The 114,238-nt window shown below is 33.2% G+C and overlaps 3 protein-coding genes and 1 long non-coding RNA gene across 5 annotated transcripts; all 4 read right to left on the bottom strand.

Annotated features, from left to right (window-relative positions):
• Window positions 1-16,196: 16,196 nt before the first annotated feature.
• LOC143224271 (uncharacterized) lies at window positions 16,197-18,356 on the bottom strand. The gene is made up of 3 exons (XR_013013304.1): window positions 18,234-18,356; window positions 17,546-17,614; window positions 16,197-16,998 (listed from the first exon to the last, which is right to left on the bottom strand). It is a non-coding gene; the product is annotated as an uncharacterized LOC143224271 (long non-coding RNA).
• A 12,329-nt stretch (window positions 18,357-30,685) lies between these two features.
• LOC143223370 (uncharacterized) lies at window positions 30,686-36,586 on the bottom strand. The gene is made up of 2 exons (XM_076451270.1): window positions 35,236-36,586; window positions 30,686-34,572 (listed from the first exon to the last, which is right to left on the bottom strand). Exons 1-2 carry the CDS (start codon window positions 36,431-36,433, stop codon window positions 34,550-34,552), a joined length of 1,221 nt encoding a protein of 406 aa, XP_076307385.1. The 5' UTR covers window positions 36,434-36,586; the 3' UTR covers window positions 30,686-34,549.
• Window positions 36,587-38,483: 1,897 nt separating this feature from the next.
• LOC143223371 (histone-lysine N-methyltransferase, H3 lysine-79 specific-like) lies at window positions 38,484-40,902 on the bottom strand. Its single transcript, XM_076451271.1, has 3 exons — window positions 40,728-40,902; window positions 40,018-40,170; window positions 38,484-39,028 (listed from the first exon to the last, which is right to left on the bottom strand). The coding sequence occupies exons 1-3, from the start codon at window positions 40,776-40,778 to the stop codon at window positions 38,630-38,632; spliced, it is 603 nt and encodes a 200-aa protein (XP_076307386.1). The 5' UTR covers window positions 40,779-40,902; the 3' UTR covers window positions 38,484-38,629.
• A 520-nt stretch (window positions 40,903-41,422) lies between these two features.
• LOC143223368 (histone-lysine N-methyltransferase, H3 lysine-79 specific-like) lies at window positions 41,423-70,775 on the bottom strand. Of its 2 annotated transcripts, XM_076451268.1 has the most exons (15): window positions 70,504-70,775; window positions 70,209-70,249; window positions 53,433-53,507; window positions 50,187-50,250; window positions 49,603-49,740; window positions 48,294-48,384; window positions 47,597-47,691; window positions 47,198-47,316; window positions 46,232-46,280; window positions 45,087-45,186; window positions 44,257-44,363; window positions 43,653-43,694; window positions 43,170-43,386; window positions 42,073-42,264; window positions 41,423-41,673 (listed from the first exon to the last, which is right to left on the bottom strand). In XM_076451268.1, exons 1-15 carry the CDS (start codon window positions 70,576-70,578, stop codon window positions 41,438-41,440), a joined length of 1,641 nt encoding a protein of 546 aa, XP_076307383.1. In that variant the 5' UTR covers window positions 70,579-70,775; the 3' UTR covers window positions 41,423-41,437. The 2 variants fall into 2 exon arrangements, with proteins under 2 accessions (XP_076307383.1, XP_076307384.1); XM_076451269.1 differs by lacking the exons at window positions 70,209-70,249; window positions 70,504-70,775 and adding an exon at window positions 68,345-69,041.
• Window positions 70,776-114,238: the final 43,463 nt, after the last annotated feature.

Genomic DNA, 114,238 nt, shown 5'->3' with positions numbered 1-114,238 from the left:
ATGAAATCAGTGAGCATTGACCACCAATAGATCTAGGATACACAGTTGCATGAAATCGGTAAATTACATTCTTCAATAGATTTGGAGTACATCACCTGAATGAAATCAGTGAAGAGTATTATTCTTCAATAGTTTGTGAATACACTATATGAATGAAATCAGTGAAGAGTATCCTTCAGTAGTTTGTGAATACACCATATGAATGAAATCAGTGAAGAGTATCCTTCAATAGTTTGTGAATACACCATATGAATTAAATCAGTGAACAGTATCCTTCAATAGTTTGTGAATACACCTTATGAATGAAATCAGTGAACAGTATCCTTCAATAGTTTGTGAATACACCATATGAATGAAATCAGTGAACAATATCCTTCAATAGTTTGTGAATACACTATATGAATGAAATCAGTGAAGAGTATCCTTCAATAGTTTGTGAATACACCTTATGAATGAAATCAGTGAAGAGTATCCTTCAATAGTTTGTGAATACACCTTATGAATGAAATCAGTGAACAGTATCCTTCAATAGTTTGTGAATACACCATATGAATAAAATCAGTGAACAATATCCTTCAATAGTTTGTGAATACACTATATGAATGAAATCAGTGAAGAGTATCCTTCAGTAGTTTGTGAATACACCATATGAATGAAATCAGTGAGAGTATCCTTCAATAGTTTGTGAATACACCTTATGAATGAAATCAGTGAAGAGTATCCTTCAATAGTTTGTGAATACACCTTATGAATGAAATCAGTGAACAGTATCCTTCAATAGTTTGTGAATACACCATATGAATGAAATCAGTGAAGAGTATCCTTCAATAGTTTGTGAATACACCATATGAATGAAATCAGTGAACAGTATCCTTCAATAGTTTGTGAATACACCATATGAATGAAATCAGTGAACAGTATCCTTCAATAGTTTGTGAATACACTATATGAATGAAATCAGTGAACAGTATCCTTCAATAGTTTGTGAATACACTATATGAATGAAATCAGTGAACAGTATCTTTCAATAGTTTGTGAATACACTATATGAATGAAATCAATCAGCACATTTTTCAATAGAATAGAAGTACATCAGCTCAATTTAATGGATTAACTGCATTCTTCGCATAACTGAGAGTATATCCTCTTCGTGAAATAGACGAGCTACTTTCTTCAACTTTCCTGTCTTGATCATTGTTTCGTCTCTTTTTGCGCGCCAGTTGCTTCAGAAACCTTATTTTTAAATATCTAGAATTATTACGTTATCCATTGTTTTCCCAAATACAACAATGAGAAATAAATTAATTAAAAAATTGAAAACCTGTCAGTATAAGTGTGAAACATTTCCGTATCACGACGGGAATAAAGTTCACACATTCAAAGTATCAAGTATAATTGTTCCAGACACTTTGCTTCCCTGTTAAACATTCTTGTTTGGAAAAAAAGATTTTCCGATGACAAATTTATGATTGAACTGTTTCTGATGCTGTCGTTTAGGTCCAACGATAAAGAAGAAAGACATTAAAATGAAAACTAGATACATTGTCAAAATGATAGTCTGATACCAAAATCCGGATACAAATAGCCATAGGTGCCTGCCAGGAATAATTATTCGTGTGTGTATATATATTTATATACACGATAAATTACCCCTATTATTTGATTGAACATTGCTTTAAATGTGTAATGAGTCAAAACGTGCTTTGTTTCTGTAGTTTCTTTGATTCCTAAAATAGTTTATACTGATCACGAAAGCACGCATTCGTTCAGTGGTTTCCGTATGTGATTTTCCTGTTATTTTAGGATTTATATAAACAGTTTATCATTTGAACTGTTACTTAATGTTTGTTTGCATATATTCAGGCGAATACTGGTGTATAAAAATACAACATTTTGTTTTTTATGTTAACATTATAAATGTCCCAAGTTCTTAAGTCTGTGTTTGGTTCCCTCTTCCATATTTTGACCCACGTGAGTATATGAAGTAAGTAACAACGTGAGTAGATAAATATATATATATATACGTATATGAAGTAAATAAGTAACTGTATGACTACATGTGGTGAGTAGCCATGTGATTATTTACGTACAGTAAATAAATATCCACGTTTTTCTTTACGAAGTTAAATTACTGAAAACTTTACAACTGATTGAAGTTCCCTCTATTGTTCAATATTTCAGTTTTGCATATTATGAAAGTAGTGTTACTTCAGCTGTCGTATAAAATATTGAGTGTCTCTTCTATAGGAACATGGAAAGATTAATGTTTGTAGTTATAAGATTTTGTTACAGTAAAATAGCTTTGAATAGTGATTTCAAGAGAATCTAATATTATAATGTGTTATGATGTCATCTGGTTTTAACAACAGCATTTATCTTCCTCGATGCTAAAAACGAACCATAAAGAAAAGATTCAACCTTTGATTTCACGTTAATAGTAGTTGTTAATTTCAGGGAATCGGGTTTGCTCATGTCGATGTTGAAAGCAGTATTATTATTCTACTATCTTGAGTTAAGAAAGTTTGAACTTAAAAATATTAAATACACTATACAAAGGGCTATCTGTGTTCTGCCCACCACAAGTATCAAGCCGCGGTTTCTAACAATATAATTCCGCAGACATAACACTCTTCACTGGATGACGAATTAAATACTGTCTGGTATTTTACTTTCTACTTTTAAAGATACTAAAAAAAAAAAAAAAAATTCCAGCTGTAAAAGATTTGATTAATAACATATTTATTATCTAAATTTATAGCGTTATCAAACTAATGAAATTCATTAACCGTTTTGTATTTTTGCTTCAATATTCCAAATAAAACAAGCTTCACTGACAATGTTTTACTAACGTTAGTGTTGTTTATTATTAAGCACAATGCTACACAAAGAGCTATCGGTACTGTGATCATCATGGGTATTGAAACCCGATTACTAGCAGTATACGTCTGCAGACATACCGTTGTGCCACTGGAGGACGGGTTACTAATCTCTGCAGAAATGTATGAATACTTACTTGAATCACGACATTATAACACTACTGTACTGAGAAAATGAAAGTATTTCTTTGAAGTATTTCTATTACGTTGATGACTTCAAACTAACTAAATTATTGTACTTTGGAATAGAAAAAATGAACAAGTTTAAAAGTAATTTATTTTTCAAAATAAAAAAGTCATTTCAATTATTAAGCAATTAACAAAAGCTGATGAAAAGCTTTATGATAGTAAGGACTTTTTTGAAATATTGTTGTACTTCATCCAAAAGTTTATTATTGACATAATCAAACCTTATTTGGATGCTAAAATAAAGGTGAAGAATTGAGATGATTTATTTTGGTGACTTGTTTCTTTGACCAAGCATGACCAAATGGTTAAGGCATTCGACTCGTAATCTGAGGGTCGCGGGTTCGAATCACCTTTTCAGTCGTAGGGGTGTTATAAAGTGATGGTCAATCATATTATTTGTTAATAAAAGAGAAATCATTTAATAAAAGAAAGTTAGCGGTGGGCAGCGATGACTAGCTGCCTTCCATCTAGTCTTACAGTGCTAACTTAGGGACGCCAGCGCAGATAGCCCTCGTGTAGCTTTGCGCGAAATTCAAAACAAACCAAATGTTTATAGATTCATTAGTGTAATAATACACGGACAGATGGCAATACTGAGTAATAAATAAATGATGATTTGGTTTGAAAACATATAATAAACAATTTGAATTTGGTTTACAGATATTTAGTGAAATATTACTAAATGTCACCAAACACTAAAACAAGTATGTTGTATGTTTTTAGAGAGACATGATGAAAACAAAGATTTTAGTCTTTATGGTTTTTATGGACATGTGTATAATACCTACTTTATAATATAGTTTATGATACCTAGATGGCAGGACCTTAGATGAAAATATCTGGTGTTACTCAACAGGTTTGTTTAAGGTTAAGCACACAGCTCCACAATGGGCTACCTAGGCTCTGCCCACCAGGGGTATGAAAATCCGGTTTCTAGTGTTGTAAGTCCACAGATATATCGTTATGCCACTGGGGACTGTTTAATAGGAATCACTAATAAGGTTAGCCTGCTATCATTTAAGTCTTGGGGTTTTATTTTTTCGAACAATTTTCGAACAGATAGAAACGCCATATTGCGATCTCAGATCTGACACTTATTAAGAAATTATAGTATCTTAGAAACATTCTTAAGTGTAATATATATAACCCTAGTGCAAAATAGAACCTCAATAATACAGGTTATCCAGTTGTAAAATATGAATTATAATTTCGAAACTGCAAAGTACGTATGACAAACGAAAGAAGTTTCAATTTTCACACCATTTTCTTTAAACCTGAAATTATTTATTTTTTCAGAGTGAGAGGGTACGTAGTAATACAGTGGTCGAAATGTAGTTCCAGTTTTTTTATCCAAAATCTGTTGTTTGAACAAAAATTTTAAATGATTTTTATTTTATTTATCTGGTTTGTCGTAGAGTTTCTATTCATTCTCCTTTTTTTAATCAAATTCTTCTCAATTAACTGTTAAGACAATGAAAAAACAACTTTGAAATGCATGTCCAAAGTCCTCTTAAAAAAGGCTTAACATAGCAGCATTATAGCCCTCAGGGAGTGAATAAATTAACCATTATCATTCAATAGTTACGATATTTATATTCGATGGCCGCTACTTGAGATTCACAATGAGAAGTCCTTGAGAGCCAAAGAATACTTTGCTGTCTCGTGCTGCAAAGAGACTGATAATATATCTTTATCTTCTATAAGGGCGAGTTGGGGATCACGTATTCACTTTTTACTTCACAGGAACCCTGCTTTGACCGTTTTAATTTAACTACTGGTTAACAAATTCCATTAAAGCTGTCTAGAATTCCTTTTCTTTTTTTGTATGTCTGCGGGCTCACACAGCTAGCCGGATTTCGATACTTGTGGTGGGCAAAGTACAGATAGCCCATTGTGTAGTTTTGTGCTTAATTCTAAACAAACAAACAATACTGGCAGTAATTGCAGTGGCCTTGGTTAGAGCAAACATGACGTGGTTGTTATTACGAAAATAATAAGATGTTCACTTAAGGAAACCTTTATAATTTCTAAACATTAAAAATTTTAAAGCCAGCCTGGATCAATACATTGACAGCCAAGTATACCATATATACACCAATGCTGAGGTACATCCGATTAAAACCATAAACTGAGCTTTAAAATTAAGTGTCGCTTTTCTTATTGCGCTAGGTTTTATTTTCAGATTAAATTTTGTTACGCCTACTTGTAACACTAAGGAGCAAAAGAAAGCATAACGCAATCAAAGGTATATTTTTAAGATATCTTAACAAAATAAAAAATATTTTATAATTAATATACCATAATAGTAATTAACACATTGACCCAAAAGTCTGAAGTTTCACCCAGTGACATCATGGAGTTAAACTGTTGTGTGTGCTGTTGTTTTTTTTAAGAGGAAGGTTTGTTTGTTTTTGAATTTCGCGCAAAGCTACTCGAGGGCTATCTGCGCTAGCCGTCACCAATTTAGCAGTGTAAGACTAAGGGAAAGACAGCTAGTTATCACCATCCACTCTTGGGCTACTCTTTTATCAAAGAATAGTGGGATTGACCCTCACATTATAGCGCCCCCACGCCTTAAAAGGCGTACATGTTTGGTGCAACGAGGATTCTAACCCGCGACCCTCAGATTACGAGTCGAACGCCTTAACACGCTTGGCTATGCCGGGCCTTCTGGGACAGCGGTAAGTCTTCCAACTCTACACGCAGGGGTTCGATTCCTCTCGGTGGACACAGCAGATAGCCTTATGTGGCTTTGCTATAAGAGAAACACACCCAGGTTTATGAATTTGAGAGTTTCTGTTGTTTCTTTGTGCCTCTTGCTACAAACAACAGCAACACATTCCATAATTTGGTTAAATTTAATTATTCCTTTCCATTTGTCAGAAGCTGGCGATGGATGAGATTGGCCAGCTACGTTTCCTCTAGACTATCTGTCCAAAATCAAATATGGCTATACATAGATGTCCATTTGTCTAGTTTTGCGTGAAAACTGAAAACAAAGAAACAACAGTAAAAGCATTTTAGAAATTGAAATCTAGAGCTTGCCCAAAGATTTAATTTAGTTTTAGCGTTTCAGGCAGTTTTCTTTGTGTAAAACGTTTCGATGTATACTTATAAATATTTATAACCCAGGTTATCATACTTCCATGCTGTACGCTTATTATATACATTAACTTGAAAATTAAAATTTTTTCTACAAGCAAAATGATAGAGGGCTCACTTTTCTGAAAGGATGATTAAAGTTTGTTTGTTGGAGTTTGTTTTACAGCAAACTCGTAATGGACTATTAGTTTTTCTATGGCAGGGAATCGATCCCTGGATTTTAGCAAAGTTGTTAGACTCTCCCCTGTTACACCAGGAGGCTCTTGGTTAAAGGTTTTCATATTCTTATTTGAAAATATGTTAAGCAATAATAAAAAAGAAAGAACATTGATTTACATGTTGTCTAAAATCGGGAAATTCACCTAAAAATTCATGTCCAGCCATTTGATAGAAATCATTCGTATAAAACAATACATTTTAAATGTACTTGGACTATTATTTATTCTATGCTATCATTAGCTACTACTTTTCAAAATTCCCATTGAATATATATTCAAGCTTCTCTCTCTTTCACTGGCGTTCTTTTTTTTCAATTTTATTATGTGTTTTACCTACAAGATAAAACTTTCTTAAGTCCAAAAGAACCGGCATAACGAAGGTCTTATTTGTACTGATAATTTATAGATATTGCAAAGACCTTTGTAACTTGGTGAAATCTTTAGTCAGTCCACACAGGTGTGAGTTGACATTTCCCATGAAGAATGACAGATAATCGATAGCTTCTACTAAGAAGTAACATAATCAGACTTCAATAAAATATGTCAACGGGTATTGCGAAATTATATATATGTATATATATATATCTACACACAAGTTAAATAATAGACAGCATCGCAAAGGCTTAAGAAGAATATATTAACAACCACGTCATTAATTTCAAATGAAAAGATTATTGTTTTGAATTTCGCACAAAGCTACTCGAGGGATATCTGTGCTAGCCGTCCTTAATTTAGCAGTGTAAGACTAGAGGGAAGGCAGCTAGTCATCACTACCCACCGCCAACTCTTGGGCTACTCTTTTACCAACGAAAAGTGAGATTGACCGTCACATTATAACGCCACCACGGCTGAAAGGGCGAGCATGTTTGGCGCGACGGGGATGCGAACCCGCGACCCTCGGATTACGAGTCGCACGTCTTAACGCGTTTGGCCATGCCGGGCCTGAAAAGATAATTCATTGCATATATTTATATTATTTGATTCTATCTCTATTAAACAATTATCATACTTAACAATGATCATACTTTACAAAGTATTATAGTAATCGAATATTGTTTTCTCGTTTCTTCGCGTAATCTTAAACAAAAACAGTTTGATTTAAGGTAGTCAGTGCTTCTGTTGAATGTAAAGGAAATAAATGTTCGTATTTTTTATGACAATGTTCATAAAATGTAACAGAGTCACTCGGATTCTAGTCTAACTTGTTCCATCTAAAATACTCTCATTTAGTCAGAAATGTAAGAAATGAATGTCAGTGTTTGGAATCCAAAGGCTTTTCTTTTGTTGTTGTTGTTTAAAAATACACTTATATATTATATATATGTAAAAATGGCTCGTTTGGGTTGAGAAATTGTTTTACGTAGATGAGTGAACAACGTTTCGACCTTCTTCGGTCATCGTCAGGTTCACAAAGAAAAGGTTCACATTTATATATTAATTTATATGTGATATGTTAATATCACATGAAAATCATTTTAACCATTCTTTTTTTATTCTTTGTTTTTTGTTGAACTTCGAGGGCTATCTCCGCTGGCCGTCGCAAATGCATAAGAGGTAGACTATATGAAAAGTAACTAATTAATATGTGATCGACGTTCTCGTTATAATAAACCCACAGCTGAAATAACGAATACGTTCAATACGGAGATTAAAACCCACGACTTTCACCCTAACGACAAGCTAATACTTACTGAATCTTTATTGTTTTGTACAGTTGACTCCAAATGTGATTTCACATTGCTGACTAGATAAGAGACTTAAATACTGTTAGAATAAGATCATGCACTTATACTTAATATTTGTTAAGTATTCTCTTGTTCTTGACCTAGGAAGCATTATTCGGTGAGGTATGAAAAAAAAAAACATGATGTTAATAATACAATATTGTTTCTAATGAAGTATCGGACTACTGAGTGTTCAGTTTCTCTGGAAATATGTCAGCATTATCTCATTTTTATTTAATATTTGGCACCGTTTTCTTGTATTCTTGATACTGTATTATTCAGAGTATTATAGTTTGTTTGTAGTTAGTCAAGCATAAAGCTACGTCACAATAGACTAACGGTGCTGTGCCCACCACTGGTATCGAAATCCGGTTTTCGGTGTTATAAGTCTTCAGACCTATCTCGGTGCTACAGAGGAGAGGGAAGAGGAAAAATGATTAATGTATTGTTAAAGTGCCAGTTTAATTTAAAAGCACTATTTACGTCTTTCCGTAAGAGCTATTGTACTACACAATTTGGTTTCCTTGTCATGTTTACTTTTCAACAAATAATAAGTCATTGGTGCGAGTAACTGAGAAGAAAATAAGCATTTTTATTAGTGTATTTCAAACTTCATTTTTGCATATGTGAAAATAGAGGGCGTATTTCATATACATAGAAGAAAAAAGAAACTTGTATTGAAATTAGCTAATAAATTAATACTGGCAGGTGATTAAGTTCTCAGAATCACTTGATCACAACCAAATCGTAGCATGTAGTCAGAATGTATTTTACAATGAAAAAATCAAACTATATGTAATCCTGCTTTATCGTACCTGTAACTAAAAGAACACTACGTAATAATGTTTTACTGTAACTAACAAAACATACGTAATCATGTTTCAGCGTGCTTATAACTAACAAACACTCTGGTATTATAATACTGCTTTAATATACTTGTAGCTAACAAACGCTACATAATGCTTTTGCGAACTTGTAACAAACACTACATTTATTTTTTGAATTTCGCGCAAAGCTATACGAAGGCTATCTGCGTTAACCATCCCTAATTTAGCAGTGTAAGACCAGAGTGAAGACGGCTAGTCATCACCACCCACCGCCAACTCTTGGGCTACTCTTTTACAACCGCATAGTGAGATTGACCGTCACATTATACCGCCTCCACAGTTAAAGGGCGAGCATGTTTGGTATGACAAAGATTCGAACCTGTGAAACTCGGATTACGAGTCGAGTGTCTTAACCATCAGACTATGCTAAGCCCAAACACAGAGTAATCATGTTTTAATGTGTATGTATCTAAAATCGTTTCCCAGTATTCCTGTAGAGTTATCTAGAGAACGAGTTTAGTCCTATGTTTCGAAAATTCAATATAGATTTATTACTGAATTAAACGTTTTCCAGTACTATTAATCTCATTTTATTATTGTTAAATTAGCAGTTTCCAATAGAATTAATCTCACCTTTCTAGTATTAAAGTAGCAGTTTCCGATAGCATTAATTTCACTCCACTGATATTGAAGTAGCAGTTTCCAGTAGTATTAACCTCACTTCTTTAGCATTAAATTAGCAGTTTCCGACAGTATTAATCTCACTTCTTTAGTGTTAAATTAGCAGTTTCCAATAGTATTAATCTCACTTCTTTAGTGTTAAATTAGCAGTTTCCAATAGTATTAATTTCACTTTTTAGTGTTAATTTCGCAGTTTCCGATGGTATTAATCTCACTTCTTTAATGTTAAATTAGCAGTTTCCGATAGTATTAAACTCACTTCTTTAGTGTTAAATTAGCAGTTTCCAGTAGTATTAATCTCACTTCTTTAGTGTTAAATTAGCAGTTTCCAGTAGCATTTAATCTCATTTCTTTAATGTTAAATTAGCAGTTTCCAGTAGTATTAAACTCACTTCTTTAGTGTTAAATTAGCAGTTTCTAATAGTATTTAATCTCAATTCTTTAATGTTAAGTTAGCAGTTTCCGATAGTATTAATCTCACTTCTTTGGTATTGAAGTAGCAGTTTCTGGTCGTATTAATTTCACTTCTCTAGAGTTGAATTAGCAGTTTTAAACAGTATTACATTCACCTCACTGGTGTTGAATTAATAGTATCAATGTAGCGCTAAGCTCCAAATACACTGTTAATATTTTCTAGTGTTATTAAGCTTATCAGTACTGAATAGTAGTTGTTTTTCCACTTGTACGATACTAATTTCATCAGTATCAAGTTACTAGTTTTCCCTTAGATCAGCAGTTTTCATATGTTCATCTTAACATGCAATGTTTTTTTGATAAAGTATATTTCTGAAAGCTTGTCTTTAAAACTGCACGTCGTACTGCAAAAGTTTCTCCTTATTTTCAGCTACAAAATGAATTACTAAATTTTCGTCTTTCTGTAGGTTTTATTAATCAATAAGTTGAATATTTAAAATAATGTGACTTGCTAATAAATAATGTAGTTGTAAGATAGAGTTGAAAACTCATACAAATGTATACAATTTGATACGTGCACTAATCAACAATCACAGACTTAGATGTTTTATGTAAAACGAAATAAGAGTAAATAAATGAACGAAAGCAAAGAAAACACTTATAAGCACGCGACCATTCTGTGAAGTTTAAAGTCTAGCTATATCTGTGATGAAACAGAAGATAACTGGTATAAATCAAAGGAAAATAGTTTTATAAATAAGAAAAAGAAAATCTAGCCAAAAATATGGCATATATTAAATACAACTATTGCCCTAAAATACACATAAAATCATAAATTTCAAACGTTCATTCGTAAGTATTCGATATCATATACTTACGCGTGTTTACAATATTCATAATTATCACTTTGTTCATATCACCTCAAACATGGTCTAAAAGTAAAAGTGTTGTATTTTATGATGTTTTGATCTTAAATAAGTTGTTGCTTTAGGAATATTACATAAATAAAAATGTGTCTTATCTGTTTCTTGAAGACATGATAATAAGTGTTTACACAGCCGTAATATTATCCTCATTGGGAGGAGTAGTGTCCCCTGAATATTCTATAGGCGTTTGGAATTTTCTGTACCTTGCGATCCAGATAATAAGGAACGACAATGGAAATAAGACTCGAACCTCTGTAGACTATGGTTCTCTCTCAAATTACATATGTTCTATTGAACTGTCTTCCGCTTCCTTCCATCCGGTTATTCCAGGTGATTGTGATATCTGATAACTGTAACGGTGTACATGGTATAGATGGTAGGCTGGCTACCGATTTGGCTATTGATTGCGCTATGGCATATCAGAGAATAAAATCATCACAGGGGGGATTATGTTTCGTTTGTTTGTTACTGTACAATTCCAGAGCAGCTTCCCACAACAATCACGAAATCACAAGGATAGTTTCTATTATTACAACATTCATGACATTAATGGATACTTCCATTGTGACAACAATGATGACATCGCATGAATACTTGTATTGTTAAAACAGTCATGACATTACTAGATACTTCTATTGTGACAACAATGATGACATCGCATGAATTCTTCTATTGTTAAAACAATCATGACATTACTAGATACTTCTATTGTGACAACAATGATGACATCGCATGAATTCTTCTATTGTTAAAACAATCATGACATTACTGAATACTTCTATTGCTTTACCAATATAAAAAGCTATTTCACAGTCACATTCTTTGTAAGATTTTCTCTGCAGAACTCTGAAATGTATTTGCACCTACGTCAAGTAAAATCTGAGAAGTGCTTACACCTTCACTGATTTCATAAATTAGAATAAATTTCTGTGGTTTATTTTCTGAACCTGCATTCATAAAAATGTCAATTGTAGTGATATATCCACAAAAGTAATAATACAGTGTCATTACGACAAACAAACTGTTCTGATCATTAATAGTACCCATGGCAAATGCTACCATTTGTGCATCTGCTTATTTCTGCGTGGAATACAAGTGAGCAAAGTAAATTACGAATGCACGTAATATCTCTTTAACAGCTTCACCGCTCCCATGTACTCCCGTATTCAATATATATGTTCTTTTCCTCAAATATACAACATTATTCATATGTTCAAAACTAAATTCATCGATACTTTACTGTTGTAATTTTGCTTAACTATCTGATTATGTTTGCATATTGATACTTCAGATACGCGGTAAGTCTACGGATTTACAACGCTAAAATCGGGGATTCAATTCACCTCGGTGGACTCATCAGATAGTTCCACGTGGCTTTGCAATAAGAAAACTCACCCATCAGATATGTGATTGGTTTATCACCCTGTCTAGCGTTTTACACGACCACAGAGAAGGGCAAACATAAATAAACTCAATCAGATCTGGCGTGCATCAATGATCAACTATTAAATTGGATTGTATGAATATTTGCACTTTATACGGATTTCTGAAAATGGTAATACTAGTAAATTCGTATATTACTGCATCTAAATAGAAACGCTTCCGCGAATTATACCAGTCAGTGTTTGGCTAACTATCCATTTTGGATGACCAGCATAATATCTTCTCAAATGATACCAAATAACGTGGATCGGCATGGTCGGGTGGTTAAAGTACTCGACTCGTAATCCAAAGGTCGCGGGTTAGAATCCCCGTCGCACCAAACATGCTCGCCCTTTCAGCCGTGAGGGCGTTATAATGTTACGGTCAATCTATTATTCGTTAGTAAAAGAGTAGCCCAAGAGTTGGAGGTGGGTGATGATGACCAGCTGCCATCTCTGTAGTCTAACACTGCTAAATTAAGGACGGCTAGCGCAGATAGCCCTCGTGTAGATTTCCGTGAAATTCAAAACAAACAAATCAAACCAACTAACATTTCATCCACCATGTGAAGGGGTATCGAGTTAACATTTTACCAAAACCTCTAGACTCTGATTGCACCTAACTTTCTTTGATATAAACTAGCATTTCATCCATTACGTTGAGGAGTATAAAGTTAGCATTTTACCAAATCTGCTATACTCTAACTACACTATATTTGGGGGCTGATACGTGAAAGTGATTTACATTACAGTGGCAAATCTCAAAAAAAAAACTACTCACTTCTAAACATTTTTGTACAACTTTAGTTTTAGTACATATAAATCTTGGTTCATATGTTGTTTTAGTCAGACCTCATGTAAATGAAAATGTACAAATTTGCACATTGTTTAACTTGCATCGAACTATAATTTTTTCATCGTATCTGATGTTGTGTTTATTTTTATTATTCAACTATTTTCTTTGCGGGATTATTTCTATTATTAGGTTATGTATATATAGACTAAAACCAACGTCACGCATAAGAAATATGTTCATTGTACTTAATTAATTAACAATTTACATAATTTAAAAAAAAATCGTACGTTTTAAAGTAGTTCCTAGCATTCTGTGCCTCCTGATGCATGTTGATTTCTAATAACTTAAAAAATCTATATTTTGTGTTTCTCTAAATTAAAGTTTTATATTTGAGTGTTTACTTAAACAGTAGTTCCATTATAAATGGATGTTACCTATCAGCTCTTTAGCATATACTTCATCAGATATGCTGATAAATGTATATACGAATTCATTAATAAACTATATAATGCCACACAATTAATTATAAATAATTCCCTTGCAGCTCATGAAAAAAAAATCAGAACATTAAAAGACCCTGTATGGTCAGGTGGGTTAAGGCGTTCGACTCGTAATCTGAAGGTCGCAGTCTCAAATCCCCGTTGCACCAAACATGCTCGCCTCTTCAGCCGTGGTTGCGTTATAATGTTACGTTCAATCCCACTGTTCGTTAATAAAAGAGTAGCCCAAGAACTGGCGGTGGCTGGTGATGACAAGTTGCCTTCCCTCTAGTCTCACACTGCTAAATTAGGGACGGCTAGTGCAGATAGCCCTCGTGTAGCTTTGCGCGAAATAAAAAAAATCAGAATGTTAAAACCTTAAATTTGTGTGCGTTCTTGTGTACGTTTCACAGGTAAAAATGAAAATCTTTATAAGAAATATTAACGTTTAAACAACGACATCTTTGTTCTAAGATTAAGACTTCTAGGCATATTAAATTGTATTTATTGGTGTTACTGACTGAAAATCCTAAGAAACTGCCTTTTTTATTTTGTTACACGCAATGTTTATTTTATTTACTTATAAACCAGATTCATCTCTTCTAAGTCTTTTAAACAATAGTTGTTTCCGAGCTTTAAGTCCTTCTTATAACGCTCAGACCTGCACCAGAAAGTCCCATGTTGTATTATCGTTCAATTAAGAACCAGATCTTTTCGACACATTACACCAATTAGAGTTGGTATGTAACAATTGTTCTAATTCATTACAGCATTATATATATATATATAATGGTTTTAATACTTTATATGATGTACTTAGTGAAGCTGATGAAGCTGATTTACTTATAGTTATTTCTTCTGCAAGCATACTGTTTCTCTCTTAATTTTTGTACTATTGGTGAATATACTTCTGTTAATAATACCTGTATATCTTGGGAGAAAATGTAACTGAAAAGTATATTAAACTCTTATGATAAAACTGAACTTTCTCAGTGAAGAAGGCTGTTTTTTTCTGAATTCAACTTTCCCTGAAAATTTTCTTGTTGAATGGAAAGTACTTGGACAAATAGTGTATGTTGTCTCATAGCAAAGCCACATCTGGCTATCTGGTGAGTCAACCGAGGGGAATCGGTTCTCGGATTTTAGCGTTGTAAATCCGTAGACGTACCGCTGTACCAGCGAGGGACTGGACAGACAGAGTTTCTTCTGTATATATAAGTATTTGGTGATTGGCATATTTTGCTTTTAATTACGTTATTTCACCAGTCCATTCTTGTTTGTGAGATAAACATCCGGTGAAATAGGTTATCTCTTTGTTGAAAGCAGTGTTGGTTCGTGAGACAGGCTACAAGTTGGAGGAGTTGAATCTCACTTTATTAACCAAGTGAAGAGACTACCCCTCCACTTTTAGCTCACCCCACAGCCCTGATGGTGTTTTTTTTCTGTTCTCGCTTTACCATATCAGATTATTCTGGAACATAAACCTCTCGGAACTTGCTTGAAACCTAGAATACTAAACACAATTATTTTGTTACAGGAAAGAAAAAAATAGCAAAATAGCTTACTTTTGTAAAATTCGTATCATACCAATTCTAATATATAATTAATGTAATGAAATGAACAACATAATTCCGTACATACACTGTAGAACGAAAGCTCATTTCCATACCAAAGTCCTTAATATACTGTCCTGAACAATCTGACATTTTGTGCTACATTCTTGTCCTCTTCCAAATGAATACCGAGTAATAAAAATATTTCTCTTGTATTGTTGTATTTTCTAGATGCTTGTTAAGTAATTCATAATCGCTTCTGGTCTGCTGCCGTCCACAAGTAAAAGCCGAACAAGAATCACAGTGACATTTTCTTAAGTGCATGTTCTTCCTCGTACAGTCAACACGTAGACTTCAATCAGTCTTTGTTCCTTCAGCGTGTGTCTTTTCCCGTTTTTCTCTAGTTATTTTTCTGAACTTCAACTTTCTTAAAGTCGTATCCTTCTATTTTCTTCCTGACGACTGTTTTGCACATGAGTGAGCTGGAAGAGTTAGATCTGACATATCTTTAGGTAACTCTCATGTCAAGACCTCTACTTCCAGCTCAAACACACACATAAAAACTATTTGTTACTGATGGTGCGTTACTCCTCAATCTCTTCGTCCAAGAAGATAGTTACCTGAATTGCGTCATCTACAGTGATGTTCTGACGGAATCTTACACAAATGACGAGGCGTCGTGTTGCAGTAAGGGGTATACATCCGGAATCTAGACTTCTTTCAGATAAGCTAGGAAAAGTACCCTCTGTCCTATAAGCCAATGAATAGCATATGGCATTGTTTACAGGGGGCTTATTACATTTCTTATCTTTGCATCACGCACATTATCTAAAATGCAATTGGGGATGAGGCATTATTAGAGTTAGGTTCTCTTCAAAGTTTACACATTACTACTTAATTTCTATGCTTGTTCAAACAGATTATAATATATAATGAGTAATTAATTCTTGCAGAGATAGAAGGGAACTGAAATAAAAAGAATTAACAAAATAAATTCAAACTTTTATTTTATTTTTCCGTAAACATATACACCGCCATCTGTTTCAATACATGTGAAACTAAGTGGAGAGCTAAACAAACAACGTTATCAGTATCGTTAGTCAAGCAGCAGTTTGAATCAAGCTAACACAAGGGACTTTGTACGCATATAAAACGGGTTGATACGTGACTTAACCTCGAAATATCTTCATGTATGATCTCCCCCCCCTCACACACACACACCCAGTTCTGTATTTTTAACAGATTACAAGTGAAAGCTGAATTAAAAGGGGGAGAAAAAAAGCAAAAATCGTAATTTTTTTTTATTATTTATTATTATTCACCCTCGAACTGTAACGCTTACTAACTTATGGGGACGTCCTCTGCAGTTTAAGCGATCGTTTATGCATGGTTGTATTTCAAAGCTAGTGATTTTACAAACAGTTCAGTCTGATAAAAGACTTACCAGAGATTTTAACCAAGTTTTGTAATTGGGAAAATTGTGACCGAAACAAATTCCAAATTTCGTTAAATTGAACCCTTCATTTGTCCTAATTACTAGTCTGTCATTAAAAACTAATTTCTTATATTGAAATTTTATACTTGCATTTAAGAAAATACAAACGAATAAAGCACTTGAAACACAGATGATAAATTCTTACTAACACAAGTAATTCTTTCTCGTGCTTGTACACATAATCACGTCGTAATTTCAACATATATGTCTTGACATGACGTAATGATTAGGGCATTTTGTTCACAGTCTGCGGGTCGTAGAATCCAACCTCGATATCGAACAGGCTCGTCTTTTCACCTGTAGAGACATTATAACGATACGGTCATCCTGTTAATTATTAGTGGTGGGAGGTACTTAGCTACATTTCCTCTAGTCTATTAGTTTAAAATTAGGAAAGGCTAGAGCAGTTATCTCTCGGGTAACTTTGAGTGCAGTTCATCAAATAAACAATCGTTGCATAAGTCCAGAAACAGTTAGCACGAGTTTTGTTTATCCCAGTGAAGTCTTATTTTTATCCATTGTTTTTTGCAGTTTTAACATAACCTATATTACACAAAAGCCAATTTATATTTTCTTTTACAACTAAAATCACACCTTTAGAAATTGTATATTAATAAATGACACATCAATACATGTACTTAATCAAGTAATTAAATCAAATTACTTATGGTTTTAACAGATCGTGTTTTATTTATTTTTAACAATAAACTGAACTCTTCAATTTACACTACAAACATCAAACTCTCATAAACAAATAATATAATTATACCATATATTCGACTGTGAGGGCCTCTATATTTATTTAAAGATAAATGCAACAATATTAATATTTTAAAGCCTCTACCTTTCACCTTCATTCTTTTTCGTTTCCCGGTTTCGTGACTTCGGAGATCACATCTCATTTAAACGGAACCTAAAAAGACAACAGTTTCTAAACAAAGTTTCCTAGCGAAAATGAAGTACATATTTTAAAACAATATCCACTAATAAAATAAAAACTTTATACAAATAAATAATTTAAAATATCAAATGATTTAGACTTGTAAAATATTGTTTGCATTATTTTATATTCCATGGTTTTCATTGAGATTAGAATTTTACTTCAGTAACACTTTCTATTCATATTATGTATAATCACTTTATTTCCATAATGAATCTTTAATATCTTCATTAGGATATCTCTTTACTGTCCTTTTTGTGATTTCTAATAATCCTAGAATTGCTGCACAATAAAACATTATTGACCAGTTATGAAGCAAATAGTGAACCATTGCCTGAAATCACAAGTCAATAAATATTTTATTAATTACCCCTTCTTCTGTTTTCAGTTTTACTTAAAAATCTAATTAATTAGCTGTGTCATATGGTATATATAGTCTCCATCTCCTGATCGGCATGCGAATCTGAAAATTAAACATTTCATCGAACTTTTTGAGAACAGATAACAAATCAGCAATATTTGGAAACTGTTTGATTTTCAAGATATAACAGTCCACATCACACAATAATACCAATAAACATAAAATACGTACCTGTCTAACTTCAACACAATTTTTTTTCTACAATGCTTGTGAGATTACCGCCCTTAAAACTGTTCGTAAACTAGGCCTCAGTAAATCAGCGTGTTTTCACTGTGCTGCAAAAAAAAAAAAAAATCGTCTGCAAGTTTCTGCTACGACGTCATGATTATTTGGCAACTGGACAACTTTGAAAAAAATTGTTGTTTCAACTTTCAAGACATTTTAAAGTGTTTCGTGCCATATGATGCATTCTAAGACAATTATGACAAACAATTGATGTTGAGGCTAGAAGAATTCAAGCTAACATGACTTACATTACCTGTTGAAAAAGGTAATACATGAACACAGTTCCTTCAAAATTTAAAATTTGTTCATAATATCTTTATTAAAATGTTTGCAAATATATAGCATATAGCAGGTTTTTTCTCGGGAAATCTAACATCAAACGTATAAATTCGTCCATATTTTACTTACTAACGTGGAATTTATCACAGCTTACTAATTTTAAAACAAATATAAGATTTTCTAAAAATAAAATTTAAGAAACAAAAATAAAACGTTTCCACGATTTTTATCCAATGCTTTTGTAGTTTTAATATAACCTACGTCGCGTAAAGCTTACATTTTTCTTTAACAGTTAAAATATGTCTTTATAAATTGTGTATTAACAAATAACAACCAGTCGTTACAAAATATACAATCTTCTTTCTAAGGTTAATTATTTCTTTTTTTTCCAAAACAATATTTGGAATATGAGATATGAGTTTTTCTTATAACAAAGCTCCATCAGGCTATCTACTAAACCCAACGAGGTAAATCGAACCCTTAATTTTAGCGTTGTAAATCCGTAGACTTACCGTTGTACTAGAGGGAGGCGAATATGAGATAAAGAAAGGGTTTTGTAATACATCCAAAAGATGTATTAAAAGATGGTTTGATTTTATAATTACATTCTACAGTTGGTATTGCATAAATACTAGATTTTTCAAACATCAATTAATCATTTTTTGTTTTTTTAGACATTACATCTTTCAGAATGTACAAACTGTAGTGAATTCAATGCAGGTGAAGCAAATTATTTAAGATTAAGGATTAAACTGCATGCGTTTCATATCAAATACCCCCCCCCCAAAAAAAAAAAGAGTTAATGAAAGTATTATGAAAAATAAAAATAAAAATTCTGAAAAATCAATATTTTTATTATTTCTCTCTTTTATATGGCCCGGTATAGCCAGGTGGGTTAAAGCGTTTGACTCATAATTTGAGGGGCGCGGATTCGAATCCCCATCGCACCAAACGTGCTCGCCCTTTCAGCCGTGGGGGATTATATTGTGACGGTAAATCCCACTTTTCGTTAGTAAAAGAGTAGCCTAAGAATTGGCGGTGGGTGGTGATGACTAGCTGCCTTCTGTCTAGTCTCACACTGCTAAATTAGGAACGGCTCGCGCAGATAGCTCTCGTGTAGCTTTGCGCGAAATGAAACAAACAAACTCTCTCTTATATGTAATATAAGACTTAAAATATTATGTTTTCAAAATAAGTGAACATTTTTGGGGACATTTTAAACAGGTAGGGAGAGAATAAAATTAACTATGGTTCAGTGAGGTTAATCACAAATTTTGCCGGAAATTGCAGGAAAGACAGTGAATAAATATTATACCTGAACTGTTAAAGATTGTGGAAACAAGTGGTTTTTGTACCATACTGTATTAGAAGTAATTGTAATTGAGTAAAAATATGAATCTGGAGATAATGAATATTTTATAAGTTTAAACAAATTTATATCTTAATATATCTTAACTTACTAAGTTTGTATGAAGACATTATTAAATTTTTATCTTACATTTACGTTTTTGAAATATGTGCTTAATTAATTTTACGTATTTTTACCGTTTAACATCTGAAAGCGTTTATAGATTGTTTTCAAAAAAGTGAAACCTAAGGACTGACTTTAGAGGTCACAAGAAGCAAAGAAAACAAAATAGAGAAGATACAATATATTGTTGTGTTTTAATATTTCTATCCAGAGGATAAAACTTGTATTATTTTTCTTTTTTTTTGGTGGACTCAGCAGATAGCCCAATGTGGCTTCACTATAAGAAAACAAACGATTCCGGCCCGGCATGGCTAGGTGTGTTAAGGCATTCGACCAATCATCTGGGACTCGCGGGTTCGAATCCCTGTCATACCAAATATGCCCGCCCTTTTAGTCCTGAGGACGTTATAGTGTTATGGTCAATCCCCCTATTCGTTGGTAAAATAGTAGCCCGAGAGCTCGCGGTGAGTTGTGATGACTAGCTGCCATCCCTCTAGTCTTACAATACAAATAGCCCTCGAATAGCTTTGCGCCAAAATCAATATAAAAACCCTTTGCTCCTAATCATGGGATTGACAATGCCTGTTAAAACACACCCACAACTAAAAACGCACAGTGTGGTTAGCGTGTAGCTTTGCGCCAAATTAAAAACAAATCTTTTTTTTCGTTCTACTTACATTCGCGTATTCATTGTACGTGTATATATGTAAATTCATTTCTACCTTACTCAGTACGATATATTTAACGTTGGCCTGAATGCTATGACATAAACCAATAAAACATTATAATCGTGATGTACTCGTTGACTTGAAATAGACATTTTTGATATGTTCGAACATCTCTTTCGTACCACTCCTTCACTACAGTTTTGGTTGAAGCCCTCGCCTATGTTTGTATAAGGCACAGTTATACTGATAAAAGAAATGAATTTACATGGTGTGTTAAGATCTTTTATCAAATAGACATAACACTTGACCTGTCTTCCAAAGTTATCATAATATCTTTTTCACTCTTAGTAACTACTTTGGGATTTATAGAGATGGAGACTACAACATCGGAATTACATTTCTTGTCTTATTTTTGCTTTTATTATATGCGTGAATGATAAATAACTGGATGTAGAAACCAAATACGAAACGTTTTGAAGGCAAGATCTTTCACTGTTCTTGATAAAAATGTAAAACCTCAAGTAATAGAATTTTTAGAGCAGCAACGATACCTGAAAGCACATTCCAAGTGAATCCAAGTAAAGATATTGTCCAGAAAGTGAAGACTGGTTTAGGAAACTAACTGCTGATGAAATATTTTGTAGAGGGTGTTTATAATTTCAAAAGCAAATTCTGTTTATACGTGTCCTTCTGTTTAGAGAAATAATGAAAATCGTCTGAACTTGGGTGCTTAGTACTAACAATGCAAGTGTACTTAGGTGATTTAGAAAATTTCCTTTCGCCTATGCGCAGCTGATAAATAAAAGTGTTTAAATCATATAAAAACAAACAAGTGTCAACAGCCATTATGAGAGACTACATCTATCAATTAAGACAAAGTACATCAATAGCTTCCACACTTTGCAGTGAGCAGCCTTAGTAGAGGCAGTTTGCTGTAGTTGTCATAAAAGACCCATACTTATTGAAGATGCGTTCTGAGTTTGAAAAATAAAATTCATCCAACTCTTTCAGTCTGTAATCCAATCAGCTAGAAGAACAGAAACAAATACAACTACGTTCTCTGACATCAAGACAGAATTTATTGCACCACAACAACGCATAAAAAAGCAAGCCGAATTATTTCACTTGTTAAGGATTGGTAGAACATCTACTAGCAATTCGACCAAACTATCATCAATCCAGTTCTTATTGCTATATGTAGTTGACCCATGCTACCAAGAAAACATTCTGAAGGATAAAAAATTTGATTCAAGTTGTAACTTTATTGCGACCAATTTTCAAAGCAGTGTGTGTGTCTTCTTAAGCAACTGATTAATTTTCAGTCAATAAAGAGTTCATTTGGTCATAAACGCCGTGAAATACTGTGAAATGTAAGGTGTGTTTTTTTCCGTTAATATAACGATAGGATGTATGTTTTTCTTATATTTTAGCCACTGTAGCTAACATTCTTCTGCTTCTTCGTTGAACCACTGCGAGTAGCAAACAGAACTGATCCGTTTGGAGAATAGTGGATTCTAAATCTTTGGAAATTTGGCAACTTATACTATTGTCAGTATTTGAAGAAAACGATCTGAAAAACGCTCTGTGTATCTCAGTATCCGCTTACTGAAGGTAGAGTTTGAAATTAGTGACGGGAAAGAACAAAAAAGAAAAGAGAGAGAAAGAAAATGGCAAGAAATAGGGAATAATTGACAATGGAAAATGAATATTTCCTTGGACTAACATGAGCTTTAGAGTATTTTCTATTAATTTGTAGATTTGATTTTAAAGAAAGAGATAGTGAACATTTAAGGCTGCGTTTCAGACACATAATTTCTCTATGTTTAATATTAATCTTGCATGAACCTTTCGTATAATAGATAAGGCCTAGCAAAATAAATGGGACATATATCAAACATTTAATAATATTTTATCCTATTGTTTATGCAGATCATTGGCAAACGTTGTTTTTTTTTTACAATACCCAGTCTTATAACATACTCAGCTTAAAATATAGTGAAGGTTTGGATAATAAATTCATAAGTTATGTTTATATATGTATGTATAGGAACGCATATCTAAGTTGAATTATGTGAAGAAAATCTTAAAAAATAACGTCAAATTGCTTAAGCTAAATTAATTTTCAGTAAGAAAGATTGCAATAAATAAAAAACTACAATTCGTTGTTTTTCGCATTGTGTTAATTACTAATGTGATGGAATTTATCCATATCCCTCAGACATCTTCATACAGCGCAGATAGCCCTTGTGTAGCTTTGCGCGAAATTCAAACCAAACCAAGCCATATTCATACCAACATAAATCTAAGAAACAAAATACGCAAGCATTATGTAACTATATTGCTTTTAATAAGATAATAAGTAGCCTTGTAAAATTAATTGAGTACCTATCTTCTACATCAAATATGAACCCTAGATGCATCTTCCTAAACCCAAAAAGTACATATATAAAGAACAAAAATACCTTATATTTTGAGACCCACATCTTAGCACCTGAGAATGGAAGTAATGTTTCAAATATCCAATACTATTTAGTATAATAAAAAATATCGTCTGCTCTTCACAGTAATCTTTTTCTTTACCATTTCTACTAATAGTGTGAAAATGATCAGAAATGTTGCAAACTAAATTTTCTCCTGATAAAAAAATTGATTAATTACTTTATATTATTTTCAGTTGTTCCCGATATATAGTATAGATGCCATACCCCAGAGTGACAACGGTAAGTATACGAATTTACAACACGGTAATCAATGTTCGTTTTCCAGTGGTAGACACAGGAGATAACCCCATGAGGGTATACTTCAAAAACAGTCCATATCATTTTTGTTAATTGTGTGATTATGGCCATCAAACTGAACAGAAATCAACAATATTTTTTATACAAAATGGATAACTACATAAAACGAAAAAGTTGCTTAATCAAAAGCAAGCCTACTTTCAACAACTCATAAAGTCACTTTAAGCTTAACAACTGCTAGTATCAGAAAAGATGTTCACAGCTCAGTATTAGAAATGAGATTTCTTGAGTTTATTTAGCTATTCTAATAATTAGCGAAGAAATTCTGTAAGTTTGTTTATGAATGAGGTGTACTTATCATTAGTCACGTAATTTTTGTTCAAACATTATTTCGGCACTTAGGCCTACAAGTTAAAATAGCTGTAAAATGTTAGGGAAAAAATAGAAGAATTTTATTTTGTTACGTGAACAAGATTTAACATTATTTTTACCAGATTATTCAAAATAACACGTTCAATAAAATAAGTTTCAAAAGTATATTTATGAAACTAAAATACAGCTTTGATCAAATTTGAACTTGAATTGTTTAGGATAACGACAAAACAGGCAAGAAGCGAGATTTCTATCTCGCTTGAACTGATGAAATATTTAAATAAAGGTTCAGAATAAAAAGATAAAAAAAAAAATGAAAATAGAATGTGAAAGGTAAATATCATAAGTTGAAAAGAAAAACATACAATTAAATTAAGATTAAGAATAAAGAGATAACAAATTAAAAGAACAAGAAGGAATTTAATGGAGAAGTTTGAAAGAGACGAAATATTTAAAGAATAATTAAGCTAAAATACATGCCTTGTTGAGGATAAGGTTGACGAAACTATTAGAGACCTGCAGAGAGGGTACAACAACAAAATTAAAGAAGTGCAGACAGACTGTACTGACAAAATTATAGAAGTACAAAACGAATCTGGAAAACGAATAGATAATTGCTAAGATTAAACAAGTCATATCTTTTTCTGCATCTGCTCCAGAATTCCAACTGAAAACAAGATTTTCTACAAAGTATGGAATAGGAAAACTTATTTATCTGCACTTATTACTATTACTGCTGTGTCATTTGTTATTGCGTGACTTTCCTGAACAATATCAACTAGGTCACCATCAAATCCACTATGAAAATTTAACTGCCTAATTCAACAAGAGAACCCAATTGAGAAACCAACAGATTATGATAGAAAAGTACCATGAGAGGCATATCAGGCTCACTTTTAACAGATGAAATAATGTATACCAAGATATTCATCTTGCTGCTCATTTAAAACGACCACCTTTAACGACATTTAGTAATCTTCCAGCTGAGAACCATAATAGCTATCAAATATTGGTAGATTTTTTTATCTTACAGGTTTAAAACCATACACCAATTTTGGAAAAGGATACAGATAAAAGAAAAAATCTTAACTTAAACTGCAGAAGATTTGGAAAGGCTTGCCCAATTATTATACCCAGATGTTCTACATGAAAGGAAGGATTTGTGGAAAAACCAATTTATAGATGTTACAACAGATGAGAGTGCAAATATTAGACTAAAGCAAAGTATTTGCAATTCTTTAAAGGAAGATGCAATTGATGATGAAACTGGAATCCTTGAATTACTAAAGGTATTTTATAGAAGTTGCTAGGTCATCAGATAGAGTAGTATTAAAACATCGACTTCCTTGATGATAGGCTAAAAGTGCTGAAAGGTTTAGTCATATACAATAGAATAAATGAAATATAATAGAATAGGCTTTTATTTCTTATCTTACAAAGATATGTTTCCTATAACTGCAAGCAAAAGCCCATATAGAACAATAGCTCTTCTTAAAGGATATCGTAAAGAAAAAAAATTGTTGTAACAATTATGTGTCGGGACTGTAAGAAATCAACAGCTGTTATTAAGCCAAAGAGATAGAACCCAACCAGTTCAAAGGAATAACATACAACTATCCAGACGTTAAGAAAGCGGGACTAAGCTGGATCTATTGGACGAAATTCAGCTAAAAATGCTCAGTATGCTTCCTAAATGAGATAATAAATTCATTATTTGATGAAAACCATCCACGAGTTTATTGATGGAAAGTCTTGGAGTATGTTGATCAGTACGTGTTCTTCAGCGACAATTTTTAGATATGATTTGGTAATGTAAGGTAGGAAATATATACCTATGGTTTTTAAATCACTCTTTATATTAAAAACGTATATTTGACATTTTTCACTGTTTTAGAATCTCACCTTCATGTTTCCTTTATAATCAAAAGACGATTTTGTTTGTTTTTGAATTTCGCGCAAAGCTACTCGAGGACTATTTGCGCTAGCCGTCCATAATTTAGCAGTGTAAGATTAGAGGGAAGGCAGCTAGTCATTATCACCCACCGCCACCTCTTGGGCCACTCTTTTTACAATGAATAGTGGGATTGACCGGCACATTATAATGCCCCCACGGCTGAAAGTGCGAGCATGTTTGGTGCGATGGGGATTCGAACCCACGACCCTTTGGTAAGGAGTTGAGTGCTTTAACCACCTGAGCATGGCGGGCCTCAAAAGACGAAGTCACAATAAAGCGTTTTATTTAAATATTTTTATTTTTAAAATAATACGCAACATTAACTTTGTAACTTCACTTTATAAAAACAGGTCTGGTTTAAAGATTTAACTACTTGTGAAATTAATAGATTAGCAATTCTATAAATGACTGTGATTTTAAAAAATCTAAGTCACTTCAAATAGCGAATTTCATTATCAGCTTGGATAATTTCAATCAGAATGGTACCTTATGTATAGGTGGACTAATCGGTTTTGACAAAACCCATTATGATTCAAGTATAACTGTCCTTACTTTTATATCACTGGAGAGAGAGAAAGCAGCCAAGAAGCATTATCTCCATACGAATTTTATCCATCTCCTGGAAATGAATATTAGAAATGAGTGTTGTTTTCATAATGCCCCTATATAGCCATTGCAAGAGCATCCATGTCGTGGTTCTGGGTATCACAATCTACTACGATTGCTAATCTCTCAACCAGTACTCATTCCAACTTTACTGATCAAAAAGTCTACGGCCAAGACAGAAAAATAGGAATATTCCAGTAGATAATAGTGAGAGGCAGATGATGTGACATTTATAATTCTGCCACAACTCCAGGTCCTCATTCACAGTAGAAATTATTGCTGTAGCTAGTAAAAATGTGATCAGATGTACAAAGTACTGGATGGAAACTATTTAAGAATGGATAGGCATGACAAGAAGAATGATGTGTCTCCAACTGAAAGTATAGAATATCTTCAAACCATGTCTTGATCTTTGAAAGTGTCCAATCTGCACCCTAACATAATTAGTCTACTACTAGGCCACGCCTAGCTTCAGAGGCGTCCTAGGTACTTAAAATAGTCGGAGCTGGAGCCCATAGGCGCTGGAATTTTCGCATATCAGTATAATATCAATTATACTGATTTTCTATTCTGGTTTTCCAAGACAACAACTGGGGGCTCAGGGCAATAACAAATAGAATCGTGGACGGTCCCCATATAGCGGTACATAGCATCACCTATATTTAAAATAATACTGTTTTGCTCTTATTTGCAAAAAAAAAACCATTGATAAAAACTTATGTTGCATAATATATGTTTTCGATCTTAAGGACTAGGAGGACATTTGCTAGTTTAATATTTGTTACTGTCCCACACTGAAATTTAAAATTTTTGTTCATGACACTTTTCTCTTAAGTATAATTTTTTAGTTATTCCCTTAAAGGCCAATGCAATTAAGTATCTTTTTCAGTTATTCTCTTAAAGGCTAATGTAATTAAGTATCTTTTTAGTTATTCTCTTACAGGCTAAGGTAATTACTTAAAGTCTGTATATCTAAATTTGTGTCTTGCCAAGAAACAAAACAAAAATACAACAGAAAAGCGTTCTGCAAAGTAATACATATTTCCAATCGTTCTGTGTTAAAATTTATTACTTTTATGCTAAAAAATAACAAAATTGAACAGTGCAGCTTTAATTTATTGTTTATAGACCTGCATCGATTAGGTTTTTGCGCCATCTAATGTTTATATACAAAACCTAATATATAGAAACTGGCTTACTATACGGAATAATCCTGTTTATACAGAATATTAAAAAGAAAAGTCCCTTAATGTGCATTATTTTACTGTAACAGCAATTTATATAATAAATCAATTATTAATGGTTAATTATTATGTTAATTTTTTTACAGTTATTTTTCCGTATGTTACATGATTATTATAGTGCTGGATGACTTGAATGAAGTAGGCTTCTTGGTGGTTTTGATATTTCATTACCTAATTAAAACCTAAAGGTTGTAATTAGCTATGATTTTACACTATTTTAGCATATATATTTTAGCACAGTTTTTATAAATAAGGAAGAATCAAGACATTGATAAGAAAACATTATAATTTTTGTTGTTGTTTTTTTTACTTGCACACAATAGTTGGTTACAAATATTATATCAATAGTCTTTATTATCAGTAGATATTTAATACTTTAATTTATTGTCTTGATATCTCTGCACTATTCGCGTCTACCTTTCTGTTTTATTTCTATAAACCATTTATTTTATAGTGTATAGTGTAGTGCTGAAATATAATAATTCGTGAGAAAAATAAAAACGATTCTGTCCTTTTTCATCCAACAGTAAGTTTTGTTTGTTTAGCCTTTTCCTATTGGTGAATATTGCCTTTCTTTAAACTGTATCTAAAAGTCGTAAAAGTATAAATATACCCCAGTCAGAGTTTTAAAAATTATCAAGTGAATGGTAAGCTGCAATCAGTGAGGTAGAACGTTGATTTTCAGTACATACAAGGAATTAACAAGTTTCGTATAAAACTTGACATGTCTTTCCGAACCATAACGTATACTACAGCGAAACAGATGGTCTGAAATGGCGAACGTCGAAGTGTCGATAAACCTTAAATAAAAAGGTCATGCTTCGTACGCTTGAATTATTTAAGCAGCTGTAAAGTGACACCTGCATTTTATTTTTAAGAGTTCTTTCTTCCCTTCGTATCTCAAAAAGAACATTAATATTTTCATAATGACAGATTTTATTTGTTTTTGAATTTTGTGCAAAACTGGTTTGGTTTTGGAATTTCGCACAAAGCTACTCGAGGGCTATCTGTGCTAGCCGTCCCTAATTTAGCAGTGTAAGACTAGAGGGAAGGCAGCTAATCATCACCATCCACCGCCAACTCTTGGGCTACTCTTTTACCAACGAATAGTGGGATTGACCGTCACCTTATACACCCCCACGGCTGGGAGGGCGAGCATGTTTAGCGCGACGCGGGCGCGAACCCGCGACCCTCGGATTACGAGTCGCACGCCTTACGCGCTAGGCCATGAGAAACTACACATAAGAATGAGCAAGTCAAGTTGCGGCCTATTACGTCTGCGATTCGATGTGGCTGTTTGTCTGACGTCTTTACCATGAAAACGGGACATTTTGTGCGTCTCAAAAACTTTTATTAGGACACCAGGACAAAATGCCAAGAAAAGGGCTGCCCCAGTAAAACTGGGATGTCTGATCATCCTAGGCAAGGTACTCACGATCTAATTAAGGGAGTAACTGTCACTCTTATAACGCACTTTCAACTTAAAGTGCGGAACATTTTGTGGAATCGCAGGAATTCAAATCCGGTTTATCAGCCCCGAAATTCAGTTTTATATCACAAGGTCAGCCCGCTTTCACTACGAAAAAGAAACTTAAGACCCAAATAGCGACATATTTGTAAAGAGTCCGAAATTACAGTTGTTACTAACAACTTTCATTTTTTTTCAAATTTAATTTTATGATTACGATGCTTTCACAAATTTAACAATGTGGAATACGAGTTCGATTTTGCGATTATGGAAATAGCTTCAAACACATGGCCTAGTATGGAGTGTAACTTTAGAATCCGAAAGGCCTAGAATTTTTCTTTAAAATATTCCATCTATTGAATCAATTGGAGAAGCATTAGAAATAAGTCTTAAATACAAATATTTTCCAATAATGTTTCCAGTTGGAGAAACAACCTTTCAAGAGCACAGCAGCATGTCTGCGGAATTACACGCTAGAAACCAGTTTCGATACCAGTGGTGAGCAGATCACAGATTGTCAATTCTGTAGCTTTGTGCTGGACTCTAAGCAAACAAACCAGTTCGAGAAAAAATTATTCCACACGCGGGGAAATAATGTACTCCCTTTCCCGACCTCAGTTCAGTTTTTTTATATTTCCTTTATCTTTGGGTATTGAGCCGGGCCTTACGTTTAACATGGCCTGTAGGTCTAAAGTTACACAGTTTGCGTTTCGTTACTGAAAATTGCATTCCACACTTTAGGACCGTGGGTGCGTTAAAAGAACGATTGCTAATTGGTCTGACAATAAACAGTCTAAAGCTAATTGGAGATGCATTCAATACAATTAATTACGTTAAAATTTGGGATGGCTACTCCATACAGTCCTCGTGTAGCTTTGCGCGAAATCCAACAAAAATGAAATTATCTTTGCCTATTAGTCTTTATATTCCAAATAATCGTACTTGTACGATTTTTAATTTTGGAGAAATTTTCCATCCCCACACCATGCTTATTTGGAATTGCACATTTTTTTTCGGTCATCTTTAACGAAAAGCACAAAACTTAATTTCATACTATGATTTTTACATGTAATTTGAGGGCTTAATCTTTCCATCCTGCACTATTATTGGAACACGAGAGTATACAAGCGTTTCTTATAGTTAATTTGTAGTTAACCACAAAGTTAAGCAAAAGGCTATCTGTGCTCTGCCTACCACGGGTATTGAAACCCGGTTTCTAACGTTAAAGCCAGCAGATATACACTGTGTCACTAGTGGGTTGTTTGTTACAGAAATAGATAACAGACATGGAAGGCTTTCCGAAAAACATCATCTTCCTTCGCAAATCGTACCTCCAAACAGTTGTTTTAAAATGAAATCGAATATTAACGGTAACTGTTAATATGTGAAAATATTAATTATAATTTTTAAAAGTGGCGTACGTTTTCTAATCGAAACACACACACACATAAATAGTTTTGTGGTATTTTCCATGGCCTTAAAATCAGATTTTAATAAAATATTACATTGCTAGCTCCAACGCAATAGTAAAATAGAGCAAAAAAAAAAAAGAGAAACAAACAAGACATAGAAATGATTTCAAAGTACAGAACTATATATTTTTCAAATTCTTTATTACAATTCCTACACAATATACATACACAGCGCTTCTCACTAAAGGGCACCAAAAGTGACGTCACACACATGTATATATGTATATATACGAAACTTATGATGGCCATCGAGTGGTAACTTAAACTGAAGTTTCACTTGAATGATACTTAAAACCAAAAACATTGAGATCACCAGATGAAAGTTTTGTCGGCAGGATTGTTGATATGTGGCAAAACACTACCAGATAAATTAATAGCTTAAATATTGAACCATTTTGTTGTTGTTTTAAAATAGAATATCAAACAATAGACAACAATATGGTTTCCTTTTAAGTTAAAGATAACGTGAATAGTACAGACGCTGGATTTGTAAGAAAAAACAAAATCTATATTTTACTTATAATGGTGATGGTTTTGTTTTTTTTTCAAACCTTTGAAGATCGTGTATATTTTTAAAGGCACAGTTTCATTACCTCATAACAGTAAAACAGACGTTTTGTTACAAACATGTCCACCATGATCAAAATTTTAAACCTTGAAAATTTAAAATACATTAAGATACAAGAAATAGACCAAAGAAGGAATTTTCTTGTAAGTTTATAATTTTAGATAATTACATAAAAGAGCACTTGCACAGTGTTAGTACAAGTTATTACTACAAAGATAAAAAATTACAAATATAAGAAAAGCAAAATTTTTTAGATTATACAGAGAGAAATCAATTTTATGTTGTTACTTTTACATATTATCAAGGAAAATACCTCAAATGCACTAAAAGTTAACTACAGTCAAAGATATGGTAACTTTTTATTTTATGAACACTAAAAAGGAGGGTAATTATTATATTAATTTTTAACATAATACAATTTCATTTATTTGATACTCATGTAACAGTATCACATCGAACCAGACAATAGACATAAACCTTTGGTTGTTTGAAGCAATCAATAGCATCTGTTGTCTGTCTGTATGGCTTAATAATAGGTTGAGCAAACATGTTTCACAGGTTTTTTTATCTCCTGAACTAGATAAAAAAAAGTAATCTTAAATTACAGTTCATTAAGACAAGTTTCTCTCGTCTATAGGTGACTATTCATATCATTGTTACTTATGAAAATATCAGACGAGAAGACCCTGAGACATCACGCAAACACACACACACACACACACACACACAAAATCCTAAAATCTTTCCATCTCATGGAAAAATGATTTATGTAAGCTGAAGTAAAACTTGATGACAAACTTCTCTTGCATTTTTCTTTAAACACTCAAATAAATTACTTGGATTCTTTTTTAATCTTCCTTCATAACAAACTGAAAAGCTTGAAAAACAAAAAAAGGAAATTGACTTAATTATACAATTAATTTATACTAAAATAAGAAAAAACTGGAACCCTTAGTCAAGCCCCTCACCAGGGGGAATTGAATCACAAGAATAAACAAAAACATTTTAGAGAATACAACTAACTAAAGTTCATGGTGTGCCAGAACACAAAATAATGAATTTATAAACTTATGTCAGTAACAGACACTGTACATACTTTCTTACTGTAACAGTAAAAAAATGGCAGTGATAGAACAAGCTAAAGACTTATCACCATTTTAGTGCTCAACCACATGTTCAAGTACTTGGCAGTGTTTAAACAAATTACCATGGTAAAACATGAAAGCTTTCCTTGCAACTGTAAGCCTTTTGTACTAATTTCACATTTTGTCCCTTACTTTAGAACTATTCAATTTACAACTTATTCAAAGTTGAGAACACTACTCTTATTAACTTTCCTTGTTTGTACAAGTGACAGGAACAGATATGCCCATCTGGATGCCCAACATATGCTTGCAAGTTTAAATGATATTAATAAAGAATCATACTGTAGCACCTTTAAAACTTTCTCAACTGAATTTGATATTTTGTCTTTAGACACATTTTGGAAAAAAAAAATTCAATTTTTTTATATTCTGGTACAAAATGTAATCTTAGTCAATATTCAAGTTGTTGGAGTTTTAAATTAAATAATTCATTTATTAGTGGGACAAAAACCAGTTTATAATTGATCAGGCTATGATCGTCACTAGAATATATCACTTAGTCTAACCTACTACTCAATACATGATACAGTACAAAACATGTTACAGTACTAATATATATATATATATGAATGACAATTTAATGTATATTAAAACACCATAACACTATTTCCACAGAGCATTATCTTAGTTAATAAGTTTAATAAAATTATTCTTTACCAGCTTTCATCCTTCACTAAGTAATTCTTTGCATTATTCCATTCTCTAAACACTTATTTAACTCTACTCAACCTTTTTGAACTGGGACTTCTCTATTGAACAAAATACTGAAATCAAATCTTACCAATCTCATTCCAAAAATCTTCTCTAACCTAAACATTAATTACTTGTGAATTTGCAGTACTAATGCCCACAATATACCAAAGCTATATTTTCAAACATAAAATTAAGATCATGACAACACATTACCAAACAGTTTAATTAAGATAAAAGATAAATATTTAGAAATAATAAGATACTATCTTTAAAGCAAATTGCTTTTAAACTTCTAAAGTAGAGCCAAAAAAAATGTTTTCATCTAGTACATTTCCCATTATCACGAGAAAATACATTAATCAAACTCAAGCTTCTTGTACTTGTATACTTACTTCTAAGACTATCTAAGTTCATCACATCTGTATGAATACATTTATAGTAGACAACATTCATAGCTATCAAAGTAACAATATAATGACTTAAACTAGAAACACTATAAAAGTTCCAAAGTGAACTGTACAAATTCCAATATCAAGAGATAAATTTGAGTTTTCAATAAAACAATTTCCACTAGAATAAACAAATTATCAATGGTTAATTTTTTTTTTGCCCAATCGAAATAATATTCACTAGCATCCAACACAGATGCTTTATTTTGTTACATAAAGTATAATAATGGATGAAAAAAGTTTTTAAAAGAAGAGTTGATAAAGATATTTAAGTCTATAATAACACAGAAGGCAAAACCTGTCAGCTTATAAAGTTGGCTTGCCTTCACAGTTGGATCGGATATTAATGGGTTATGATTGAATGGTCTGAATAAAAAGTTAAAATTGATGAATGAATGGAGTGCTTCTCAAGATGATGTATGAAAATAGAGGAAAAATAAAAAATGTAATGAAAGGACGGGATATGAATTAGTGAGCAAGGAAGAATTTTTCATTTTTAAGCCTGATTTACAACTTCAGCTACAAACTAAGTTCAAATCCCACAGCCTTAAAATCACAGCAAAATTGTTCATAAGCAAGTGATTATGAGCAGTTTTTATATTTTATTTATTGAAAGTTTTAAATGATCAGATTACATAAAGAAAATTGTCTTTTGTACTTATGTTGTTTTGGTAGAAAAAAAAAATATATATATATATAAAAACTTAAATTAAGATTTTAAAATGAAGACACAAGACTCAAACATCTGACTACATTTTCCACAAAAGAATCTCTAGGTTTCAAACTATAGTTAAAATACATAAAACTTGCATTTCTCAAGTAAAAAAACAGTTTCTTGGCTTGGTGAGGTACTCTGACATCTTGAAAGGAACACAACCATTACATTAACTGTACCTATACATAGCCCTCATAGAAACACTGTTTACAAAAAAAAAAAAGACAATTCAATTATGGGTACTAATTGTGAATAAACCAAGGATTTCAACTGCCAGTCATGTAACAATGGCGAGCATGAAAACAACATATCCATGTTACATTCTGGGGAAAGTTGTTACAAAGTCAAGAGTTGCGTGGATTGGCTGAGGTAGCTACCTTTCCAACAATGACCTAGTCACTCTCAACTGATGCTGGAAGTTTAAGAGACAAACTGAGTAAGACCTGAAATTTAAGATACAATGGTCAGTAAATCAGATTCTAAGAGGGTAAAGTATAATTATTATCAAGAAAAAATACTTCATTAGATTAATAATTATAAAAAGAAAAAAACTTGTACTCTTTCCCACGTTGTTTCTAGGACTTAAATTACAACAATTTAAGATGAAACAAACTGAATTTAATAAAAGCCTAAATGCAAGTTAATTGGAAAAGTTCGGAGTGAATATTGCTAAAATTATTCTTTAATTACATATATAATATAAATAAAAGTGAACATAACTCATCATATTATTGCCTATTATGTTTCACACATTAACCAATATCACATTTAAAAAAACAAAAAAAAACTTGTTTTATCACTTAGCTTGTTAAAAGAAACTGTCTTTTACTTTAGTTTAGTTTTAATCTAATTAGAATTACACATCTTAAATGTCATTTTAAGCAATTAAAAAATATATATATTTCTTCTTAGTTTTTGTTGCTCATTTCAAACAGTTCTGCAAATTAAGGTATTAACACAGATAAAATGAAATCCTAAAAGCTTTTCAAATCTTGACCTAACTGAACATAAAGTCAGAAATACAGTATAGGTTACAATATTTTGTAACCTATAATTTTATCATGCTTTAGATAGTTATTTTGAACTGTTTGTATAGATGAGGTTACCTGGGAGATGTTGAATACAGCTGGTGTTGCTTCTTCGAATACTGGAGTGATGTCCTGACTTACGACTTGCTATAGACCTAGTTGGGTTGATCAAGTTTATGTTGGTTGGGGGCATGTACACTGAATCCTTGGGTGGCTCAGTATCCATTAGCTGGGACAGAGCTGAGTGAGAAACAGTTGGGTGCACTTGCTTCTGACTGTAGCCATTGATACATAGAGATGGTGTTGTTGTGACATTTTTTCCACTGACTTGTGCTGTAGGTAACACTGTTGTATTTTGAGAAGGTGTTTGAGGCTGATTCATTTGGTTATTCACTGGCACTAAAGGAGAGAGTGAAATATTTGACTGAAGTCCAGGGAGCAACTGGTCAGGAGTAACTGGTTGAGGCTGAACACTTGGAGTACTAACATTCACAGTACAGTTAACTAAGGAGTTCAGTTGAAGATTACCAGTAACAGGAGCTGATCCTATATTAGGTGGGGGAACACTGAAATCTGGCAGTGCTTGTGGTGGTAGCATATTGGCAGAAGAAGTAGGAGGAGGCATATTGAAACTTGGTGGGGGAACAGAAAAGTCAACCATAAAGGGAAACACTGGTTGAGCAGTACCTGTTGCCAGTGGAAATGTTGCCAAATTTACTTGAGGCACTAAGGTTGATGACTGTGCAGGTCCCACTGCAAAGGCAAAAGCTCCTGCAGAAGGATCAGAAGATGAAGAAAGCGTTGATGGAGGATGTTGAGAAGGTGGAACAGAAGGTGGTGGCAGGTTGGTTACTTCACCAATATTAACTGTTCCTTGGCTGACGGCAGAAGAATGATGAAACACAAACTGACCAGTGTACTGAATACTCTGAGAATGAAGGTTTCCCACAGAGATGATAGGAAGTCCTCCTACATAAGCTGGATGGGTCATCATGGCTGTACATGAAACTGGCTGAGACAAGGAAGTTTCTACTCCTACACCATTAGTTTTGTCATCTTTCCTTGGGGGAGCTATTGCAGTGCTTCCACACTTACTCCTCTCAGTAGATTTCTTCTTGCTTTGAGATTTTCCTACATTTGTACAGTGATGATGGTGTCTCCGAGACTTTGAATACCTTCCACTTTCACGGCTACTGGTAGAATCCGAACTGCTCGCTGACCCAGAACGGGATCGGGAGTGGTCACGTAAATGACGATGTCCTCGCTTCGTGATCATAACAAGGTGGACTCACTGATCTACTCCGACTTCTTCTACTACATGGGCTGTCAACACTGCTAATTGGACTATGGCAATGGTGTGAAGAACCAGTTGTGCTCAATCCTATAATACGTTCAGGGGATTCTGATGGTGTACTTGGTGGTGTGTTTGGAGGAGTCCTTGGGCCCTTTCTTGGTAAATGTAGAGAGGTGGCTTTGCTGTGTCTTAATCTAGTTGGAGGAGATCCTCGGTGATAGTGGTCTCGAGTACGATGGCTCAAAGTTTTTGCTTGAGTTGATGGACTCACAGCCTTAAAGGTTATAAAAACAGAGTTGTCCTGAGAGCTGGATTTGTGATCACCATGTTTGATGCTATCTACCACCCATTTTTTAGATTCTTGGTGAGATGTTGTTACTTTGGTGGTGTTCTTTCGGGAGCCACTGTAAACATTTCCCCGTTTTTCTGGCTTGAACAATTCTTTCCTTTGGCTGTCACTAGGATTTGTAGCTAAAGCCAACAATTTGTCAAAACCACTACAGATTTTAGCTTGCCAGTGTCTTCCCTTTGTTTGATCTGCATGTTTACTAATACCATTCTCTGTCTTTGTCAGGTCTGGTATGACTGTAATGATAATGTACACAGTTGTATCTAACTGTACAAAACATAACAGAATTATATGTTTATTATAATACTGGATAAAATAACTATAAAATACCTAAAACACAATATCAGTTATGATATAAAAACTGTTCATCTGCTAAAATTGTATAGTGTAATATACTATTGTAAGCAAGAAAGTAAAAACAAATAAGGAAATAGAATTTTTTGGTTGTTTTTGATAGCAAAAGCACATCAGGCTGAGTCCACCAAGGGGAACTGAACCTGATTTTAGCATTGTAAATCCACAGACTTACCCCTGTACCAGCAGGGAATGTGTAGGCAATTAAATCTAGAAAATAATGCATGAAGCAATTTTTAAAATGCAATGATGTACTAAATTTTGATCTATTTACAGGTTGATGCAATAAAGGACAAGATGTTGAAAAATCCTTGGTTATAAATAAAAATTGGATTCATGAGTACTGGCATAATTTTGTGATCTTTAAAACAACTTTACAAAAAAATTAATTCACACACACAAACAAAGAAAAAAATAATAACAATCACAAAAAGCTTCATTGCTTTCCCCTGGCCACACACTACAGTATTAACAAATTATCAGAATCTTTAAAAAAACAACAACAACAACAAACTAACCTTCAGATCTAGCCAGGTTTTCCAACTTTTCCACAACTTTGGTTGGTGAGACCCTGTTTGCATCCAATCTTTCTGCAGTTGAACAGGTACCATTTGCCTTAGGAGATGCATCTGCTGCTGAAACACTGCCAGCACTAGGAGGTCCACTACTGTGGGAAACAGACCCTAGACTTTCAATGCCAGAGTCAGAAGCACGACTAAGAGGTGAATAACTACGTTTTTTTGATGGACTAGTTCCACAGTAACTAGAAGCAGAGTTGTGCTTTCTCTTCTGTCTTTTAAGCTTTAACTCATCATGTTTGGGACTACCTTTAGGACTTTTGGAAGCCAAAAGACTTCCTAAGTTTAGTACTAAGCCATTCATGACTTTTGGATTTGGAGATTCTTCCTGTATGTCTTGCTGATATGATTTTATGTTTGAACGTTGTCTCCGTGATTTTGACCCACAATGTTGACGATGACTTTTTTTCCACGTTTTACTTTCCTTTAATGGTTCTGCTTTTAAACTACAGGATAAATGAGGTTCTCTACTTACTTGGAGTGGTGGTATAGTTTTGTCAGAGGTTTTATGACTATTCTGAACTTCTGCAGAGGTTATAAGTCCACAAAGTGATGGAATATCAGTTGATGTAGAAAAATTTGTAGTGCCAATTCCTTCTTGGTCAAGAACTGGTGTATCAGACTTAGATAGAGATGGTGGTAAGGGTGACACAGGTTCATATTGAGGCCCTGAAACAAAGTTTTGAGAGAATGGGCTTCTGCTTGGGCTTATTGGAGAGTACGGCATTGTATCTAAAAGATCATCTGGGAAACTACTATTGTTGTTGGAATGTGTGCTGGTTGTAGAAGAAAGGGTTGACTTTATTACACTTTGGTGCTTTAGAGATGCATCTTCAACATTACCATTGCTACTGGTGGACACAAAACAGTCAGAACTGGTCATTTCCAATCTTCCTTTCAATTCCTGTTCTCTGCAGCCATTAAAATGTGATGAAGGTGCTTCTGCATCTCTTTCCCTAATTCTACCAGAAAATTTTGAATCCTGGGACACAATGACTGAAGACGTTGTAACAGAAAGAGAGTAGTTTTCATGTTCTTGTTTTTCCGATTTCGCGGAAGCAACTGTTCTTTCACCACATTAGGGCCAACATGGCTACTGGGAACACTAAAATTAATCTTTTGTTCCACATTATCTTTACAATGATGGAGCTTTTGTTTTGTGACGGATACTTTTTCAAGGGAGTAAACCTCATTTTCCAGCTTTTGTACCTTACTGTGCAGAACATTCCGTTGGGTAAGAGTGGAGGAGATCTCTTTCAAGATGTGATCTTGCATCACAGGAGAATTTTCCACATTCTAAAAAATAATATAAGGAATCTAGTAGTTAGATCTACAAAGAGTTCTAAGTTCATTATAAATCATCCCATCTCCAATACATTACTCACATGAGAGGGACAAACAATAGTTTGAGAAAATGAGAAATTATAAAAAAAACAAAATGATACAGTCAAGTAACAATGCTGCACTGCATTTAATATTCATAACTTCAGTTTCATTGTTTATTTTAACTAAATTATCATATTCAATTTAAATATCATGTTCAAAATAAACATCATGATACATAACACAATTCAGTAACATAAAAAAAACACCAAGATGGAAGCAGTTATATGAAAATTCATATAGACAAACTATTCATTGGGAATTAAACAAAGACATTTATATGCATATTCTTGTACTACAATGAAACTGTGAAACTTTCAACTTCTGATGTTGTAGGTGTGTGAACACAAAGCAGTTGCATCATTATATAAAATATGAAAAACAATAAATAAAAAGGATTTACTGATTTAGTTAGTCTTAAGTTTTATATTACATAAATAGCAGTAATTTTGTTGAGAAATTGTCCTAAAAATATGTAAACCCACTGAAAATAATTATTTCATATTAAATGTAAGTTTGTTTTTTTTAATGAAATATAACACTAATATTAGCCAAACCACTATGGATACACCAAGCATTTTTTCTGGGAAATGCTAATGACAAAATACACACAAGCTAAAACAACTTCAAAGCTTCAAACCCAACTTTATGATAAACACTTAATACAATTTCTATTATCATAGTGAAAAATCATTTACTCATTTTAACAATATTCGAATACTGGGCTTTTTTTCTCTCTCTAAAAATAATCTCCACACAAAATGTTCAGAGTGCAATTTAGTGAGTTAAAACAAAATATTTGTTTCACAACATAAGGGAAGGAATGTGACAGACTAAACTTTGTTTGATGGAAAAACTGTCACATTATCTAGTACAAATAACAGTATATTTCTAAAGCTTACCTTTGCTAAACCATTAGACTCCAAAGGCAAGTTCATCTTATTGTTTTGTGTAGCAAGCAACAAATTATTTTCTGACTCCAGCGACGAAATTTGACATTGCAACAATGAAGCTTTGGTTTGTAATTCCTTGTGCTTCAAAACAATTTCTTTGGTCTAATGTAAGTTTGAGGAAAATTAAAAAACTTTATTAATCAAAAAGAAAAAAAAATAATTAAAATTCTAGTATTATTAGCTGCTTCCTAAAATTCCCTCAAAGAATTACATATGATAATGTGATACCTTTAGGGCAGTTAGAATAAGGTGGAATGTTTCAGAGAATAAAGGTTTACTGAACAGTCATAAAAAAGCTGTATGTTTCACACACTTTTGAATACTTAGAAGGAAAAAAATATTATCACAGTTGAGTACAAATAACCATTACCTTCTTTACAAATCACTCATATAATTTATTTTCAGAGTTTGTGAACAATAATTAGCATGAAGAGTCAATAAATGTGATCAAAGATCAAAATAAAGATAAGTAAATAATCTCAAGGATCACTGAACAAACAACCTGAGGCTAAAGAATTGTTTTCTGTAGAGGTAAATGGTTGATCCCAGTAACAATATAATAACATGGTTTCAATTAATATCAATAAGCAATCAGTGTTGCTATCTGTAATCTTAAGCTTGCATGATTATTCATTATTTCAAATAACCATTTTACTTACCTTCTTGAGCAGATCTGATGGTAAGTTTGCATGAATACCCATTTCTGACATGCGAGCTTTTAGGAGTGATACACCATCTTGGCTAAGTGCTTGAATCTGTTTCTCTAACTGGGAAGCACTTGAACTCAGTTTAGCCTTTCTCAGCTATGGGAGAAATAACAAGAATTTTATTTTTTTTGTTTACACAAAATTTATCACTTCACATTCAAAGCTGTTACTTCAAAACTTTCTAAATAAACTGTTCATGAATTCTCATTTGCTATTAAAAATTAATTACTGTAGTCTAGGGGTTAGTAACCATGACAATGCTCTTTCACTCAACATTACTGAAGGTAAATATTTCCAAAGAAGAAATCAAGAATGATGAAATTTTTTCTGAGGGAAAAAAAGGCTTTAAGATTTTGATTTTACAGAAAATTCTAATTTTAGCCTATTACATTCAAGAAAGCCTGAAAATAAATAGTCATACTATGCCTAATCTTTTAAATTAACAAAACAAAGAAAATTTTATGTTACAAAAAATAAGGTTTTCAAGTTGTTTCATATTCCTTTATTTGCAGATTGGATGAAACAAAGAGTAATTCAATCAGTTTACTACATCAGATGTGAACAACATACTGAACTTTCAGTTGAAGGTTTAAACCTTTAATATTTTGTGTGTTAAGTATTTCCCAATGATGCTGTAAACAGACAGAGCTTCAGATAAATAGTTAAGTATCTAGAGTTATTTTACCTTTTCTTTTTTCAATCAGACTTTTCAAGTTCTCTTTATACTGGGAAGTTTTCATTTTTTGTATAAAGTGTAAAAGTTGAGTCTTATACAAGTCAAGAAGTTCTTGCAGACCAGAAGGTATTTCTGAAGTAATGGCAGTGTTAGCTGGATTCACAGTCAAAGTGTCCAGTTTTTGGTCAATACAGCCAGGAGCAGGTTCAGACCGTTCACTCGCTGAATACAGAGAAATAATAAATACATATATACTATATGTCTGTGTGAATGTGCTTGTACATGTATGCTTTGTAGCTTATATCTGGTATATTTTCTTAAGTGTAAATAAAAATAATCAAAAAATTAATCTTACGATAAATGTATTTTTTTTGCTTTAAACCATAGAAATCATTAAAAATTTAGAGACATTTCACATTTTTATATTAAAATTGCTTATATTTTACACTTCATACAAGCCACTGATAGTCTGTGATTGATTCATTACCACGTGACCACAGTAGAATGATAAATTTCAGCAACTTTCAAAAAACAAAAGATTGAATGACTCTCAGACATTTAAAACTTACTGATATTCAGAATTAGCACATGTGAGACAAAAATCTACGAATTACTTTTTACCTTTGTTTGATGTGCTTAGAACAGTTTGTGTGTGAAGAAGGTCCAATCCACTGAATGTTAAAGCTTTGCGAAGCTTAGCCTTGACCATGCCCTTTTTAGGCCGTCCAGGTTTTTTCTTTTGTTCTTTCATCTTTACTAACCTCTGTTGCCTCTGTCTCACTGCAGGTCTTCCTGTAGGTCTTTTAAGTGGTTCTATGAAATAAAAACACCTTATGAGCAACTATAGTATAGGAAATAACATTACAGAGACAAGTAGGATATCATAATCTTCAGAATAATGTATTTCAGAGTAAAACTATCTTGTGTGTATGTATGGCATCAATTACTTCAACTCCAAAATAGCATCATCTATGAAATACACTTGTGACATCCTTTTGTTATACATGATTAGAACAAATTTAGTTTCTTAACATCTGAAGAATGAGAGGAATCTTAGTAATAAAATAATGTGGTAAAAAATGTATTGTACTTCCATGGTATGCTGATACAGAACTAACTCACACAAAATACAGAAATCTACATCTTAGCCATAGATGATGTCAGAATAATGGCATGTAAAATAGTATGAACCAGCTAAACACAGTAAAAGTAAAGTATAATGGTATAAGTAAAGTACAAAGAAGAATACAAATGAAAAAAATCAAAAGACAGAATAATTTATGCCAAATAAATTTAATACAAATTATAAACTATATCCATACACATAGCTCACTGAGGTCTAAACATTCTACTGTGAAATGAAAAGTTAGTTTAGGAAAACAAAAATACCATTTCATATTTTCATAAGACTTTTCCTTGCATTTAATTATTCAATAGAAATAACTCTTAAGTGTGTAATCATCAATATGGCAACCAACAGCCACCAATTTCCACCTCTAGTGAGAATAACACAATTTAAAATTATTAATCTGCTACAAGTCACTCACAAGAACAAAATATTTACATTCACTCAATTTAGCAAAATACGTATAGTGTAACTGCTTATGGTAATCTTAAATATTGTTCACTAAGTAAACATTTCATTACTTTTGTCACAAATTATAGAGAGAACATAATTCACATTTTTCTCTAATGTAAATAGGAATAAAAACACATGCCATTTTCTTCATTGCTGTCTTGTCCACTAGTGTTACTAGCTATTGATTTGTTTTGGCTGTTGCACCAAGCAGTCCAGGCTTTTCTTGTAGTTGGTCCAAAAATAATTGTTTCCTCTTTATTCAAATCCTTGGAGTCATTAGACGAGGAGTCTATGAGGAAGTGGTTATTGGCAGTGTTTTTACATTTTCTAGCACGAGTGTTACCAACTTCCTCATCCTACACACAGAAATAAAAATATAAATTTCATACATGAATAAAGGTTAATTTCTCAGTATAACATCATTATGGTCTAACCAACAATGCTACTATAAAGTTTAATTTTGTTATTTGAGAAGTATATATGTAACTAGGCAGTGGATGTCTGCATGGCACAGATTAAGTGGTTTTATAGTTTAGGAACAGATTACAGTTCATCAGTTGAAAAATCCTGCTCTAAGATTTCCTAACGTTAATTAATAATTGTACAATGTTTTAATTCTTACCCTGAGTTTTGGATTCTTCAGCTTCTGGAAGTAGTGCTCTAACTGAAAACAAAACAAGAATAACCTTTTTTTTTTTTTTAATTAATCATAATACTACCAACAAATATAAAAAGTTATTTTTATTGTATGGCAGTGTTTGTACACAGCAAAACTGCATGCATTGCATTTCAACATAAAATATTAAAACAAAGAAAAAATTTATAGTTTTACAAAATAAAAACAGTTTAAGGTGATAAATGTTAAAAGAATGCAGAAAGACAAAATAATAGTAATTGAAGTCTGTAATAAACATGCCATAACATTTTCTGGAAAAAAAAAAATATTTCTGAAATTTTAAAGCTGAATTAATAAAAATATCAGATATAAAATCTAGTTGCACAATTTCATTAAACAGTGTAATACAAAAAACATGCACATCAACTTAATGTATCTTGATCCCATACAGTTAAACATGCGAGGTAGGGATTGTTTCCAAATAGCAATTGTACACAAATATACCCAGTATTTAACAGAAAAAAATACATTATAAATAAAAACATTGTGTGACTTTATTTATGTTAACTGTTTCATACAAACAAAAAAAATATTAATTTTAAATGTTTACCTTAGTTCGATCTATTGTGTGTACAAAGTAAGATACAGGTTTCCCAGTCCATGAAACTGAACCTTTAAGGGGCGTAATTTCTTTCACATGCATAATGGTTCCAATATCTGAAAGCAAAAATGTGTGTTAATTTTCTAGAAGTAAAGATTACAAGATAACATATTTAAAATTGTGTATAATTCATTTCAAAACTGTATTTTCAAAATTAATCAAATATTGTACATAACACACAGCTTTACAACATTTTTAAATACCATGCGAACAAAAGTAACACTTTCTTGAGTTTGATTAAATGCAAGATAATTGTTATTCTTATATTGGAAAACTTAAGTCATTTGAAACTAGTTATTAGCTTTGAACTGTTTATATTTTGTAATAAAGATAATAGTTTTCATCATTTAGGATTACTATGTATGCAAAATGAAAAAGTGCAAAAACAACAAACTCTTTTTACATGCGTAAAATGTCCTACTAGTAAGACACCTAAATAAAATTAAATACACATACCAAAGATACTGCTAAATTAATTGTTTCAACATACCCTTTCTTTTATAATATAATTAAAACATGATCTCTGTGAATTTTAAGGCAAAATGAGGTGTTTTTTTTTAATTTGAGTTTAAACAATTACTTTTATAAACAGTGAAGATTAAAAAATAACAATCAATAAATGTGCTAAATAGAAAATGCAAAAACTAAAAAAGTGGTGCAGTGTTATTGAATAATTTTTCCTATTCTTAAGGAAAGTAATTTTCATCTAAATTTCACTTCCTTTTTGTATATTGAATCCTTTTAGAAACACATAATTTTATGGTTCATTCCTTACATACCACTCATGGTCCTGTCTGTAATGCGAAAGTTTAGAGGACAGAATTCTTTTGATGATACTATCCTAGCACCATCTCTCATATCAGCAAACCTTTCTTTTAGCTGTAAAGACAAAGTTCACAAGTTTAATATGTAAGAACTTCAATGAAACAAATATTTAAGTTACTTGTACAAACAAAAGCAGAGCACTAGAAACAAATCTTAAAGTATCAACGTAAAAATTCTGGACAGTAAGTTATGATTGACAAGATCTTAGTTAGTGGTCACAAGAACAAAAGTGAAGAAATTTCTGGCCCAGTAATTACCCCATACCACCCTTTAGTATCAACATATTACAGTTAAATGCAAACAAAAAGATTTCTGTCATAAAATTTGAACACAATCACTCAAAAAAAAGTAAAAATAAACTGAATAATAAGTTTAAAATTTAAAAAAATGTCCAAAATTTAGAGCTTGGAAAAAAAAAATTTTATTCATAAAAACAGTTCATTGTTTTTACTGCACCACCCATAAAACTTTTTGCACAAAGCTACACGAGGACTATGTGCACTAGCCATCCCTAATTTAGCAATGTAAGACTAGAGGGAAGGCAGCTAGTCATCAACATCCACTGTCAACTCTTGGGCTACTCTTTTACCAACAAATAGTGGGATTGATCAAACATTATAATGCCCCCACGGCTGAAGAGGCGAGCACGTTTGGTATGACAGGGATTTGAACCCACGACCCTCAGATTATGAGTCGAATACCTTAACCCACTTGGCAATGCCAGATCATTTTCAGATGGTAAACACTAGATGTCACATGAATAAAACTTCATAATGTAAACCATTATTTCAAAAAAGTATATTTGTATGCTTATATTGGTTAACGTCTAGCCCAATATTTGCCAAATCTGGCATGTCTCTTGGAAGTAGCATTGGACGGATTTGTCACAGTTTTTGACTCTCTAACAAAAGCCATGTGACAAATTCAGTAGTTTTGTAAGAATATTTTCTTTGGTATACAAAATAGAAATATTGTAATTTACAAACTTGAAATTTATAAATCAGTTTTCTTTTATAATGAAACTACAACAAAAAATGAATAATGCAGTTTAGTTCAAACTGAAAAATATCAGTCACAAGTTATTTAAAATGGTACATACCATGTGATCTACTGTAGGGCCAAAAGCAAAATTATTCACAAACACTAATCTGTAAAAGTGAATGTTATTAATTAGTTTGTAAGCATATGTAGACAAGTACAGAAAGTATTAATTTAAAAGACTTGTCCTCATCACATTATAAATTTGAACATAAAACAAATGTAATAAACCTATATCATACTGACATTTATTTCTAGGAAAACATTTATAGAAAATTAAACCATACAGACATTTACTTCTAAAATATATATATAGAAAATTATAAGCTGGAAGCATTATCAGATTAAAATTCATATTATAATATTTGTTCATTAAGGGTTATAAACCTTGAACTTCTACTCACCTTATAAAATACAAGATATTCAAAATTATTTATGCATTTTATTGAAAGAAGTATCTCTAAACTGCTTAGTTACTGGTTACTACCATTCACATTTTGTATAATCATAGTTAAGAGCAGAACAAGTTTAATAGTTTATGAATAGTTAGGATAATTTTTAATAATAAATGCAATGGTGGTATAAATGTTAAACAAAAACACACCACAACATTATCAGCTTGTTATGAAATTACTTTAGTCTTGTATATATATATTCACACCAATTAAGGTATACAAGCTATTCTAACATTTTGCTAGTCTGGATGATGACTGTGTAGATCACCACTAAAAGATGTGGGAAAAGTCCAACATCTCTTGATGTCCTTTTGATAAAATTTTATTGTATGATTTAAGTTTGGGATGTGTTAGTTTGATTAGAATGTTTATTAGTTTTGATTCTACTGTGAAATTACAAAATAACCTATACTAAACATGTTTTGATAAACAGACATAAAATAGTGAACCTAGCTGATCAGCAATGTTCTTAAATACTAGATAAATATTTTACATCTGGTACAAATATAAACTTCACACAACCTTTTACAACAGACAGAAATATAAAATTGTGACAGTGATGAAGTACTTACGAAGCATTAACAATTGTGTCTCTGTGCTCCTCAGTGAGGAAATCCCCTTTAAAAAGCTTGTATTCCCCATACTTCTTCCCATACCACTTCATCCAAAATTTGAAGTTATGATCCATTGCCTAATAACAGTTTAAATACACACAAACTAATTACACAAACAACATGTGAACTAAGAACATGAGAATGTGTTTAATGGCCATAAAAGTTGCAATTGAAATAATCTGAGCTAAAATTCCTGAATATAATTTAATTTTTTCTACCTCTGAAATCACTATCACAAATACTATTTGTAAGATATTTTTACAGTGTGAATATAAATGGACAAATTCGATATCCTAGCATAAATTTAATCTCTACTATCTTAAGTACAAGATGGAATATGATGGATGATTTCACTACCTTGGCATAATGTGAAGGCACGTCAGCTTTTTCAATACCAATGCACATCTTACATGGTGACATAGCAGCCAGCTGGAGAACAACTTGTCCAACTCCTAAAAAAACAGATGAAACAAGTTGGTATCAGAACACACACACAAAATATGGTAGTATCAGAACACAGAATAATCAGGATGGTATCTGAATACAGATAAGATAAAAACAAAGTTGTCCAAAATACAAAACTAAGGAAGTGTATTTAATTTATTTTTTCCTACATGATATTCATTTTTCTATCTGGCTGATTTCTATGTGAATGTAAGTACACATAAGAGTGTTAAAACTTTCAGGCACTGGTATCTAGATACTTTTCAAATTCATGGTTTATATAAACCTGTTCAAGGATTTACTTTGGTACAACAAATCTTCTTTAACCTTAATGGCTGGTATTTAGGTATACCTGAAAATATATATATGCATGTGCTACATGACTTGGATATTAAAATTGCCTTTGTTTTACCACATAACTCTTCATGCCCATGAACTGTGTACACCAATGTTTAAGCATGATTCTACTTGGAATTAATCACTTATTGCACTACATTGTTAGCATTAAGGTACGATAACCTTCAATTGTAACATAAATATAATTTGTACACCTTAGAGTCAAACAGAAAAAACTACACATATTTTCAATATCTATATAAATACTACTTACCACTTCCTAGGTCAATAAACACATCATCTTCACTGATGTCAATTTCTTGGATCATCTGACCGACAAACTCGTAGGACGTTTCCCCATACACCTGCAAAACAGAATTAAATCAAAACTTTAATTTACTATGAATAATGTTAAACTGCAACAATTTAGAAATGAGTAAAAAAAATGTCAAAAACTAATTGTATCTTTGCCTTTAATTTTCTATATTACAAACATAGTTTTACCATTCATTGCATGCTGAAATTGAAGTATTTTCTGCTTAAACATAGTTTGCCATAAAATATTCAAAGATCATATGTAAATAATAATGCCACAATAAATACTGTGCAACAACATATTGCCAATTCCACAATCATTTTCTGTATATATATTTAACATATGGAACATATATTTAAACAGAAGAACCACGAAGCATCATTCACCCACAAGATAAAACATTTGTTACATGTAGAAAACTGTATGAACTAAGGGACTCATTTACATTTCCATAATGGAAAGCTTCTTGTACATTTTTTGAACCAAATATAATTCTTTAAAAGTTTTTGATAAAAAATAACACTAGAAGTTCATACATAAGTCTTCAGTCATACCACAACTGTGAAAATATAACCCTCTAACAAACATACTTCAATAACATAACCAACTAATTAAAATTACAAACAAAAGAGAAAAAAAATATAAATGACAAAGATAAATTCTTACTAGGTAATAAACAAACAACCCACCATGCTAATTTCTGTATGTGTTACTATGTATATCTTAATACACAGGAAAATGTTTTTGTAAGATTCAAGTTTTCAAACTGCAACATATTAAACTTTATTATTATGATAATACAATAAACTAACTTTTAACACTGTTTCAATATTCCTAAAGTTAAGAAAAAAAGAAATGTCATTCTCTTCTTATCAATAAAAGTGTTAATACCCATAACAGTCATTCCGAGATACATTTTTATTGCAAGTGGGTTTCTCATCATCAAGAATTACTTTACCATAGCAATTATATGAGAAGTGCAAGTCTTTTGTGTTTCTTTGTGTACTGCATTATCTGTTTTAAAAACTCCATTATGCCTGAACTTACCTACATTATACTAATTAATAACCTAACATCTGCCTGCAATGCCCCCTACAATCCAGTACCCGTTTATACTATCAGCAACAAGACATGTCCGTCAATGGTCACATTTAAATTCTCTTTAACTTTTAGCACTGTCTATAAAATTTATCAAAGACATTACATGTATTGAGAAAAAGAATAATGTCGTTAATGAATCAAAACAAACCGATGATTAATCACTCACCTCTGGGGAAAAAGGTTCATACTGGTTTAACCTTTCAGGATCAGTGACTGAGTGGTTGTACACCTGCTGAATGATATGTCTCAACAATCCTGTTGTTGCTTGGCTGTCAACAACAGATGGGCTAGAAGATCCTTTACGCTAAAACCAAAATGGGATTCTTAAGAAACTTACAAGCTGCAGTAAGTGAAATTCATGAACGAGTGAAATGTTTAGAGTACTTACAAAGTAAGTTCATAACCTTATCTTAAAACAATTACTTCTTGTGAAGCTCCCATCTAAATGTTTATTAATATATTTAAACATTTTTAATCCACTAAAGCATTTGATATTTTCAATATGTGTGGTTTAATTTTCCAGATTTATCACCGAGCTATGTTCTTTACAACTTAATATTCTTGTAAGCACTCAATTGTCTTAGACTGGAAAACTTGTCTGTAACTGCACTAGTCTTTACACTGGAGTTTCAAAAACTGTTAGACTTAGAACAGAAAGTTCACAGGTGATTTCAGATATTGTTAATACATGTATTTACATTAAACTAAACAATTATATTTAACTGTTGTACAAAACAATAAAAAACTCACCAGTTGTAGTGCACTGTCAATAGCATGGTTGTATAAATCACACAGAGCTTTCATACTTTTGTAGCTGCAAAAAAAAGTAAAAATAAATCCTTTATATTAAAAATGGAATCATGTATTTGCCTTCTATCCTACAAAAGTAGCAGCTATTTAATCATAGCCAAGAAATTTCATACAGAAATATAAATTATCAAAATTTGTCAGATATATGTGCCCTCACACAGATGCTTATAATAACCCACAATATTTTAGTAGAAAATGAGTAATTTATTTGAAATTCATATGCTTTTATTAATACACCAGCTCTATATAATATATCCAATTTTATTAATATTTATTTTCATTCAGATGATGAGAATTTATTTTTAGGTAAACTGGTTTTCATGATTGTCATTGAGCAATTGTTTTATAGATTTAAAAAAACGGCTGGTATGGATAGTGAAAGAACTGTGTAGAGAAGCAACCAAAGAAGGTTGAAACGTTTGTTCCTCTACTAGTGTTTTCTCTACCTATACCAGTCATTTTTTTTACATATATAATTTTCTACATGAGTGGGTTTTCTCATCATCATGAACATTTTTTTTGTTGTTGTCTTTTGACTTATGAATGGGTTTTTATCAGATTACAAAGCAGAATAGCAGCTAAACTCATTAATACATTTTTTATAACCAGTTATTGTATTTAAAACATTAGAAAGACAATAACCCACATAAAAATGCCAACTAATGGATTTTAAAAGTATATGTTAATACTCAAAGCAATGTTTATCATAATATATAATAATTTATAAAAAGAGTATCTAACATTAAAAGGGTTAGAGTGGAATGACAAACAAATATTCGAACTACAAATTTAAAAAACAAGTAAGGAAAATATCAAAACTGCAACCCACAGAAAGTTCACCAAAATGTTTAATGTGTCATTGTGAAAGAACATTTCAAACATTCTTGCAATACTTGTGTCACCATACAAATAAATTTTTACTCAAAGTCACATAAAAGTGCCTTGTTCAAAAAGCATTAGTGGGTTAAAAAATTTGATTTAAATCTACTTGCCACATGTGTTCTTTACTTGTACTTGATCTTTTAGAAAACATTTACAGTACATCATAAGAATTCAGATTCTACATTTGAAGTTTTAAGTATTATTTGAGCTAACAAATCACATCTGTATTAGTACCACAAAAGCCTTACAGTGTCAAATATTTTGCTTAAGTGTACACATAGCATACTATAAAAACCAGCCATATAATAAACAGCACGTTTAAAAACCATGCCAACTAAAATAAGCCATTGTTGTATTGCTAACATAATACAATAATAGATAGACTTCCTGTCTAGCCCATTAATTTATCACACCAACACCAGGTGGCTATTGCAGAGTACATGAGAAGGTCCACCTGCCATTTGACCTTGTATGCTTACTGCCTAAGGCACAGGAAGTTATAAAGAACAGTTATATCCAAACTTTGTTAAACCCCTCTCTTAACCCAAGTATTGTACTAGTTGAAGTTGCTATCTGAATAATAGTGTTTGTTGTGGTTGAAGTGGATAGCAGCAATACTTATTTTGTGATGTTGATATTCAGTTAATAAGCCTGCTGTTCTTTTTAGAACATATTCTCAAAGCCTGTTTGAATAGCTGAGGCAAGTGTACAAATCAAATATACACACTGTTTTGCAATACATTTATACAAGTCATTTTAACCTAAAAAATAAACTGTATATAAAGTATACTGATTATAATATTTTTGAAACATTACTTTGTTCCTTTAAAATTGAACATACTTTAATACAGAAATATATTCAATGCTGAAATTCTTATACTCAAATATATTTCCACCTTCATATTATTGTTTTATATTTTTAAAAAATTATGAAGCATCTTTTTAGTGTTTTAAAAATTACCTAACTTACAGAAGTAAGTGTGGAAAAGTTTTATTAAACTGAACAATACTATTGAAAATAAAGTTGAAGACAAGTAAGAGCTGAAGGGTATAAATTAAAAGATATAACAATTTTTGCTTAAAATATTTTACTATTAGTTGCTACAATTTCCAATTTTTATGTTGTTGCATAGAGACTTTCCAAACACTATTCAATCAATTGCTATTTCTTCACTTCTTGGATTAATGACCTCGACCTTTGTAGGGTAATACCTAACTTCAATATCCTCAAACACCTTTTTCCTTTTTTAATTTAGGACCTATTAGGATTTTATGAGGTCAAAGAACAAACAACCCAAAAAATATATATATTTTGGGCTCTTGTACAGTCATGATATAAAATGTTTATGCATTCAATGCACTGGCATATAAATATGTTGGATCTAACCATTTTCAGTCTTTTTAAGGGGGCATTAGAGCTTTAAAAAGCATATTCAAAATTTTTTTGTCAATTAGTTGGCCATATGTTGACCAACTTACATGGGATTTAGGTACAAACATACTCTTCTACAGATCCCACACATTAGCAAACATAAATTTTGAACTTAGCCATTTCTAATAACTATGAGATGGTCCCAATTCCACAACAAGCATAATTTTAGGTTTATTAACAATTATCATTTTAAAATTTCAGCCAATTTACATGGAATTTGGTACAAAGATACTTTTTGTTTATTTTTACAAGCAGTGATAAACACAGTTTGCAATTCTTCTATGTTTTTTATGGTTCTTCTGGGGTCCAAGTTGGCCAAGTAGCAACTGTGTGGTAAAGACATGTTGCATTCACCTACAAATCTTGGCCTCCTTAAATTAATTTGTTCACTCAATGGTACATGTTCATGAAAACCCTCAAATTCCAAAATTTACATCTTTTAAAAAAAATTTCTGACCTCTTAAAAATTCAAGGAAATTATTCATTGACAATTCAGTAACAACAGTTTGTTTGAAACTGAGCACAAAGCTACACAATGAACTATCTGTGTCTGGACACCACGGGTATCAAAACCTGGGTTTTTAGCAGTGCGAGTCTGCAGACATACCATTGTGCCACTGAGGAGTAATAATATCAAATGTGTTAAGATGTTGCTACATATTACTTGAACATTTTTAAAAAAATTTCTAGCCTGGGAATAACACAAATTGCAAAATTATGACACCTAAATGTGTCATAACTCAAGCACAATGTGCAACTATATCTAATTAATATGCAGTTCTTACAAAACTACAAGTCACTAATACCTTATTACTTTATTTTTCAATCAACTTGATTTGAAAACACCCTAAAAGATGTCATATGGAACTTACCTTCTTGTATCATAATCATTCAGTACATGATTCTTTATAACTGACTTCAACTCAGGAAAGTCCTCACAGACCCACCTAAAGGAAACCAGAATAATCACCTAAGATTTAACTAGTTACATGACATTAGAGAAAGGTAAGAATTTTATTAATATTTTAAAAACTACATAAATAATGGACTTTAAAATCATTTTTTCAGTCTTTAATACATATAGTTATGTGTGTGCATGTTTATTTTGTTTAGTTTTTATCCCATTAAAGCTATAAAAATATCCTTGCAAAATCCTATATCATGAAACTCATTTTACTTTTAATGTCATTCATGAAAAAGTTGAAAATTTTTAGAAATAGTCAACAGTCATTCTATCTTTACCAGTCCAACTGGTACAAATATTAAAACAATAGAGTTATTCATTTAATTAAAAATATTAAGTTACTTTTGTCTCAGTATAACATACTTACTTTATCTAGTTGAAAGACTAAATGTAGAATTGCTGTCCTTCATAATGAAGTAGAAACTCAAGATGTATTACTTGCTACTCCATAGTGATTACGAATGCCACTAATATCCACCTGCTATTCTTACACTTTATTGTATCTTTATTTACTGCTTCAATCAGGGGTAAAGGAACAAGTACTAAATTGTACTGTTGGCCAAGGTTTCTGTATCTTATCTCTCCCATCTGGTCTTCCTTTACCAAATGAAGGTGACTCTTTTACACTACTTCTATTGACCACACCTTCAAATACCCTAAACACTATTTATAGTTTAGAAGAAAAGGGACATCTGCTTTTTTTTAAATGGTTTTACAACAGGCTGTAAATAAAATAACCCTCAACTTTAAATGGAAGTAGTATGCTGTCTCAATTAACTGGCTAGTGCTCCATATAGTAAACAAGAAGCCCACTAGGTAGGTATCTAGCTAGAGTAATTCAGAACTCTGAAAAGAAGGCCACACAATCTTATATAACCATCAGCCCTACAGTTGCAGCTCCAGCTGGGAACAGCGCAGTTATTTGGAGGAAAAGCTACCTAATGGCTCTTTACAACTAAATTTACTATCCACTACTGTTAAAAGACTAGCTTTTGTACTTTGCCCTGTAAAACATCAAACATAAATCTAACTATAAACACAATTACATATCTTAAAATTTCAAAAATTAAAATTTGACAAGTGACTTGACAAAAAAAAGCAAAGAAATCAGTGGTGTAAGAATTTCATTGAATAAGAAAAATGATTGTTAAAGTTTAACACGTCCAATCCTTCGATTTTTAACTTCTAAAGTTATGTTAAAAGAATGAATTTACTGCTTAGACATGTAAATATATAATTCTGCAACACCATGTCATAACTATAGCGAATTTTAGGCTTCACTTATTGATTTTAAGTTCCCACACTTACAGCTATATATTTCAGATGAAATGAAATTTTACTTTAAAAAACTGTGAAAATAGTTCAGGCCAAGCAGAGTCGGTGTAACAACATATGAACTGGTATTCAAACTACATATTATTGATGAATTGAGGTTGTTTGACTGAAAAAAAAAAAAAACATGCTTATCCTCTAGTATCTTTCTTTTACATTAGCTCTCTGCAGATTGTGTCAAGCTTCAGAAATACAAATCGTGTACATCAATTAATAATGTTTTTATTAAAACTGAAATGAAAATATGACCGATCCTTTAATGTTCAGACAAAAATTGAACTATTGGTTTCTCTACACGCAATTCTCTCTTACAATGATATTTCACAAGTTTCCTTGGTTATTTTTAATGCCACCTGAAAGAGGCATCAAATCTTTTATCTCCCATCTGACCCACACCAGCACACGTGCAACTTCCCTCGCGTCGCGTGCTTCACGGACGAGTTGAAAGACCTGATCGGGAGGCACGCCAGATTATGGCCTTGAGTTTCAGCGAGTTCAAGCGGCCAAGCGCCCCGAGCCCGAGGGGACGAAGGAGGGAGAAAAAAGTGAAGATTCTGGCTTCTCGTGCCTCACGACAACACAAAGAGAGAGATAGCCCAGAAGACGGGCAGCCAGAAGGCAGACAGGCAACCTTCAAGGTAGAAGACAAAACGTGTTCACGTTGTAAAGTTGCCATGGTAATATGACCGTCCCCGCTTGTTTTCAGACTTTTTTTCTTCTTTTTCTCAAACATGTTATTTTCAAAAACTGTCTGCAAGGGGCTACATTTCTTATTCTCACGCTCAAGTCTTAGAACAAAACTTGAAAATGTTCTTTTTGTCAGACCAGACGCTAACCTCAGAAGAAGAAGAAAAGCTGCCCAACTGAAAATGCTAAAAAATAGCGTACATAGACAAAAAGTTGATAACCACCTGCGCTTGCAAAATTCGCTACGAATAAGCAGGTGTACAAACGATGCCGGCGTCCGAATTAACATACAAGTCTCCACCTACATTTATTATTTGTTACCTATTCTATAAACAAAGATCGCTCCACGATGAAATAAACCTGCATATACTAACTGTTGAATAGTTATCAAGGTTTATAATTTATTGCCATTCAAATATTTGTCTACGACATTAAAGTATAAATATATAACATTTTAACACGAAGTTTTTTCTTTCTTAAGAAACAATAATAGCCGTATTCTTCGCATGTCCCCTCTCTCCCTCTGGTGAGAATAAAGTGAAAATACAGTCTAGTGTGTATTTTCCAACATATCTTAACAAACATGCCAGTGTTTGCAAAAAGATCTGTTCCATTAATTCAACACGGTCTCGCCCTGAAAGTACAGTGCATTTATTCTTCGCTTAACAACATGCCTTAAATCAGGTAACGGTGTACATACGAAGTTGTAACCAACATCATCCATTCATTGGTATAGCTAATACTAAAGCGTCAGTAGCACGTTCTCACGCCACAACAGGCGAACACCTGAAAATAAGAGGCTTGGCCACCAAGTCAAAAGCACCAGAGCGCAGATCGGTTCAAGAAAAACTGTCACGTGACTTTCGACCAGCCCTTCAAAGGCTGAGAACGCGCACCGACCCTCTCTGTGTGTGTATGTGTGTGTAGGGTCACAATATTTTTTATTACATAAATTCTGCAAAAACAAATATCAAATATCCATGAAACAAATGTTTCTGAAGTATATATTATAACTATTATAACGACACTAGGAGTGTTAAAATCATAGTAGCAATGACAGGACGCCAATGTTAATCTTTTAAGGACTATTAATACAAATTTATTTTTGAATACATATTAGGTCACACACAGAGAAACTGACCCAACTAATGACACGCAAACCCTCTAGAAACAAAGAAGGATTAAAATTCGAATTGCAGAACCTAAAAACCATATTAACATATTTAATATATCCAGGTCTCAGATTTGCAGAAGACTAAACAATTTTTAAAAATAGCGTCTACATAAATCTAGTTATGTCTAGACGATAATCACTAATATGTAAACAGGACTGAGACAGGCTGTCTGGACAGTTTTATCATTTCCAGAAGGACATTTCGAAATGGTGAACTTTGCTTCTGTTTTACATGTTCAATAAAAAAGGGACATAACAATGACCAGTTAATTACATTAAAAGTCAAAACTGGATAAAATCGTCTCAGAATGTTGTCTAATGAAGTGTATAATGCCATTGTTACCAAATAAAATGTTTAAACGCTACATTGTGCAACATATATTTAGTGACTGCATACATACAATGAACACAAATTACTTTCAACTGATGCAGGCAGGACCTTTGACTTGAAAGAAATAAAAGCGGAAACCATACAAGTTGGATATCGATAGATATTTTAAACTAAATTCCAATACACATTTCAACTTTTATAGCAATCTCCTATAAAAGTACTTACAAGAAAAAAAACCTCGAAAGTAAAACTATATATTTCTAAATTGAAGATAAAGTCAGTTTATTTGCTTTTTTCTTTCTTTTTTTTTTTGAGAGGCGCACGCCTCATTTCCTTACTGAAAATACATTTTTCATAAATAATATCCTGAAATGCATTTTAGTGTTGTAACTCTGCAGATATGCCACTGGGGGTGAAAGTTAAAGCAATAATAATCTTGATAAATGTCGTACTCAGATTTTTCTTATCCCCATGGCTAGGTGGTTAGGGGGCTCGACTCAAAATCTGAGGGTTTCATGTTCGAATCCCCGTCCGACCAAACATGCTCACCCTTTCAGTTGCGGAAGCATTATAATGTGATCGTCAATCCAACTATTCGTTTATAAAAGAGTTGCCCAAAAGTTGACGGTGAGTGTGTGACGCAGGTACCTCTCGTGTAGTTTTGTGCGAAACTGAAAAAAAAAATCAAAAAATCACCTATTCCCGCCAAACACCCACAGTGGTTGGCTTTTCCCTGATGTCAACACAATAGACCAATACCAGTTTTCTCCATTCCCCGTCCAACCAAAAATACTTATCGATAAGGCCAGGTAAATAAATAGAAGCCTCCCAGTTTCTCCCCCTGGCAATTTATAATTCAAAGTCAACAGTGTCACCACTACCTAGCCTTACTCTCAAATTGATTACACTAATAATTAAAATTAAAAAAAAAAAATTGTTGTTGCAAGGTTGGTTTCTTAATTTTGTAACAATTAACATTCGTTATTCCTCGCTCGTCAAACAACAAATAGATGGATTCTTAAAGGCATAATACAACATGCGCCGCAATGTAAGCGAACTAATTTACGAAGTTTTAAGACGCTTCGCTCGCCAGCTCTACGATAAAGAATACTGACGTTACACATATCAAAATAATTATGTATCTTAAGGACATACACCTAGGTGTAACTGAACAACGCATTACTGCGTGTTTCTCACGTGCATGCCGATCTTGTGTATATCGGTTGTGGCACCCGGAACCTCCATGCAAAATACTTAACCGCTCGTGGCCTGCAGCGTGCAGACGTACACGCACATACACATGTACAGATGCATTGGAAAATCCAAAGACTCTGTTACTCTGTAACTTTAAGGCAGTTTAAAAATTTCAACATGAAGAAACATACTAGTCGGATCATTCACAAACTTCTGAAAAGAAAAACAAGAAGTGTAATATGTTTACAAATCTGATTGCACATAAACTGTAATAAGTACTTTCATAACCCTAAGCAATTAATCACCCAAGTAATAATAGTGAAGTCCCAATCATACATAAACCTATCTTACTCCCACACACACACACTGTGTTCTGCTCACCACAGGTATCAAAACCCAATTTTTTGTGTTTTAACTCTGCAGATATGCCACTAGGGGTCAGATAGAGCAATAATAATCTCGATAAATGTCGTACTCAGGATTTTGTTCTCAAAATTTCAACAGAAACATACAGAATACATTTCCTAGTACCTATTATTATTATTAGCCCTATTATTCCTACTTTGAAATTATATCAAACAAACCAACACCGGTCCATTTGTAAGTTACGTTTATTTCTATTTGCTATGGAACTTCCGGGGAGGTTAAATGAATAACAATTCCCACGCCATCTCGTATTTTTTTAATAATAAAATTTTGCACAACAACGCTAAATAAGTGTGTGCAGGAGATTATGCCAGTAAAATAATTATCTGTGAAAACATGTTATTCACTTGGATTTGTTGGTTTTCAAATATAGTAAATATTAAAAAAAAACAAAATCGCATAATTGTTTATAAACAAGAAAGATAAACGTCCGCAAAACATATAAACAATTATAACCGTCTTTCCTGTCTTGTTTGACACAGCTTTGCGGGTGTTCAGGCCTGGTAGCATTTGTACACACAGATAGCTCGTAAGGAATAATATGACAAGCGGGCATTGCTGCTACTAACCACAGTGTATACGCGTATTGCATACACGCTTGTTTCTTTGCGTCCAACAGTTCGCGCACAAATTCTAAGTCCCGTCGATTTGCGTCACGCACAAAGGCTGTATTGAAGTGACTGACGTACATTGGCTCATTAGTCAATTCTGCGCATGCGACAGAAGACAAGGTAATGTTGGTGAAATCGAAACCCACTCTCACGAGTTCCAATTATGTTTTACGTAAACTTGTGACGATTCTCATTTGCAAGAGCGTCAAGTTGTTAAACAATAAAGATAGATACCTCTCTGTGTTTGTATATATGACAGTTATATATATCATATATATAAGATGAACACCGTATCGAGGTCTCTGAATAAAAGGATTTGTTTGTTTGTTTGTGAATTTCGCACAAAGCTACTTAAGGGTTATCTGTGCTAGTCGTCCCTAATTTAGCAGTGTAAGACTAGAGGGAAGGCAGCTAGCCATCACCACCCACCGCCAACTCTTGGGCTACTCTTTTACCAACGAATAGTGGGATTGACCGTAAGATTATAATGCTCCCACAGCTGAAAGGGCGAGCATGTTTGGTGTGACGGGGATGCGAACCCGCGACCCTCAGGTTACGAGTCGCACGCCTCAACACGCTTGGCCATGAGGGGCACTGAATAAAAGGTATTGAAGCGCAATTAGTTATTCACCAACGCGAAAAAAAAAAGCGAAAAACAAACAAACGCGAACTGTGTACAAAACGAGGGGAAACGTTACAACAAAAAAGTATCAAGTTGAATTTTGTTTATCTTCTGATTTAAGCTTTTTTTTTTTCTTGGCAGACAAACTATATAACCGTTTCCCGTTGGCCACTTCCGGTCCACAAACAGGATGTGAGGGAGCCTACAATTGCTATAAACAACTAACTAGGTTAGGCCCAGTACCAATAACTAATGATATTATTAAGATCATCTCTCAACTCTTTCGTTCATGAAAGATACATGTTTAACGTGTAAAACATGGAATCTAGTTTATAAAACAAAACATTACACAATCTCCATGTTATATCACAATAGCCGTAATAATTTAATTCTACAGAAACCAAGAACGTCAAAAATTCTTGTTAAAATATCACAAACTGTTGCTAATTTAAAAATATTTGCCACTTAGAATGTACGTGGGAAGCTAGGCTTATGAAACAACAAATTACGTCTTTAAAATATAAAATATTAATCAATCTTTAAATATATATTTACTCTCATGTAAACGCGAAATCATCCCAGATAAGAATTATTTACACCCGTTAAGATTTGACTTACTATGCTTGTGTTACGTGTGAAGCTATCAGTGTTATGCCTACCACTAGGACAGAGCTCCGAATTTTAACACTATAAGCACTCAAGCCTTTCACTGAGCCATGTTTGGAAATGTCTCCGTTAACAGAATATTACTGATGTATAAAAATACATAACCCTAACCAGCACTTATCGCTTCAGGATTTGCTTTTATTTACACAGAAACGTGCACAGGTAGTAAAGAGCTTAGAAATGAAGTTATTTACTGTCCTTTCTCTTTACGTTAGTAACTACTAAAACAGCAGTTATGTTATACACAACAATCCATAAATTGTAGGGGCTTCTAAATTTGGAGTTGGTTTATAATATCTCCTCTCCCCAAGTTTATACTTCTAATAAGATAATTTAAACAAAATTAGAAATATAATAGTAGCGCATAACAACTCAAGAAAACTGACTTAGGAAATAATCACCAAGCTTAAGTTATATCAACATTCTATCAAACGTTCTAAAATATAAACTAACACGGATAAATAACGAAAATTAAACACGTCACTATAATAAGAGCGAAGTGGCATGTGACGTCACGAACAACACAAAAATGTCAGCTGATACTTCGTAACCTAAAATGGATTTTTTTTTTCAATTGCTAAACCTTATATTTAAAATTTTTAGATGCAAGGTTATTTCTAACACCAAATGATTAACTGCACATGCGCGAAGTGCCTAATATAGTCTTGACGTACGAACCAACGATTATGCGTCAACTAATCGGCACTAATTCTTCACTAAGAGGTCAGTGTTTAAACTTATTCGTCATTGCTGTATAGCACAGAAATGGTAAAAAGACAGGTTAAGCAAAATATACGGAATCAGTCCTGATTGTTCAGAATAAAGTTCTTTAGCTTTTCTTTATGTAATCCAAATGCACCATCATTATCATGCTATTCACACTCAGTCCTGGGGGCTTTAGAATGAGTTTGTATTACCGGTACAAACTCACCACACGAAGCACACATTTCTCCACATTGACTAAAGACACCCGTGAGAGAATTAAGACCACCAGGTATCATATACAATCTTTAAAACCAGGAAGTTGGTCATGTTGTTAATTACTGCTTGCCCAGTGTGCCTGTCGTTATCTGTGAGAATACACTCTTCATAGAATAGTGGGGGTAGGGGGATTTCCGGATACAAAAACAAGATATTAATACATATGTATATAAACATAAGAGTTATACTAATTGTAACCTCTCAAATGTATGCGTATAATAAACCAAAAATTACACTTTACATAAAGTGGGTCGTTTGAAGTCAAACAACACAATGGGTAGTATGTACTCTGTCCACTACGAGTATCGAAACCTGTACAGTTGGGGAAAGAAAGAAAAAGGATAACAGTATTTATAAAGAATGATAATTGGGGCCAAAAAGAGAGAGATATGTGTGCGTGAGAGAGAGAGAGAATGATAGATGATTAAAACACATTAATGTTAACCATGTCTAACGTATCGCTAAATGGTTATCGTACACACATGGACCAAGGTTGTTGTTTTCATATGACAGTGTGGAAATCTTTCTTCCCATTTTTTTTCTTTTCTAGATAATAACTTTTGATGTGAAAAAAACTTAGATCCATTAAAACTGTACCACATTAGAGATACTTGTAAAAGGAAAACAATTGGATATACAGGGTGGCCCGTAAGTCCCTACCCATCCATATATCTTATGTATCCAGTGTATCTGTGTGCTGTCCCTCATTCTCGCTGCACTCATGTACCAACGCATTTGTCACAATACGCTCTTCAAGTGTAAATGGGCTTACATCGGCCATATTTCTCTGGGAAAAAAAGAAACAAATTTATAATGCATGCGTAATTGAATATAACATGATAACATATGGATGGGTAGGGACTTACGGGCCACCCTGTACAATGATGTCACGTTTACGGACATACTGAGATAATCAGTTACTCCTCCCCCTTAAAAAGAGTTAATTTTTCTTGTCCCCTTTTTTAAAACTTACATATTTATTATTTTTAGCTTCGACGTGATTTCGTGTTATTTTTGTTTATTGTTTTTCTCAATACGAGAACACTAAGAGGCATCTTGTTTTTCTATATTGGTAAACGATGTGAGAAGCAACAACTGATATTATGTTCTGTAAACAACTACTATCTCCATTTTTTTCGTTATAACCAGTTTCATTTATGTATTGGATTATTATGTTCAATATAATTTTTGAACATGTTCATAATTAAATTTCTCATTTACGAATTTTAAGAGCTTATGATTGAAAGTAAAATTAATGTATAACAATCATACAACGACACTATATCCTGCTGTACCCTATGTTAACGAAGCCTTTAGCACAATACCAGAACTCATCAAACCAGCTGGGATACAATAGACACAGTAACAGTTCAGATGCTATTTATATTATCGGTTTATATGAACAACTGTATTTGGTGTGAACTAGATTAAGCTAGTGAAGTGCAAGTTTTATGGCATTAATGGTTTAGTACATGGATTTAGGTCTAACCTAAATTTCTTACAGCTGCGTTAGCTGACACTTGTGAGATATTTGGAGTTGGACTAGAACTAACGTTTACAGCTAGGGTTACAGAACTGACGATTCGATTCAGTATAATAATGATTGGTTTTATTTCGGCTTTCTTTATATCATATATAACATCATATACTTATAGTTATGCAGGAATGGTATCACTGATGTATAAACAACATCCTAAAGTTAACTTAAGTCTCTTCGTAATAAGATCATAAGTACATTTTAACCGACGACTATACAGAGTACTAAAAATCGGAAATACGATTGAAATATCCACGAAAGGCAGTTTTATAAAATAATAAAAACATCCTGCTCTTGTATAATGTTTATAAGTTCCAGACTAGTCCAAAAAATTATAATTACAAGTTTGTATTTCTCACGAAGAACAATTAATTTAATTAGGCAGCAGAACATTATCCAACAATAAAACAAGCAGGGATCAGTACCCGCGAGTCTTTCGCGTAGCAAATTACAAAGCGAAGGGGCAGTAACTTCTGTTGACAGTACACGTTTAATGTGGAGAAAAACTCGACTGACGGATCTACGCACACTGGTATGTGGGGTAGGTCTACGACCCCAACCCCTTCAAGGTTACCAACATTCATATCACAACGTAAAGCGTTACCACGAAGCCGTGCTTTTAGAGACCTCACCTAAGTTTTTATATATATACAGAGGAGAGGCATTTCAGAAAGACCAACCAACTTCCAGAAGAAAATAAGGCTGCCGAAGCCATAGAACAAAACTACGTTTCAAGACGTGTGTTTCTCATCAAGCAAGGCAATCTGTTTATGAATCCAGGTACTCTCTTTCAAGCACATATAAAGAAGCTTTCCGATAAAGATTGGAGTCACCGTCGGGAACTGCGACTTCTTAAGAAATACCCTTCAAAATAATTTCTGACTCTTCATACAGTAGATTATTAGCAGTTCCACGTCGTATTTAATCAAGCAAAATGTGTTTCATGTTACTTCATTTACAGAAGAAATAATAAATTCCTTCGAGGCGTAATACATTCACTTTTCACAGTGTTAAAAGTGTGAGTACAAAAAATCAAGACAATAAGAGAATTAGTAAGAGAGAAAGAGACAACTGTTGAGATTACAACTGTATTTGTGCAATGCACCTAACTGTGAAAGGTCCAATGCGGACAGCTATCAGATAATTTCACTAAATAATTACGAATTACAAAAAGAAAATTCCAATATGAGGAAGCCCATAAGTCTTTTAACGTTCATTATGGTGTTTCACGAGCTTGAGTGTTAGAAATGTACGCAACAAATCTAAATTTAATACATGCGATAATAATAAAATCTCCAAATCATTAATACTTTTGAAAAAAGGTACGAATTATTATTTTTAAATTTTCGTCAAAGTTACTGCTGCTATAAGAAACAATCCCATAACGTATTTCATTCCGTCAGTTGTTTCAGAATTTTTCTTAAAGCTACACATAAGCATCCCTAATTTTTAACCGATACTGGCAGCCATGATAGAACGCAACTGGTTAATAGAATTCACTGTCAACTGTTGTCTGGCTATTACACTTACATTGTACAACGGCCTCTAGTACCAAGCACATTTGTATATCCCAGTATTCACAGTCTAAGCACGCTAACCACCAAGCTACGCCTAGCCCAAATTTCGTTTGAAAAATATTATAAACAACGAGTTAAACAATAAAAAATAATAGCGAATGAAAATAAACGTGTCGTAAGTTTACATGCTTATTATAAAGCCTAAAACAAGGCTTAACCGCAGTTGGTTAACAGACACAGTGAAATCCACAAATTTTAACGATTTCTTAAAACTTAGTTCGTCAATGGCAGTGCAATACGAAATCTATTTTACTCACATAGTCTATAATGTTATTAATTATACATAGTTGGGTAAATATTGATCTCAAAAGTGAAGTGGCCCCGTAGCCTGCATATCTCATGCACATACATATCAACATAAACTCCTCACAGCAGCCTTGGCCCAAATGGTGGTACTTCCGGTTGAAACCAACACACTGCACATTATTCCACATACACAAATCGTCTAGCAAGTCTTTCAGTGTAAACTCTGTGATAATCCCGTTCACTGTGTTTATTGTGCATAGTATAAATAAACAGTTTCTTCTACGACCAATTTAGTATTTTCAGTTATATTCTTTTGTTTCGAAAGTTTATTTCTGGTTATTCACCTTTTTCACAGACACTAGAACGCGAGCTGTAAACTGTCTGAGAACGAGGCTGTAAGTGGCATGTTCTCAACAGAAGAAAAAGTCTTGTAAGTCTGATAAACAAACGACATATTCCAAATTTTTTAGGTTATTCGTTTGTTGTTGTTTTTTTCAGTTTGAAGATATTTACATCATAAAATTATAATTTCAAAATCTTAATGAGTTGAAACACAGATATCAATTCAGGAAATTAAATATATGTAAACATCTTATTCGGCCCATCGATATCATTCCCTGTTTCAAAGGGGAAATAATATTCAACAGTTTCATTTATTTGTTTAACCAGTATAAATATAATCAGTTATATCCATATACCCAAGCCCTCTCTGAGATTTAGAGGCCTAGGAAACTCCTATCTTTTAAGGAATTTGGGTATAAATAAAATAAAAAAGAAAATAAGACAATCATTAGCCCAAAGGAAAAGTTAAGTATAATTTTAATATTTAATTAGTACATACAATTTTCAGTTCTAGGCTGGCAGTAACATAAAGAAACTTAATTTAAAAAAAGTATAAATATGAGATCACTTTTGAGCCTGAGACCAGGACCAAATGATCCTCCTGGCCCCCTTCTAATTGCTCTTACATATATTTATCCAACAAAACGTTAAAATAATTCATACTAACAAAAGCCTACGAACAACTCTCCATGTAGTCTTCCAAAAGGTTGCATTTTAAACGTTTTCATTTCACCATTCACAGATATTCATCCCCTAACAATCATAAATACAGACTAACTCAAGGACAGCGTCAACACTAGTACTAACTTTCGCTGTGATTAGCTGGTTAACAATTAACTGCAACATCAGTCTTTTACTTAATGTCTGTTTCGTAATGCATTAAAATGTTTCACTTATTTTGATTTATGATAGGAACAATTTTCTGTAATTTGGAAAATTGAACCCCAATAACAGTAGTTACTTATACTATGTTTCGTTCCCCCCTTATTTTAAAACATTTCAGATACTTTGGGTTTAATTCAATATATTTCGCTATGCACACTACCCAACGAAAGTACCTCTTTTAAATTTTAACATTGCGTTGTAATGATGACTTATGTTAATACTTAAGTAGTGCTACCGAAGCAAACACAGCAATATGTAATACAGATACTACGATCTCGATTAACAGGCTTAGTTCATAATTCAAATGTTACTGCTATACCAGTTGCTACTGTAATATGAATACTATCTTGGATCTGTTTTCTCTGAAATGCTGAAAACTGCGCTCGATTCGGACATATATTCATAACTGTTAGGGGGTTCTAAAACGAACGTTAGGATATAAATCATGTGAATGTTACCCAACCTATACCACGTACGATACCCGTTAGGCCCAATAGTTCTGAGGTCAGCTGACAACAGCTTAAACTGCCAATAAATAAACAAACTTTTCGACACACATGCCAGTTACATATCAGTAAAGGAATGGTGGGGAGGTTAATGACCTTAACATATATACTTTTATATGTATATGTGTGTGTGTGTATATATATATATATATATATATACACACACACATCAACATAGTAAAGCCAGCACTGTACACCAGCTATTATCAGCGGTGCTACAGAACGGCGCCGGAGCGTCTGGTCACGTGGTCTACATAATGAACAAAACTTAAGGACTGATGTTGATCACCTGCATAGCAAACATTTCAGACCCCTACCAACATTTTTCCAAGTGTGTGTGTAATACTATTAAAGAACCCAAAATCGGATTCTCTCGATCACCCATTATCTTTTCCGAGGCCTGTAATTATCTTTCTCTCTAGCAATGAATGTATATATAATAAACAATGACTCCCTGACGAATTTCATCTCTACACAATGTATTACCAAGTATGTATTAGACCCAAGCACCTAGTTACGATACAATTCTACGAATTTATGAGAGAAAGTAAAGAATAATGTGCTGCAACTAAAACCACATTACGTACGCCATATCAAATACCGAAGAGGCTTTTCACTCGATACCATGTATCATCAACCGGCTTGAAAACAACACAGTAATGGTCTAAGCGTTATTGTATCAGCAATGTTAATGAAAAACATTATTTTTATTAGTACCAAAATAAAAATTGCGTACAACGAGTAAAGATGCTAAACGAAAGATTTACTATTTCCAACTTTTAATAACTTAGCCAGCTGAAATGTTTACAATCAGATACTGAACACAACTCTTTATTTAACAATATGTAAAAAACCAAATGTATAAATTTATTTTCTAACGCCATAATTAATGAATATTTTATAACTCAAGAACAAACCTTGAAAATAATTTTAAAAAAAAACCTAACAAAAACTCTGGAAAATGTTTATATATTTTTAAGAGCAATATCATGCTTTACACCCAAGTGACTTAAATAACATTCATTTCTTTAAACTAAAGTAAATAACAAGTCTCAAAACAAAATTTGTTACCGTCGCAACAAGATATCGAAATAAGCAACCTTAAAAGCTAATGAAATGAATATTCGAAATGATTAACTTATGATACTGACTACAACGCCTAAAATGACGTATTATAAAAAAACTGCTAATAGCTAATCGTTAGTGACTTAGTCCAATATAAAAAGTCAGAAAAACATCTACGAAAATAAACTATTCAGAATCTTTTGTTTAAGAACACCGAAGGTCGTAAAATACGTCGAAAAATGTGATAAAATAATGCAGTCGACAGTTGTATGCAATATTTAACTTTTTTTGACATGTAGCAAAAAGAAAGATGGTGTATTCACTTTTACAAACGAGGACTTCTATTTTTATAGAACCTTGACATAAAAACTGGCAAAAGTGAGAAATATCTCCACTTTCAAGTTGCATTCTTCATATATGAATCTCTTGGTCCTAAGCATTCTAAAATTTTCCATTAACAATAATGTTAATTGGAATTAATCAGATACACTACAAATTACCGTGGCAACAGTATTTATAATTTTATGTGTTCAGAAACAACTTCATAAGGCCTGCTCTACTGAGCGTATTATACAGATTTATCTAGCTTCAAATAAAAAAAATATTTAAAATTCAGAGAGATACTTCTACAAACTTACTCAAGTGGTTACTGATGCATGTTTCTAAATTTGTTCTAACACATGATGCCTCAGTTTTCAAACCAGGTCTGTCACGCCTCAAACAGAAACGTCACTCTTGGCGTAACAATGACATCGACTCTTAGAGGCACACGCCGCCACGCCCCCTAAAGATGGCAGCTTACGCTAGACTAGCCTAAAGGGTTGAGTCACCAGCAGGCATCGAAAAGATAGCGGTATTAGATCGTTTTCTTTCAACACCCACCTACACTATTTTATATGTTCACGCGCGCGCACAAACTCGATTCACGTCATTTTAACTATAATGAACATCATCCTGATTACTAAGCCTTTTAAAAATTCTTTTCCCTGGGGATATCCATTTACGGGATTTCCCAGAAAGTCGCAGAGAATGTATACTATGCGTCAAAAGGATTGTATACACTAACATGGCCTTGGATCAACTGAATTAACCTAGTTTTTGCAGCATGACTTGATTGGTGAATAATCTACTATTTGATAATAAAATTTAAACAAACTCCCCCCCTTCAATCAAACACTAGAAAGCATACGAAAAAAAAAAGCATCTTCAATAATAGCTTGTATATTACGTCTTGTAACTTTACTATGAATGGATAACGCATGCGCTAATTCATATATTTGGGTTTAACCATAAACTCCCATATTCCTTTAACATATTACTGTACATTTTAACAAATTATAGGTACCAGGCCAAAAAGAGAGTGAATTAAATCAATATATTCCTTTTACCTATGACTCATTATGGTCAATGATAACACCAATTAAAAATGGAAATGGATATTACCTATTCGTATAAATGTTTTTTGTCACGTATATATATATGGTTCACCATGAATACCATTCATTTTTCTCACAGTTCTAGCTTGTCTTGAGAACTGACTTAAGTTTTCTTAAAAGTAGATTTCGGTCTCATATGTCAGCGCTTCAACAATAACAAACAAACAAACATATTATTTACTTTTATAAATAAAAAGTTTATCACAATTTGAGCCAAGTTATTATGATTTCACCACAGTAGTATGACTAATTTGTGCAAGTTTAATATTTTAGCAGTGAATCTTGAATACAAAATCCTACGATTACTTTATTTTGACCTTTAATTACATAAATGTGAAAACAATCAACTAAAACCGGTGATTTTTTCTAAAACACTTGTAACTGGGAGATAAGAATTCAATTTTGAACCAGTGATAACAGAAAAGCTTATAAATATAGAAATGTAGTAACTAGACAATTTTGTCACAGGTATGACAAAACATTTGATGTGTGTCTCTTGCATTACAACAGCAAGAGACAACCAGATAACAAAAGTTATTCAAACAAATCAAATTTCTCGACTTATCATACCGTTGTACACTTTACGTATAATCACACAAGATTAAACAGATTATTTATACTAAACACGTACATCACTGACAAAAAACAATATTTTAATAAGTACTAGAGTGATCACTATGTATTTTTTTTTAAATCAGTGCGGTATATATTTAGTATTTGACAGTAAAAATATAAATTTTTTTTTCATTTGTAAAATAAATAATCTAGGAAATATTATTTTATGACTGTGTAAAAAATTAGGCTTTAATAACGTACTTCATTACATCTTATGCCGTATTTCAGTAGCATAATTAGGTAAAACCTGACATGATTGTGATTTCATTACATTTAGTAATTTTCGATTGGCATACGCGACAAATAAAGCTCTCAGGAGTCTGTTATATTAAGGCTGACGGCTTATATTATTCAGGTTTTGTTGGTAGCCACATCCGGATCACGTGTGTTTGTTTCTCAAATAAAATTGATCAAGCTGTGTTACGGGATAACGGCTTAGTTAACTACTCACCTAATAGTTTCCACAATCTCAACAGCTCCATCATTCTTGTCCTAAAAGATAAGGAAATTCGAAAAATTACTAGGATAAACGAATTTTATCGATTTGAAACTAGTGAAAAGTCTAAAATTTATAAAATAACTGAAACTTAAGTACTTCTACGGATAGGACTAAACAACCACACATACACATACGCGATTAAGGACATTTCCTCGAGCTTGAAACTATGCCTAACGCCAAGACTCTTGGCAAGAGAGCACGCGTATCAAAGGGCCATAATAAACTGTTTGGTTGAGAAGATACTTACTGACGATGACAAAGGCCAGCGGTATATAGCCGGCTCTGAGCCGGCAGGACTGTGTAAAATTAACTGTTGAGCCATTATCCTTCTCTGAAAACAATCTATTCCACTATGAGCAAATATCTTCTAACTTCTGTCCTCATATATTTCTCATTTTCCAACGAAACAAGGAACCACGGAAGCCCCCGCTCACACGTCCATGTGTGACGGAGGCGTTGTCACGTGACTTCAGAAAACGAGCCTATGATTGGATAAAATATCAGTAATGGAGTCTCTCGTCACAAGATCGTTGATTGGCTAGTCGGACATTTATGTTCCGGAAAATCAACACTTTGCCGCGAACTTCGACTTCGTCATCAACCCACACAAAGAACAAGAGTGTCAATTGGATTAATGTGGTTTTTTTCCCTCCGTTTCCAGTATGTAGTTGTTTTGTAAAGCTTTCAAACTGTTAAATGAACAATTAACAATGTTCTAGAAAACACTATAATTTTATTCCCTCTAATTATTTTTATTTTATAACAACCTTTCTTGAGTTCAAAATCTTGATTGATAGGTTTACTATTATATAAGTGTCATTTTGTGCAAATTAACATTTATTTCTGTATTAGGAATATTAATATAATATTTGTTAAAGTTATTTTTTTCATTTTCTTTGTACAAAGTTGAACAATGGGCTATCTGCAACTTTCTTGACCAGGAATATCTGAACCACGGATTTTAACACTGCACTCGCCGTTTTTAATTTAAAAGTGTAAGACTAGAGGGAAGGCAACTAACCATCACCACCCACCGCCAACTCTTGGACTACTCTTTTACTAACGAATAGTGAGATTGATCGTACCATTACAACGACCACACAGTAGAAAGGGTGAGCGTGTTTGGTGCGACAGGGATTCAAACCCCCGCCCCTCAGATTTTGAGTAAAGTGCCCTAACCACTTCGCTATGCCGGGCCTAATAAAAGAAAAAGACGCCTGATTGTTTTCTTATATAGAAGTGATGCTCCATGAGATAAGATATACGTTTCGCCACTGCAAACGAAAGAAATTTGCCCCTCCTTTATGGCAGCTTTAAATTTCCTATTGTTCGCTGGGTTCTTTTGGATTATTCGGTAAAATTAATGATGCAAACTCAAACCTAATTACCGCTAACGTAAAACGTTTCATTTGTTCAATTTCTATGCTTAATGGAACCAACGATGTCCTGTAAGCCTAAATTCACAAATAAACAACTTCTCAAACTAACAGAAATTCCACTTACTTGTTAATTCTATACCTCTATTTCTTCTTTAAAACACAGATTGAGGGTTAACAACACAAAGATAATTGTCTGACTACTGGCTGACAAAAATCTGACTAAACCATAAACTGATTAATCATTAACTAGTTAACAGACTTCTTAACTTAATTACTTACTCACTAAAGCTAACGTGAAGTTCCTTGAACAGTTTTATTATATACCCATATAATGAAACCTCAAGTTTCCATAATTAGTAGTAAAATAAATACTGACAAATTAACAAATATGTAAAATGTAATCACAATTTTCTTTCTTGTTTGCTTATTTATTGTCCTCAATACTGTCTACTCTTCAAATATTTCTTGGTGGTTTTATTTTCTATGGTCAGTAGTACACAGATAGGATGACCTTTGGTTCTTTATCATCACTTGCCATCATGCTGGTAAATCCACTGTAAGTGATAATACATATGAGATGTACCTCAACAAAAATCTTGAACATTCGAACCTCTGGTGAAATTTTATCTGAAACTAACCAACTGACTGGTCTCACATTGAAGACAGCCACGGTGAATGGTTTTTGTTTTGTTTTTCTGGATTCTACTCTGTAGCAGCTTAGGTTGATCGTCTTTGCCATCTTGTGCTAAATGTTTTGTTCCCAATGGAAGTTCGATCTTTTAATAATGTAATTATTGATTAGTGTACATGAACTGTTTAGTCATAAGTTATCAAACTATGACATGTGAAGGTAATTTTACTTTTGACGTGTTTCCATGAAATATATTCCTAACATGTATTTTTCCTCAATGTTAATTACTCGTGTATCATGTTGTGTAACAAAATTTCTCAAAGTGAGAGTGACTACTAGCTTTTCATTTTCTGAAGCTTTATGGCCGCTTGATGTTTACAGTAATCCTTCTCGTGCTTCATCTACAGAAGTAATTTCCCAACTTTCAATACCAAATCAAACCAGAATATCGCAGCTGTAGAACCAGTGTCAATCAACATGTTACATGAATCTGAGTTTTTAAATAATGCACCAAATGTGGCAAAACAAACATTGTCGTCAGAATATGTTCTATGTTGTTTTTTTTATTAATGACTATTCCCTATAGTCACGGAGGTAACAAACTTTTTGGAGTTTTCTGTTCTTCTATTTCTTCATCAGAATTTTGTGTTCCTAAATGCTTTTGCCTACAGCCCCTGAGAACATGTCCTTTTAAGTGGCAATTGAAACATCTTCTGTCTTATGGTTTATTTTTTTCATTGTAAGTTAACAGTTGTCTAGGCTTGGCATGGCCAGGTGGCTAAGGCATTCGACTCGTATTCCTAGGGTAGCGGGTTCGAATCTTCGTCACACCAAACATTCTCACACATTCAGCCGTGAGGGCGTTATAAAAGTGGCGGTCAATCCCACTATTCGTTGGCAAAAGAGTAGCCCAAGAGTTGGCGGTGGGTGGTGACGACTAGCTGCCTTCCCTCTAGTCTTACACTGCTAAATTAGGGAAGGATAGCGCAGATAGCCCTCTTGTAGCTTTGCGCGAAATTCAAAACAAATCAAAACGATTGTCTGATTAATAATTTCAGATCTTCTAGACCTGCATAGGAGGGAATTTGTGTTTCCCATTATTTGATTCGACCATCTCATAATTCCTCGGTAGTGTTTTTAGTTGCTTATCTGCAACACTGATTTTAGTTTCATCACTAATTCAACAATTCCCTGAAAGATATACACCTACTTTGATTTACCATAAATCCCACAGTTCCTTGCGTGGTTCCATTTAATCGAAATATAATAGGAAAAATCTTACATGTCATAAGCAAATGATAAATGAAAAATAGAAGCTGTTAACGTTCACGACATTTCTTGCTGGGATGCTCTTCTTTTGTTCATTTTAAATCTGTTCATTTTGGGAAATACTTTAAATTGTGCTTCCTACGTCTTCTGAGTGTGATACCTTTCCATCATAGTCTGTTGTCCTGTTTGTTGTTTTTTCAATTGAGTGGTGTTGTTGAACTGACTCTAAACTCTAAACTTGATAAGGTAGCGTTGTAATAGGAGTAATCTAGAAAAGTTCTGAAATTACAGACACTAAAACAGGGAGGGTAAAAGATTGGTTCTCCTATTCCATACTACATAGTTAATGATATTTCAGGTTGAAATGATTGGGCAGATGCAGAATGAGGTGCACCTTATAGCTGCTTTATATACAGTTTATATATCTCATGACTTCTTCGATCTTGATTTTATAATTTTGTGTACTTCATTAATGTACTTCTAGTACTTTCACTTTTGTGCTTCGTCGATGTTCTTTTGCACATTTTCAATTTTGTTGTTGTAATTTTTCTGTAGTTTTTATTTTACCTTCTTAACTCTTGTCTTTGCTCAAGTCGATTTTTGTTCGTAATTTTACTGTAAATTTCATCTCTCGTTCTTATAATTATTCTCTTAAATTCCTCTCTCTAACCATCACCTAATCACCTCAACTTTCTTTTAATTTTCTACAAATCTTCATTTTTACCACTGTTTCATTATTTCAGTTGAATTCTCACACTAGCTTCGAGCAGGCGTCATCTTGAAGTTGAGTCAAAATTATAACTCATTCTACCAGAATAACGCCACTCCTGATGTTATTCTTTGTGATCGTTTAAACTGCTCCGTGGATTCTATCTGATTATTGGGTAAAAAGAATAAGTTGAAGTCAGGCCCATTGAACTATAACAAAAATAAGTTATATTTCTTTATCTTCAAGTTCTACCTTTTACGTAACCAAAATTCGCCGTTAGTTCTAGCTTTCCAAATAGGCTTCGTCTACAACTAACAGAAATTTCACTAAGTTGTTAATTTTGTTTCTACATTTCTTCTTCAAAAAAACAAATTCAATAAACACAGCATTGTACTAAATAATTGAAAATCGATGGCAGTAAGACACAAAATAATTCACTGAATACTCACTAGGTGATGAACAAACTCGTCCTAAGAACTCCCTCACCAACTTGAGCCGAATTCATTATTTTAAATACATTTATTTTTCTTTACATAGAAGGTTATTTCTAATCACTCACTTACAATAAAACTGTTTGTAGACTGTCGAATTATAGCTTTTAAAACCATTGTACAGTTTCAAAATGTATATCAGACGTGACATCATTTTTAACGTACAGGATAGCAAGTTGAGTGGTTCATGGTTCTAATCGCGATATGCCACTGAACGTGTTCGGCTCTTTCAGGTATGACGAAGATGTAGTTCTAACAGTTAACCAGTTTCACGATTAAAAGTAACCGCGGTGGTGTCCAGCACTGTTGGCAAATCGTCATACCTATGGTCAGCAGTTTTTACTGAAGAAAGCCTATTACTTAGACGTTTAACCCATGATGTTGTTTTTTTTTCACATTACCCTTAATATGTCCATTTCGTATTTTAATTCAGAAAAGTGTAAAAATAACATTTCAGATCTATCTCTGTTCACACAAATTACTGTTCCAGATACTTTTTATACCACCAGAGCTCCTAATTAGGATGGACTATTTGTTTGTTAGTTTGTTTTTGAATTTCACGCAAAGCTACAAGAGAGCTATCTGCACTATCCATCTCTAAGTTAGAAGTATAAGACTAGAGGGAAGGCAGCTAGTCATCACCACTCACCGCAAACTCTTGAGCTACTCTTTTACCAACAATTATTGAGATTGACTTTCATATTATAAAGCCACCACGGTTGAAATGGCGGGCATGTTTAGTGTGACTGCGATTCGAACCCGCGACCCTATTATTACGTGTCGAGTGCCTTAAACCTCCTGGCCATACCGGACCTTGGAATGGACTGTGAGAATAAAAAAAAAACAACCAACAAAACAGTTACAGTTTATGATATTTATGATATCCTTATCATACATTTCAAGTTAGTCGTTTCTCATACTTCACCAGCTTTAGAAGTTTAAACCGCTTGTTATGTAAGTATGAATAACGTTTCAGATAACCTTATGTCCTCCATTGTTCAATTCCAGTAATGAGTACCGTCCTTGTACGAAAGGTCTTCTGGACAATAAGTTGTGATATTTTTTACCACTTGGATTTCGAATAGGAATTAGAAAAATTAACAAAAATGTAAAAAAAAAAATCTGCATTTTCTCTTACTTTTTTCAGGAATTTTAAGCCTAATGGTTTCTAATGTTTCAATAGTTTTCAGGATTAGTTTGAATTGCAACTTATATACAAAGATGTAATGCCAAAAATAATATACACAATACATCTACACATGAACCATAATTTGTTGTCAAAGAAAGCTACCAATATAGATCGAAAGCAAAATTTATCTCAATAAATAAAAAACATACTTTTAACAAGGTCTAATCTGGAAGAAGCAAAATGTCATAAAACAAAAATTTAAAGTGATCAGAACGCATTAATTTAACAGTTTAACACTCTCGGTTTGTTTTAGAATTTCGTGCAAAGCTACACGAGAGCTGTATGCGCTATCCGTCCTTAATTTAGCAGTGCAAGACTAGAGGGAAGGAAGCTAATCATCTCCACCCACCGCCAACTTTTGGGCTACTCTTTTGCCAACGAATAGTGGGATTGAACGTTGAATTATAACGCCTCCACGCCTGAAAGGGCGAGCATGTTTGGTGTGACGGGGATTAGAGCCCGCTACCCTCAGGTTACGAGTCGAGTGTCTTAACCATCTGGCCGTGCAGGGTCTTGACACACTGGACCTTATTTATATTTTCGTCTATGATTCCATTTCTATCCCACCAGATTTGAACATTTTAGAAAAATTACGTTAGTCTTACATACGTATACATGCACAAGGATGATACTGTAATACAACTATCATAATAAAAATAATAATATAAATATATATATGTACAACAAAGAGGTACATGTATAGGAATCGAGGAGGCTACCTATATTTTGAATGCGGTTTTCACCAATTAGGATGAATATCATGAGAAAGATCTTACAATAAACCCATGTTTATTATAAATGCCGTTTTAGTTTACAAAATTGACCATAGATCTTCTCTTTTATATTGAAAGAATATACTTCTCGTTGTTAGGTGCTGTTTATATATATATAAAGGTAAATAAAAATGATCCTAAGAATGGGGTTAGCTTATAACAAGTTCGATTCAAAATGTTTGCTCTTAGCAACTGCATTTAAATTACTTAGATCTTAACTTAAATACGCCTGGCGGGGAAAAGAAAGACCATGCGCAAGTTGTTCATGATATAGGATAATAGCGTAAAAAAAACGTGAGTACTAGTGTTGGGTGAGACAGCTGTCTTACCCTCAGCCACTCGGCGTAAAGCGATCGCATCTTATAAAAACATCAGTAAACGTGAAATGTGTTTCCTTTACGGCATGTTCGGCTGCCTGCAATTCTTCTTTGTTTAAAATCATCAAAGTGAAATCCCTTTAACGTATTTTCTATAGATCAATGTCGTTCAAAACCAACACAACAAAATTCAGGTATTGATAATTCACATTTGTGTCCATCTATTAGTATGTTTACAAGTAAAGAAAGAAAAAAAACTCTTCACAAAAGGAAGTTAATATAGAATGAGTTTGCTTATTTCGAATTTTGCGCAAAGCTATACGAGAGCTATTTGCGGCTGTCCCTATTTAGTAGTGAAATACTGGAAGGAAAGACAGCTAGTCATTACTGCAAACTCTTGGGTTACTCTAGGTCAATTAGTCAGTCCTGTTATCTTGTCTGTATTGTTTTTCAAGGACTGGTATTAGCCATCCCTATATTTACTCCAATATAATCAAGTTCTAAATACAATGAAATTCCAACTGTAATATTTATCGTTTATCTATTATCGACTGGTAATTCACGTTTCACTCTGTACTTAATTTTTTACATGAACGTCAATTTTTTATAAAACAGTTAACTTCAAGGGGCAATGATAACATGGTCTATACTAGAATTATGATTGTTTAAAATAATTACAACTAATTAACAATACTTATATAAGCGGATACTTCGTTTGTAATCATGCAATCTCAGTGAAACTGGTTGACACCACTATTTAGGTTTTCGAGTTATCATGTATTAAAAAATAAGCAGAAGAAAAAGATGATATTTACAAACATCCTCTGAACATGTAACTCAATCATTACATGGATATTGTAACAAAATGAAACACTGTATAGTACTGTAAAGTTGTGATGATCTGTTGAGAAGTTATTTAAAAATACCATTTCAATGAACAATCAAACCGTATTTACTTACGCAGTACCGGGCCTGGCATGGCCTAGCGCGTTAAGGCATGCGCTTCGTAATCTGAGGGTCGCGGGTTCGCGCCCGAGTCGCGCCAAACATGCTCGCCCTCCCAGACGTGGGGGCGTTATAATGTGACGGTCAATCCCACTATTCGTTGGTAAAAGAGTAGCCCAAGAGTTGGCGGTGGGTGGTGATGACTAGCTGCCTTCCCTCTAGTCTTACACTGCTAAATTAGGGACGGCTAGCACAGATAGCCCTCGAGTAGCTTTGTGCGAAATTCCAAAACAAACAAACAAACTTACGCAGTACCATCGCCTGCCTGATACAAGGACACACGTGCACAATATTACATATAATTCACTCTAGATGGCAGCACACCTTAACTGATATATATAAAAATGGCTGTTTTTGCAAGGGGACTGTCTTACCTCACATTCTTCTTTATATTAGATATTGTAATAAATACGGTTAACAAAATTACCATTAAAGATATCTGATTTAAATTTCAGCTTATTCACACGTAGTTCACTTTTTTGTAGCTAACATTTTAGTTATGCATCAAAATGTATCGGTTCTTTTTCAGTTTGTGTGCTGAACTTATTTGGTCTTCATATGATCTCACATCAATCTGAAACAGATGAGGTTAAGAAATAGTATACTGCTTTGTTGTACCTGACTTTCGGACTACCTTTTATATTTCTTATTCTAATTTTTATTTGGTTTCTTGTGAATTTCGCACAAAGCTATACGAGGGCTATCTTCGCAAATCGTCTCTAATTAATTCAACAATTATAGATTAGAGAGAAGGCTGTTAGTCAACACCACACACAGTCAATACTTGAGCTAATATTTTACCAACGAATACTGGGATTGACTGTAACAATGTAACGCCTCCACGGCTGAAAGGGTGAGCGTGTTTGTTAATGGGAATTCTAACCCGTGACTCTTTCTTATTTTAAGAACTGATGGTTTACATTAGTTGCATTTTCTGCCAAAAGTAGTTTTAATTTGTGTCAGATTTATTTATATATGGCAACTTGTTAATCAAATAAAAATAAGGATTATTAAACTGATATATTTTCCCAGGCTCACAAGAATATAAATGAATTGAATATGGCATTTAAATTAATTTTTATCTAACTTAACTGTTTAATATATATATATATGTGTGTGCGTGCAGTTGCTCATGAATTATCTCGAGTATCCAATGGTCGAGGTGAAACTCAACTAAATTTATTTCAACAAAATAATTTATATATACCATGGGATTAATTACGGTCTAACATGCAACCATACTAAATTTATAAAATCTTCAAAAGAAAAACAGCTCAAATTGTGCCAGTCCATAAATTGAAGTATTTAACGAACATTCTAAACACTAGGGCACTTAGACGCTCTTCATGTAAAGTTACTTGAAATGACGTACTTGTTTCAGATAATTCATTAAACAAATATTTAAATTGAACTTAAAACGTACAAAGAATTTGTTTGTTTTTAGTTAAACACAAAGCTCCACAGTGGGATATTTCTACTCTGCTCATCACGGGTATCGAAGTTCGATTTATATAGCTGTAAATCCGCAGGCATACCGCTGTGCCATTTGGGGACAGTATAAGTGTATAAATAAGTCAGATAACTCATTTCAATACATTAGTTCTTGTTTTATAACTTAGCTAATGAGAGATGATACAATTTAGAAAAGAAAAAGAGTTTAAAAAATGAATACGTCAATTACAAATAAGGAAAAAAAAGAAACAAATATTACTTAATTTTCATGGATACTTTTACATATAAACACTGAAACCTGTGAAGGCAAAGCTTAATTGCAATATGAAGAAAAACGTTGTGTGGTATGACCGCATTTGTCACAGCTATTGTTTGTTTGTTTGTTTTAAATTTCACGCAAAGCTACACGAGGGCTATCTGCGCTAGCCATCCCTAATTTAGCAGTGTAAGACTACAGGGAAAGAAACTAGTCATCACCACTCATCGCCATCTCTTGGGCTACTCTTTTACCAACGAATAATGGAATTGACTGTCACATTATAACTCCCCCACGGCTGAGAGGACGAGCATGTTTGGTGCGACCGGGATTCAAACCCGCGACCCTCAGATTACGAGTAACCCAACTGGCCAAGCAAAGCCACAACTGTTAATCACTCTGTTTGTGTATCGCCTAAATATCTCGTCTTCCCTAGGTTATTGAAGCCGATACACTGTTTAGAATGCTAATATTAACAAGTATTATAGAGTTCTCAGTGAAAACATTGGTACTGTGAATTTAAGTTTCAATATGCTGCCAACCGCAAGAGAAAATTTACATTTTGTAGATACTTTCACTTGAGACTTCGGGTCAACATGTGAAATACGATAGTTCCTAAACTATTTACTTTGGTTACCTGTTGAATTTACTAACTAGATCACTCAGCAGAGGAATATTTAGTACGTTAAGGATGGTCCGAGTAAAAATGACTGCTGTATTCAGTCTATTACAAATAATTGTATCCAATGACGTAAATTATTCTTAAAGGAGAAAATAAAAAATATTAACAAATTAAAAACAGATCATTATTGTGAAAATATTGAAGAAATGTTATATTAATTTATTGGTGAAATGTCCACACATAAGGACTTTTTTGAAAGATTTAAATCAGATAATGAATTAATACAATACAAAATTAAAATTGAAAAATTCGTTAATCACAAAATGTTACTTTAAGGAAACAAAAACTTTAGAGTCATATATTAGAAGAACTATGTTAAACTGGAAAAGACCTGATAAACATCAGAAGTCAAATGAGTGTCTTTAGTGCAACACTAATTCGTTCAATACAGGATTTCTAGAACAATACAAAATAATTACAGTTGATATTTACAAATCCAATTGTCTTAGGTCCAACATTAGTTAAGCTTTTCTTGATGTTGTTGTACGAAATGTCTAGTAAAGTATATTCACATCCGCCTTTTGTTTACGTCAGTTGAAATGAAGAGCATATGCGCGTGTGTTTATACAGTAAGGTGCCTGCGCATTTTCAGGACAAATGTGAAACTAAGTATTACTGTAATAGAAACGTATCACGGATTTTCTTTCATTTTAAGTAGAAAACAGTTCGCTTTAGCATAAACATATATATACTAAAGTGGTCAATATATTAATAATAATATAAACAGACAATTCTTAAAATATATATGTTGGTATTGATTAAACAGTTACATGTCCTGAATATATTTATTTAATTGTAGAAAACACCTCAGAAGTTGAGAAAACACTAGAATATCAGCCTATACTATTTTACCTCCTTATTAATTTCTTCTACCGGTTTCGTGACTTCAAATATCACTCTTTAGAATATACATTTTACTGAGAATCTATAATAAAAACATTCAAATACCGTTTTTCAACCAAACTTAAATGCTGTAAATTAAATACATATATTTTCCAAATGTACCAACATACAATACACTCTCATGTACAAATGAATTGTAATAGTAATCTTCAAAAATAAATAAATTAGTCAAAGTTTATCCAATATACTTTCCTTTCTAAATTAAAATACTGTCTTAATTATACCTTCTCTTATCAATATTATTGTTACAGAAATGCAATTTATTTATATTCTATAATTTTACATATCTTACTGTAGTGTGTTTTCTGTAAATCTTAGTAACAGTTTTTACTGACTTTAAAGAAGCAGTTACTTCTGCCTTCCAACGTCTATTTAATCTGGCCCTAATTCATTTAAATTTTTTTTAAAAATTACGTTTCACGTTCCATACTCATATTACTTATGTGTTATTATTTCAGTCGAATTATTTATTCTTATCAGTCAATGAAATAGGCGTCAGTTTTTTTCTTCATTTACACTGTAACATAAACTTTACATCACTTGACATTACACACAAACATATACTTAACCAATCATACAAGTTACCGTTGTTATCAATTTAAGACTGTATAGTTTAAATGCTTTTATTCAAACCTGAATTAATGCAACTGACAGGAATTCAACATTTCGCATAAAAGTTATCCTTGAAAAGATTTGGTTACTTCTGTAGTGATTTTTGTATGGTTTTGTGTATTCATTCTTGCCTTTTTTCTGTACGATTTGGTATTGTTACCTCTACATCATACTTAATATTCATTCTTGCCTTCTTTCTGTACGTTTTGGTATTGTTACCTCTACATCATACTTAATATTCATTCTTGCCTTCTTTCTGTACGTTTTGGTATTGTTACCTCTACATCATACTTAATATTCATTCTTGCCTTCTTTCTGTACGTTTTGGTATTGTTACCTCTACATCATACTTAATATTCATTCTTGCCTTCTTTCTGTACGTTTTGGTATTGTTACCTCTACATCATACTTAATATTCATTCTTGCCTTCTTTCTGTACGTTTTGGTATTGTTACCTCTACATCATACTTAATATTTGCAATTTTTTATTATTATTTGTTTACTTTTCATTTTTAACACTTTTATTAGTAGGTTGATAAGTGAACGTTTTATTAATTTTTTCACGATTCACTGGTAATATATATTGCTAATATTATATCAGCCTTTAACACTTAACTCATTGCACTTGTAGAATGACCTCGGAATTGGCTACATTAGATTATTAAACATCATTAGTCATAATCTTGACTTCTTACGAGTAATTTTGATGAACCTTCAGTGAGGAAAGAATATATGATAAATTTATAGCTGCATCATCCCTTTATTCGTGTTTGCATTCTTTTTGGCATACGGCCCGGCATGTCCAGGTGGGTTAAGGCGTTCGACTCGTAATCTGAGGGTCACGGGTTCGAATCCCCGTCACATGAAACACGATCGTCCTTCCCGCCCTGGGGGCGTTATAATGTGACAGTCAATCCCACTATTCGTTGGTTTTTAAAGAATAGCCCAAGAGTTGGCGGTGGGTGGCGATGACTAGTTGCCTTCCTTCTAGTCTTACACTGCTAAATTAGGGACGGCTAGCGCAGATAGTCCTCGTGTAGCTTTGTGCGAAATTCAAAACAATTAACTAACGCTTTGGCACTGCCACCTGTACATCATTTTATATTTACTGTTGGCTCTTTTCTTACTTATTTTGTGACATTTTTCATCTGATTGAAAGTTAGTGTATTCTATCAGTGTGTATAATAACATTTAATATTACATAGTACAGGGGTTGGCTCACTAGAGACATCGATTGTATAGTGTACAAAGCATTCAGTATTCTACGTGTTACAGACATCTAATGCTCATCTGTTAGTAGCTGGTAAATATTGTTTCACCCTGAACTTAAGATCTTTAAAGAAAATCCAGATTTCTGTGATAAAGCTACCTTCAAAGGGGTAATCATAACATCGTTTACACTATAATTATGAAGTTTTTATGTTTATACTAAGCACTACCCCGTTTAATGTCTGTTCTTAAAATTATTTTCTGTCATATTAAAGCAACTGTGATAATTTCACATCTTTCTAGCTAGCATGGGGAAGAGTTGAAAACTTTGGTTATTTAGCTAATTTTCAATTCTCCACTTTAATAACACTATAATGCTGCTAGTCTCATAAACTGTAAAATACTCGATAATGATAATTAGGTGCTCAAATAAAGCCATAAATTAACTTTAGCAGTTATTTTGTACATGCGCTACGATAATTTATATTGCATCATTTTAAAACATGATTAACATCAACATTGTAAACCAAGTGGCTCATATGGCCATAGAATTATTGTTTATTAGTAAAACACAAAATACATAAAAACAAACAGAAAACGAAAAATTAAAGATTTAGTTTTACGTCAATATCACGACAAATATAAAGTGTTTAATGTAAGTAATTGTTTTTTTTCATACATTAATTGAGCTTCGTTTTGAATTTTAAGAAAACAACAGTATTTGTTTGTATAAAAAAATATAAAACTAACTATGACGCGTTACCATTGGAATAATTAACTAATGTTATTATAAATAAGAGTTGTTGTTATCGTAATATGTATATGTAAGCCGGCATGGCCAGGTGGTTAGGAGGCTCGACTTGCAATCTGAGGGTCGAGGGTACATATCCACGTCACACCACACATGCTTGCCTTTTCAGTCGTTGAGGCATTATAATGTGACGATCAATCGCACTTTTCATTGGTAAAAGAGTAGCCCAAGAGTTGGCGGTGGGTGGTGATGACTAGCTTCCTTCCCTCTAGTCTTACACTGCTAAATTAGGGAAGGATAGCGCAGATAGCCCTCGTGTAGCTTTGCGCGAATTTCTAAAACAAACAAACAATGTATATGTATATGCAGTAACAAGTTTATAAAGAGTAGCGTAATCTCCACTTGTATGTTTCGTAACTTTAATGCCTCACGATAGCTCAGCCGTAAAGTTGAAGACATTAAATTACACAACACAACACAAGAAGACCACTGTGTTGTTAGCTACTTAACGGCAAATAAATGGGCATAGATCTTCAAGTCTTTCCTCAATATTGTTGTCTTTCTTTGACATTAAATGTTGTGGATTTTTTTTTTTTTTTTTTTATAAAGCATCTCAACGTTTAAAACTGTTTATCAGATCTAAGTTGACGTCTCTTTCCAAATAAAATCGATAACTTTATAAACATTGAACTCTAACCGTATAATGTAAAATATTAGACGTTTCACTATCTTTATTTTCACTTTTGTTTCTCCCAGGTGTTTTTCTCTTCGAAATTTCCATGCGATATAATATGTTGAACGTGAGAACCTGCCTATAAATCTTTTAAAAGTGTAAAAACATTTCGTCAGACAACGCTTCAAATAAGTAAAGAAAACACCAACAAACAAAAACCAAAGAAGGAAGACAAAAAAAAAAAAAAGAGATATTTTACCTTATCTCATAATTACATATTTTCGAGAAGTGTATAAAAATGAGTGCATTTCGTAGCAAATAAATCGCTTGAAATTTAAAATCGAGTTCATTTGTTCAGAAATTATAAAAAGCCACGTGACCAAAATCTGTCAGTGGTAATCATTATTTTTTTATCAACTTTATTAGAATGCATTGATGTATTTACAGCTGTGTTTTTATACGTGCGTTATTTACCCACTTTATTTTTCAAATATTGAAATTATTTATATATGATAACATCATCAATAATGGCACGACACAAGGCTATATACTTCTGAAACTAAACTTATCAGATATTGGTCCCAATAAATCTACTTCGCACGAATAGTAAAAAAAAAAAATCATATATTTATGCATCATACCTTGCAAAAGAAACATTTGAGAAAGTATGATTTTTTAAATTTTTTTACAGACTTTATTTTAAATGATGACAAACTCCAGGTTAGAGACAATAAATGAAAGCCCATGATTGGTATATAAGTTATCAGTCACATGCTGCATGTCAATAATACCATAAATACCAGATAGGATAGAACGTTACGGCAGGCAAAGTACTAAGACGTCAAACTGTATCATGTACCTTTAAGGTCATCTGCCCTAGAAGACAGCGCCCTCTCTCGGTTGGCAAGGTTTCAACGTTCTTTTTATCGTACGTTTTTGAACATTGTTGAGATGATTCACAACTGATGTCATGTTTCCTGGCAACAAAACAGCTTAGAACGGGTTAGGATAACTTTAAAACAACCCATGTATGTCATCGTTTCAACTTTACAAGCTTTACTGAGAATTAAGTTATCACTTTCCTTCTTTTCGCGGGATATCACGCAGCTTTCTCATGAGTAAGCCAATATATTATGCGTCATTTATCATTACCTGATTGAAAAAATAAGTGATATACATTTATTATCAAAATAAACTGTACCATTTCCTTTAACACTTTTGGCCTAGTTTTTCAAGATTTATGTACACAAGACTAGGTCTCGTTTTGATAAAATTCACCACATTTCACTCTGAAGCAATAACTTATTCCCCCTATATTTTCTGTATTATAACCACTCAGTACTGATTTTTAGCTATTGGGTAATTTGTATTTCGGTTGAACAGTCATTGTTAATCAAATATAATTTTTGTTTCTGTCACGGTAGCTGCAGGTAGGAAGTATTCTATTAGATAAACATTTTAATCTGGAATGTGAATATGGCTCGTGAATTCAGGTCTTCTCCAGAGTAGTAGAACAGGTTGGTGGCCAACCGGATATGACGCCATTCAGTAAAGATTCTATTTCCCGCCAATTCTCACATAATTGTCTAGTATCTTAAAAAGTTACAACCTTGAATTTATATAAGAGTTGAAATTATTTATTTCGACTATTTAGAAGCAGACATACTCAATAGAGATTTATTTCACAAATTAATTCGTCTATCTGAGAGTGATTTAGTCGTATTATGTTTTATGTACGAACAGTAACAACTGTAAAACTCTTACTAAATGTTTTGATTCTAAATCTTCGTGTTTATAATTTTATAAAACAGAATCAGTCCTACTGATCTCTTTATAGCTAGTTATAATTAACAATAATAACTTTATAATGAATTACAATCGATAGTAATGACTTATTGACTAATTACAGTCAGTACGTAATTTATTTAAAAAAACAGTTAAAAAGTATACGGGAGAAATTTCGAGCTTTATAATTCTTGACGCTGCTGTGTTGTGATGGAGTGGAGTACGTCAATTAAAAATTAATTGATATGCAACCAATTACAGGACTTTCGCTTTCAGATGAAAAACAAGAAGTAGTCGGTCACAGGTTGTGCTCTCAGATCGTGAAAGATCCGGCAGAAACGATGTGCTGTTGCTGTCTACAGTTGAGAGTATAATTTGATAATGATTCAAAGCTCGTATATTAACATTATGACTCCTTACAGAAAATAATATTCACATCATTAGTGCTAATTACAGTTCACAGTATTGATTTTATGTTGGGGCCCGGCATGGCCAGATGGTTAAGGCACTCGACTCGTAATCCGAGGGTAGCGGATTCGAATCCCCGTCACACCAAACATGCTCGCCTTTTCAGACGTGGAGGCATTATAATGTGACGGTCAATCCCACTGTTCGTTGGTAAAAGAGTAGCCCAAGAGTTGGCGGTGGGTGATGATGACTAGCTGCATTCCCTCTGGTCTCACACTGCTAAATTATGGATGGGTAGCGCAGATAGCCTTCGAGTAGCTTTGCGCTAAATTCAAAAGAATCGTTTTAATATTATGACTACGTAAAACTGACAATGTTCATTTTATGGCTACCTAAAGTTGGATAGCACCATATTCTCCGTTACTGCTAATGAAATGTAATAGTAGTTCGGGTTATTTATTGCTTCTTACAAATAATACAGTAAGCTTTATAACTTTAAAATTTTAAACATTTAACTTTATCTGTCTCTGTTATCCTTACATTTAACTCTTTAAGCTGCTAAGACTAGACTGCTCACCTTATAACATCTATCTGGTATTTTGTTAATTTTAAGTTAAAATTTAATCTTTGGGCAATATACATATTTGTAAAACTTGATGTATGTTACGTTTCGCAATATGGCACATACTTTATTAAAGATATATTACTCAAGGCACTGGTATTCCTTTCTCATGAACTTCGCTTACTTCTAAGACTAATTATTAAAATATTTTAGTTTTTCAACGACTCTAAAACAATAACTTTTTTAATTCAATTTTTAAAACCCAATACAGCTTCGTTTTTAGGACATCAATAAATAAACATTATGTTGATTAATCGAACAAAATAATATAATATGAATAAAATTACTTCGACTTTTCTTGGCCTTTTTAGCAAATAAGTTAAACAGGCAATAATAGAGATATTGCACACTTCATGTTACATTCTCTAAGGTGTTTTCTAACGTTTTAACATCATACATGTATACGTTTTCCCGGAGCTCATATGACCTTGTAATTCTACACTGGTAACAGTGATACCGGCTTGTTGACGTTACAGCCAAGCGAAGCAAAGTAAACAACATGTCTGGGGATTAAGGCGGCTGCAGTTGTTTGAGGTAATATGTGTTTGTCTGTAGGTCACGTATTTTAGGCTGGTGAAGCAAGTAAACATATTAGCATATTGGGAATAAAGAAAACGCAAATAAGAATTAACATGAAAACACAACATTAGTATTCATTAAAAAAAAACGAAAAGGAAAAGTAAGACCGCATATTTACAGTTACACATGTTCAGGTAGAATGACGTTCAGCTTTTAGCACGTCACGTAATGACGTCAATGAGCAACGATACACGTTTGAATATTAGATAAGCAGTTGTTTTCGTTGTTAAGATCGCAATGCTTGTAATTTGTATGTATAAAGCCAAATGAGGATTTATCAGAAAATACAAACAAAATTCTTAAATTCTGTTATTGGCGACGTATAACATAGGTGTATCATAAAATACACGAAAACTCATAATATTTGTCAGAAGTTGATTACAGTAAATCAAAGCCACTATGAGGATTTATAATAAAGACGTATCATAAAATACACGCAAAACTCATAATATTTGTCAGAAGTTGATTACAGTAAATCAAAGCCACTATGAGGATTTATAATAAAGACGTATCATAAAATAAACGCAAAACTCATAATATTTGTCAGAAGTTGATTACAGTAAATAAAAGCCACTATGAGGATTTATAGACGTATCATAAAATACACGCAAAACTCATAATATTTGTAAGAAGTTGATTACAATAAATAAAAACCACTATGAGGATTTATAATAAAGACGTATCATAAAATACACGTAAAACTCATAATATTTGTCAGAAGTTGATTACAGTAAATCAAAGCCATTATGAGGATTTGTAATATAGATGTATCATAAAATACACGCAAAACTCATAATATTTGTCAGAAGTTGATTACAGTAAATCAAAACCATTATGAGGATTTGTAATATAGATGTATCATAAAATACACGCAAAACTCATAATATTTGCCAGAAGTTGATTACAATAAATAAAAGCCACTATGAGGATTTATAATAAAGACGTATCATAAAATGCACGCAAAACTCATAATATTTGTCAGAAGTTGATTACAGTAAATCAAAGCCATTATGAGGATTTGTAATAAAGAGGTATCATAAAATACACGCAAAATTCATAATATTTGTCAAAAGTTGATTACAATCAATCAAAGCCACCATGAAGATTTATAATATAGATGTATCATAAAATACACAGAAAACTCGCAGTGTCTGTTAGAAGTTCAAAGCAAAAGAAAATTGTTTTCCAGAGATTAGTTACGTTTGTATATTTCCTGTCTTGATACATAAATATTTATTTTACCGAAAGTTTACACGATTATGACGAACTTTGATATTCTTTTAGTGATATGAACAAAATGTTTGTTTAAAGGACAAGGACGATGCGATTAAATGGATAAGTCAACCTTAATATATTCAATTCTGCTACCTACACATGCGACATCTACCGTCAAAAAACAAATGTATATACATCTTGGTTTACGTCTTGCTTTGATGTTTTACAAGATATTCTGTCTCTAGGGTATTATAAAGAGCGTTTACTTCTGTCTTGTCGAGAGTTACCGATGCCTACGTAAATGACCTACACAGTTCGTGCAACCATTGCACTGTCATATAGCCGAAAGCTTTTGAATTTGTTAGGGTTCAGTGGTGTTGCGTTAATATTGTTCATTCAATTTTGATGAATCTCTCTTTCCGGTCTGTGTTGTTTTATAATGGCGGTAAACGTATAATGTAACATTTTAATTTTTGGTGTTATTTTTTAACCAATCCAAACATTTATTGTGATGTAGAATCCTCGTTAGAATTAGGTTATTTTTGTGTATTAGAAATTATGAATCTACATTTTAAAGATAGTTATATCTGTATAACAGCATATCTGCGATGGAAAGTTTACATTGTTCGACCTTTGATGGTGAACATTAGAGAAATAAAACGTTTTTTCATGGAAAAATATAACATTAATCAAATAAATTATTGACTGGCTTGAGAGAAGGTAAGCTAGGTGTCTTTTCGTCCTTTGTTTACAAAAACTGTTTTCCTAACATGGTATAATTTGTTCTAATACTGGCTTCTAGATGTCTTTTTGTTGGTGTTCTTAAGCGTAAATCTACAGACCATAATCGCTGGATCCATTGCACGAAATTGAACTTCGGATGTTAGCCTTACAAGCCTGATTTGTTCTGATACTGGCTAATAGCTGTCGTATTTTTGATGGTGTTCTTAAGCGTAAAGCTACGGTGCATATTCTCTGGATCCACTGCACGAAATCAAACCTCGAATGCTAGTCTTAGAAGCATGAAGCTCACCACTGGTCCATCAGAGGAGTCGTTTATTTATAAGAAAATGTTTTCTGTTTTCACGTTTGAAAACAAAGGAATTGTTTTTAACCTTAAGTATAATTAAAATAAAAACTATATATTTCATATTTGAAAACTAAATATTTCAAATAATCTTTTCAACTTCTATTCTGTAACACATCTGTTATGATTTCGTTTGTATGGGGATCTGGCATGGCCAGGGAGTTAGGGCTTTCGATTCGTAATCTGAGGGCTGCAGGTTCGAATTCCCGTCGCACCAAACATGTTCGCCCTTTCAGCCGTGGGGGCGTTATAATATCACGGTTAATCCCACTATTTGTTGTAGTCCGAGAGTTAGCGGTGGGTAGTGATAAATAGCTGTCTTCCCGCTAGTCTTACAATGATAAATTAGGGACGGCTAGCGCATATAGCCCTCCTGTAGCTTTGCGCGAAATTAAAAACAAAACAAACAATCGTTTATATGTACACACACAACACAAATATAGACCTTAATTTAGTACGATATGTATATTATAGTTTTTTTTAACAAAACCACTGTGAAAACAAATACATGTTTCAAAATATTTTAATCAACGAAAGTTAGTTTGTAGTAAGTGTGTGTGTATTTTCTTTTAGCAAAGCCACATCTGGAAATCTGCTGAGCCAACTATGGGTAATCGAACCCCTGATTTTAACGTTATAAATCCGTAGACTTACCGTTGTACTAGCGGAAGATTGTATTAAGAAAAACTAGTTTTATTCTTATATCATTGATCAATCTTGAGATATTAATGCCGAAACTCTTCTTGAAATGTTTTAAGATTAAAAAACACTTTGGAAACATACTTAAGACGTTTCATTATTTTCAAGGGTTATTGAAACACCCTAATGAAGACTTTTAATTAATAACAATGATTAATCGCCCCTACTAAGTAAGGTCAATGAGATAATATACAATTGTATGTCTCAAGCATATATTCTTGAATCAAATTGTTGTACTGGTATTATGAGCTGGTAGAATCAAATAATGTAGAAATACCAATTGTCTTATACGCAGGTCTAGAAGATCTTAAATGATTAATTAGACAACTGTTTTGGTTTCGTTTGTTTTGAATTTCGCGCAAAGCTACACGAGGGCTATCTGCGCTAGCCGTCCTTAATTTTGCAAGGTAAGACAAGAGGGAAGGCAGCTAGCCATCACCACCCACTGCCAGCTATTGGGCTACTTTTTTACCAATGAATAATGGGATTTACCGTCATATTATAACGCCTACACGGTTGAAAGGGCGAACATGATTGGTGTGACGGGGATTCAAACTCACCACCCCCAGATTACGATTCGAGTGTTTTAACCACCTGGCCATGCCGGACCACCATAATGTATGATTTTCTTTCTAACACAACGGGTTACCTACATTCTGTCTATCTCGGAGAATTGAACCTCAGATTTCCGGTTGGTTGGTTATTTAAGAATTAAGCACAAAGCTACACAAAGGGCTATCTGTACTCTGCCCACCACGGGTATCGAAACTCGGTCCAGAAGTTAGTGTTGTAAACTTATCATTGACCAACCTGAGGACTTTTAATAACAATTTGCATGTAAATATATGTATGTTTATGTATACCCGAACAAATAGAGATATTGTCATGGGAGGGTACAGGCCATGGTTAAATAAGTGAACAGAAAATAAAGAACGTGTATTAGAAAAGGTTAACAGAGAAGTTCAAACCTAATTGTCCACTAAGTTCGTAACAGAAAGTCCGGGCTCAGCTGTAAGCTTGAGGGTTTACATTGCTAAAAATCGAAAGTCGATCTTTTCCAGTGGACACAGCGCTTAGAGCACATTGTATTGCTTTGTACTTAAATCAAACAAACAAACAAGATATCACGGATTGGAGTGATAAATTCAAGAATTTTGTTCTTAATTGACAAATAGGTCGGAAGACTTACAGAACTATTGAAAAGCTATAGGGTTTGGTTAGAAAATATTGTAGAAAATTTAAGAAATATTTTTAAAAAGATTGTGTTTTATCTAACACGTTTTTTTGTTTCAATATGTAAACATTTTAAAGAATGAGAGGTCAGGATTTGAAAGGATACTGATAGCAACGTGGTTGGTGAAGACTATAAGATGGCTGAATTGTTTAAATGTTTCTTTGTTTATTTTGTTGTTGTTTTCACGAGAGAAGACATTAGTAATATTCGAGACCCTGAGCATTCTTTGGAAAGTATATGCATTTGACCTTAATCGTGTATGAGAGAAGAGATTACGTTATTCGAATGTGTAAATCAGCAAGACAAGTGACATGGCGACTGCAGTCTGTATGACGGCACGAAATAGAACCGCAATTTGAAATTATTGTTGCTTTCTAGGTTGTGTGAAGCCACCAAAATCTGGTAGCTTTTGAGAAAGGTACTAAACAACCTTTTCCGACGAAACGTATCCATACGCTTATATCATAAAGATGTATTAATATATGGGACGCATAACTCAATCTAGCCAGAAAGTGACGCGCAAGAAGTTTTACACCAGCCAAGGTAAACAAAGTCTTCTAAACACATGAGAATCTGCGAACACAAAGATCGGTGGCAAAAGGCGTTCTGTTGTCCCTTACCAACAGTGTGCAATGTAATAAAAATGTCTCCGTTTGAAAAAACGTCACAAGTCGTATGAACACAAGTTGCTTCAACTACTTATTTGTTCAAACGTCACATAATTCAGGCAGCTGGAGAACAAAGTAGGTATTCATTGTAATCCATACGAAGACACATCGGTCTTGTCTCCAGGTGTACTATTTGTTGATTTCTCTGTGATCAGACTATAAAAAAGGCGCTTGGAAACTGTTGTTCTCGTCGACTTGATCAATTATAGTAAACAAACCGGGAGAACTGGTGAGATTTGGGATACAAAGCCTCACTATGAAGCCTTTTCTAGTCACAACTATGCTTCAGAGCTGTTGTCTAGATGTCTTAAAGAGTATGGAACGACATGGTGAGGCTTCAAAATTGTTTTGATATAATAATTCATTATTGCTAAGAAAAAAGTAATAATAATAATAATGAAAATCGATAACACGACAAGACCGGAAAATATTCCTTCAGTGTTTTAAAGAATTTTATATATCAGATATGGAACTCTTTAGCTTAAATTCTTCGTACATTAATAGACAATAAGCAGGTGCCCGGGGATTGGAGAGTTACTACTGTTACCCCTATTTTGAAAGATATTAAATGTTATCCTGACAATATAGGTCAATCAGTTTGTTTTGTTTGTTTTTCAATTTCGCACAAAGCTACTCGAGGGCTATCTGTGCTAGCCGTCCCTAATTTAGCAGTGTAAGACTAGAGGGAAGGCAGCTAGTCATCACCACCCACCGCCAACTCTTGGGCTACTCTTTTACCAACGAATAGTGGGATTAACCGTCACATTATAACGCCCTCACGGCTGAAAGGGCGAGCATGTTTGGCGCGACGGGAATGTGAACACGCGACCCTCAGATTACGAGTCACACGCCTTAACGCGCTTGGCCATGCCGGGCCAGGTCAATCAGAGTTACTTCTATAAAGTATCTGATAAATGAAACTTAACAAAAGTAACCTAGTGAAATACGAGTACATAAATGCAAACCAATAAAATATTCACCACAAGAGAAACCTTGCGTTACTAATTTTAATCTATTTTTCGAGCGTGTTACTTGGTATTTGGAAAATGAGAAGGATATGGACTTGGTGGACTTAGATTTTCAAAAAAAAAAAAAATTAACAAGACGACACACAGAATTACAGCTAAAAATATGACCCATACTAAGTCAATAACAACTTCTTATTTTCTCTCATTCAAATGGTCCCTTGTTGTCCATATATTACGTTTCTGAAAGGCAATTTATGAAAATTAAAACATCAACGAGTTTACGTCTAGCGACGTTCTACTAAAATTAGTTTTATATATTTTTAATCGTTTCTCATTAAACATTTTTACGCTGGGACGTTGGATTACACCAACTTCTAAGATATTTACTTTTACATTCATTGGTAGGTCTGGCACGAATATCACGGGAAGTTTTTAAAACATGGGTGTAACGCAGCGAATGAAGTACAGTTTTGTTTACATCATTATAATGCGTCACCCACTAATTATGTAGGAGGTATAACCCACATCTTATTAATAATCCACGTACTTCGAGCCAGAGGGTTCTATTATTACATTTTTCCGTATGAGTTTGGCTGACTATGAGTCTAAAGATTTCAATACCAGTGCGCGGGCGTAGAAAAAAAGAAGACAGGGCGTTCCAAACATGAAAATATGAAGGCAAAATTCTAAATATTCAGTTTCATTTCAGGGGTACCTCTCGGTCGAATATTTTGTAACTTATTCGCTGTTCACAGTATAAGTGAGACAAGTAAAATATTTGGAATAATATGAGTAGGCAAATAGACCTTACTTCTTTGAGTGGGACTCCAAAGAGACGTGTAGATAATAAAATCTATGATAAATATACACTATTAAACTATGTTGCGATTTCAATCGTATAATAATTTGAGCTCTTTGCCAACTGTTTTGTTCAACTAAAAAACGAACTACCTGAGTTGTAACTAGATTGTTTTGTTTTTGGAATTTCGTACCAAGCTACTCGAGGGCTATCTGTGCTAGCCGTCCCTAATTTAGCAGTGTAAGACTAGAGGGAAGGCAGCTAGTCATCACCACCCACCGCCAACTCTTGGGCTACTCTTTTACCAACGAATAGTGGGATTGACCGTCATATTATAATGCCCCCACGGCTGGGAGGGCGAGCATGTTTAGCGCGACGCGGGCACGAACCCGCGACCCTCGGATTACGAGTCGCACGCCTTACGCGATCGGCCATCCCAGGCCTGTAACTAAACGTACGTAACTTTAAAGATATTTGAAGTGGTCTTCGGAATTGCTGTTGTGATGGTGAATGGGTTTAAGGAAGGTTAAAAAGGTGTTTGTAACATGTTTGTTATACTTCTGAAGTTATTGATAAACAAATATTTCACACATTCAAATTAAACGTGAATAATAATAATAAAAAACAATGTTAGTTGCTGTAAATTGTGTTTCAGGTGTGTGACACTCAATACGACAATATTTTTTAGAAGGTTTGTTTGTTTGTTTTTTGAATTTCACGCAAAGCTACATGAGGGCTATCTACGCTAGCCGTCCTTAATTTAACGTCCCCCGCTTGTACAGCGGTAAGTATGCGGATTTACAACGCTAAAAAAATATAAAAATCAGGAATTCGGTTCCCCTCGGTGGACTCAGCAAATAGCTCGATGAGGCTTTGCTATAAGAAAACACACACACATTAATCACATACACACACACACACTCCCTAATTTAGCAGTGTAAGACTAGAGGGAAGGCAGTTAGTAATCACCACTCACTGTCAGCTCTAGGTAACTCTTTTTCCAACGAATAATGTGATTGACTGTCACATTATAATGCCCCCACGGCTGAAAGGGCGAGCATGTTTGGTGTGACAGGAATTCGAACCTGCGACACTCCGATTACGAGTCAAGCCTTCTAACCAGTTGAACATGCCGGGCGGTATTTTTGAGAAGGACAAAACCCAACTTCGCGAATTTCTTACGGTTGTTCTTATACATTATTAAATCCAATGTGTTACATTTCGTGTTCAGTGTAAAAATTGTTAAGTAAATCTCAGATTTCCTTTTTTCTAAAATTTATTAAAATGCTTCATCTAGTTACGTTCAGTTGTTACTTATCGCTTTCCATTCCTGCAGCCCTCCGCTGGTACAGCGGTATGTCTCCGGATCTACAACGCTAAAATCAGCGGTTCGATTCCCCTCGGTGGGCTGAGCAGATAGCCTTTGTGGCTTTGTTAAAAGAAAAACACGCAACATACAAGCAGCAAAATATGAGAGTACCGCTGTCTGTAGAAAGTTCTTCACGGGTATTTACCACATAGACACAAAAGAAAATAATATTATTACAATGAAAGCACCATTACTTACACATATTTTTTGCCTCCAAACCAAACAAAAACTTTAAGTCATTCACTTTATTAAGAGAGAAAGTAATAACTATGGCAACCTTTTCTATACTGACAGTACATTATTGTTCCTCGGTAGGTCAATAGTAAATTTATGAACTCATGACTTCAAAATCTGGGATTCGATGCTTTGTGGTAGACAGAGCACAAATAGTCAGTTGTGTAGTTTTACGATAAAAACAAAAACAACAACACCGACACTATTAATTTATCCCCTAGTGGGTCAGTGGAAAACTAATACTTACAACGTTAAAATCTAGCCTTCGATTTTTAGCGATGCACATCTGTAAACATTTTTAAATTTGTAAGTTAACCCTTATTCAGCGATAATTCTGAGTATTTGTATCGCGAAATGTTAGGTTTCAATATTCTTGACAGATACAACAACGCTTATTGTGTAACTTCGCCCTTAACAACGAGATATTTTATCATGTATGAATATCGTATCTCAGCGTAAAAGATAAAGCGTAAGTTTATTTTAAAACTATAGTTGACATAACAACACTGATAATATTTTAAAATAAAACTGTGTAGTGATATTAATAGTTGAATAACCTATTCCAACTTAAGTTGAATTTTAAACCACCTCGAACTGTTTACACGTAGTTAAGAACACTTTCTTTGAAATGTATAATTACATGCGAATAAAAATGTCATTAATTATTTTTAACAAATACGTTTGCTTGCATTTTAAGCACAAAGCTACGCGATGGGCCTACCACGCATATTGAAACCCATTTTCTACCGTTTTAAGTCCGCTGTGCCACTGAGGATTTTAAATAAAATTCAAATATTTGTAAACAGATTTCTAAACAGATATCGGGTTTTTAAGTTTTTGATATTTTAGAAATGATCTTTTGTTAGCATTTATCTTTTTAATGAAAAAACAAAACACTTGTAAACATCAACGGATAACTGTTAATAATATCAGTGAACGCATCGAAAGGGAAAAAGTTGAATCAAATTTCACTGTCAAAACTTTGGTTTGAAAAACTTCTCTCTTTGGCATCCGGAAATTTGACACAGTTTGTGCATGCTCTTCAGTAAATTAGTGTTTTTTTTATGAATCGAAATATTTATCAGCACATGACAAATAAAGATAGATTTTCTGTACGGCTGGTATGGGTAATAACCCTTTTATTAATAAAGCAGAGAATAACGTTTCGACCTTCCTATAACCTGAAGATGACCTAGGAAGATCGAAACGTTGTTCTCTACTTAATTACCAGCCGTTCTGAGAAACATTTTTACTTCAAGTGGGGTCCCCCGCTAGTACAGCGGTAACTCTACGTACTTACGACGCTAAAATCAGGTGTTCGATTCCCTTCGGTGAACGCAGTAGATAGACAGATGTGGCTTTACTATAAGAAAACACACATACACTTCGAGTGGATTTCGCGTCATGAAAACAGATATAGATTTCACTATTAAAAACATAACAAGAAAACAAAGCTTTTACAAATATACCTACTCACGTGAAAAAAACATAAAATAACTGAGAAATTTAAAACTATTTTAAATTTTATTTACAATTGAATAAGACTTTAATTTGAAATAAATACTTCAAACAGGTTTTTACCAATATTTAATTTCATTATTATAGCGACATCTACTGACAACAAACAATACTATATGTTAAATTTTAAATTCAAATTGAGTATTATAAATAAACGATAAATTCAACTTAGAGTGAATAAATTATGAACTACACTGTTCAACATCATGAAAGTATGTGACTGTGGCTGGCCAAATTACTAAATCAGCAGAAGTTTTTCGTGTTAGATTACATCGTTCCCAGCCCTTCGTCTGATTTCACCAAATACAGACCCGCCATGGCCAAGTGGGTTTAGGCGTTCGACTCGTAATCTGAGGATCGCGGGTTTGAATCCCCGTCACACCAAACATGTTCGCCCTTTCAGCTGAGGAGGTGTTATAATGTGACCGTCATTCCCACTATTCGCCCAAGAGTAGCCAAAGAGTTGACGGTGGGTGGTGATGACTAGCTGCCTTTCCTCTAGTCATCTACTGCTAAATTAGGAACGGCTAGTGCAGATAGCCCTTGAGTAGCTTTGCGCGAAATTCAAAACAAACCAAACCAACCACCAGATATATGCACCAGAGCCCTCGCTAAATAACCTTTCATTCTAATCAGCGTTTACAGAGATTGAAAATCATGTTAAAATCGCTTTCTGTGTTATAAATCATTTTAAATATCAATAAATTTTTCTTACATCCATGTCAGTTTATTTTCTAAATCGGTTTTAAGGGTATAAATGTGATAAAAAAGACACATTTGCAAGGTTTTTAAGAATTAGATGACTCGTTTGAAGTTAATGGCAGACATACCGCTGTTCCACTGAGGCAGAATTAACTCAGGTCGAAATTTTGAATTTGTCATTGTATATACACTCGGGCAAAATGGCCGTAAGTCTTAGACTTCTAGGATTCACGTATAGCCTGCTATACGGCAGAACGAGTACTGTGCTCAGTCCTTTGAGTCTGGTCCGACATGATCAGGCGGTTAGGGTGCTCGACTCCTAATCTGACGGTCGCTGACTCAAGTTCCCTTTCAGCCATGCAGGCATTATAATGTGACGACTAATCACACCATTCGTTGGTAAAAGAGTAGCTGGTAGTTGGTAATGACTAGTTGCCTTCCCTCTAGTGACCTAGTCTTACACTGCTAAATTGGAGACGGCTAGCGTAGATAGTCCTCGTGTAGCTTTGCGCGAAATTGAAAAACAAACAAATCTAATATTATATAATGGTTCATTATTTAGCTACATAAGACAAGCAATGATGAAAGAGTATAATAAATAGTTCTCATCGGTCTTAGCGAAATATAAGTTAAAACTATTTTTGTCACTTATATTTTATTCTAAACTAAAGTTATGTTATAATAAACAACAAATTAAAATAATAAAGGTATCTAAACTATATTTATCATTAGTCATTTCTGTGATGAAAAGTAGCTTTACCTTGGTAACTTATAAACATATATTTCGTAAGATGTAGTAATTTGATTATTTAACTCTCTCGTTGTCTAATGGTTATGCCGCTAACCACACTGTGCGTGTTTAGTTGTGGGTGTGTTATAACAGGAATTGTCAATCCCATGATTAGGAGCAAAGGTTTATTTATTTTGATTTTGGCGCAAAGCTACAAGAGGGATATATGCTCTGAACTCTAAAACTAGGTGCCTTCCCTCTAGTCATCACCACCCACCGTTAACTCTTGGGCTGTTCTTTTAACAATGAATAGTGGGATTGACTGTCACATTATGACTCCCCCACGGCTGAAAGGGCAAGTATGTGTGGTGCGACGGGGAATCGAACCCACGACCCTCAGATTACGAGTCAAACTCCTTAACCCACCTGGTTATGCCGGGCCTTATAATATTAGGTTTGTTAACTTTAATATATCCTTTAGGTGGGGGTACTAAAGTGTTTTCAACAAAAGCATCTTTACTTCTACAAGGTTTACTTGAAGTACCCTTACACAAGGTATATAGTACTGTAATGAAACAGTATCAGTCAGATAAAACACACTGTTATACTTAAAGTAGACTCTTTACTTTACAAGTTTCGGTTGGATTTGTGTCCATGATTTTTCTGTTACCTTGACTTTCTGACCTTAAACAATAAACACATGTTTCTATAGTATACGCTGTGGGGTCATAACAGTAACCACTTCACTAGTTGAAATTTGTACACTTATGTTATTTGGCTAAGACACATCAGCTTGTGGTACTTCATTGTCAGTAGCCATAGCCTGTTTACTAGCCTAGCTTGAATGTAATGTTATGATCTTTGTGGTAACAACCACTTCATCATCTCCAGAAAGGATATCTATGAATGTAATCCTCCATTCGTCTTGTAATTCTATCCTATCATCAATTTTTAATGCTTTAGCTTTAATTTCTATTTAGAGTTTTGCTTTTTCAGAGGTATTTTGATTATCATTTTCATATGTCTAATTTTTTCAACATTCTTTACTTTATTGATGGATAATAGTCACTTACATACTTCTTGCATCACAAAATTCACCTGTTCACTTTACAACTCTAATGTACATCATATAACTAGATTTTATTGTTCTCTTTTTGATCGTTTGTTTGTTTTTTGAATTTCGCGCAAAGCTACTCGAGAGCTATCTGCCCTAGTCGTCCCTAATTTAGCAATGTAAGACTAGAGGGAAGGCAGCTAGTCATTACCATCCACCGCCAACTCTTGGGTTACTCTTTTATCAAAGAATAGTGGGATTGACCGTCACATTATAACGCCCCCACGGCTGAAAGGGCGAGCATGTTTGGCGCGACGGGGATGCGAACCCGCGACCCTCAGATTGCGAGTCGCACGCCTTAACACACCTGGCTATGCCGGGCCTCCCTTTTTAAACAATGGGAATTTAAATAATAATGTACCTCTTACCTTATTTTCAGCAACCGTTGCTTTTTACTTACCTGTTTTTCTTTCAACTTTGGTTGACTCTACATAAATGTTAATTCGCTATTTCAAAAGTTATTTTCAATACTTTTATCATTTTGACATTATGGCCTTCATATAACGCGTTGTTTGTTTTTCTAATATATCTTGCATTGGCAGCATAACATTTTACCGTCTAATAAAAGGAAATTACTTTCTTTAATACATTAATTTGCAAATGAACACTGAAAATAGAGCGTTCTAATCACGTCACCTAAAAACTAGCACTAAAAATGTAACCTAATTATCCCACGTCTTATAAAAGCTAGCACTAAAAATGGAACTTTCTCATTCAATATCCTTTAAAAATAACGCTAAAAATGTTACTTGTTCATCCAACGTCTTTATCATCTAACGTCCTATAAAAGCTAACACTAAAAATGTAATGTACTCATCCAGGGTTCTTTAAAAGTTAACAATAATACCGTAATGTACTTATTCCAGGTCCTCCAAAAGTTAACACTAAAAATAGAACCTGCTCCTCTCACATCCTCTGATAAGATTCACAGTATTGTGACATTACAATGCTAATACCCAAGGCTCTAATCTGGTAAGTTTATAGACTTACAATGAAAATAACTGATGTTGATTCATGCGATGGACAAAACCTGGACAGCCTATTGTACGGTTTTACACCGAAACAAACAAACAAAAGATTTTTTCTTCTAATTTCTAATTTCAAAGGTTAATCTCTCAACCCAAATTACATTTCGAATATTGACTATACGAAGGTGGGCGTTTTAGAACTTTGGAGAGCAAAATTCAATTGCTTTCCGTACAGACTGTTGTTGTAGTAAAGATACAAAGCGTGTATTTAATCGAGTTAAAGTCTACACCAGCGTCATATGTAAAAATCTGTATCATTTACAAATACGAAGATATTTGAGACTGTAAAACGCTATACTGACGTTAAAAGAAAAACAAATTCTATAAATTTCAGACCGCAAAGAGCATTGTTTGTTTGTTTGTTTCTCAATTTCGCGCAAAGCTACGCGATGACTACCTGCGTTAGCTGTCCATAATTTAGCAGTGTAAGACTAGAGGGAAGGCAGCTAGTCATCACCACCCACCGCCAACTTTTAGACTACTCTTTTACTAACGAAGAAATTATAACGCCCCAACGGCTGACAGGGCAAGCATGTTTGGTGCAACGGGGAATCGAACCAGCGACCCTCATATTACGAGTCGAGTGCCTTAACTACCTGGCCATGTTGGGCCTACAGAAAAATGATTACTGTTTAATGGAAGCTGAGAAAAGTTCTTTGTCTTGAGTAAACTGCGTCATATATCAAAACTAAAATAACGTATTGTTATATTGATTTATTTCTTACATATAACAGTGATATGTTGCGCCGACTTTTCTTTGCCTTGGTCACGTTCTGAAAAAAAATAAATAAAAACAGTGACTAGAGAAAAGCAATTTTTTTCTTTAGTGGACAAAATAATGTAGTGAAGAAGAAGATGAAATCTCCAAACATTGAAATGTTTCACAAAATAAGAACAGTTTGATAAAAATCTTAATAAAGTCATTAAAATTTAATTCATGTATAAATAAATCGAGAAAATCAAAGTGTTAAACTTTAATTTATTAGCTTTCTAAATCGAAGATTATCACTCCTTTACTTCTGGCGTTGTTACTAGTAATAATTACATATTTAGTGGTGTGAAGTAGTAATATGGGAGACACATCTAGAAAATTGTATATTCACTCCCTTTCATCTATCAATTACGTATTTTGTTAAATACACCGTTAGAAGCGTAAATAGATTGTCCTTTAATCAACGTGAGTTGTCATTACTCTATTGAGGACGTAAATTATGTTATTATAATAATAAGTTGGTAAACGACGATTCATAACTACAGTTACGACAGAAAGTGTTCGTACACCTACGTCATGAGTAGTTTTTTCCTCATAACTTAAAAAGTATCACGAATAGGATAATGAAAGTGTAGTATATTAAAAATATTATACTAACACATATCTACCTAATTTTTTATGTAAATTGAACAACAAATAAACTGTTTATAAGCAAATAACCAAACACAGGAGGAGCAGAAAGTGTTCGTGCGTCTACTTTAATGGTCAGTTGTGTAACCTTTTAGGTGAATTACTTAACGAAATCTCTCCTCACAGCCCTCCATGATCGTTTGACAGTACTCGACTGGTATTTTGTACCATTCTTCTTTACAGAGGGCCTCCAACTCTTGGAAGTTTTTCGGATGACACTGATAAACCCTGATTTTCAACTCATGCCAAACGTTTTCAATTGGGTTGAGATCGGATTACTGCAATGGCCACTCCAGAACGCTTATATGGTTCCTCTGCAACCAGGATTGCACATATTTCCATGTCTACTTGGGATCATTGTCGTGCTAGAAGATCCAACGACGCTCCTTATATCATTCTTGATATAAGTCGCAGTGAAGGCTACCTACACCAGAAGAGCTGAAGGAGCTCCATAGCATGATCGAGCCACCTCCGTGTTTAACTGTAGGGACGGTGTTCTTAATAGGGACGGAAGATTTCGTTTCCCCTTCTTACGGAAAATAGAGCGAACATCATTGTGGCCGAAAAGCTCGATTTTAGTCTCGTCTGACCAAAGAATACTTTTCCTATAGGTAAAGGGTTTTTTATATGCAAAAACGGCTCGTTTGGGTTGAGAAAATATTTTACATAGAAGAGCGAACAACGTTTCGACCTTCTTCGGTCATCGTCAGGTTCACAAAGAAAGAGGTAACTGACCGGAAGCTGACCACATGTTTGAAAGGGGTTGTGTAACTAAGTGTTGGAATGTAGAGGTCGGTGTTAGATGTTTGAATATATAATTTTATTTATTTTATTATATTAATATAGGTATAAAGGCGTTCCTTTATATTGGTTTATTTTGGGTTTAAGTTGTTGTATAAGTAAGGCTTCTTTAATTTTGCGTTTGTTTATGTTTGTTTCTTTATTTAGTATTTGAGTGTTTTCTATGGTTATGCTGTGTTTATTTGACTTGCAGTGTTTGAAAACGTGTGAAGGTGACTTTTTATGTTCTATGAATCTGGTTTCCATTTTTCTACTTGTTTCTCCAAAATAGAAGTCGTAACAGTTATCACATTGTATTTTATAAATAATGTTGGTGTGGTGTTTGTCAGTGTAGTTTTTACATAGTATAGACCTCAGTTTTGTGCCTGGTTTTTGAATAAATTTGGTATTAACCGGAATGTCATATTTTGTTACTAATTTTTGCCAAATGTTGGTTATTTGTTTGCTGATGTCAGGAATATATGGTATACAGCAGTATATGGTTTCGTGATTTTTTGATTCGTGAGCTGTATTTGGTGGTTGATTTTGCTTTCTGTCAAGGTGTGTGCGTATAATGTTTTCTACGGTTTGTGGGGGGAAACTTATTGATGTTGATGAAGTATTGTTTTATTTTGTCTAATTCATCGTTAATTTTATCTGGTGAGCATAGTTTTATAGCTGTGTTTATTTGGTTTCTTAGTATGTTGAGTTTTTGTTTTGTTTCATGTGCTGAGTCCCAAGGAATGTATAGTCCAGTATGGGTGATTTTTCGGTGGATTTCTGTTTTGAATTGTGTGTCGGTTCTTGTAATTTTGAGGTTAAGAAATGATATTTGATTGCTTTCTTCCTGTTCACATGTGAAGTTAATGTTGGGATGTATAGAGTTAATGTGATTGAAAAAATTAAGTATGTGTTCTGTAGATTTGAATCCCGCAACCGTGTCATCTACATATCTGTACCAGTATAGTGGTGGATGTAATGCTGTGTTAATAGCTTGTGTTTCAACTTGTGTCATAAAAAAATATTGGCTAGAACTGGTGATACTTGGTTGCCCATGCTTAGGCCATTTGTTTGTATATAGTTTTGGTTGTTGAACATGAAGTTTGTCTTTATCGTGGTGAATTCTATGAGGGTTGCTAACTGGTTACTCGGAATTTCTATGGTTGGGTTAGGGTCTCGGATATAGAGTTCTAAGGCTATCTTGCAGGCTTCAGTGGTTGGAACTTCTGTAAAGAGGGATATAACATCGAAACTGGCCATTAAGGCTTTATGATTAAGTTGATTTAGATTAGACTTGAAATTAAAAGAGTCTTTGATGAATGAGCTGGCTGATGTTACATATTTGGAGAATGCCCATGCTATGTATTTACCAAGATTGTAATTAAACGATTCATATGTGGACATTATTGGTCGTAATGGACAATCTGGTTTATGAGGTTTGGGGATGCCGTATATTTGTGGTGTGCGTGAGTCGGTTTTACGAAGGTAGGAATACAGTGTTTGTGAAATTGTGTTGGCTTTTTTCATTTTTAGCAGTATTTTGTTTAGTTGCGTTTCGTGTGTCTTTGTTAGATTTGTGTGTATTGGTTTAAATTTGTTCGTGTCTGATAAGATGCTCTTCATTTTTTTGGATGTATTCATTCGTGTTCATTATGACTGTAGCGTTTCCTTTATCTGCTTTTAGAATATTAATGTTTTTGTCTTGTTTTAGGTTTTAAATGGAACTAATGTCTCTTTTCGTAAGATTGTTTTTCAGTTTTCTGTTTTGTGAAATTATGTTGACGGTTTTGTGAGAAAGATGTTGTTTTTAGGTGTTTTTGGAAAATATAAATTTGTAATTTTACCTGGGAAGTTTGGCTCTTGGATGTCAATAAAATTATCCAAGTTGTCTTCTTTCTGTTGGTTGTTTTTTGGTTGTTTCCTTGTTATTGTTCTCTGTAGAAAGTATCACAAGTCTCCTGGCTAGGTCTTCTAAACATGTTTTGATTTCTATACGCACACACCTAGACAGAAAGCAAAATCAACCAAAAAATAAATATATCTCACGAATCAAGAAATCACGAAACCATATACTGCTGTATATCATATATTCCTGACATCAGCAAACAAATAACCAACATTTGGCAAAAATTAGTAACAAAATATGACATTCCAGTTAATACCAAATTTATTCAAAAACCAGGCACAAAACTGAGGTCTATACTATGTAAAAACTACACTGACAAACACCACACCAACATTATTTACAAAATACAATGTGATAACTGTTACGACTTCTATATTGGAGAAACAAGTAGAAAAATGAAAACCAGATTCAAAGAACATAAAAAGTCACCTTCACACGTTTTCGAACACTGCAAGTCAAATAAACACAACATAACCATAGAAAACACTCAAATACTAAATAAAGAAACAAACACAAACAAACGTAAAATTAAAGAAGCCTTACTTATACAACAACTTAAACCCAAAATAAACCAATATAAAGGAACGCCTTTATACCTATATTAATATAATAAAATAAATAAAATTATAAATTCAAACATCTAATACCGCCCTCTACATCCCGACACTCAGTTACACAACCCCTTTCAAACATGTGGTCAGCTTCCGGTCAGTTACCTCTTTCTTTGTGAACCTGACGATGACCGAAGAAGGTCGAAACGTTGTTCGCTCTTCTATGTAAAATATTTTCTCAACCCAAACGAGCCGTTTTTGCATATAAATTTCTCAACAAGTGTGTTTCTCGACATCACTGAGGTAAAGGGTTTATCTACATGCTTTCTTGCATACCTCAATAGTGCTTCTAAATGAACAGGCTTTAAATATGGAGTTCTAAGAGGACAGCATGCTTTGAACCCAGAAGAGCGTAACATGTTCGTAACTGTAGAGGTGCTTAGTTTTCCTTACCAGTTTCTGTATGTCCTGTGTTAAACAAGGGTTCCTTTCCTCTTGGTTCTCTCTGGAATTTTGGTGGGGCGTCCGGAACGAGGGAGGTTAGCAGTTGATCCTGTAAGCTTAAACTTGGCAATTGTGCTTTGAACAGTAGATTTCGGCAAATTAAGCTGTGTAGCAATACAGGAAAGAGACACACGAGACTTGTATTTTACAACAATTCGGTTTTTTAAATCACTGGACAGTTGTTTCCTGTTCGCCATGATGACCAAGAAGATAATTACGGAGACGGCGCTAAATTGCCTGAAGTAAATTTTTGCTGGCTAAATTCCAATAATTATGAACCCAGTATCTAGTTCTGGAATGGTATAACGTAGTTTATTCGTCAAACTAAACAAAATTGTTACGGGAATATCAGGTTTTTTTTCACACGTTCTGAACTGTACGAACACTTTTTGTTCCTCCTATTTTTGGTTATTTGTTTATAAACAGTTTATTTGTCGTTTAATTTACATAAAAATTTATGTAGATGTGTGTTAGTATAATATGAGCAAAAAACTACTCGGGACGCAGGGGTACGAACACTGATTTAATTTTTTTGGAGAACATACAATACGTTTGAACAAAAGGAGATAAACTAATGTTCTGTCGAAACATGTAGTATATTCCCCTTTACCCCAAATAAAATAAATATTCTTATTGTACTCATAAGTCGTAATATGACAACTTATTATTACGAGTTGCTAATGTTGAATTTATAATCCCATTGTCCCTCCCCTACTAAAATCAGAGATTCGATTCCTCTTGGTGAACACAGCAGATAGCTCGATGTGGCTTTTTTTTAAAAGAAAAATACAAACATACACGTAACCCCTATCACAGATTTTGTTCCGAGAGCATAACACAATAGGAAAGGTTTCCAATATTTTTGTAAAAAAAATTATTTGTGAAACCACGAATATAAAAAGAAACGTGGAAAAAATATTATATTTTATGTCGATAGGGTCTGTAAAATAAGAATGCAGCGGCACCTAGAAATTTTGATTTTTAAGACTTAAAACTAAATTTCAAAAATAAAGTTGATAATCTATAAGCAATGACTTTTTTGAAATTTATTTATGATAACAAAACAACAATATTTTTATTTAAAGAGATAACAGGTATTTTTGTAATTCTGTCTTAAAGAGTAGTAAAGCTGAAAATTGTTTGTTTGAAGTTAAAACACATAGCTGCACAATGGGCAGAGTATTGTAATGTTTCTAGAGTTGTCAGTCTGCAGACACACCGCTGTGATACTGGGGATCCGAAAACACAAGTATATATAAAGATAAACTGTACAACTTGCGAGTATACCGTAAGGGTGCGTTTAAGCTACACAATGGTTATAAGTGCTCTGTCCACCACGGGTATCGAAACCCGGTTTTTAGAGGTGTGAGTCCGCAGACATGCCGCTGTGCCCCTTGGGGGGGGTGTTTTAAGTGCAAAACTACACAATCAAGGTCCAAATAAAGGCACAGCAAACAGGACAGCTGCTCGGGGTCCCCAAGAAACTTAAAATAACATTACAATAAACATATAAATAAAAGCAGATAGAATAAAACATAAAAAAATAAAAAATATATCCAATAAAAATTAAATGAAAACTTTTAAGTCTATGAATTCCGTTGTTTTTCAGTCTAGTATTTTAAGTTTGTTTTAGATTGACCCTCTTTGTTTGGCGTTGTCTGTTGGTTATCTTACATATTATGTTTTTCATTATATTCTATCCATGTATACAGATTCAATATTCAGATGAAAAAAACAGTATAATGAATAATATTGTATATTGATTTTTACATTTTCTTTACCCTACTTAGATCTCTGAAAAAACCCAACAAACTATGACATTTAAGCAAAGTAGATCGTATGACTAGTGTCGTACTATACAAAAAAAGTATGTACATATAAAACTGTTAAAAGGGCCCCTAAAATGAATTCTTTTCTTGGGCCCTCTTAACCCTAATGTCGTCTCTGTAAACAATGAACTAATTGCACTACGCCCACCACGGGTTTATGGCGTTATGCCTAGGGTCATCCCTGATGAAAGTATGTACGTTAGCGATTTTATGATTTTGATAAGAACCGGAAAAAATGCTAACAAATTAATACGAAATCTGTTTATTTATTCAAACATAATGAGAATTGCACACATGCTTATTAATATGTATATTTAATAATTCCTACAAGTGTGAACTCAAACAGTTTTTCAGTTGGTTAACTTACCACAGGTGTAGGCCATCATCGCAATCCATCTTAGTGAAAAACGTTATACAACAGTGAATATATTTGGTGATTTGTATCTAATCAAAAACATCTTGTGTGAGGAAGAACAAGGTCCGGTCAAAACAGGATTGAGTGTGCGACTTAAAGGAATGAAAGGAAAACTGGTGGCCAAACTGGTAACTACACTTATAACGTTTTACAGCAAACATTCATTCATTAGTTAGCTAGACCGCATTCAACTTTGGGCATTATGACAGGCCTTCTTTCTTCCGCGGAAATCGAAACGCGGTTTCTAGCGTTGTTAGTCCACAGACATGTCGCCATGCAACTGCAAGGCTAATATAGAGAAATTAAAGAAGAAATATCGAAACAAAAGTCCCAAGATTTATAACTTTCACTTAATTATTGTGAAAATATTATTGTCTCGTTTGTGGTATCATAATACTGATATATTGATTAAAAAAAGCACATTTACAAATTTAGCACCAGTTAAAGAAACAATACAATTTGGTACCAGTATTACAAGACGAGCTTTAAACAGCATTAATTAACTCGAGAATTACTATTTTCTTTCATAATGGATGTGCTATGTTTCATAAGTATCGTATTTCACACAACAAGACTATACCATCATTAACCAACATTTGTGAACAGGACTTTCTTTTTCTTTCTTTTTCAGGACTTTTCTTTCTTTTTCTTACAATCTCAGGTTTAAAATTTCGTATAACTGCGAAACCAAAACATCGAACACCAATTTTATGTTACACCGACGGAAAAGATTAACTCTCTTTTCAAAAAAACTTAATGTACGATTTGTTTGACGTGTTCTAGAAATTCTATACTTTTGGACTCCAAGTTACAATTATTTATCCTCTGGTTTTGTTGTACAGTTTTTTGATTTTTATAATACAGAACGGATGAAAGACGAAATATTTTACTTTGGTAGACAGAAGGGTTGATTGACTGTGAGATGTTTTAGGAATAATATACTTTGGTGTAAAAATAATAGGGTACAAACTGATTAAACGTATTTGTATTATGTTCAGGAATTACTAGTATTACCCAGTCTGATATATGAATATTCGATCGTGTGTTATTAAGTTAGTAGGTTTACCTAATCTGACACATGAGTATTAAATTATGTGTTGTGAACTTAGTAGATTCTCACCTAATCCGATACATTGATATCTACCACCAACTCTCAGCTTAGTTAGCTCATCCTGTCTGACACATTCTAATGTATTCTAATTCAGTCGTTATAGACGGTGAAGGTCAGAATTAGAACAGTCGTTAATAGGAGGTCTCCAGATTACAACAACAGCAACAACAAAAGTTACCACAAACTCAACAAATACATCTGTTTCCGTTTTCTGCAAATGAGATTATCAGAAAAAAATCAGAGGAGAAAGTTTTAGCACACAGATCTTTTCTTAACGCAACTTTTTAGTAGATTTCCAAAATGGTGTGTAGATTCGAGAATGTCAGTAGCTGTTTTTATACAGTAATACAATGTACAAGATGTATGTATATATACATATATATATAATATAACCATAAATTTTTAAGACATAAACAAAACACGTTAAAATTAAACAAATTATGCTGCATATATTTAGAAAGATTCTCGGGTACAAACTATGACGTGAGATTATAAAATGAATCCTAGGTTTTGGAGGTGACTGCAGAAGTAGGACCCACATTGCTGTGGGGACACACCATCTCTATGATTCTTAACCTTCAATTTGCTAGTTTCACATAAGAATATTAGAAATTTAGAAATTAGGAGAACGAGACGTGAGTGATCAAGCCTACAACGTCCCATCTCTGTATCACCCTTCACTGTCTGCAGACAGTTATGGGAAGGTGACTGCTCTCCCAAGAAAAATATTAACATAAAAAGATGAAAAATAAAAAATAAAATAAAAATAAGGAAAATAACAAAAGGAAAATAAGAAAAATATGGTTGGTAAGATAAAACTTAATCCCAAATGGTAGTACCTTATTTTTATTTTATTTTATTTATTTACTTTTCATATTTTTATTTTATTTATTTATTTTTCATATTTTTTTATCTTTTTATTTTTATTATTTTAGCTTATATTTTGTACCCGAGGATCTTTTTTAAAAATAAGCAGCGCAGTTTGTTTAATTTTAATGTGTTTTGTTTATGGCTTAAAAATGATGGTTATCATACAATTAATCAGAGGTTAGAATTTTCTGTTTTTAACGTAATCCTTCCTCATGATTTTGTTTACTTACTTGGCTCATTTGGATGTAATTATTTAATTTTACTGATATATACTGGGCATTTGTTACTAATTATTGAAACTTCAACATTAATTCCATCAGTGAGAGTTGTAAATTCATTGTCTTGTGTAATGGAAAATGTTTGGCCTAATTGTTTTATGCATTTTTGGTATATAACAATAAAATGCAATTTTCTTTTATTTAAATACAATTCAGGTTATATTGCTATAAATTTATCGCTGACTCATCAAGAGACAGTTTAAAATAAGCTAGCAGAGTATAATATGTAGTGTTATATTCAAGTGTATCACGTAGTTTCAGATTTACGATAAACAACTTCTCTATTTCAACAGTTTTATGTATTAAGAAAATCATTAAACATTTGATATTCTAAAATGTTTCATTTAAAAAAGATATTGCTAAAAATGAATTCAACTTCTTTAAAACTAATGTGCACATTTATTATTCAGCATCTCGAAAATGTTTTTGTGGTTCTCTGCCTGACTTTAAAAATATATATACAAACATAGTTACTTAGGTATATATTTTAATACCAAAAGATTGTATTTAAATGCTCACAACACTCACTAGATGGCAGGATCTAACAGTAAATATATAATTTTAATTTTCGAAATACAGCTAATATATTTACAACAGATGGCAGCATAATCAGAAGGGGGCGTAACAGTGTTAAATATGAAGGATACATATTTATTTATAATTGTTTCAATTAATTTTACATGACTTTTATTTATTGAATGATTTATAAAGTAGCAAAATTACATTTCTTCCTAATAATAGTTTAGTGTGTTAGAAACAACAATGACGTAGCATCGATCATGCACATTTATAAATGCACTCTTTCGCACACACACATGTATATATATATATATATAATATGAATTCGAGACGTTTTTTGTCTTATTTTGACAAAGTTTTAACAATGCTTCACCGCCATCAAGCGCTAACTGATAATCCTTTAGTGAATGTAGTTTTGTGCATATTATGTAGAAAATCAATTTCACTTAATGTTTTGACCACTTCTTTACATTGTTATTTGTAAAAAAACAAGATACAAAAAATATTGTGTACCCAACCAGTAGCGTACAATATAAAAAAGTCGGTAATTTGAAGATTAAAATATGGTCAGGAGTTTAATGAGTAATTCTAGTCATAAAACACACACCGAACAGTCATAAAAACTTTCCTCTGTAAAATTACAACCTTTACTCTAACTCTGAAAGCTAAATATTTTGCTAATTTGATTTTATAGCAAGCATTCAGCAGTACAACATCAATAATATTTAACTTTAAAAAAACACATTTTCTCGTTATATCTCAAACAATAAATGAAACGAATAGGCCATATATTCACATAAGCAGGACTGTAAACTTACAAATCATACTTACAAAACTGTCTCAACAGTTAGTTGTAAATGTCCAGTACGTACATATCCCTTGCTATATAAAAATAGTGGCTGGCAATCTGAAATGTTTAAACTGCAGTCTATACGGAATTTGTTCAATTTACCGAAGTATTTCTTCAATATTAGCGACTGTGTGTTAACTGTTTCTTCTTCTGCTGGAAACGTATCGTTAACTCATCAAGAGACAGTTTCAAAGGAATTAGCAGAGAATAATATTTAGTGTTATATTCAAGTGTATCAGATAGTTTCAGATTTACGATAAACAACTTTATTGTTTCAACAGCTTTATATATTAAGAAAATCATGAAACATATAATATTCTAAAATATTTTATTCAAGAAAATATATTGTTAAAATTGAATTCAAGTTCTCCAAAACTAATGTACACATTTATTGTTCAGCATCTCAAAAATGTTTTATGGTTCCATCTCTGACTTGAGAAATATATATTCGACTTGTGTGCGCTTACTTAGGTATATATTTTACTGTCAAAAGTTGGTGGTTAAATGTTCACAACACTCACTAGATGGAACTGTCTTAAAAGTAAATATATAATTCTAATTTTCGAAATGCAGTTACTATATTTCCAATAGATGGCGGATTAATCAACAAGCAGGAGCCACTATGTTAAAATATGAAGGATATAAATTTCTTTATAATTGTTTCAGTCAATTTTAAATGACTCTTATTTATTGCATGATTTATAAAGTAGTAAAATTACATTTCTTTATAATGATAATTTATTGTGTTAGAAACAACAACAATAACGTAACCTTTCTGAGATACATTTTTACTTTAAGTGGATTCCTCGTCATCATAAATACGTATATTTATAATCTAAATGGGCGGATCCGAACCTTAATGCTGACCGCAACTGATACACACAGATCTTGTGAAAGCACAAAATGTTTTCTATGCATCCATTCAATCACGAACATGAGCAAATAATAAAAAAAACAATTCTAATATTCATAGTTAACAAATTTTCTTTGGCTTATTGAAAATGTTATTAATAAATGTAGCTCAATGTTCTTGCGTTTGTGATAAATTCTCAATTTTAACCAGTTTCTGGAAAACGATAACCGATGTGGACCTACTCCAGATCGAATATAAGAAACGACGCATATATTCAGATACAGTAGAACAAAAATATTAAGTGCCATGTTTTAGTGTTTTCTAGAACGAATTGTTAATCACTTAATGAATGCAGATTAGTGATTAAAGTTATACTAAAACAAACATATAACTCGCAACTGATTTTGAAAGTTTTTTTACAATGCTTGAGTGCTCTCGAAGACTAATCGATAATATTTTAGTGAATGTAGCTTAAAGATGGCAGCCATACCGAAAGCAAACATATAACTTAAAACGTTTTGGTCTGATTTTCATCAATTTTTTTCACAATGCTTGATTGTCCTCAAGGACCAACAAATGGTCTGTCAGTAAATGTAGCTTAAAGATCAAAATGATATTAAAGATAACCGTATTAATTATAATGGTAGCAAATCTGGATCTTCAGAAACAATTAAAAATTGAAACAAATTGAGATAGAAATAGAAACTTGTAACTCAAACCTCAATTTTTTTAGAGGAAATTTGTGATGTGTATTTTAGGTTAGTTGCTGAAAAAGTCGAAACTTTGGGGTCTGGAATTGAGTTCTTTTGACGTCTTTTTATTTACTTTAATTGTATTACATAACCACTTTTATGGAAAAGTGAATTTATGGACATGTTTTATTTACATTTCCCCTTACTTTATCTCTATTACACGATCACTTTTATAGAAAATCGAATTCATGGACTTATTTTGTTTCCATTTCCCTTCACTTTAATTCTAATATACAACCACTTTTATGGAAAAGCGAAGTTATGGACCTGTTTTATTTTAATTTCCCCTTACTTTAACTCTA

Source organism: Tachypleus tridentatus, chromosome 8 (assembly GCF_004210375.1).
Source record: "Tachypleus tridentatus isolate NWPU-2018 chromosome 8, ASM421037v1, whole genome shotgun sequence".
Taxonomy (NCBI): Eukaryota; Metazoa; Arthropoda; class Merostomata; order Xiphosura; family Limulidae; genus Tachypleus; species Tachypleus tridentatus.
The sequence above is the reverse complement of the archived record's forward strand: the minus strand, read 5'-3'. Positions and strand labels throughout refer to the sequence as shown.

What these genes read in the sequence shown, in the direction of transcription:
- LOC143223368 (XM_076451268.1), bottom strand. Translation starts at nt 70,578, where the DNA reads ATGGCTCAACAGTTAATTTTACACAGTCCTGCCGGCTCAGAGCCGGCT. An exon ending in ACACAATAGATCGAACTAAG is followed by an intron (nt 43,695 to 44,256) that starts GTAAACATTTAA and finishes TTTTGTTTTCAG; the next exon opens with TTAGAGCACTACTTCCAGAA. An exon ending in TGAAGAATCCAAAACTCAGG is followed by an intron (nt 43,387 to 43,652) that starts GTAAGAATTAAA and finishes TTCTGTGTGTAG; the next exon opens with GATGAGGAAGTTGGTAACAC.
- LOC143223371 (XM_076451271.1), bottom strand. Translation starts at nt 40,778, where the DNA reads ATGTCAGAAATGGGTATTCATGCAAACTTACCATCAGATCTGCTCAAG. An exon ending in CATCAGATCTGCTCAAGAAG is followed by an intron (nt 40,171 to 40,727) that starts GTAAGTAAAATG and finishes AACTTACATTAG; the next exon opens with ACCAAAGAAATTGTTTTGAA. An exon ending in AGTCTAATGGTTTAGCAAAG is followed by an intron (nt 39,029 to 40,017) that starts GTAAGCTTTAGA and finishes ATTATTTTTTAG; the next exon opens with AATGTGGAAAATTCTCCTGT.
- LOC143223370 (XM_076451270.1), bottom strand. Translation starts at nt 36,433, where the DNA reads ATGATCACGAAGCGAGGACATCGTCATTTACGTGACCACTCCCGATCC. An exon ending in CTGTATTCAACATCTCCCAG is followed by an intron (nt 34,573 to 35,235) that starts GTAACCTCATCT and finishes CTTAAATTTCAG; the next exon opens with GTCTTACTCAGTTTGTCTCT.